At 40.1% G+C, this 104,352-nt stretch overlaps 2 protein-coding genes across 4 annotated transcripts; one reads left to right on the forward strand and one right to left on the reverse strand.

Moving 5' to 3' along the window:
• Window positions 1-6,581: 6,581 nt before the first annotated feature.
• Window positions 6,582-32,892, forward strand: GOPC (golgi associated PDZ and coiled-coil motif containing). Of its 2 annotated transcripts, XM_021540849.3 has the most exons (9): window positions 6,582-6,854; window positions 19,380-19,544; window positions 21,911-21,934; window positions 25,196-25,371; window positions 25,643-25,808; window positions 27,052-27,147; window positions 27,919-28,083; window positions 28,758-28,938; window positions 29,452-32,892. In XM_021540849.3, exons 1-9 carry the CDS (start codon window positions 6,582-6,584, stop codon window positions 29,568-29,570), a joined length of 1,365 nt encoding a protein of 454 aa, XP_021396524.1. In that variant the 3' UTR covers window positions 29,571-32,892. The 2 variants fall into 2 exon arrangements, with proteins under 2 accessions (XP_021396524.1, XP_077638388.1); XM_077782262.1 differs by lacking the exon at window positions 21,911-21,934 and having other exon boundaries at window positions 6,603-6,854.
• Window positions 32,893-41,879: 8,987 nt separating this feature from the next.
• Window positions 41,880-88,195, reverse strand: DCBLD1 (discoidin, CUB and LCCL domain containing 1). Of its 2 annotated transcripts, none has more exons than XM_077782263.1 (15): window positions 87,773-88,195; window positions 72,479-72,691; window positions 63,107-63,244; window positions 62,489-62,540; window positions 61,681-61,750; window positions 59,891-60,024; window positions 55,498-55,538; window positions 54,026-54,241; window positions 52,849-52,973; window positions 51,186-51,333; window positions 50,990-51,106; window positions 49,446-49,536; window positions 48,425-48,474; window positions 46,779-46,898; window positions 41,880-44,293 (listed from the first exon to the last, which is right to left on the reverse strand). In XM_077782263.1, the coding sequence occupies exons 1-15, from the start codon at window positions 88,029-88,031 to the stop codon at window positions 43,776-43,778; spliced, it is 2,292 nt and encodes a 763-aa protein (XP_077638389.1). In that variant the 5' UTR covers window positions 88,032-88,195; the 3' UTR covers window positions 41,880-43,775. The 2 variants fall into 2 exon arrangements, with proteins under 2 accessions (XP_077638389.1, XP_021411165.2); XM_021555490.2 differs by having other exon boundaries at window positions 61,681-61,753; window positions 87,773-88,193.
• Between the last annotated feature and the right edge of the window lie 16,157 nt (window positions 88,196-104,352).

Below are 104,352 nucleotides of genomic sequence, written 5' to 3' on the forward strand. Positions count from 1 at the left end.
GAAAGTCAGCAAATGGATTATTGGCCAATTATTAAGACCTAATTAATATAGAGGTTATAAATTTATAAAAAAAAATTTGTGTTTTTGTCCTACAAAGCAGAGATTCACAAAAACAATCAGAGACCTGTCTGGGAAAAAAAAAATGTATTTTGATTTTCTTAAGCCAAGAATTTTGTGGAGATATTTTCATCCATTTTCATAGTATGTGGAGAAGGTGTGTTCTGACTCCAGGCAAGGTCATCTTCATACACTGGAAACAGCTGCTGGATAAGTTAAAGCAGATTTTTCTTCCACACAAAAAGGTGGATTTCCTTTTCTTCCTCCATGCTGTCAATATAGAGGAGATGCAAGTGATAACCCCTTAGGAATTTCTCACATTTCGCTTGTCCAGAGTACATTTGCATTCCAGAAGAACTAGCACAGTGTTTGAAAGGAATGAAATTCTGTTAAATGGAAATTCACATATTGAGGAGTTTTACTCGTCAGTTTTATGAGTGCTATGGGATTCTAGCCCAGATCATATGCATCTGGGGCAGGCACCCCACAAAAAACAACCCACCTGGAGGAGGTCAATTTACATAATTTCATATACATATGCCACTAATGATGCTGTAACTGGCCTTCAAAGTATTGTAGGCAATGGCATCCACTTGAAGGAGGAATGTTTTTCATTAATTGAGCCACAGAGATCTCTGCCCATGAAACAAGAGATTAAGGTATGGTATAAAGTTTCCTATTAATGACATTACAAGTAATTCCCAAAAAGGAATGAAAATGGGAGAAGTAAAGAGGGTAGATCTGATCGTCTTTGGTATGCAAACAGTTATGTAAGATCCGTAATTAATGTATGTGAGATCGTGTCTTGTGCAGTACCACCTAAAAGTAAAGTGGCAGGGAAGGATTATCCAGTCAATAAGGGAACAAAAAAAAAATCAATGGAACTTTGCTAATCCTGTAGGAAGCAAGTTAGTTCTGGCCCTTCCATTTCCTGTGAATATCTTTAGCTTTTAAAGCAGCCTGCTTATAACTGAGCATCTGACATAATCAGAATAGAGCTAAAACCGTAAAAATTGTCTGCTGCTTCAACTGTGAGGCACAGGACTCTGAAACAGCAGTTTTCTCAATTATACACACTATGTGCATAGAAAGAGGGTTTCATTCTTGCATGCCTTAAAGCTGAACATTTTTGGCATGTCTTTTATTCATTTGTTAAAACAGAACAAAAATTCAGAATGAAAATAGCTAAGCATAAGTGTATACATAGAAATAAGCATGAGACTAAGATCACAATAGCACTCTAAAAAAGAAAAGCTGGTCTGAGAAGTGAATTGTGAAACCAATACAGAGTGAATATTCAGAATAGGTGTCAGTAAACTGTTGCTCCCATGGACTCACCCATGGACTGTAAAATGCAGCCAACTATGAACTAGCTAGGCCTGCAAGGCAGGAATCACCTAAAATATAAAAGCCAAAATCTCTGGGGTTTGTCGGCAGAAATTTTCTGTAATGACAACTGAAAATGTATGGCCATTGAAGTCAATGGACGCCTCCTCTCACAGAAAGGAGTGTGCTTTAGACAGGCACATTGTAATCATCTTCTCTAACTTGCTTTACCGTCTCTGATTTTCTCCCCTACTTTGATACTGTTAGATATTACCTGTTTTCTCTCCATTTCCCCTTTGGTGCCCCCACTTGTGACTGGACAACCACCATGCAAGATGCTTCAGCACAAACCACACAGAAAGTGGCCTTGACATGTGCAGGCGCTGCAGCCTGGCACACACAGCTGGGCAGCTGCAAATACAGAAGATGAACTGACCCTTATGTGCAAACACACATGTTTATATTGTAAATTCTTTGTGCAGAGGCTGGGGACAGCCAAAGGTTTGCATTGTATCTCACACAATACTTTCCCAGTCTAGGCATGGACACTAGATACCAAATCAACAACTTGGAGATGTTGAGCCAAGTAATTTGTTTTTAAATTTTGATTCAGGTATTACTTTGGATTTTTTTTTTTTTTTATGAAAATATGTCCTCCTTATGCTTAAGGTCATTTACTCTTTAAGCTCGAAACAAGTTTTCAGATGATTAATTAGGTACTCCTGTAATCAAAGTGTGCAGATTTAAATTTATGAAGGACTGTTTGTACTTAAATGTACTTAATAGCAATGCAATAAGGAGATCTCATGTTCTCTATACCTTGTCTAAAATAACTGAAATTATGTACATAAATTACATGTGGAGGAATTAACTGGTGATTAGCTTCATCAGCTATATCACTCCATAGATAAGGTCAAAGGAGCAGATCACAAACCTTTCAGTGAAATCTCTGACATTAAAGGCAGCAAATCCAAATTCTTCTTGACATATAACTTGTTTCAACTATATGATTGTTAGGAATATTCCTTGTAGAAAGGATTCTTACTGCTGGACCAGCTGACTCAGAATACTACTGTTATTTAAATGTTCTTCAATTACTTTGTTGATGTTATCAGGATGTAGTATGCTACAGTTTACTCTAAATTGATTTAATCTAATTGAAGGCCAAAACTACTAACCTTTCTTAGGTTCAATTCCATACTGCACAGCTTCCTTACAGAACAGAGCTATGGTTGCTCTAGGGGATTTGGGAGGCATTTCAAGGGTAACTGGAATTGATCAGAATTTTCTAGGAGATCTGCAAGCATAGTTTTGAGCTAACTAAATTATTTGTGTGTTTACCCTTAGAAGCAAGTGATACTTCCTTCTACTTTTAACCCCTCTTTTACACAGTATTTCTGGTGAGGAATATAATTAGTAGCTAATGATAGTTAAATTTACCAATTTCTTTTTTTAATATAAAGCATTTATTCTCATTTATCCATAAACCAGCATGCATTAGACAGATACTATGCTGCAGGTAAGCTTTTAAAAGGATTGTATTTGAGAAACTAATCTTTGAGTGGAGTAAGTAGAGACAAAACCTTGTTTGAGTGGTGAAATGGAAGGACATGCAAAGCAAAGGTAGCACTGATAAGGGATGAAAGAATTAAAAGTAATGACTGCAGAACTCTGATACCACTGTAGATAAAGACAATTAAAGATAGAGTGGGACTAACCCCTAAGCTAAAGGAAAAGGACACTAATAACCTAAGAATAAGTGATTCTTTAAAAAGAAGGAGTCATACATAAATTACATGTCTAACTTTTTGAAGTCAGTATTTGCTATAGATATGTTACATAGTAACTATGGGAAACTTCTCTGTCAAGATAATGAGATATTGTTCAAATGAATGATAGAGATATATGAGTTGAAACTGCAAGTTTTTGGCTAAGTGATACATTACTGTTCCATTAAAAAAAGGCAAAGAATGTAACAGAATCCTATTGGTACTTCTCCAGTGCAGTACCAGACTCAAAGTCAAAGCTAACATAAAAATGGATAGTCCTGAAATAATTAATTCTCTTGTGTGGCTGAACTAATTTAAACAACAAAAGTAGTTTGGCTTTTGATCCAGCAAATACTTTGATTTTCTGTGCATGCTGTTGTGCAAAAAAGGACAGTTGATACAGCTGTGAAGAACGAAAATCAGGATGAAGGTCAGGCAAATGCTCTGTGCAGCTGGGCTCCCTCCAAAGCACTTACAGCCTTTTCTGAACTCTTATTCTGAAGACACTGATTTACAAAGCCAGAATGTTTTCTCTACCCATATGTAAAGGTGTTTGTAGCTTTTGTTTCCACCATGGATGGATTTATCAGTAAGAGAGTCCCCCATTAGTGGCCCATTTTGTTACTACCTGCCTTCAATTGCTTCAATTGCAGTGCAGACAATTTGAATAGTGTGCTGGTTTCATCTAAGGTAATTTTCTTCACAGTGGTTAGTGTGGGGCTGTATTTTGGATTTGTGCTGGACACAGAGTTGATAATGTAGAGATGGTTTTGTTATTGCTGAGCAGGGCTTACACATAGCCAAGGCCTTCTCTGTTTTTTTGTACTGCTATGCTGGCAAAGAAGTTTGGGAGTACATGGGAAGTTGGGAGGAGACACAACCAGGACAGCTGACCCCAACTGATCAAAGGGATATTTCCAATCATATGACATCATGCTCAGTATATAAAGTGGGGGGAAGAAGGAGAAAGTGGGGGAGGTTTGGACTGATGGTGTTTGGCTTCCCAAGTAACTATCATATGTGATGGGGCCCGGCTCCTCTGGAGATGGTTGAAAACCTGCCTGCCCATGGGAAACAGTTAATTAACTTCTTGTTTGCTTACTCAGCTTTTGCTGTCCCTGTTAAATTGTCATTGTCTCAACCCATGAGCTCTCTACCTTTTACCCTCCTGGTTCTGTCCCCAGTCCTTCTGGTGGGGCAGTGAGCGAGCAGCTGTGTGGGGCTATGGTGAAACCATAAAAAATGGTCAAGGGCAAGTGAGCGGGTTTGTAACAACATTCTGTCAGCTCCTTGTCAAGCCTACAATAGCAGGTTCCAGAGGAAATGTGATACCTACTGGTAGTGGTGAAGTTTGCTTTTATCAAGCTCTTCTGAAAGCACAGATTGATGGTAGTACAATTCCTTCCTGCTCTGACATATCTCTTTGCATTCCAGGTGACTGGTCTAAGCACTGAGCTGTAAAGTGGTATCTTTCTGTCCATCTGTGTTCCAATCAATTATTTATGCAAAGTGGAGAAAGGAAAGAAGCTCACCCCAGGATGCCCTCCAGTCCCAGGGCTGTATGTGAGGGGTGCTGGTGCCCTCACCATTATTTAGGGACCCTCGCTGACTGGACCATCCCTGTGCTCCCCCTCTCTGGTGCTGGCAGAGTAGTTTGTGTAGGCAGGATTAGGCTTCTCGTCTGGGTTGAAGTGATCTGCTTTCTCTTTTGAGGTGGAATTACAACTTCAGTGCAATAAAAACAACCTGCATGTTTTCTCCACAAAAATAAATGCAATAAAGCTCCTACTGAAATCAACATCAGAGTTGCAGCATTTCAAAGGAGAGGAACTGTAACCAAGGAGAGTGCCTTGGAGAAAAGCATCCATGTGCTTATTCCCTAAAATTTGTTTTCATTTTCAGAACCAGGATGAGCTTAAAAAAAGCAAATACATTTTATATGGTTCATTCTGCAATTTATTGGTGCTTCTAGAGATGCAATGGTGCTGGCAGCATTCCATTTGGGATTAGGTTAGATATTAAGAAGGAATTCTTTACTCTGTGGTTGGTGAGACACTTGGACAGGTTGCCCAGAGAAGATTTGGATGTCCCATCCCTGGCAGTGTTCAAGGCCAGGCTGGATGAGACCTCGAGCAACCTGTTTTAGTGGGAGCTATTCCTGCTAGGGCTAGATGATATTTAAGATCCCTTCCAAACCTTAATGTTCTGTGGTTCCATGAATTCATACAATACTTGCAAACTTGCATCTTTTCTGAGCACAAGCAATGGATGTGTCACTGCAAATTCTGCTGTGTGGTTTGCACATGCGCTGCACCTTGGTGAATACAGTGGCACAGACTCCTCTTTCCCTCTCTCTTTTACATAAAAATGACCATATATACTCCAAAATGACCCAGCTTGCCCATTCAGCTTGGCTCCACTTTAAGTCCTCATGTGTGGGCAAATGTGTAAGATAGTCACAGATATCTTTTGTATTTGTTTGCTTAAATGCAACTCTTGTCCATATTGCTGAAGTTACTGCAATGATAGCTCAGAAAATGAAAAAGCTTTCCCCAAAGCTAAACCCGTGGTTGTTACTTTACCTAATGATGCCATCTCTCAGTTTGCCCCTCTCCCCCCTGCAGCTGCTTTCCCTATCAGTAGTGGAGGTTTCCTGTCACCATGGTATGTAAGTCACTATCATCCCACTTGGTGAAGTTTTCTGTTTCTGTGTGTTCCTCCTCATGCTTTAGATCTTCAGAGGTTGCAGTATTGCCATCTTCTAGAGCCTCATTCAAGCAGTGATGCTTCTCAGTGAAGTTGTGGCTGAGTGAAGCATGGCATCTGTCTGCTTCCTGTTGTGCACTTCTGTGAACAGACACCTCTGTAATTGTACTTCTCTGTTACATTTATTCATCCTTTCCTTGATGTATTTACGCTGTAAATGTACGTTGTTCAGGGCAAGGTCCGCATTCTCTTTCTTTACTATGTACCAACGTAGCATAGCTCTGTATGGACTGTGTCAACATATAAGTGGCCAGAATTACAATAATGTGCCCGCGGGTGCCCAGGACGGGGACTCAGGAAGGACACGGGGGTGCAGGAAGGAGATGGGGACAGGGGAGGACAGGGGAGGACAGGGGGAGGACACGGGGACATTGCCGACGGCCGCGGCCAGGGCGAGCCCCGCTCCCCTCACGCCCGGCTCGTGCCAGCCCGCAGCGCCCCCTGCCGGCGCGGGCGGGGCGCTCGGTGGCTCGGCGCTCGGCCGGCGCTGCCTGCCACACCAGCAGGCGGCCCCGCGGCCGCGGCGCACGCGCGTGCCCGCGCTCCCTGCGTGGCCGCCGCGGGAGCGGGGCCGGGAGCGGCGGCGGGGCCGCGTCCTGCGGGCGGAGCGGCCGGCAGCGGCAGCGGCGCGGGCAGCGCGCTGGGCGGGGAGCGGCCGGCAGCATGTCGGCGGCGGGCGGTGGGCCCTGCGCTCCGGGCGCGGCCGGCCCGGCCTCGGCGGCGGGCGGCGGCGTGTCCATGTTCCGCTGGCTGGAGGTGCTGGAGAAGGAGTTCGACAAGGCGTTCGTGGACGTGGACCTGCTGCTGGGCGAGATCGACCCCGACCAGGCCGACATCACGTACGAGGGGCGGCAGAAGATGACGAGCCTGAGCTCGTGCTTCGCCCAGCTCTGCCACAAGGCTCAGACCGTGTCCCAGATCAACCACAAGCTGGAGGTGAGGGGCTGCCGCGGCAGCGGGCGGGGCCGGGCCGGGCCCGCATCCCGGACGTGCCGGCGCGGCCGGGCCCTGCTCCGGGGCAGCGGGGCTCCCCCGGGGCTCTTCTGCTCCTTCCCTGCCCGAGGCAGCGGAGGAAGGTTCACCAGACTCCGCGTTTTGGCCTGGCCGCGGCCATCCTTCCTCTGGGTTTGGTAATTCCAGCTCTGGCATGGAGCGGTGCGTGCCAAAGGAGTTCTCCGTGATGTTGAAAGCAAGAATTTTGGGCGACAGATGCTGCTGACTGGGCTTCTTGGCAGTGAGTCAGGACGAGAGGACAGAGGCTTAAGCTGCGCCAGGGGAGGATTAGGTTGGACATTAGGAAGAAGTTCTTCGCAGAAGGGCTGGTTAGACATTGAAATGTGCTCTCGAGGGTGGTGATGGAGCCACCGTCCCTGGAGGTGTTTAAGGAAAGACTTAGTCTGGTTACCATGGGAGTGTTTCGTCTCAGGTTGGGCTTGATAATCCCAGAGTTCTTTTCCAGCCTAATTTATTCCTAGATTCTGTGAATTTGGAAAAACTTGTAGAAGAAGGGACAAAGGCAAGACCGAGGTGCTTAAAGCTTAGAGTCAGTAGTCAAAATGAGGACATTGTTCCTCCTTACAAGTAAAGGAAACTGAAAAGTGGATTGGGGATGGTCTTTGACAGGTCCTCTTGTTCCTTCACACTTCAAAGCAGATCAAATAGCTCTCTGCCAAGCTTAGTAACTGAAAATAATAGCAGGGGTCGCACATTCTGTGAGGAGAAGAATAACTGGTCTTCCTGTTGGAAGGTTTTCTTCATGCCTGATACAGAGTTTCAGTCAGGCTGGGAGAAAAGAAGCCAGAGTCAAGTTATCTGGTCCTGATGCTGCTGAGGCAGGGCTGCAGGTCCTTTGGCCTGTGAAAGAACTGGAGGGCTCTGGAAGGAGATTCTGGGGAACTTCATGGTCATTTTATATCTATCCAACCCAAGTGTCTTTGGTTTAGTAAGTATTATTTGTGGTATCCTCAGCAGGTGTGAATGTGAGCCTGCCGTCTTGTCTTTTAATTACAATTAGAAGGCTTTTGACGTTTCTTCCTCACTTAGCTTTTCTCTCTACTAAAGCTTTCCATTTTCTTCATTGTCTCTTGTAGGCCATACTTTTTAGACTTCTGTTGCTTATTCTTTTAACTTGTAAGGGTATAGCAGTAAGAGGGGAAATTCAGAGACACCGTGAAAATATGGGTTTTGTAAGAGATTCAGTAGACAGAATTCCCTTCTTTCAGCCCTTTGTGTTACACTTATTATAATAAAAGAATCTTAGAGTCTTCAAGCAGTAACCTGCTCTTTTGAAGGTGTGTCTTTCAGTAGGAAGTAAGTAGATTGGCTTTGTATTTAATCAGGTTTCTTCCTGGTATGAAGACATTGTTATGCAAAAGAACCTGTGGAATTTTACAGAGGAGCAGGATTTTTTAGAGTAGAACAAAGATCTTGTTAAACTGGGTTTTTTTTTTTCATCTAATTTTTATTTTTCACCAGAATGCTTACTGTAGTGATGTTTATGTTCCTCTATGTGGTTATGTTGATATGCTGTTTTATATGTTTCAGGATTGGGGAGAGATATATATATATGTATGTGCACACACATATAGAGAGCCTATAAAGTAGGCTTCATGAAGTATAGGTATAGTAAAATGAGATCTATGAGTTTGTGGTACATAATCAGAATTTCTTGCATATGGCACAGGCATGGTGGGTTGTCGTGTACAGGCCTGTAAACCAAGTGAGTTTTGAGGTTATTTTAAGAGAGTGGATTTCTTTGAAAGCTTAAATATTTTGAAAGGAAGTTATATAACTCAGATCCTGAAAGGATTTTTCTATCTAATTAAAATCATCAGGAGCACCTAAAAAACTGAAGATCTGTGCCTGAATCTCTTACGAATTGAAGAGCAAAGTTAGCAGTTGTTAATAATTAGCATTATTTTTGTGTATGCTTGAGGTAATTGTTTGATAAAAATGATACTCATAATCTAGAGGGACTGCTTTGGAAGTGAATAAAAAGTGTTACTTCATATTTTTATTGCTGTGAGTATTATTAGGCCTCATACATATAGAGGAGTTTTTATCTTTCAAATAGACCTTTAGCAGACTAGTCATATTGACTTGAAAGGTATTAATTTTAGGACCTCATGTTTATTGGAGTTATAAACTTGAAATGAAAGCTGCCATTTAAAATCTCCAAAAGATGGAGCTGCTCTGTTGAAAATGAGTGTCTTGTCTTCTTACATGCACAGATTCCTAATCAGAAGCCCCGGTGACCAATATGAGGAGTACAATTACATATTTTGAAAGAAAACACTAACATCAATACTGGCATTTAGGATGTGATTGGTGGTTTTACTTCTTTTTTATCATGTGAGTTACTGTACTTCATGTAACTTTTAAGATTGCAAGCATTTCTTAATAACTCACCATTATAACTTAAACATCCTCTGTAATAGTTTACTTAAGTACACTTATTCGAGCCAATAAATTAGATCCATCTTGAGAAATACTAAAATATTACAAATAAATCCATTATTTGGATTAAAATAATACTTGGACTGAATCTAAGTTTGTCTAAGCTTACTCCTGTAGCTGCATTTGACTGGACTTGTCTTACTGTGATATTATTTCATGAAGGAAAATGACAAAAGGTTATTAATATTCTGTTGCTTGTGAATACCATTTCCTTGACCAAAATTTTTGAGTCTTATTATAACATTGCAGGCAAGAATAAAGAAATGCAGTTCAGACTTTGATTTATCCACTTTATCAGCTTAATACACATTCTCTGATTGGTGCAGTCGCTTTTAAGAGTCACAGCTTGAGGTCTGATGGATGGAAGCTTCTGCTGTAGGACTTCCCAAAAAAATTGTTGTCATCTTGATGTATATCTATTGCTAGAGAGTCTAGGTAAAATATTATGTGGAGGATGTTTCTGGATAGTGAAAGAAGTGTTCCAGAAAGACAGTAGTTTCTCAAGAGGCAGCTGTATGTTGGCAGTTCTGGGCCAGGTTATTTTTAGAAGGAGCCTGAAGGTATTTCAGATGCACAGAGGATGTATGCAAATAAATTTACTTGTGCTTAGGTGAAAGTTTATAAATCTACTGTGCTTAACAATATTTTTAATCTTAAATTAAACTAATGATATGTTAGGGGGAGGATTTGTTTTGTTTTCATAATTTTCCTGCTGGTCACAGTATGACAGAGTTGAATTAAATAGCTTTTCAAGGAGGAGAAAAAAAAAGGTGTTTGGCAATACAAGCCACTGTCTTTTCTGAGATCAGGCACATTTAATTGTGAACAAATGGAGAAGAGTATCTTGTTAGTAGGATAGCAAGGACCTCGGTCTTTTAGAACTGGTGATAGACATTTTGAAGGAGATTTTTTGTGATTATCTGTTGGAAAACCATATCAGTCAGCAGATGCATGCTGGTGATCATTGTGTGAGATTTTAGAAAATGTTTAACTGAGAAGCAGTTTATAGGTTTTTTTTTTCCTGTTTGTCTGTCACTAGATGATGACATTGTCTAAATAGCCATTTCAAAAAATGAAAGTTCTGTGTATCTGCAGTTTTGTAGAAATAAAAGAAGTAGGTCAATGTGCCAGTGAAAACTGAGCTTGACTAACTCTGGCACTTTGACTGCCAATCTGATTCTGCAATTTTAAATGAACAAGCTAGAAAGGAATGTTTGGTGGAGCACACCCTGTATCTTGGCAGATGTATTAAGCCTGTGTATATGCTAAAGCTGAGGAAACCATGTATGTCCAACAAGTTAAATGTAGTTTTATGTCCGTGATTAAGTTGAATCAGCATGTTTAGAGGAACATGTTTCTATAAGATGAATTCTTCTGTAAGTAACTTGTAACCTATTCAGTTAAAGCACATACAGAATGATGTGGGTAATATGAAGATGTATATATAAAAAACCCCAACTGCAAACTGGAAAAGCTAAATGTAGGTGGCTTTATGTGTATGGTGACTTTCCATAAGCATGCAAGTCCATCTTATGGAACACACTGCAGAGGTACAGTCCTGCTCTGTTGTTTGGCACTACTTGATCGAAGTAGGACCATACACCTTCTTAGGAAAGTTTGTCTGGATTTTTTTTGTTGTTGTTGTTGTTGGTTTTGGTTTTTTTTTTGCCTCTCTCCTTTATTTTGTAGTGAGAAATGCACTTGTTGAAGACTAAGATATTCTTTTGTTCATGTGAGGTATGTATATACATACATATAGAATAGTTGAAATAGCTTATTTACTTTTTTCAAATGCCATTAATATTTCCAGTATCTACTGAGGTATTATTACTTTTAATACTTTTTCTCTTTTGGTTTAGAAATCTGTTGGTACTAGATAGAGTATGTTTTTTTTTGAAATATTGGTGGAGTGAGATTTGGTGCAGCTAATTTGATATCCTAAAATGTGAGCATTTTTCACATATTCAGGAAATACAGATTTGCATCCATTTTTCCTGTCAGTTTATATACTAAGTTGTCATTAGTGTGATACACATAATTACTATCAGAATCGTTGTGCCTTTTATAATTACAATTATACCTATATTTAATTAATATTTTCCTGTATCAGAAGCCTATATACTTCTATACAAATTTAACTAGCCTAATTGGTTTTTATTTTGTACGTGATAAAGTGTTTTCCTTTTCTGTCTCATTTGTTGGGAGCTATCAAAGTGAGAGGAAATCAGTATATTTGTTTATATTGCTTATGATTTTTTATTGATTTAAGTTGCATAGCTAGTATGGATTTCAAAATACTGACAATAATAAAACTATCAATATAACTTCTAAGAACAGATTTCTGTCTTCCTGATAAGCAACTAGAATTATGAGCAACCTGACAAAAATAGTCATTGTGAGGCAGTCAGAAATTTGTCCCTGTCAGCAAAGTGATTTAAAAAACAAAGTGATTTGTTCTTCTGTAAGTCACTGTAAACAGAATAAAACAGTCAAGCACAAAGTAAAATAGGCAGGAAACAGTAGCCTGTATTTTAATGATAGAGGTGAAAAAGATTAGTCACAGGTGTAAAAATGTTGGTGGATGTATCCATTTAAGTAAATGGAAACAAGATTTTTAAGATGCTTAATTTAATATGTGGTATTACTATTTATCCTTTGATTTTTGGGAGGAAAAGTGTGCAGATAATTACATGTCCCGAATGGTCTTCAGCAGAGAAGATTAAAAAGTACGAGTGTTGCTTTGCATAATTTTAATTTCCTGACCCTGAATGTGTTGTCAGGACTAGAATAGAACCTGAGAAATGGAGCAGCTCAGTTGTCTTATGTCCTCTGTCTTCTGTATGGGACATAATAAAAGTGGATGAAATTAATTTATTATTCATTTGTGCCTTCAGTATCATACACTGCATTTTCACCAAGACTACTTACATAGCTACACTACAATACTGTTTATTTAGGAAGTCATTAGTCATAAATTTTGTTGTTCATATTCTTATTAGCCACATGATAAAGACTGTTTTGTTAAATTTAGCATTAGCTAAAAATTGAAGTCACAAAGGTCCTTTTTGGGGTCACAATAATAATGAAATAAGGCTTTTAGTATAATCTAATAATCTGTCAGTACAGTCTTTTCCAATAATATTTTGAAACATTTTCCTCTTACCACTCCACAGTGGTAAGCACTATGATGAAATTCGGGGGCATTGTCATAAAAAATATGGTTTCCATATCATCTATTCAGAAACTCATTTTTTGCAGTGCTGTCATATTGTTTAGCTTTGCAGGGAGCACCATGAGATTAAGCAGGGCTCTGGTCTGTTCCATGGTTTCTCATTCAAACTTAATAGGGTTGTGTGACAAATTGCAGCAAATGCTGCTCAGTAGGCAGGAAGAAGAAAATAGTCAAGACTGAGGAAGAGTAGAGTGTTCTTGTCTTTTGGAGAGCTGTAGGCGAAGTGGTGAAGTGATGCTGGTGAGATAATGGAGACAATCTTTTCCTCAAGGAATTAGAGAAATGTAATAATTAAGAGCTCTGGCTACTTCACATCAAGGGGCTGATGCAAGGGGACCCCATGGAAACATGGCAGTGTGTGGGCTGTGCAGGCCAGGCTCTGTTGTTGTTGTTGCATATCTGGTGCCCAAGTGTGTATCTGCAGGCTGTAGGAGCTGCAGCTATCATGTCCTGAAAAACTGTTTTCTGTCCTGCACTTGTGCAATGTTATCGGAACACTGAGGAATGATTTCATTGTTTGTAAAGCATAATTAAAGATTTTTATTTTCTTACCTTCATTTGCCTCTAAATAATGTTTCTGACTTAAAAAAAAAAAAAGCCACCAGAATGAAATGATAAGCAAATATGCTAGCATCATATCTTGATATTTATCGTGCTTTTTTGTGCATATGCTGGGACAGGAGCCACAGAGTAATTGCAGCATTGTAGTGTGCTCTGTTGTGTTTCATTATCCTGGGTCCTGCAGCCTTTAAATTGGAAGGTTAATAGTCCTGATCAGGTGTGAATGTTGAAATACATAGATGCATATGTTGGTAAACTTTGTGGAGTCTAGTATAAATTACGTAAGGACATGGTGCTGAGGAAATAAAAGCACATAATAAACTTGATTTGTCTGTGAATTTTGGTTTGATCCCATAGCAAGATACATAGAGACCTGTCCTTTAAGATTACCTGTTAAGTATATATATGTATACCAGAGGTGTTTTATTAGTAACAGAATCAATGGAGCTTGGAGATCTCATGATTTGTGGAGAATGGAAGTGTTGAGCACTTTTTCAAGTCATGAAGACTCCTTCTGATTCAGGCAGTTCCATCTCTCTTGCATGATCTAGGAGTTTCCACATCACAGCATCCTTTCCTTTGTGTTTTCATCCCTACATTTTTTACTTAGTTGGCTGGACATGAGACAGCAGCTCAGTCTTTAGGTCAGAACTGCACATGTGCTGCCTGTACACCAGGCTGTTGGCTTCTGTCTTTGTGTGGATTAAACAAATTAGCTAAAGATCTGACTCTTCCCACTCTTCCCTCTGAAAGGGCACTAATCTGTTACTCTTTCCTAGTAGCAGCTGTTTAGTGTAAAAGTTGTATGGTGTAGGAACCTAAATCATACACACCTTTACTGCTTTAATAGATTAATTTGTATTCTGAAAATTAATTTGGTTCAAATCAGCAAGGAAGGAGGGTGACATAGGGAGAAATGTAGACATACAGAAATGATGACCTTATTTAGGTAACTAAAAAAATCTGAAATGAACTCCTAGCTTCTAGCAATCCAAGATTATATGTTGGAAAAAAATCTTTAGAAAGACAGTTTTCAGACCTTTATGAATTTAGAAGGTTTGGCATAAGAATGAATAAGGTGTACACTAAAGGCCTGAAATTAAACAAAATCTAAAGTCATTTGATGAATGCTTGGCCTATGACTTTTAGTAACTTAAGGCTGCTAATAGACCATTTGTATTTATCTACCTTCCCTTGGCTGAAAAATCTGAGTTTTCTACTATGTTTGAATTATGCCTAGACTTTTTTTTGGGCTAGAAATTCATATACCAAGATGTGCAGTCATTACAGTTTGAGTTGATTTAGGTCTTCCTCTTTTTTTTATTTGCTGTGGTGAATAATGCCACTGTCTTGCCCTAGTAGTATGCAGACCTGTGACCCAGCTTGCCAATTCAGCTTGGCTCCACTTTGAGCAATGTGTAAGTCACAGATATCTTTTGTATTTGTTTGCTTAAATGCAACTCTAGTCCATATTGCCGAAGTTACTGCAATGATAGCTCAGAAAATGAAAAAGCTTTCCCCAAAGCTAAACCCGTGGTTGTTACTTTACCTAATGATGCCATCTCTCAGTTTGCCCCTCACCCCCCTGCAGCTGCTTTCCCTATCAGTAGTGGAGGTTTCCTGTCAGCATGGTATGTAAGCCACTATCATCCCACTTGGTGAAGTTTTCTGTTTCTGTGTGTTCCTCCTCATGCTTTAGATCTTCAGAGGTTGCAGTATTGCCATCTTCTAGAGCCTCATTCAAGCAGTGATGCTTCTGAGGAGTCATACAGAACTTGTGGTTTAGTATCTGTCTGCATCCTGTTGTGCACTTCTATGCACAGACGCCTCTGTAATTGTACATTTTGTTACATTTTTTCATCTCTTCCTTGATGTATTTACATTGTAAGCTGTTCAGGGCAACATCTGGGTTATTGTTTTTTACAATAAGAATAAGAACTTGGAGTATGTTTCTGAGATCTAATAGAAATAAGTTATTTCTGGTTAGTTTTTCTAACTATTCTGTTAGAATAATTAATGGTCACTTTTCTGTGAAAAAATGTACAGATGAGAGTTCAGACCATCATATGAAAAATATATAAATTGATTGAAAAAGGTTTAAATGCTAGTATTTTGTTATAGGACTCCTGATGAAAAACACTAGTTAAGACTTTAAGAACTCTATGACTATAAATGCAATTAACTCCAGTATTTAAGATGACTTTTTTTTATTTCCAGCTTAAAATACATATTCAGTGTAAGATAATGTAACAAACTCAGTTTTTTTATAATTTGTAAAGGCTTGAACAGGAAAGAAGGACTATTGATTAAAAATAGGACATGGTATGGGCTCTTTTGCCTAGAGATTTTTTTTTTTTAATTTTGACATGTTCTGTGGATGAAATATTAATTGCATAATGCCATTATTTTATCTCCTGTGGGAATAAAAAGAGTAGTTTATAAATTCTTGAATTATTTTCATTGAAATTGGCATTTAATTTTCATAGCTGTAAGACCTTTTAGAAATACAGAACCACCTAGTAAATGGCAAAATATGTGCCAAAATTGACTAAATGTTTAGTTAGACTTTTTAAACTATTTTTCTGGTATCACCTGGATGTTCGATTGTGTGGAAGGTAAATGCTAAGTTTTGCTATTTGATGAATTTGACCAAGATCTCCAGTTTACGTGAATGTAGACTTTTATTTAGAATTTAGAAATAGCCTGTGGTGGTAATCTGAAGCTGTAATTTCATGTTCTGCCTGCTTGATTTGAGTAGATGTAGGTTTTCATTATTAAATCCTACTTCCATGACCACAGCCTGGTGGTGCTGTTTGCTGTGCATTGTCTGGAGCAGAGACACAAACTAAGGTGTAACCTTGCAGTGTGGTGCTTGCTGATGAGTGGTAACTGCTGATCTGCACACTTGTGTTCTGCCTAGAAGGGTTCCTTTTTTGACTGAATCAGCAAGTTACAGTTAAGAGGAGGTTATGAAAGTGAGCACACTATCTTCTCTTCAACCTCTGCCCCTCATTGTTCCCTGTTCAAAGTTTCTGTTCTGGTTTTGTTGTTTGGTGGCTCTTCCTGAACTCACCTAACCATGAAGCTCAATGGTCTCCTGTGGCTGGATGTTTGTAACTTCTGCCCCCAGCTGACTTCTCTGCAAATTCTAGGGTAGTTGTAGGTGACCACCAAAATGCATGGCATTGCTCTTTGACAGTCTTGCTGGAGAGTGCATCCAAATTAAAGGATTAGTACAGTTGCTTGTGCAGCATTAGTTTATCCTTGTGTTTATCCTATTATGTTTATAGAAGTTGAAATACAATATTATCTGGCATCATCTTTTTCTGCAGAGCCCTTGCCTGATGCAGTAACTGGTGCTTTGGGAAGGAATGGCTTTACTGATAGTCCTTGTTTGTGCTCATGATTTCATCTGCTGTCTCTACCCCATCCCTGTTTTTTTACTGAGTAGCTTCCAAAATTGAAGATAGAGAGATTGTATTTCCAACAGTCTTTTCATATGATTTCTTTATAACTAATTGAGAGAATTTGGATAAAAAATTAGTGCTAGTAAGAGTAATATAAAAGAAAATTAAGTGAGCTGGCCAGGCTGAGAATGGCAGGACTTCTGTGAAGTAATGTAAAGATTGTTACCCTTCATGGAAGTAGATCACAGGATGTGAAAGTAGCTTGTTGTGTTTGCATTTTGATGTGACTCTTGTGCCTGCATCAGTTCCTGGGGATAGATTTATGACTTTTCATAATGTGTAAACAGATTAATTCCATTACATATGCTCTTACCATTTCTCATTTTGCTTTTTTTTTATTTTGTACTCTTTATTTATTCAGGCCTTACGGTAACTGGAGGGGGCGACAAGAAAGATAGGAGAGGGACGTTTTACAAGAGCATGTAGTGACAGAGTGAGGAAGAGTGGTTTCAAACTGAGAGTACATTTAGATTAGATAATATGAAAATATTCTTTATTGGGGAGGTGGTGATGCACTGGAACAGGTTGTCTGGAGTGCCTCATTCCTGGAAGTGTTCAAGTCCAGGTTGGATGGAGCTCTGAGCAACCTGGTCTAGTACACGATGTCCCTGTCCTTAGCAGAGGGATTGGAACCAGGTCTTCAAGGTCCCTCTCAACCCAGGCCATTCTGTGATTCAATGATTCTATGATTAAAACAGCAGGGTATGAATTCAAATGTCAGGTTATATGCAGAGTACTATTTTTAATTTTTTTTACGTGTTTGACAGTCTTTTTTTGATATGTTTGGGGCATCATTCACCCTGCAAAGTTCCCCACCAGAACTCCAATTGCCATTCTCTATTAGGTGAGGACAATATTAAATTGGTCTAATTTAGTTGTTCTGCCACTTTGCCATTCTACAGGTCTTTTGAATTAGAGTAGATGAGAGACTATGTGTGTGCGTATAAAAAAGCAATAAAAGTCAGCATGTTAGCTGTTAGAAAGGAATAAAACAGTAGTGGTCTTATTTTTTTAAAGTAGGCTTAATATATACAGTATGTAAAAATAACAAAGTATTGTTATTATGTGAAATTGTGACAAATTATGTCAAACTGTGCCTTCATTATTAAGGTCTTTGTTATCTGTTCTGTACTGTATCAGCTTTTATGCTGGTGATATTTTCATTTGCTGTGTTAGTTCAGGTGTGTGTCTGCTTTTGTTAGAAGATGGGTAAACCACAGCAGAGAGACTTTAACTGTGGCTGGTTGCTGGGGACAACAATGCAGCTTTGTAACTAACTAATTTCTTTGAAATTGTTTGGCTTTGTAGTATTTTAAATATCCTCTTACTGTAAAAGGTAATTTCTGCTTTAGAGTTCTTGCAGGGGTTTGCAAATTTTTCAAGTTATTTTTGCTATTGTGTCAGTTGGAACGTGCAAATGCATTCAGCTCCGTTTTTTTGGCAAAAAGTAAGTGCTAGCTTGATCTACCAAGGCTCTGCCTCAAGGGACAGGGTGGGGGTAGTTCTGCTCTGTTCAGTCCTAGAGATGTGGGACTAAAGGGCATAGCCAAGAGGCAGAAAGGGAGACTGTTCTTGGCAGCTGCACACTGGAGGTTGGCAGCTGCACTCTGGGTGCTCTGAATCACCTCTGGAAGTGTCTCCTTATCTGTGAATTACTCTGGAAGCATGAGGAGACTGGCCATCTAAATTATTTGCCTGAAAATAGACCGAGTAAATCCTCCCCACTGATAGTTAAATCTTCCTGCTTTTTTTTCATTAACAGATACAAATGTTTTATACCAAGTTGCTTTGCAACTTGAGTTTCACTGTTAGTTTGAATGTTAGTATAATGTTTTTAAAATACCCAAAATACCCTGCTTTAATATGAGAGGGAATTTTTTAAGAATGAGTCACTTTTTTGTTTTCATCTTTAGTTCCAAATTTTTTGGATGAAAATATACTTTGGGAATTTACCTAAAAATCCCCTGAAGTCATAGTTTGTGGGGTTTTTGGCAAATAGTAGCTCTAAAGCTTATCTACATGTAGCTTATCTTATAAAATCCTACTTGAACTTAGATAATAAGTAACTTTGTAAACATGTTGGTATTCTTTTCATTACTGATTTCTGCTTTGTAACAAACCCTACATGAAAACTGTTTTTAAAATGTTTCAAAACCACTTTTATCCAAGAGTTAATAACTATTTCTTATTTTCTACACATGCATTTTAGGTGCATTTCATGACTTCTGGTTTACTCAAGTAATTTGCTATTTCTGTTAAACTGTTGAAAATAGAAGAGCTGTAAATAGGATTATTTGACTTCAGCATTAGATAAATAACTGTCATTTTACTTTGAGCAATTTTTTTTCAGTAAGATTTAATAATTTTACAATTTAAAATTGTGTTTACATTGCTATGAGTGTAAATTCTACATAGGTTTAATGCCATTGCCTTGTTTTGGAGTGAACATCAGCATCACATGCCATTGTCTGCATGAAGGAAAGCTCAGCTGTTGTTACTCATGGCAATACGGTCATTTGATGCTGACTCTGTGTCTGCATGAATTTTGTGGCAAGCTGGGGAGAAAATCTTGCAAATGATCCATTGTTAAAGCTGGGCTACAGGGAATGTGTGATAGCAGGTATACTTAACCTGTATTCCACCAGGTACAGCATCCAAGTACCAGCAAATGCCATTACATGTCACTGTTGTGGTGACCCTATTTAATCCTTGCTCTCATTACTATGATGGATTGTGTCTTCACAGGCACAGTTGGTTGATCTGAAGTCTGAACTGACAGAAACACAGGCAGAGAAAGCAGTACTGGAAAAGGAAGTGCATGATCAGCTTTTGCAGCTCCACGCTGTTCAACTTCAGCTACATGCCAAGACTGGTCAGAATGTTGACTCTGGGGCTATTAAGGCAAAACTGGTGAGTATGGCAACTTGAATGTGAGATTATATATTACTCTTCTTCCTCTCTTGGCTGAAGTTCTTCCTTGGAAGGTGTGAGTAAGCTGATTACAAATTCTCATGTTAAAAGTATTAGCTTTCTTGCTTTTAATAACATTTATAGTTGGTTGTTAGCAACTATTAAAAATAAGTTGAATAATGTCAGATCAAAAAGTAAGGATTTAAGAAGTTTTTGTAAATAAACCATTTTTGTGGTTTCTGAAAAGAAAAAAAAGAAAATGTTTTTATCATTTATAAAGCTTTTCTGAAGACAGAAGTTGCAAAAGATAATAGAAGAAGGCCATAATAGAAGCAGTCAGTAGACTGCATGTTTTTTTGAAACTCAAACCTTTACAAAGCCCACCAAAAGTTAACAACAATTAATCCGTACAGTTAGTTGGTATTGACTGATAGCCTGGGCATAGACTGCCTTGTTACTAGCCACTCCACAAATTTAGGCTCTAATACTATGACTTTGTAAATTAGAAAACACAGTAGTGTTGTATACGTGTGGTTTCTAACAGTTGGTATGAATCAAAGTCTGTCTCTGACTTTCTAAAATTGCTTCACATTTTGGTTGCAAATACTTACTCCCAAAATATGCAGAACATTAGATTGGGACAAAATAGCAAAAGAGACTATTCATTAATCTACAATAAAACATAGCAGTAGACTATAAGTTTTAAAGGATGTCTAGGGTAATCACTGAACAACAGGAGTAACCCAAATTCTTTGTGTTTCAGATTCAAAAGCTGTAATTGATTAGAGCTGTCATCCTAGGACTACATAGTTGTATATGCAGTATAAAATAATTTTCTGGATTGTCCACACATAATTTATTCTGTACTAAATTATGGCTACAGTATTATATATGTATCTATATTATATATATGTATATACATATTATATATGTGTATATATATTATATATATGTATATACAGTATATACAGTGAAGTTTATTTAGAGCTCTAAATAATTCTCATGGCTTTTGAATAGACATTATTTAAATATCACCAGCATTTTTAAGTGTTAGACAGCAGGTTTACATGTAGAATATTTTTTTTTAAGTTAACACATTACTGTGAGTGGTTTTGGTCCCCAAATTTTCTTAGTTTGACTCAGCTTCTGACTAAGTCACAGGCTAGTACTTCAAAGCTTTTTGTTTCTTGTTACCTTGTTATAAATAATTACTAAAGATATATTAAATTTCCATGCTATTGACAGCAGTCTTCTTCCCACAGTTGACAATAAATACATTTACATACATTGGTTCAGTTTCATCTGTGTTGAAATTGAACTTTATTAATTGAACTTCAGCTTAGACTGATATTCTCTGCCTAATTTCCTTTAGTTTTTCCTTTTTATAAATGTGAGGACTAATGTTTTGAGTTTGTTTTTGTTTGCCTTTAGGGAATTCATAGGTTTAATGGACAGAAGCTCTACTTTAAACTCTTCTAGATAAAGAAAGCTATGAAAGTTTGCAAAGCTAGAACAAGCAAAACTGAGGCTGCTTAAATGACAATAAAATGGGACCTCTGATGTTTGGGTAAATGAAACTGTTGTGCTGACCTTCTGGCAGTCAGAATGTCTCTGAGGGCAAAGAAGAACTGCGTCAACAGAATGTGCAATGGGGAAATAAAGCTCTATTAATTGACTTCCTCCTTTCTTGAGGGACAGACACTCCTATTTTTTATGTAGACTCTTTAGACTCTTAGCATAAATGTATACTCTATAATCTGTAGAATTGTGAACTAGGACATTTTAAAATGTTTAGATTGCTAAGCAATTGATAATTGTGTAGTTTAGACCAAGTCCATTCTTTAGGAATGGGAATCTTCTTAGTGCAATTATAATAACTCTTTGTGAGAGTATGAAGTTGGCTGGTTGAATATTTTTTTGTGGTTTTGCACTTGATGCCTTTTCTGATAGTTCTACCTGTCCTTTATGTTCCTCTTGTAACTCATATTATGTTGTTCTTTCTGAAAGGAAAAACATCTATTACCTGTATAATGTTATATTACAGATTGGATTTTCTGTAATTTTTTTTCATGTATATTGTATTATTTTGCTATTTATAGAGATTCTTGGTGATTCAGGAGAAGGTATTGTTTTTAATAATACACTAAAGTTATGTTTTTAGTAAGGTTTTTAATAAATCTCACTGCAAAATAGCAAAATTATTGCTTAATAGAATTGTAGCAGTGTGCTTGTTTTTTATGCCATCTAATGAAATATGCAGTCTGCTGGAGAAGTCCTTTTGGACTAAATAAGTTACATTGTTGCATTTTCTTGAAGTTCCTATTGCCTGTTTCTCTAATTATGGAACTCTTTTCTTCTGTCTTAAGTCTGTCCTTTCTGTGGATGAAATGGTAAGTATGCTGATTGCCATTTTTTTATGTTTAAGCAGTGCTTTTGTTTTGTGCAACAACTTGTATATATGTTGGCCTCAGAAACTGGCAAAACAGATCTGCCTTGTTCCTTCTTCCCAACAGTTGGCAAGGTGTAAAGAATTTTCTTTTCATTTTAATTTTTCTTTTCTAGATGTGGTGCCCTCTTTCCTAATTCTGTATGCATTCTGTTTATTATTGCCGCAGCTAGTTTGTGGTGATACCTGGCAACTTGACATGCTGAAAGATTATTCTGGCAGTATCTCAAAAAATGTTATGGTGTTATACCATTGCTAAAGCATAAACACTGTACACATCTATGAGTGTAATATGAAGTATTCTGCATGTTATATTTTAAAAAATCCTGTAAACTTCTACTTTTTCCCCTTATTTTTGTCATGGGTATGATTTAATATGGTTTACTGGCTGATGTAACAGCCAAAAGTATATGAACTCAATAATACATAGATAGAAATAAAAAGTGAAGCAAACTTGAATATTTTGTTTTTACATACACTTGAAAGGTTTTTAAACAGCTTTTCTACTTTTATTATGCTACATGCTTCATTATCATTACTCAGTATTTAGCTTTTAGAAAAGCTTCACAATGGCTGGTAACTGTAAGCTTTAGAGTTCAACCTTGCTGTAACTTTTTTTTTAATATTGCCAGCAGAAAATACATTTTCTGTTATCAGAACCTATGCCATACTATGTACACTAGAAAGTATGAAACAAATGTATTCTATTTGTTATATTATGTAACTTCCCTGATTTCTTTAAACATTTTTGTGAGTTTTGTCAAATATTTTTACAGTCACAACAGGACATGCTCTTTCAGGACATCTTCAACGATTCTGTATTTCATGTAGTTATCAGCTGGAGGCAGTCCATAGAAGATTAGCTTCTGGGTGTAATTTTGCACCCCTGTCACAAAAGAGTAGTCATAATAATGAAGAAAATAGGAAGAGAACACTTCTATGGGATTGCATTTGCCCTGTATTTTAGGTGTAACATTTGCAATGCATGACTAAAAGTGATTCTACACAGAAATGTAACATTTGGCTTCCTGTTTAATTTAAATGTCAGACCAAATTCAGAGAAAATCAATGGAAAATCTGAGTCTGGATGAGAGTGTTTAGGCTGGCTACTTTGTATAAATACTGTAAAATGTGATGCATGAAATTCACTGGTGTAATTGAGAATCTTTGATTGCTTCAGCAATTCACTTTGCTGAGGGAGGTTGGAATATGCCTATCTTAAATTCTAGTCATTGTTTTTCTATATTTGTCAAATAATAGATGTTCTAAAAGTGGACAAACAGGGAGCCTATACTACTGTTTAGATCATCTTAATATAATATTGACAATAGGAACAGAGCTAACAGGAACACTGTATTTGTATATGGATTTTGTAGCTATGGTAAAACAGGTGTTAAGTCTGAACTGTGATCCTTCTTATTCCTTGGATGTTTGGCAGAGACAACACAGCATGATGGCACTCTTGAATTCTTGTAATGAAAATAGCCCAAGACCAAAATAATAATAAAAATAGACTGGTATAATCTTAGAAACTCCTGTTTTGAAATGTAGATTAGTCAAAATTCTTGGCTTAGGTGTGATCCTGCAGTTCAGAAAGAGATTTGCTGCAGAGTCATTCGCACAAAACAGCCCCAACCTAAAGGCCAGACATCAGAAGTGGCTTCATGTGGCAGGTTTTCTAATATGCCTGTGGAGCCAAACTTGATCTAAAGGTAGGTCATCATGGGAATTGCAGGAAGTGAAATGCCAGTGATTTCAAGCACTCTTTGAGCTGCTCCGCCTGAGCAGTTCTCGACCAACGTGTACATAGGTGTGTACTCTCTTCTTCTAAACTGATAAAAGTATTTATCAGATGAGGGAGGCAGTAGAGTCTATCAAATTCAGAGATAACTTTCTGGCAAAGTCAGTAAATGCATCCATATATCTGTTGTGAAAATAATTCCATTTGAAAAGACCAACTTTGTGTAGTTTCTCAAATGTGGTGATATCAACCATATTAATGGTTTTATATCCAGGCTTGGAATAGTAAATAGCATATGCACAATTTGATAACAGATTTGTCTTGCCAGTTCTGTAAAATTTTGTATCTGTCCTGTTGCTTCTTTAGTAGCACTTCCTGGTCTTATTTGTTTAACAATGTAATGGGTACAAGTACAGAGGATGGGGTTTTTTTGGGTACTCCAGGTGTCTTCAAAAATTCATTATGGTGAGCTTAGTTTTTATTGCTGTTTCAGTTGACAGCCATTTTTGAAAGTAAACAGTATTAGACCCTGTGTCTTTACTATTTTCTTGGTTTGTGGTGGTTCTCTCCACTTTGTAAAAGGGATTCAGAGCAAAATATAAAAGATACAAGTTATCAAGCATGCTCTCCTTAAAGTATATTTTGTAGATTAGCAATCTAATTCCTTTTGCACCAGTACGCTGGGTATTAGAAAAGGTAATGACTATGCAATTTGTGTACATTTGGGATGGAGCAGTGTGGGACTAATTTATATTTCCATAATTCCATAATTATATTTCCATAATTCGTTTTTCAGGGGGTGAAGCACAGGGCAATAGCTTGCTCAAAGTGTGGTTTTAATGTGGGTTTTCTTCTTGTTTTGTTTGGTTGTTGTTTGGGGTTTTTTTTAACAGAGCTATTTTGCACTTATTTTCTTCTAGTTTTGTCAGGATGGGCATCTTCATGTGTAGAATCCTTGGCTTTATTTATGTGGTCTCCAAATTCTAATCTGGAAATGTCTCTGGCTGGACATTTCTTGGTTGTTTGCATGAAAATAATTGTTCCTTTAAGGACTTATGGACTTATGCTTCCATGTCATCATCATCATCATAGTTAAAGAATTTAGTTAAATTGAAATATTTAGTAGCTTCAAGGTTACTCTTTAATTTTGAAAAAAGTGTTGCTTAACTTTCAATCTCATATTTGCAAGACAAGAAAACGAAAGGATGATATTCAGGCTATTTAAATTTTGCCACCTTTGTGTAGGATAGTATGCAAACCACAAGCTGTAGTGTCAGAGTCCCTGCTTTCTTTTTTTTTTTTTTTAATTTCTTTTCCTGCATGCATGTCTTGTACACAGGAAAATAATTTCAGATTGTGTATGCAGAAACAGTAAGTGTTCTTTCATTATTAACTTGGATAAATGCTTTTTAACATTCTTTTCGTGTTTGTTTTTTTGTGGTTTTTTTTTCTGTCATTATAAAGGAGAGAGAACTTGAAGCTAACAAGAAGGAAAAAGTCAAAGAAGCTCAACTGGAAGCTGAGGTGAAGTTGCTGAGGAAGGAGAATGAAGCCCTTCGTAGACACATAGCTGTGCTTCAGGCTGAGGTTTATGGAGCAAGATTGGCAGCCAAGTATTTAGATAAGGAACTAGCTGGAAGGTATGTGAAGTCAATCCATGTCCCCTGGCATAAGATGTTTGTTGTTGTTTCCTTCCTTTGCATCCTCAGAGGCAGGTTCAAGGTTAAGACTAAGGAGGAAAAGCCTCATGTTTCCAGTTAATTAACAAAAGGAAGAGGAAAAATCCCCAGGGTTCTTACGCCAGTTGCTGTGTGATTATGTGCTGCAGCCAGATGAGGTGTATGAGTCCTACTGTGCATTGCTTTTCCAGTTGTAATGCAGCATTGTTTTGCTCTCTTTGTCACTGTGTAGGGTCCAGCAGATTCAGTTACTGGGCCGGGATATGAAAGGACCTGCTCATGACAAGCTGTGGAACCAGCTGGAAGCAGAAATACACCTTCACCGCCACAAAACTGTCATTAGAGCTTGTCGAGGTCGGAATGATCTCAAACGACCAATGCAAGCACCACCAGGACATGTAAGTTGAAAAGATAAGCCATTCCTCCATGATTTCCAGACATGAGTTACCTCCTCATCCTTGTGATTGTTTTCACTTCAGTGACATTTTTTTCAAATGTCACTTGTAAATATGTTTATCTTTTGTATGCTGAAGGACAGTTCCGTGCTGAATAGCATATCCTTCTAAATGACCACAGAAGATGATACAATTCCTTTAACTTACCTAGGAATATTCAGTCCTTTTGAAAACTGAGCCTCTGATACAAATATATATATTTATTTATGTGTATAAATACAATTTTTACAGCAGAATTTTGTAACCTAGGTTTCAAATTGTGGATATAACTTATTTACAAAAACCAAGAATAAAATTTTTAGCATTAGATTGAACTGAAATTAATTTTGGTTTCTTTTCTTAAAATGCCAGTTAAATTGACACTCTGTAAAAGAATTATTTGTGGGTTGGTTTTGTTCCTCCTAAAGATACTTTTTAAAACAAAGCCTTTAAACAGCATTTCACTATAGGTATCTTTGGTAAAAGATGGCACATGTCCTGTTAATCACCCCAGTGTTCAGTACAGAAAATGGGACATTTTCAACAAAGTGCTTTGCTTTGATCTGTTCTAAATACCTTAGTTGGTGAGATGGGTCTTACTGCTTATGTTGCTAATTGCATGTAAAATATTGATGGACAAGTACATGTATTAGTGATTTTAAAGGTATGCATAATGGCATCAGTGACTAACCAAAAGGAAAAAACAAACCTTGATTTATGTAGTCTCTCTTTTAGAGTTGTGTTAATTGGCTTTTGGTATGGTTTATTTTTATTACAATAAAAATAAACTTGAGCAAGCAACCTCTTCCTTGGGAATATATTACATCATCTTCTGTCATTTGGTTACTTTTAAGATGAGTTTGCATCATATAACATTTCAGGAGTGATCAACAATTCTTCATGTAGTCCCTTAGTGTTTTTAATATCTGGCTGATTTCCTTCTTTTGAAGTTCTGTGTTGTGCACTAATCAGCAGTGAAGTCATTTAAACAACTATTCTCATCATGGGTGCATAATGAGGAATCTTTTCTGATTTCACTCCCTTTCTGTAAAAGGGCACTGTAAATTTATCTTTCCTGAAGCTAGTCTAAAACTCTGTTGCTTATAACACTGCCTATATATAATTACAAAAACCCAAAATGCTGAAAGGCATCAGTTTTTGGTTCACACATTTATGTTTGTGCTATGTTTGTTTCTTATCAAACTAGGATCCTGATGCCTTAAAGAAGAGTCAAGGTGTTGGTCCAATCAGAAAAGTTCTGCTAGTTAAAGAAGACCATGAAGGACTAGGAATTTCAATCACAGTAAATATGCATTTATTGTCTATGACACAGAAGCAGCAATTCAAGTTTGTATTCCTACTTCTGTAAAATGCATGGATCAGTAAATGTGTGGTTAGAACAAATGAAAAAAAGCATACACAAATGTATAACTGTGGTCATAGAACTTCAAAATCCATTTTGATAGATTAGGAAATAGATAATTGCTACTTTTTGTTAAATTTAGGATTTTGGTTTATATGTAGGGTATAGACACTTCAGCAGATTAGCCAGTGATGATTCCAACTGTAAGTATTTAGAAGAGCAGAGACAATCTGAGACCTGACTTCCAAAGCCTAGCTGTTGTGATTATAACTTCTTTTAAAGTATCTGTATTGGCATCTCTCACCTAACAAAAGCTGTGTAAACTTTTTACAACAAATTTGGAAATTTTGACTATTAGACTTAATTCTAAATATGAATACTGTTTCTTGCAAGTCAATATGTTGCATGATATGCTTTTTTTAGTTAGGTTTTCTGCTTTTGATTAGTTTGTATATGATTTAATAGTTTTATTAGTATTCAGAATTGCATGCTTTGACTTTGAGTACATATTCAAAATTTTCCATTCTTCTGTGGGGAGAATAATTAAGAGAAGCAGCTCACACATTCTTAAACATTCTTTGTTTGAAGAATGATTTCTAATTTTCTAAAATAGAAGTTGAAATAAGCACTTTTGGAGCTATTATCTGAATGTCAATTTTACATTTAAAGACATACTAATTAATTTAAATTTGCCTTTTTTTTTTTTAATAGGGTGGGAAGGAACATGGTGTTCCAATACTGATCTCCGAAATCCATCCTGGGCAGCCTGCTGATCGATGTGGAGGTTTGCATGTTGGTGATGCTATTCTGGCAGTAAATGGAGTTAATCTAAGAGATGCCAAGCATAAAGAAGCTGTAACTATTCTTTCCCAACAGGTCAGTTTGGATCTGTTATCCATAGACACATTTAGATACTTTTTGTGTAATTCCCATTGAATTACCTTGAATTTTAATGTTTCCTGGTAAGTACAGTGTAATGCTAAGCTACAGTGATTCTTGAGGCTCTATTACCTTACACTTAATCCTCTTATGTTTTACAATTTAAGGAGAAAAACGCTGGGTCAGTAGTGTTTCAGTTAAGCATGTATTTGCTAATCATTATACAGTAAGGCTGATGAAAATCAACTTCTTACATTGCCCCACACAAATAACTATTTGGTGACAGATGCTTTACTCTTATGACTTAACAGCTCCAGCCAAACAATGTTTCTCATATGCTTTGTGGTATTGAATCTTCTTCCTGGTTTGCTTCCCATTTTCTGACAATTAACAGGTGTGCTTAATTTATCAGAAAACTTCCTCATTAGAAATCGCTGTTTGAAATGTACTGGCATATAAGAAATATGGGTAGTTTTGGTAAAGCTTAGCTATAGACCTGTTCTACTTTGGTCAGTAAAAACTTAACTCATACCTATCCAAAATATTTAACACTAGTGTAAATGTGTTTACAACAGTAAAACATATTTGTTTTAGTAACCTAGCTCATCTTGGTAATCCTGCTGGGTAGCTGTGCAGTAGGAAGTAAATCTGTATTTTTGGCTACATTTTAGAGAGGTGAAATCGAATTTGAAGTAGTGTATGTTGCTCCAGAAGTTGATTCGGATGATGAAAACGTGGAATATGAGGATGAGAGTGGACACCGTTATCGTTTATATCTTGATGAATTGGAAGAAGGTGCAAATTCAAGTTCTAATAGGAAAGATGCAAATGTTGATGTCAAACCCTCACAAGGTAAACCTAATATGTGTTAGGTGCAGTTTCATTCTGAAGTCTCAATATGCAAACCAATTTCTGGAAAATGCTTTTTTTATATTCATTGTAAAATTAATCTGCTGTCAATTCAATTAACCTACTAATAGACTGTCAGTTCATCTGGTTGGTCCCTCACTGTTTGGCCTGGTTTACTTAGCTACAACTGAATTAACTGAATTAACTTATGAACTTTTTTTTGGTCATCTTTTCCCAAAGGTTGAAATTCAAATTTATTCTTATCTTTTCGTACCTCTGACTAGGAGTCGTTAATTCCCCTTAGCACTTCATGTTGGTGGCTTCTTCAGATACATTTTTTAAATCAGAAAAGCAAAGAAACAGTTCCTATTTTCCTGCCATGCTCTGCTAAAAACCTGTTATCTTTAATTTTAGTAGTCATTTCAGCAAACATTCCAGCTTTTGAAACAAGGATCAGTGATCTGTCCTTCCCAAGATTGCTTCTTTCCTTAAATCAATTTTATTTTTAACTTGCAGTGTTTGATAAGAAGCCAAGTATTGATGGACATGAAAATGGAGACCTGGGGAATTCAGTTGAAGCTTCTTTAGAAGACACTGCACCCAAATTAGCCCGTTCTGCTGAGTCTTTCTCCTAAAACTATCAAAAAAAATACCAAAACCTGGACTGATCCCATCTTTGGGAACAATTGATAATCATATTGACTGCTTAAAGTTGCATATACTAGTATAGGTTGTAACAGGAAGATTAAATGTCAAAAGGAACTGTCTTACTGTTGCCTGGAAAAAAGGCGGTTACCTCAGGGCTTCATTGTGAGCAATTCTAAATGTGGAAAACTGTCTTTTGCGTGACACACAGTAGTTATTGAACACACAGCATGTAAAATTAATTTCTTTTAATAAAAAAGAGTAGTCCCGCCAAAGTGTGGGATTTTTAAAGTGGATAACCTCAATACATTCCACTTTTAATCTCATTGGTGTCCCTAAGGAAGCAGAATAACGTTGACTAGCCTAATTTTCACCCTCGGTTTTAAAGGGACAACTGATGTTCAGTTTGGTGTGAAACATGCTTTAACCCTGGACAGATGCAGGGGACACTTGTTCCATTGCATCTGTGTGTTTTGTATTTAGGATTTTTGAACTGTAACTTTAAAAAACACTTTTTTTTCCTCAGAGTGGTAAAGATGAGAGCTTTTATTTGAGCAAAGACTATCAAAACCCATATAAGCAGTGGAGTGCTTCTAATCATGATCGTTCAGCCCATGGTAATTTCATGAGTGAGGGTTTTGGATTTGTTTTTTTTATTTAAATCCACCGCCATTTGTTCCATTTGAAACTTGCTCCAAAAGTAGTTAAACAGAGTAGTATGGGGTTTTAAAAGTGAAATTAGTTGAAAAATTACTCACAATTAATGTGAGCCCTTTGGTATTTTTTTCTGAGCATCATCAATTTAGTGTTTGTTTTTGAATGGATATAGTTACTGCTGATGCAGAGTTGTTTGAATTGGTCATCATTAGCTTTACCTTATGAAATGATGAGTGCTTTTAATGGGTACTGAACATACTCATTTCACATTAAAATAATCCTTAAAGAAGTAGAAGTTGAGTGCACAGTACTTTACAGGATGTTCTCAGAGTCATATGGTGCCTGGCCCTATCTTGTGTTATGTTATGGCAGTCGTATTAACCTATAATTGTCTTACTGTTGAAGCAAAATGTTACTCCCTTTGTGAGAGCAGTGTATCTTAAAATAGTTTTTTATTGGTGTGCATCTAAAGGCCCCTGGTGTACCTGCAGGTGGGAGGTTGAGGATGGTGTCTTGAGCAGTTTTCTCATGCTCCATTTGTAGCTCTCTTGCTGAAGTGCAGCACACTCCACAGACAAGCTCTACATTGTCTTCACACTTACTATTTCAGCATGCAGTGCCATCTTTCCTTTTCACTGCTCTGCAGGCTGTTGAACTGTAATGTAAAATGGTTTTGTACATTGAAAGAGAAACTAATGTGAAAAAAATATCTTTGCAAGTGTTAACTGTGTAGAGTATAAATACATAAGAAAAAACCTCAAAGGCCTTTAGAGTAACATCAATTAATCTTATGTTCTAAGTTGTGATGTAGAACACAGTTACCTTGTCTCTCCTAGGAGCACTATATATATTTATATGTTTATAGAAAAAGCCTAAAAATGTATATACTTTATTCAAAGATTTTGCTATTTATAAATCCCTTAACTTCACTATTTACACGATCATTTTGTGTGTGTGTGTGCGTGTGCATGAGCTTCACTTACTCAGTGGAGTAACATTATTTGGTTCATTTTTTATACTAGTGTTCGTCGTACAGCATACTGTTGAAGGTTTTTAAAATAGTCAAGGCTGTACAGTTTTCACTGAACAGAAACTAGTATTTAAAAATAAAACTATGTGAAGAAGAAACAGGTCCCCAGGCATGTTTCTTTTTCTGAAGCTTCAGAAACTTGAGGACACATTGGCTCTGTGTTAGCAGATGAATCCACTGCCAGAACTTTTGCATCCAGATTTGTGTTTTTCCCACAGCTACTCAAGCAGAGTGCACTCTGTCTGTGGCCTGGAACACACAATGTCCTCTCTGTCAGGAAGAGACAGTTGAAAACTAAGTTGTGGTCATCTTTGAAAATCATTGCTGGGTGGAATCTTCCTGCAATTCTTAGACTTGTCCAACTAGTCTTGTAATTTTTTTAAAAGACATTCAATTTTTCTGTACAGCTTCCCTTCATTTGAGGGAAAGGTGAAATTTTTTTATTTATTTTTTTCTTCCTTACTTCATAGCACATTGTATTTTCTGTTCAATGCATTTGATCAGTTTTAGCCTGAAGTGGAAGAATGTTTCTAGAGTTATTTTCCTATCATTCCTTGTCTGCCAGTTTCATGTGATGCTGTGGTCTCTTCTTCATCTGTGCTAGACCTTTTCTCTGCTCTTCTTTATTTTTATCTCCATACAAGATCAACAGAAGGAACAATTGCTGAGGAAAGTGACTGGGAGTGGACATATCAGGTAGCAGTAAATTATCATCAGATTTCCTTCCCAGCAGTTTTTATAATCTTTGTTTAGGAAGCTGTGGATGGGAGGATTTCACTCAGACACTACAGTCTGTCTCCACGTACGCTGTACTTCTTAGCACCTGATTTAATGTACTGGTTTATTTGAAATTGTACTGCAATGCTTAGAGATTAATATTTAAACTGAGAAAAGTTCTGCAAGTTGAGATTTCCAGATTCAATGGACAAATGTGTATTCTCCCCTTTGTCATAACTGGAAGACTCAGTCCTGCTGATTCCCAGAGGTTGAATGAGTTAGACTTGGAAGAATTTCTGAGGAAAGTCAGTGTTCAGACTTCATTTTTATTTTTTAAAGTGTAAAACAGTTTACTTGCGTGTGTATATATATTTTTACTTAAAAAAATAAAATAATATTCTAAAGATAATTTTTCAATTTTTTTGGTATATAATTCCTTTCCTATTAAAATCTTCAGTAAGACAATTGTATTTTAAGCTAAAGGTGGACAGTGTTTGTTGGCATCTGGGACCAATGTTAATTAAAAGCATGTAAGATAAAGAAAGTGCTTTACGGCAATAAATTTAACTCTGATCAAAGGTTGTATGTAGTATTTCCTTTGTAGAAGTGTGTTCTTGGCAGTGAAGAGGGTTTGTATCCATCTCAATATATGTTAATCCACAGTTGTATCAAACAAAATACAGGTGTTTATTGTATTTGTTCAAGCATAAATTACATTATGGGTTACTCTCATTTCTGTAGCAGATAGAACATTTTGCAAAACATGTATACACCTAGCTAAGCTGAGTATAATATATTTTTATTAGACTGTAAATAAATATACTCTTCTGCATTGCAGTGATTTCTGCATGTAATTCAGAGTTGTATTTAATTTTCTTCTCTTTTTACATATAAAGAAGACCCAAGCATGTGTGTGTGCTTTTTGTCTGTTAAGCATGTAGTCAACACTTGGCTGAAAAGCTAATATGGGGGAAACCAAAATAGCACTATGTGAAGTTCAACTTTCATCTAGTCTTGGCTGGCAGTAGTTAAGAGCAAAATACAATTTTTTGAAAGACACAGTTACAGGACATGTCTCAAATTTCATTGAGGTGCATTTTCTGCTGAATGTTTTTCAGTTAAAAAAACAAAAAATATTTGCAGTGTCTGACTGTATACCATAAATATTCTGAAGTCCTTGACTAGGAAGAGCTGTAAAGACCTACACCTGTCAAAGGGTTAAGTCATTTGGCTAAAATTGTGGAAAGTGCACTTTATCTCTCCTTTGTTTTTTTGGTGTTTTTTTTTTTTTTTTTTTTTTTTTGTTGTTTTTTTTTTGTTGTTGTTTTTTTTGTGTTTTTTTTTTTGTGTTTTTTTTGGTTTTTGGTTGGTTTGGTTTTTTTTTTTTTTTGGTGGTTGTTTTCCATACATTTTGAAATATTAAAAGTTTTCCACTGGAGTTAGAAAACACTTCCCTTTAAGTTACAACTTCTAGTCCTGATGTTTAACTCCTTTTGTTCAGATTGTCTGTTTTATGTTTTAAATTATATTGTAAAAGAAATAATCTCTCATCTATCCTGGAGTAGTCATCTCACCCTAAAGCATGAAGTTCATCTGAAAGAGCAGAGAGCTCAAGTGAACGGCAGTGCTGTGGTAACTGGTAGTAGTATAATTATGGTAGTGCTTATTGGGAGTGTGTAAGCAGAGGGCAGAAAACTGTGAGCGTAGGAACTGTCTCAATAGACAAGGCTGAGTCATGTTGGATTAAAAGATGTAGAATGTACAATTGGTGAGGGTTGAAACTGTTAACTTTATTTTTTAGCTTTAAAATTTTTAGGAGGGTTTAGATATGGGTGACTTCAGCAGATGGAAGGAAGAGGGAAAGGGGAGAAATCTAGCTAGAGCTGTTGTAAAAAAATGAGGAATAGAGGCAGCTATGAATGAAGATGATAGAGAAACAAAATTACTTCTTTATGTTACCTGAGGTCAAAGAAGATCATTCAAAATGTCTCTGTGTTCCAGTGTCCTACTGAAGAAGCTCAGAGGCTGCTCCCAGTGACTGGTCACTGAAGAGTCCTCTGCATTTTTTTCCCCAGAGACCCACACATTACCAGAAGGGAAAGTGTCCTGACTTAGGATATTTACTGTAAGAAGTCTGGTTTTCCTGATTAAAACTTCAGCTCAGTGGTCTGAAAAAAAAAATGGGCTAACGTATTTCAAGCTTGGTTTTATAAGCATGAACTTACACTACAATAATTGGAAATATTATCTCCTTGTCCAGTGTGTCTTTTCCAATAGGATGCATTCCCAATTCTTTAGAAGTTTTGCAATTGTAAGGGAACTGAGGAATTGAGAAGTGGAAAACATGCTGACTTTGAAAGAGAAATAATCAATTTCTTTGGATTTTCTTTTCTCATGGATTTTCTTTTCTCATATTGCTTTTAATGCTTCAGAGTAGCCTTGTCCTAGCTACTCTGTTCACCTGATCTTCCCTTCCCACAGATGTATCTTGGAATCTGCTCATGATGCCTGTTCCTGTGTAGGATGTGATGCTTCTGAGTCAAATGGTTGAAAAAGGCCAAGTAGTATTTTTCAAGGATTTTCAATTCCTAGGTGAAAACTTTAAGTTACTTGGGTAAATTTTCCACACTCTATACAAGTGTTTGATTCAATCAGCTGTCCAAATTAGTTGGTGTGTCTGTCAGCTTTCTGCCTCATGTGCTGTCTTGTGTTTTCCAGCTCTACCTAGGTTAAACATTGGAGCTACCCATGTTTTGAAGGCTCTGTAGGAGTATGCTCTTCCAGTCCCTTATGAGGGTTATTTTGAAAGTCCATGTATTGATCCCAGGAGAACTGGTTACAGTTTTTCTTTGTAACTTTCTACTGGAAATAGTGATCACAATTCCCATCAGAATTTTTGGCATCTGCATTTCTTCAAATTTCCTTTTAGAAATGCAAAAGCACTGCAGTCTTAGCTGGTTCCCCAGCTTCTCCTGTATCAGTTGTGGGGCCATCAGCTCTCTGCTGCCTGGTTTTCAATGGCTGGGTCTCAATCAGGAGATAAGGAAAACATAAAGACAAGTGAAAGTCCAGGCATTCACAGACATGTTTTGATTACCTGTAGTGCTAGAAGTCAGGGGTGCTTGGGAGACAGCTGGTAACTTCTGTTAAAACTGCAAGTCTTCAAATATATATGTAAATCTTTGTAAATCCTTTTGATTAAATCTTAATTTGCCTATGAACTGTCTAAATATTTGCATCAGTATTATTTCTGTCAAATAAGTCAGATTCCCATGAAAATATTTTTTTCTACTGTTACTTTACTTGCGGTTGCCCAAGTGTTTCTGGCATCAATTTCTTTAGGGGAATGGAAGCATTAAAGGCCCTGCTCCTGAACTGGAATAGTTATATATTTCATCCACTGGGCTTACACTGCTGGAAATGTCCTTGAATTGAATGCTTTCCCTCCCAGTAAGAAATGGAGTGTCCCTATTCAATCCCTGCTGGAACAACCTGTAGAGAGTTTGCCACTATTGACATTTCTGCTGAAGGTCAGGGAAGAAGGTTGCTATAGGTTGCCCCTGCTGATCCTCTTGCAGAAGTGAAGCCTTTTAGTTATGCCCATAAATGCACTGGTTCCTCCTGCTTTTATTTATAATTTGCATGGTAGTCTGTCAGAAGGGATTCCCCATGGGTGCTACAGTTTAAACCCTGCAGTGGGTACCCTCAGCTTCTGAGGGTGGCTTGGAACAGATAAACTGACTTCTATAAATGATAAAGGGGGATTTCTGTATAGCTGTAATTGAGTGCTACTGCAGGCTTTCATTTATTTGATCTTCCTTTTTTATCCAGTGTGGCAGTTTAGGTGTTCTCCTAATTTGTGAGAGATGTGGGGTGTTACAAGGCAATTCAGGAAGCCAGCAGAATTAGGGTGCTCCTTTAAGTATTATTTTAAATCCAGGTCACATACTACGAATTTTTTTTTTTTTTTTTTTAAATAAGATGGCAATTCTATGTATTATGACCCCCACATCTTACTAAGTTAATGGGGTTATCTTGAATGGTCCGGGTAAGTAGGCAAGTATACCTGGGGCTGTGTCAATTTTTATGCTGTCTTCCACTTCCAAACCGGTCTATTACTTGGTAATTGCAGTTTGTGAGCAGAATCTTCTATTTCCGTGCAAAGTACTTGCATTTGTGTGTGGTGCCAAGAGGGGGCAGCAGCTTCCTTCCAATATTCAGTATTAACGCATCTTTGAGAAACAGAACCTATTGTTTCATGAGTTGGTTTTTTTGTGGTTTGGTTGGTTGGTTGTGGTTTTTTAATTAAAAAAATAGAAAAATGTTATTCATTAGAACTATTTCATGTAATCTTAAAATAATTAACATCCAGTCTAATTGACATCTTGTAGCAAGTAGTTTGCAGATGGCACATACTACAGTTAAAAATTGTCCTCTATATGTCAGTGAAGTTTATGTCCAAACACTCATAAACACAGACAAATATAATTACATACAGCTCTGCATTCATGACTTGCTAAAAAACACTTGATTATCCCTATCAATTACTTTAAAAAATGAGTGCTCTGTTCTCTTACAAGCTCAGAGAAAAGCAGTGAAATGTTTTATCTCTTGTTTGTGGATGGGTTAAGGCTTTCCAAAAGAAGGGACCAAATGCACTGATAAAACATGAAGTGAGATGCCAGGTAGGTTCATAAATACTCCTGCCTGCACTTTGCCAGTGCCCTTCAACCATGGTATAGAACCAGCCTTGTCATGTTCCTGGAATCTTTGCTGGAACAGAAGCTGCCCATGGTCAGGACAGATGAGGAAAAGTAGGAAAAAAAGGAGATGACAATTATGTTTTGCTCTAGTCCAGGTTCAGACAGAAGCCTCTTGGTTGGAGAAAGGGGAAGGTCAGTTCACATTGACCCACCATTGTCTATTCTCTACTGGTGCTCCTTTCCAGAGACCATCAAATGATAATCCAGTCTGCAGGCCTTGTTTGTTGCCATTAACCAGGTGATCAATAGACCTGTCAGCAGAGACATACTTACGTCCTTGCTGCTGGTCCTTGTACAGTGATGAGATTGTATTATAAAGGGGGGAGGATGGACCATGACTTCATATGGTAAAAAGTTACCTCTACACTTTAATACTTTAAGGAGTATGAATGCCATCTGCAAGGTCTTTGTAAGATAGTAGAAGGCTTATTGCAGCATTGTTATCAAAAGCATGGTTTGCTTTGTGTTGTGGCCTGTCAGAAAAGGCTTGTGTGGCCTTTTATGATGAGATGCTGAAAGTGCTTGATGCGTGAACCATCCACAACCTTTTCATATCCACATATGACACTGGCATTTCCATATAACAGGCATGCTTTATCCAGGTCACCTTATTCAAATTTTATAAAACTGTCTGTCAGAACAGATGGTGTCACTTAAGGATAAAAAGCTTAGCCATAGATGTGAAGAAAAGCTGCCTCTTCAAGTGAGGTCTGCTAGCTCATCTTAGTCTTTATCACCCCTGTCTTTCCATGCTCAATAGAGGACTTTTCACAGGTTTGTGGTTGGTGTTTTCAGAGGCCTTTGCATTTTTGGATATGTTTGATTTGTTGCTACAGCTCTGGACAGGTGGCAGCATAGTTGTCTATCTCAGATTGCCCATCTGTGAAATAGTGTTTGCCTGGGCCAGAGAAATTAAGATGCACAAAACACATTTATAAAGCCTGGTTTCTAGTATATGCTCAGTGGGTTAAATTGTTCAGACCATGGGCAGGCTAGTGAGTAATATTACTGTCTTTCTGGGTAATATTACTGTCTTTCTGGGTCTTTCTCCTCTTGTTTTATGGCAAGCATCAACATCTGTTATCTGCCACTCCTCATGGAGGAAGACTTCTGGTGACTTCACTGTCATGGCTCAGGCATCACCCATTGTTACGTGATTTTTTACTGTTTGATTTAAATTTGTCTTGATGTTTCTTTTAAGCCTAGAATTTTGGCTCCCTCCCTACCTTTTTGCCTACCTTCTAGTAGGCAACATACATGTGTTTTCAAAGTCTATTATTGTCTGTCATCTCATTTAGATGAATGTTACAAGCTTTGAATAACTTGTTATGCTTGTAAGTTTTCTCTTTTTTTTTGGTAGCTCAGATTTAGTAGGAGGAAATGCTGGGTATTCAGGCTACTGTTCCTCGTTGGGTTAGCCAATAATGAAGATTATTAGTACATTAATAATACAAGGGAGCTTTTCCAATAAAGTCTGTTAAAAATTCTGTGTCTAGTCAAAATTATGGATTCTTGAGGTCTGTTCAGGGTGATTATTCAGGGCACAAATGCCTTAGTAACACTACTGTGTCATATTTGTTGACTTTCATTTTTTTACTATGGTGAAAAAATATGTTGTCCTTTAACTTGATTAAATGAAAAAAGATTTCTCTTTTTTGTACTTGTGACTATACAAAAATAAACAGGATGATAATCTCTTGGATGTCACATAGCAGAGCAGTAGCTGTGCTGTGAGTGTCTAAGTAATGAATTAACTCAGTCCAGGATAAGAGGTTACTAAATAACCTTTGCCTACTGTAGATGGCAAAGGTTTTTCAGGACTTACAGCCATTTAATGTGAGGCAAAGCCCAAACAAATTGGTGACATTTGAATGAAAGTCTCCAAATTCTCATGTCTAGACTATACAATGAGATAGCACAGAAAGTTAGATGTGAGGCATCATCCTTATCATGCATAGCAGGAATTTTCTCCAACTAAGGATGTCTTCCCTCTTGTCTTTATCTAGTTTAGAAATACTTTATCTGACTTCTTGTTTCGTGTCCTTAATGGATTGTAGGACTGTACTGGGGGGAGGAAGGGGGCTTCAAAAAAAGGAAGCCCTCAGGAGAGGTTTCTATTTTAAGTTTGAAACTGATTGTGCAGAAATGGCACCTTCCTTTTAAAAAGTATGTTCTGTGAAACTCACTCTTATCTTCAATAATTCATAGGCATTGCACTGGCAGTCTTGTTAACCCCACACATCTATGGCAGGGTAATTTTCAGTTAGGTATCAACAACACTGATGAGTCTCAAATGAAATGGTGAATTCGGCTTTCACACTGTACTAATCACAGTGTAGGCTGAAGGTCAGGACAAACCTACATCATAGCTGACACTGGAAAGAAAAGGGCAGTACACAATTTTTATTATGGAAAATAATAAGGAAAAAGGAATGCAGCAACATAACCTTGTCATTCCTTTGGTCTGGCCTAATTACAGGCTGGGGAGCCTTTAAGAGGCCCGCTTGCTGAGCAAAGCTTACCTGATTTTGGAGAGAGAGTGGACAAAAGAATACAGATGGCTTTGTACAAGGTTACTTTTCAGTGGGCCTCTGATCCTGCAGGACTGCTTTGAGACAACAGACTCCCTTCTTAGAACTCTCTTCATTTTTTACTTTTTGTTTTAAAGATAGTGATCTACCAAACAGGTAAACACAATTAGGTATCTGCTCCTATAGCATATGGGATGCATAGCCTGATATTCCCATTCTGTGTAGGGAATGTTTTTTGCTTCAGACAGGGTTCCATGAAAATCTGCCCATGAAGTGAAGAACTGCCAATTCTCTGGCAGTCAGTGAGAAAAATCTGAAGGAAGTCTGTATTAAAAACTTAATCTTCCCAGGTTTTAGCCATGCCAACAATGCAGACCAGCCATGGGGTTCACCAAGCTGCTTCTAGTGATTAGAATCCAACCTCCTGCGTTTTTTCAAAATAAGGGGGCAGGGATCTGCCATTTACACACAGGTGCTAGAGTCACTGCTGTGACTACTGCCACTTTAGCTCAGTGCTCACAAGACTGCTCAGATGCCAGGGGTGCAGAGTACCCTGAAGGCTTTCCCTGCATGCCCCCATCTCTGCAGACTGCTGTATGTAATGAGTGGGCTACCAAGCTTGTTGAACCCATCCTGTGGATGGTGCCTGGAGAGGGAGGTGAGGCCAGGCTGTTGATCCAAAGATCATAAAATGAGAGCAGATGATCTAAACAGGACATACCCTGAGCCAGGAAATCCTAATTTGAGTCTAGAGCTAATTTTAATCTATTGCCTGTTGGATGTAAAGATCATGGTAGGTACTAAGCTAAGGTTTAATAGCTGATGTTTAGCAACTAAAAGAAATAAAAACATACTCTTTGGAATTACTCTTGATAGGAAAAAATGCTTTTGTATTGAGCATTAGAAAGGTACTTGATAGAAGAAATAAGAATTTGCAATCTATTTTCCAGTCTAAGGTGGTCAGGGCAAAGAAAATTTGTGGTTTTGCTGTGATATTTTGGGAACATTTGTTTGAGTTTTTGTTTGTTTGTTTGTTTTTTAATTATTTGTGTTTTAAATGTAAGGCACCAGCTGGAAATGCATGCTGTCATTTTTTGGTTTGAGTTGTAGATAGCTGACACCATTTTTTACACTTTCTTACCTCAAGAGTCACCTCCTTCGGTTCCCTCGGTCAGACGTGCAGTTACAGGGCTGCCCGTGTTCCCAGCAAAGTCAGCCACTTGCTGTCAATAGCAATGGCACAGGCAGATCCTAAGTGCCAGGAACAGTTAATATTTAATCTTCTTGTGGACTCTGGCTTGGCTTTTCTGTTCCAACCCACTGGGAGTGCCTGCTTGGGGAAGAAGTTTGCTATCAAAACACCACTGAAAGTCTCCATTGACCAGAGGATCAGACTCTGCTCTCACACAATCTCTAGAGATGCTAGAGAGAGATCCAGAACTAACAGGCCTTCTGAGTGTGGAAATATCCCAAAACAGTGGATACTTCACTGTGGAACAAAGGTTTTTAAACCTGGGATGTTTTATAAGGCTGCCTGTGTTATACCTGCATCTGGCAGGTAGGACAGGCTGATGTAGACAAGCTGGAGTTTGATGTATCAGTATTTAAAAAGCCATTCAGAGGATGCACATGAGGATGGGCACGGGCACTGGTAAGAGGCAATCCTCTTTCATTCCTACACCAGGATTTTGTACCTCTACCTCTACTAGGATACAGAGATGTGGGGTAGGAAGCTCCCTTGTGTATCTGCTGCTAGGATTGCTAAAACCTTCCTAGGCCAAGGTGGAGAGGCCTGAGGCTTTTAGTGTTAACCACGCTCAGCCGCCACTCAGATGTGAACCATGAAGCACCATGGCAGTGACCAGGAGATGTGTCCTGCCTCTGTCCCTGTCAGCACTAAGCCACTGTGAAGGGAGGCTGAAGATGTTTGGGGATCTATTTTAACCCGGCTTTGCAGGTTTGTTGGGTTACTTTTGAGGGGGGTGGGGATGAAGGCAAGGTACAAATTGAGACCAAACTTTCCATTAGGCTAAATCAGCTGTGTTAAGATGGATTTGAATGACAGCAGAAATGGGCAGATGCTTCTGCCAAGAAGCTTTTGACACTTGTACCATGTTGCAGATGTGCCAAGCATGTGGCAGAAATATGCAAAAATTTCATTATAACACAAGTAGTGTCATCTGCTGCCTGGTCCCCTTGCATTGCTGTGTTCCTTAGCTGCCTCATTAGGTGGGGAGTAGACCTGATTACGGACTTGTTTGTCAAGTGAGAAGTCAGGCTAATTAGTTGTGTGGGCAGAAGATCAGTTTCAAGCTCATCAGGAGGGCATCCTCATCCTTTCCTCAATCATATACATCCTGCAGCGGGGTTTGGCGCAGGAATTTGTTTGTGGGTTCTTCTTTAGAGCTTATGGACAGAAAATTTGGGCTAAATGGGGCACTGAGAGAATCTTTTTTTAGCCTGTCACACTGGAGCCATGAAGTGCAGCAGCGCAACTGGCACTTTTGCAGGGCGTAAGGAACATTTCCTTGTCACCCTGCAGGGTATGTGGTGGGAGTGGGCGTGCAGCGATAATCGAGTCACCGAGTGAAGTGGCAGGCCTGTGTGGCTGATTTACAAATACCAGTGTTCTTTATTTACACAGACATGTAAACAACAGAAGGTAAACAACACCGCCCAGCTCGGTCTAACAAACAGGCTGCTGCTGTTTCACTTCAGGACCTGAGGTGTTTTAGACATTTCACAGAAACTGTATTGACAGCAAACACAGGAAGGCTACGAGGTCACCTTGACTCTTTCTTCTCTGCACGGGGATTGCATGCACGGTGTGGCAGAGCAGGGGAATGGCACCACCTGAGCCGCAAAACAAGGGTATGCAAAGAACCCACTCAGAGCTTGCCTTAAGTTCAGGTCTGGCCCGAGTCAGCAGTATTTGTGAGCAGTACCACTGCAACCAGTCTGTCCTCTGACAGCGCTTTCCACCCAGAGATCTGAAAGCACTCTGCCAACAGACTGATCAATCTTCGTTGCATCCTTTGCAAATTATCCCATTTATATACAAGGAAATAAAGGGAGGGCCTTCAAAGAATGGCTTTCCCAGAGCTCAGGTTTTACTGGTCTCGTTTCCCAACCTTGTGCTTTAAGTATAGCACCATTCTTTCTTCACAGAAGTATATAGCTTCTTGACATTTTAGGACAAGCTTTTGAATTCAAAGAAATGCCCCAAGTCCTGGAGGTAGAAGGGCAGTGGATGGTCCCAGTCATGACCAGAAGCTGTTCTGCTCCAAAGCTGCCCCTGCTGAAAAAGGAGCAAGCGACTGTGCGATACATTGCACCCAATCCCAAGCTTTTTCAAGTTTGTCTGAAAACGGAACTAAGGGAAACATTAGCTGCAAAAGAAAAACTATTCCAAAACAACAGTGCTGATCTGATGTCTTGCAAATTTGACTGCAACAGTAAGCCATACACACACTGTGTTTCAGTTAGTTAAAATACTTCTAAGAGAAATGTTACACTAAATTTGTATAACAGAAAAATACTTAGTGGAGAAATTGAAGAGTTCAGGAAGTTTGCTGCTTTGTGCCAAGGAACAAATTTCCTTATAGTTTTAGCAGCAAAAGAGTCAGCTAGAGCTTGAACAGCATTGACTTCTCAGCTGTAAATTCACATTTTGGTTACACACACACTTCCTAAATAAAAAAAAATAAAAAATTAAAATAACTTCTCCAAATTAACTGGCATTGGATATGTTGTTGGGTCTTGGTTTTTTTGGTTTGGTTTTTTTTTTTTCCCTTGTTGTGGAATGATAACCATGGCTTGAACCCAAAACCAGTTTCAGCATTTTGACCTGTTTTCTAACATGAATTGCAAGTTCGATGGGCTCAGCTTGTACTCTAGAAAATATTCAAGCATGTGAGAATTGCTGCTAAAAAAGCAGCTGGGGAGTTGTGTTTGAGCACAGTATTTAAATACTCAGCTGCCTTCTCTCATGCAAGACGTTTAACTTCTATCCTCCCAGTCAGAACTACAGCTGCATCTTCAGTTATCATAGGAAAAGAAATGAATCAACACAACCATAAGATACACCATTTACAGCTGCCAGTACAGCAGCAGGTAAGATAAAGACAGAAAAAGTGGACTTTTTAGTCCTAAATAGGCATTCCTGCAATCCTTTCAAACCCCCAGGTGAAAAGGAAACCTAAGAAATTCTCCTTAAATAAAAGCTATGTACAAATTGCACACATTGCAAATGGAGCACTGAGATCAGTTACAGAAAATAAGATGTACAGTCTTCACTGATAACATCTCTCTTGCTATAAACAGTGATAAACAGCATATGCTTTCCTCAGATGTCAGAACCCAGCAAGACAGCAATATTATGTACACAGGGCTTGTTTGCCTTCTGCCTCCCACAGCAGAGTCCCTCCAAACTCTGTTTTCACTTCAGAAAGCTGTGCAGCGACGTTCCTGCGCACCGTGCCGCTCCTGCTCGGCAAATCACAAGAGAGCTGTCATTGCTGTCTGGCTTATGGGCTTTAGGCAGTCCCGGGGCGTGGAGTAACCCTCGCCCCCGAGAGCAGTTTGCTGGGGTTTCTGGTAGTCTGTGCTGTAGCTGACGGAGGTCAGAACACCATTAACTTTGGGTTTGTCGTAGTTTATGACACTCTGGGGTGTCTGATAGTCCCCGTTCCTGGAGTCGGTTTTGCATGAACTGGAGAAGGTGCCGGCGGTAAGGGAATGTATTTGGGATGAGGCGACAGGAACGTTGTAGCCGTTCTCAGGGGGGAAGTTACTTTCTCTTGCTATGTGCCGCTCTATGATGGGGGTGGCATACTCGGGCTCTTGGCTGGTCAGGGGCAGAGCATATTCGTGCCTGTTAGCTCTGTGAGGGCAGTGATAGTGATTTTCAAACTCAGAACTCCCCCTTCTTCCCTCCTCTTTGGTGTCCATGGGGCGAAAAGTAGATCCTTTACGTGTTACTGTCCCAGTTCCGATCATGAGAGGCTGCTGATAATCTAAAAGGAAGCAAGAAATGCTCAATAAGGCACAGACTGGTTATCTTATATATGTAATACTTATGCATAGATAGGTATTTTATGTTGAAAAACTACCCTGTTATTGTATCAAAAGTGTGGTTATTGGGGATGTGAGGAAACCTTTCCCCAACACCGATCCTGTAACCTCCTTCAGCAAGCAAGAGTTGCAGAACATGGCAGAAACTTTTCCACAGAGAAGCTCCAATCTGCCACCTCTTTTTCTACTCCTTCACTCCCTCCTCCCTCCCTTTCCCTACCTACCTTCCCAAATAAATTAACATTTCTGGAGTATACTTGAAAGACCTAAAAAAGAGTGAGGTCAACAAAATATTAGCAACAAACTGGACAAAGGACATTGCATGATCGGCAAGCGAGAAGTTCTCCAAAATGAGTGTTCCACTTTTGGAATAATTAAAATGCCCAGAGGATTCTTAACAAGCCGGCTTTATTTAAAAGGCATCTCACAGCAGCTGACTGACAAGAAGGATGAAGTTAGGCAAAACGGCAGCCAAGAGAGTCAATGGAAGTGTGAAATGTGCTAAGCCAGCTCAGCACGGCTGCAGGCATGCCAGGGGGGATGAGCTTGGGGGGAGAAGTGGGAATGGTGCTGCCAGAGGAACTGGGCAGTCACCCAGTCAAAGGGGATGGCAGGGTTAGAGCTGGCCTAAGGCAAACAGCCTGAGCAGGAGCAAGGAGTGAGATGGAGGAAACATGGCCTCAAGAAGTGTGTGTGTTGCACTTCTAGCTAAGGTAAGTGCCAGGAGATCTGAACGAGAAGGCTTCCTGAAAAAACAAGCAATACTATTATGAGGAAAGTGAACGTTCTAACTTTCTTTGGCGACAATCTCTTACAGATACTAAGGGTGGCCTGAACAGCTCTAGTAAATGACACTGCTAAAGTATCGTGTTTTCATGCAGGCATGAAGAAGTTAGCTCGGTTTCTGTTCTGGCATCGCAGTTCATCTGACATGAGCGTCAAATTCGATCCCATATGTCCTGTGAATCTTTTTGGCAGTTTCTGGCTGTGTCCCAAACTTCAGCATGTAGGGTGAAGGTGTTATGATATTTCTCTAAGTAAGTAGTGCAGTTCTCCCCAGCAATGCTGCCGCCATCCCCAGAAATCTCTCTTGCTCAGGATGGAGCATCTCGGCTTCATCCTGGCTGCCTTGGGGAACCAGCAGGCAGCTGGTTCCCTCTGAAGTGAGGGAATTCCATGTAGAATGATAACTTGTATGCAAATTGTGTGCTTCCTGCAATTAAATTATTAAATGGCACATTTCTATGTTACTTTCACGTTCTTATTTCATGTTTTTTTATTTTTAAGGAGACTGCAGGTGAAATGCTAAGGCTGGGAATATACCTGAGCCAGGCTGAGAGTTCAGATTTCCCACAAACACAGCAGGAGGGAATGGTGGAGAGAGCAAAGGCTTCCCAGATATGGCCAGGGAACCAAAAAAACATCTTTTGTGAGCAACCTTTATTCATTCTCTTTCCTTAAAACTGCTTTATAGGTCTCTGCAGATTTATATTGAAGGCTTCTATAAAGGATTGAAACTGTCTTTGAAAGATATTGAGAGCAGCACCATATGGAATTACAGTAACCATCCATTTGTTTTTTAAATGTATTTCTCTGCCAAACACAGTGAAGGAATTCTAAGGAATTTCTAAGGTCTGGAGGCTGGAAACAGGAAACTAATCTTTCTTCAAGAATGCAGACCACTGATCCCATGAAATGGCTGGTCTCACTAGCCTTACCAGACAGACTAGACTAGGCGGGGATAAAATGTGCTAAGAGGATGAATTAAAAAAATCATCCCTTTGGGATGCAAATAGTACTGATGCTCTTTCATTGGGATTTGCTCTATCCAAACAGTGACCTGGAGCCAGGGTAGCACAGCAGATGAGTGTTGTGGTTGCCTTACTTCTTTCTCATCTACCTGCCACCTCTTCAGGAGGCCTCATCTCCCAGATACTTCAGGAAAGCTGCACAGGGATCTCAGCACAGCTTCCAGCTAGGCATGAAATCCCACCATAAACCAAGTAATTTTTCTAGTTGATCAGCAGCAAGGGGCATCATATTTTGTTCCATTTCCAGAGACACTTGTGTTTAAATAGAAACACAAAAATTAGTCAGCAAAAGGAAGCAATCCTATCCTAGGCACATTCTTGCACTTCATCCACGCCTGAGTGCTTTCCATCATTACCTTCAGCTGTAACTATTTCAGAGTCAGGAAATTTTTCCAACAACTCCAAGAAAACAAAATTCCAATACAGTGGGTCTTTCACTCCCTAGTATATTTATAGCTGCTTCGCTATACATTTGGGATGAACATGAATAAATCTCTTCCTGGGCCTCAGCTTGCATAAGAGTTGAAACTTGTCCCATTGCTGGGCCATCCCTGTCCCTGTTACTGGCTCTGCACACAGAGCAAAAGGGATGCATCTGAGGGGGAGCAGCTGTTACCTGCCATGTCACTGGTGACCAGATCCAGCTTTTGTGGTGTCTCCTTCTCATTATTATAGCTGATGGTAAATTCAGTTGACTGATGTCTGGTAAAGGGCTGCTTGATTTGTTTCCAACAACCTATGAAAAAGAAATTAAAATAGAAGGCTTATCAGCAAGTTAAATGCCTAGAATCAGAAGACTTACCAGTAAGTTTAATTTTTGGTATACTCATTGCTGTCAATATATTGAAATAGTTTAAAAACATGACTAAAATGGGCTGTTTGTTTAAAAAAAGCCCCCTAAATATGTAGGGTGAAGGAAGAAGTGAATCATCAACTGGGATTTCCAAGTTTATATAAGATTTTTTGGCAAGGAGGGCTCAAACTCTGTAGGTGCCTACAGTGATGCCTTAACAAAGTATATTGATAAAATACCAGCTTTATGTCAGTTCTGTTTTGGCATCGAATATGTGGCAAAAATAATGCTTAAAATTTCCTACTTTTTTCAGTAAATTAGTGTGGCTTCTGTTTTACTGGTATCTGAGCACCTGCATTCATCAATAAACTTGTTCTCACAACATCCTTGTAAGACATAAAAGAAAAATATCTACAGTAGCAGGGACTTGCTGGAGCCTGCACCAGGAGGTCTGTGGAGAGGTGAGTTTGACTCACAGCTTCGTAAGCCCCAAGCCTGGTTCACAAGGGCTTAGGAGCTTGATTTATGAAGCAGACATACAACAAATGAACTGACTGGGTAAGAGGCTATCTCCAATTTCTTGGGATTTGTCCTCATTAGCAAGTGAGAAAGGATTATGATGTGACCTTGAAAAATCATATTAGCAAATATGATGTTAAGTACAAATTAATTTTCTAATGAGGGCAAGCTGCCATGGGTAGCAGCATTCCTTTCACTGACGTCAGCACCTACTGAGGGATGAAATTTTGGAGCTGAGCTATTGCAAGAGACTTGTCAAGAGACATATGAAGTGATCAGTGGTTTGGTTTTTTTATGGAAAACCGAATTTCAGAAGGATATTTCTCTACAGAACTGGTTGGTCAGGAAAAACACCCCAGCTGCCAAGCTGATGGGAACCCCACTCTAGAAAATGTTATTGAGCAAGACAAAGAAAATACTTCATTGGGATTTTACAGTCACCTCCTAACACAGTGTGCTCAAGCCAATCCCTCATTCAATACACTTCACTGCTATTAGGCTTTATAAATAGAGTTTCAGCCAGGGAGGGCAGTGAGAAGAAAATATTAAAGCCATAAAAAATTATTATCCCTTGCTCTCTTAGAGAAAGGCAATCCCCTCTGCTGTGGGGAAAAGAAAAGCAGCAATTTTCTGCAAAATAGGTATTTTGGAAGTGGGAAGGAAAAGAAGGGCACCTGGGAGCACTCTTACATGCTAATTTATGCACTCTGTATAATAGATCTTTTGTTAATTGCCTTTCTGTCATAGAAACCAAATTATATTGTTTCTCAGGGCACTGTGCTAGGATGACACAAGTGGGACTATCATTTGCTGTTTCCCTTGTATGAAAAGGTGAATTTGAATGAGGAAATGTGGATGCTATTTCACAAGCATTAAATGCTCAGTTGCATAAGCCCCTTCCTGCTGGCCCAGTGGACAGGACAGGACAAAGTGCATGATTCTCCACTAACCTGATTTCTGAGTACTGGATAATCCATAGGAAAGTCCTTTGGCTTCTCGCCTGAGAGGAGAGAAAAGGGTTTATAAACATCAGTACTTACAGCATTTCAGCTTCATGCCTTAGCTCCAGCAGAGCCTATTTACCCACTTTGATTTCCTGGAGGTTGTTGTTCACTAGAACATCAGGCATGCAAACCAGCACTTTGACATTTTCTTTTTCTCCATCTATGCGCAAGTTGTGAGTGCTGGTGTTCAAATTTTCGGAGCTGGCACTCATCAGTTTGATGTGCCTATGTCTAGATATGTCACTCTGGGCTATGTTTGGGTCTGCTCTTCTGAATTCTTTGGCTATTTTATACATTTACTGGGAATCCAGGGCAGAGCTGAGTATCACTCGTGATGAAGCACCATCACCAGAGCATTGCTTACACTTCCAAATCCCCATCTGCTGACAGAAGCATTTCCTGGTTCGACATGCAAGTGCAGGTTCACAGGAATGGGCATCTAGCAGGAAGCACAGTTAGCAGTGCTTCTTCCAGCCCTCAGTCTTGTGACATGAAATAGCTTCATTTTAGCTGCTTGCACAGAGACGAGCTCCGCTTCCAGCCTACTAGGTTAAGTGCTCTAACTTAAGGGAGTGGAAAATAAAAGAAAATAAAAGAGAGAAATAAAAGAAAATTATCTGGATAGATAGCTCAAATCTTCCTTCCCTTCACTGAATTTTTATTTGGCTTTGGTGTAGAAATTATCCTGTCTTTGACTGCTTTACACCTCAGTGCTTGTAGGTATATGTAGGGTGAAGAGAACAGCTGGTTATGCACAGTTCTGACCTGTTTTACCTTCACTTTTCTCTGACTAGAGGAGGCATACAGTAAGAAATACCGAGACAGGTGAATTCTACTTCAAAGAAAGACTGACAAATAGGATCAATTCCCAGCTCCCTGGTAAGGAAGCTCTGGACAGAGGGCATGGAGTTGGACACACTAGCTAGGTACCCACAAATACCTCCTTTGACAAAAACCAGTCTCTTACTTGCGTAGGGCTGTGCAGATACAAATTCCAGAGAACAAGAACAGAAACAGCATGATGAAGATGGGGACAATTATAGCTGTAAGCTTTAAACCTGCAAGAGAAAAAAAGAAGAAGGGATAAAAGTTTAAAAGGTAAATTAAAGCTACTAATATTTACTACAGCAGAAGGTAGACAATGTTGCAGGAATGTTTCTTGAAAAGAGCAAGAAAATGTACAACTGTAAAACTAAAAGACTACTCCTCAGCCATGGTTGGATTCCATGTACCCGTGTGGAACAATGTTAAAACAAAATAGTTGAATATACTTCCTCAAGGGTTATGCTTGACTTGGCATCTATATGCATTCTTACAAAGAGCAGTTCTTTCTTATTATACACTAGATGACTTTGAAAAAGCCACTTATGCACACTCTGTTTGCAGTTGCTTATAAATCTGCCCAAGGAGACTGCAATTTTACATGCCATGTATCTGGCTCATGCTGAACTGGCTGAAACATTTCAGTCAAAATAGTTCAAAGATTACCATGAGGGAACCTAGGGAAAAACCCGTTTAGCCACTGTTAAATTCCAACACAACTTGCTTTAGAGCAGGGATTTGAAAATTAGCAGTGGGGTGGCTCTTGTGTCAGGAGTGTGCCATTCCCTGTTTCTACAGACACTTGCCAGCTGTGAGAATAAGGCAGTAGAAGTGTCCACAGATGAAACCTCAGTAGATTTCCTTTTCAGTGTACATGGATATGGTTTACTCATACCACTGCACAGATGAACTGAGCTTGCTTGCTCTTGGCAAGCAGTTTCAGAATTTTTTTTCTTCCACTGACTGCTTCTTACAACTATTTTTTCACAGAGGTATTTCTACAGCTCTCAGCTACCTAATGGGTAGTAGCATTTAGTACAGTGGGTCTGGCAATTCCTGCCTGCTATGAGCCCACCAGTCAGTATAAGCACCAAATTTTGTTTGTTTGTTTTTCAATGTCTAAGAAGTTAGCTCCACAACATTAAAAGATGAAGACTGCAAATTCAGGGAGAATTATACAAATTAAGGTTCTCTGAGCCCCCATAAACACAGGCATTATGGAAGAGCATTTAATTACACAAGCAGGCAATACTGTATGCTGCTTTCACCTGGGAACTTGGTCTGGAAGGAGTCATGGTTGTGTGGAGAGAAGATAACACTTTTGTGAGATGACTCCTTCACATACTAAAAAATTCTGAAATACAGGATGAAAGTGAGGAAGAACTCTCCCAAAAATTGCTGCTGAGTGCTCACTGTATTCCCTTGAGCCACCCACCAAGCATGGCAAATCAACCAATATGACAGGGAAACCAAAGCCCAATGTTTAACACATCAAGGAAAATTAAGGCTTTCAATCTCTTTCTGTGCCTTAAGACAAAAAGAACCTTTTGCTCCTCCCTCTTATCTCTGTCATTAATAAAGTCTGAAGGGAAAATAAAAGTTTTGATTTGCGAGAAAGTTTAAAGTTCACTCAGACTGCACTGAAGACATGATGCATCCTAGAGAAAATGCAGCACTAGGTAGTGTTACCCAAGCTAGTTTCTTCGGAGGGGATGGGCTCTGTAACAGTCTTGTCTTCTTTTCCAAGGGAGGTTTCTGTGCTCTGGCTCGGTTTCTGCCACATGGAATGCGTGAACGAACTGTTAGCTGCAAGAGAGAAGGGGACATCAGTGGCACTGGGCAGCACAGGGGGCTTCAGAGGCTCCGTGCACTGCTTACCCCATACCTGGCATTATTCGACAGCCCATCAGCTCCAGCTTCAGCGCTATTCTTTGGTTCCAGGTCTGAGGGATAATCCGCACGTAACGAGCCACGATGGGAGGGATGAAGTTATTGCGCACTATGTCACCAGAGTTGGAGTTGCCTTGGAATACCTGCAACGAAAGGCGCACACTGTTTTAAAAGTCTCTTTCTTCAACGTGCTCCGACATCCAACTTCAAAGATTTTTTCCTAAGACTAACACACTGATAACCTGGGATTCAGCCACAAGATTTTAGGAATTGAGAGTTCTGGAAAGAAATAATCTTTTTAGTTGTGCCAGATGATCACATATTTCTGTTAGCTCAGAGAAGAAAGATTATCACCATTTCAATACTGTGTAATTCCCAGTTAATGTATGCTGGTATAATGCTATCATATTTTATTTAAGAGCACTGCAGCACCCTTTCTTGGAAACGGGGATAGAAACATAAAAAGAAAAAACTGAGGTGAATAATTTCTAGACATTTTAGTAAAATTGTCAGTTTTCTATATCAAGCTTGAAGAATGACTATCAATTACAGTTGTTTCTGCACTTATACAATATTTCCCAGAATCAGTTTAGCCCCTTGTGCAGAACAGTCATCCTTGCAATATTAGCTCTTGGAGATGCTTCAGCACGATCTAGGAAAACTTAAAAGCCTGATGAGATAGAGAAGTGAGCTCAGCATATCTTAGATAAAATGCCAGGTCTTATAGGGTTCTGATGGGACAGGTTCTGTCATGCACCTTAGCTGAAACCAAGATTGTATATAATACTTTCAAAGGATATTTGTATATAACACGTCACTGTGGGAAACTGCAAGTCTGCATATTTTAAATAGCTAAGCCTTTGCAGTTCACCCACTACTAGGTTGATTTGTCATTCTTTGGGCCAGCATCCCCTCAGTTTAACATTTAAAAAAATATTAACCCCATTAATGTTGGAAATTTCTTGCTATGCAAGCTAAGAAAAGCAGAGCTAGCAGGAAATCTCTCTTCAGCTCTGCCAAGTTTTCAAAAACTGTCATCAGCCCTGAGGACGGTAGACCCTTCTCCTGAGGCAAGCTGAGATCCCTCAGGAATGGTGAGTGGAGGTTTGACTTTGAACACAGTGGGGACAGGGAGGCAGGCTTTTGGGATTTCTTTTGTTTGAAATGAAACATGAGGTTTTCAGGGGAAAATGTTTTCAGACAAACTCCACCAGCAGCTCTGCCCTTCACCCGAGGGCAGGGATTTCATTGGGCAGGGGGAGGTGGATTGACCATCCCAATGCATTTGGAGCTGACCCTCAGCTTTACTGGTGCCATACCAACAGCATCCCTGGCACGGGCAAACACTGAGCTGAGCTAAGGACTTGCCCCAACAGCTGCTGTACAGCTCCAAGTACAGCACTTTTTTATAAAAGAGTGCAGACATACACATGCCTCCCTGTGCGTGTCCCACAGCTTCACCAATCCCTGGATAACTTCCTTGTTTCGACAAGCTCACTATCTACTCTGTAGCCATAAATTACACTGGTGAAGACAGCCCAAGTCTAGACAAGTTTGAAACTCCTAATTGTTCTTGACAGTGAAAGCCTGCCCTTCTATGTCAAGACTGCATAGGCATTATTGTTTTGTGTTTTCCTACTCTTCCCACTTTCCCTTACCTTTTCTTCATTGCTCAGAATGCCTTTGTAAGTTCTCCATTTTGAGTTATTATTTTTATAGTTCATTGTAAATGTCTTCACATAAAAGTTGAAATTCATGGATCCAGAACCAGTAGTCTTAATACCTTTTAAGAAAATGCAAGAAACATTTTCATTTGCTATGTGCCTGTTTTAAGGGAACATTTTCAAATGCAAACAGACACACCATAACAATTTGGAAAACTTGGTCTTCAAGGTGTTAGTTTATTTTTCAAACTGTGTTGAAATTGAGTTTAAAAGTTGGGTGAAGAATGAAAATATGTTTTAAATTGTGAACTTAGACCAATGGATATTTTTAACAGAGCACAAAACACTCAGGGAGCTGGGTCTGTTCAGCCTTGAGAAGAGGTGACTGAGAGGGAACCTCATCAATGTCCATCAGTATCTAAAAGGAGGGTGTCAAGGGGATGGAGCCAGGCTCTTCTTAGTAGGGCCAAGCAATAGGACAAAAGACAATAGGCAGAAACTGATGCACTGGAAGTTCCACCTGAACATGAGTCAGAACTTCTTTACTGCACAGGTGACAGAGCACTGGAACAGTGCCCAAAGTGGTTGTGAAATCTCTCTCACTGGAGATATCCAAGAACTACCTGGACACAATCCTGTGCTGTGTGCTCCAGGATCACCCTGCTTGAGGTTGGATCATATGACCCAGTGTAGTGCCTTCGAATTTTACTCATTCTGTGACTCCAAAATGAAAATTGCTTTTTGATATTATGGTCTGTATCGGCCATCTTTACATCTTTAGCAGCAACTGTAATTTACATTTTTATAACTAAACCAGGAGATGGAAACAGGAATTTTTTTCACGTAGGCCTTGTTTCAAAGGCTGTGACTATGTTTCTTATTGATTCCAGATCATCCACCCAGACTCTACCGCTCCCTGTGTAAGTATTTTGTTCTCTCAGCATATTTAGAGATCAGATATGCATGACAGTTGAGTTCAATCCTATATCCCCATAGGAAGACCAGTCTTTTAAATAGCCATGATGTTTTAAACAAGAAAACAATATTCCCGAGTGCAGAACATTTCATTACATTTAACAAAAGAAACGTTGCATTAGTGCACTATCAGCTTTTGAGCTGCATTCAGTTTCTTCTCCCGCTGAAACGCTCTAATAACCAGAGAGCGACGTACCTGTTATTCTCTTCTTCTCCCCCAGGTCTATCTCCAGCCATTCACGGTTGCTGCTGTGGTTAGAGGCCCAAGACCATCCTGGGACTTGTAGCCAAGCCTTGTCTGGGGACCACAGGAGTAGTTGCCCAAACTCGTTGGTCTCCTCCCAGTAGGAAGATGCAGTAACCTGGCTCTTGGAGAGGAATCCCTCTTCCAGACTGAGAGATTTGTTGCAGCCTAGGAGTCCCCACACAGACAGGCAGAAGGAGTTATTTTGCATTTTCACAGGATATTTTTATATTAGGCTAGCAACATTTGAAGACCACCCACAACAGCAAAGTCAGACGTTGCTGAATCTAGTGCTAGCCTGATGCTCTCCATTAGCTGTGGTGTTTACCAGTCAATTTGTAGCGTATGATCCAGTACCAGAGTGCTGCAGTCCCAATCCTTTACCAGTCTAACTCCTACATACATGACACCTTCTGAATACATCTGCTATTTTTGCCATTTAGTTTTTTAATCTCTGCACTTTTGTCTCATTCCTGTGAAGACTTTATTTTTAAATTTTTCCTTCTGAAACATAATATTTATGTTTTGAGATTGGCATTAACTAATTCTGCTGTACAAAACATTTCACAGATGAAGGTACTGTACTGAGAGGAATACTTTACTGTAAATATTTCATGATTCCCACCTGCAATTAGGTCTAGGAAAGTTACTCATTAGAGAAACTCCTTAATACTGCTGCCAAGATGTGATATCGTGAAGATAATATCTGTGGGTAAGAACTACAAACTCCACCAAAGAACCCACAAAGTCTCTGCACATCAAGGTTCTTCAGAGAAAACGGGCCAATGGAATATGGTTCAATGAAGTTAAAAATAATTCCTTGGCAGATTCAAAGGCCTATACATGCTCTACAGTTTTAAGTAGAATAGTAAATGATTTTATCTCAAATGAGTAAAATATAATTCAAATGAACGAATGCGAACTTTTCTCCCCTCTTTGCTGTATTTTATGAAAATGAATGGCTTGACAGATTAAAAGAGGGTTTTGCATCTTGGAAAGCCATAAACAAAAACGCCTCTGTATCAGTGCAATATAAATATATTTTAATTTCTCCTATATTTTCTTTCTCCATTTGTATGATGAAGACGGAAATCACAAATGTCTGAAGAAAAACTGCTTTCATTTTCTGTGGCCTAAAGTACATAAAAATGGGATTATCTGATTGTCATTTTTCATATGCTGGCACCAGAAATGTAACAGCAGAATACTATTTTTGTTTCTCATCTATGTGCGTATGACCGCACATATTCTGTGTTTTTTTCTAGCTCATTTCACATCGCTTCAATTTTTTTTATTTGCTTGCCAATTTTAAAAAACTGTTGTCCTAAAATATCCTTCCTAGACACAGCCTGACATTCTCCTGATTATTTTTTAAAACTTTAAGAGAAAATATTTAAAACTAAAAACAAAGCAATTTTTCTTACCATTTGAAGTAAACGTAAATCGCTTATCTGACAGAGAACCACTGTAAGAAAAGAAAAAGGTAATGAAGTGGTCACCTGAGTGCTGAGGTAGAGCTTCAGAATCACTGGTTATCCAGTAAAATATCTCTGGCCAGACAGCCACTTTCTCTGCTGTCTGGATACTGACTCCCTTAAGAGCACTCAAGTGCATCTCTCACTGTGACTGAATTCAGGTAATTTTTTAATGGTTTTGAGCATTTTTTAAAGCTTTAAAGTAACTTCCCATTGCATCACCCTGTTACTCCTGCTGCTTGTGAAAGAGTTTACCCTTGATGGAGACTAAACAACACCAGCTCTGGCCATTCCTACAGGTGTGTCAGAGGATGAAAATGGGATGAAAACTACTCCTTGTTTTAATCTGGGTGGGAACCATTTCTGTTATAACCATGGCCAACATCTCCCATTAGGAATGGTTCTTTATGCTCCATTAACCACATCTATGGCTCCCTTTTTCTTCCTCCTCCTGACATGGACTGTTTTGCTTCAGGGGAAAAGCCATTTCTTGGGCCACTCCATGCAGCCCTGCACAATGCAGGACGAGATAAAATCACCACTCTAAGGGAAAGCTGAGTTTTCCTTGGCCTCTCAGGGAGCTGCTTTCTCATTCCCAAGGAGATGCCCCTGAGGTTTTATTCCAGAAGCAATGACTCCAACTGGCTGCTTAATAAAAAGAAAAGCCAGGGTTTTAACATGAAATTAGTTTAGATTTCTTGAAAATCTGCCCCCTCCGCTGTCACTTTGATTAGCTGCATGCATCACTGGCCCCTTTTGAAAAGCCTTGGCTAGCGTGACTAAGCAGTAAAACAACTTCTGCACCAAGCATGGAGACAGTTCCCTTTTAGGCTGCCCTTTGTTTTTGGCCAGGAAAAGTTCCCCCAGGGTACTGTCTGCAGCCTTACCATGATGTTATGTATTTTGCAGGGCTATATGTTTTGAGAGCACTTCAAATGGGGAATAGGAAAGTGGTCCCATGTCAAGGTCAATAAAAATACTGCCTTTTTTTGTCACTGAGGGAAAATTAATGACTATAGGCAAACGAAGCCCTTCAGAACTCTGGGTGGGAGCTGATTTATTTGGGCATGTAGGCGGCTGAGTAGCTAGAAGGGGAAACATAAGCCCTCCCTCCCACATCTTCCCCACAGGCAATCCTTAGGGGCAATCAGATGCACTCTGCTCACTTCAAACCGGTTCACATCACATCTAAAACAGTTGTTGATTTCTTACTGAATGCAAAGCAATTAATTTCAAGAGAAAAGAAGAAAATAAATACCTAGATAATCAATAAAACTTAACTCATACTAGCAATCATGGTGCTCCTTAAATACTTACAATGAAAAAAAGTCAACAACACCCCTTTCAAATAAAGGACTGCAAATACAGCAAATAGAGGAGGCTAGCATTTCTAAGGTCTACAAAGCTATGAAATCAAGCTGATAAATTTCTACTGTAATTCACTAAAGAGAACAAGCCAATTCAGTAAGTGGTAATTCATCATTTTCCTAATGTGCCTGCTGGAATTTTGTCACACAGGTTCCACTTTGTCCTCTAAGGGAGGGTATAACTCCATGTTCCTCATTTGCCTGACAACCTTCAGGCTCTTTCAGGTTGTTTTGTTTTTGTTTTTTTTTTCCAGAGCTGGTCTCAAGCAAGCTTCTCCTAAGCAGTGCAGGTTAACCCCAAATCTTATCTTTCACTGTTGACAAGCATGCAATCTCTTGCATTTTCAAAGGCAAATGATCCTGCATGTGCAGATGCATAGTCACAGGCCAGGCCATGTTACAGCACCCTGTGTATTTCCACTGGGGTACCACAGCTGCCCAGTAAATCCAGCCACTCTTCATTACAACATCTGGGGGTGCAGGTCTGCACATGAATCACGGCAAATGAAAACCTCACAGATGCTGGAGTGTAACAAACACACTGAGAAATGGAGTGGGGAGGCCAAGGTCAGCTCTTGCAGGGTGGTGGGTGAACGAGACATAACTCCATGTTAACAATGCAGATACTTAACAGCTCGATGCACTCCAGCAGCAGCTTTTGATGAGGCCAATTTCAGCTAAAGTCGCTAAATAATTTAAACCTTTAATACTGAAATCCACTATAAATGAGATTTTAAAAGCTTGAGCAAGCTCTTATTTAAGGGCATCTAAAAAGCTCTTAAAGCACTGCTGCTCAAGCACCAATTTCTTCTTGCGGGTACTGGCTCATCTGCAGGATTTTCCTTCAGCATGTAGGTACTGCAGAACAGGGAAGCCATGCGGCTTTGCAGATATCTCATAAAAAATATTTTTTAAAGCACAAAATGCATTGGTTCATTTTCTTAGTAAACAGGCCTACTGTTTCTAGGAGCCCTTGTTCATGTTTTGAAACAAAAGGATTTCCCTACATACTCCAGTTTCCCTCTCCTGGGCTCACACCAACAGTTCATCTGTTCTAGAGACTGTCCCAGATGTCAGGTGTGGCAGAAACATCCTAGGAAGCGCTGTGCTGGCACTCCCATTTTTCTCAAACTCTGTGGCATCTAGTTTGCAGGCACACAGCCCAGTGTGAGCCTGTGGCTTCCTGTATAACCTGTAGAAAGCAACCTCGGGGCAATTCTGTCCCTTGGAGATGTGCATCATGCTCCAGGAGTGCCTGTCTGCCCCTACAGGCAGATCTACAGGGGCTCTGCTCCTCCTCAGGGTGCTCTTTCAGGGTGCTCTTTCAGGGGCCTAACATTAAATGGGCTAAAGCCCCCAGCAAGTGCACACTTGCAGAATTACATGCTTCATTCTTTGCCCACTGGCTCTTGTACTGTGAAAAAAAAAAATACAAATGGGAATCACAGCTCCCTTTCATTATAATATTTTATGTGCTACTGTCCAAGTTACTCCACTGGGATTATCAAGGGTCACAAGCATAGGAATGTATGGGAACAGTTCTGTAACATCTTTAGATAAGGTACAAAGTATTTAATTTAGGGTTTCACTAAGCTGGCATGTGTGATGGAAAGAATTTGTATTACTTGTTTTTTGGAGAGGCTTGGTGCCTGACCAGAGCTCTCAGCCCTGCTTTGCTTGAGACAAGTTTACATTAATTTTCTTTGGTAACTAACTTTGAAGAAAAATAGAAAATATTTAGGCTGTACAGTTCTTTGGCTAGATTTACATACTACCTAGCTTTGCATACTCCAGTGCCATTGTATATAAAGCATTTCAGTCTCTGATGAAGTTTAAGCACAGCAACAGAGCACATGAATGCCTTTTTTTATGAATGAAAGCATGACTGTAAAATTTTCAGGAGGGTACGAGAAATCATGGAGAAAACAGGAAAATAGTAGAAAAATGACATATTGCTGTAGGTCTCATAGGCTATGGGGTGGAAATTTCCCTTCTTAAAAAAGAAAAAAAAAAGGCCTCATGTAAAATCCAGATAACATTTGAAAATTAAAAACTATAAACCAACAGGAATGACAGAAGCAGTTGCTGGAAGGTCTTACTGTGCTGGATAGAGATTAGAGGATTTATTTCTACTTCAACAGCAGTACAATTAAAAGTCAGAAGATAAGCGGTAAATATAACACCCTTGCTATAAATATTCTAAAAGAGAAAAACTCTGAACATGTCAAAAGCACAATGTTTAAGAAGTTGTTGTTCTTTATCCCCTATGGCTCAATGGCACTTTTTACTTACTCATTTTTCCTAGCTTTTTTTAAACTTCAACATGAATTTATCATGATTTATTAGCACATCGATTAAAGCTGTTTGTTGCAGAACATCATACTCTCATGTATCTGCTAACAAAGTAATTTTTAAATATGCTTTGGAAGGAACAGAAGGAAAAAAAAAAGAAAACACCACCTGTTACAGTGCGCTCGGGCTATGCTTCTCCCCATTTCCTGAGACCCCTGTGACCCCTCCTTCCTGGCCTGATGGGGTTGGCTGAGAGCCAGAGAAGCCCTCCCTGTCCAGAGCCTAGATAAACCCCTGACCTTTCCTATTCGCACTCTTTCCCCCTCTCTTTCCCCCCGGACCTCATGGAATAAAGAAGCTGGACAACCACATCAGGGTGAGAACCTCTTTTGAATCTTTGCCCATCTCCTGATGTTCCTCCCCTCAAGACCTCATACCTCTAGGCTAGCCTAATAATTTAGGGGCTGAGAGGAGTAGGAGCATCAATCACCCTACATGGTACAGATCCATTGAAAACCTGGAACCTCTTCCCATCTCCCTTGCTGACACCATTTTAATAAAGCCCTAGAAACATTCCTGACATCGTTTTCTCCTCAGAACGGTGTCCCCAGCTGCCTGTGCAGGTGGTGGGCAGTGCCCTGTGCCCGGCCGTGCCCAGTGCCAGCCCCAGCCGTGGTACTCACTCGAGCGAGGGGACGCCGTTGGCGACGACGCCCTGGTAGCGGCTGATGCCCTTGTGCTGCGTGACGCTGATCTGGCCGCCCAGCTCGTCCGCCACCACGCCGGCGTGGATCGCAGATTTGCACAGCAGAGACGTCTGAAAGGCAGGAGCCAAGGCTCAGGAAATCAATCTGACAAACTGCTAATGCCTTCCCTTCCAAGCTACCAGTATACAGGTGTTACAACTCATAAAATCCAGCTAAAGCTCAAGAGGAATAAGAGGCAGGGGAGAGAGAAAGAGCAGTAATCTTTGAAAAATATACACCTCCCAAAGTAATTTTTATTTCAAATGAACAAACAAGTGATCTGCTTCTGAGAAAGTGCTGTAAGATTGTCACTCCTCAGGAAAAAAAGTCAAAGGCAAGGCAACATTTCCTTGGGAAGATAAATCAATAATTCCTTGGTGTTTTTACCTGAAGTCAGACCTATCTATTACTGCACTTTAGGATTTGAATTATGGTGTACATTAGGGGTTTGGCTACGTGTTGAGTAGCTCCTGCTGGGTTTTAAGTGCAGCCCATTTCCCATTATCTCAGGTGGGATAGTGCCAAAAAACACAGGCAAGCCAACTCCTGTGCCAACCAGGTGGCAATAGCAGGGCTAGGGCAAAGCAGGAAAAGGACAGAGAAAGGTACAAAGGAGACTTTCTTAGGGGCTGCAGGCAGAGGCTGTCAGGTTCACAGTGGCCCAGTCTGGGCTGTGCTACTGGACAAGCTGGGGTGCTGGGCTATCCCCTCCAGGGAGGGGTGGGGAGAGTGGAGGCACAAAGGCAGCACATCTCCAGGGGAGCCCTGCAGGTTCTTCCCACCAGAAAGTCCTCCTTAATGGTGGAGGGAAATTTTCTTTTGCAAATTCTTCGGTGCAGATAAAATCTGCATGAGGTCATACCATGTGCTGCTTTTCTGCCCTAATCATTGGAACCAAGGGCAGAATAACTCCAGCTAATGAGAATGTAATGTGGCATTTCTTTGTTTCTTCAGCTCTGCCACTTTCCAGGCTGGAGCCAGCGTGCCTGAATAACTGGATGAACAGGTTAAACTTGAGCACTGACTTTTTGGAAATTCAGTGACTGTGATAGGGTGGGATTTTTCTTCAGTGGTGTGATCAGGCTTACTCCTCTGTGAAAGAGGTAAAGATTTCACAGACATGACTGGAGAAGAGTCCGGGGAGAAGGGCACAGAGAGGGCAGAGCTCTGAGTCATATGAACTGTGGATAAATGCAACCACTTCAACTTTTTCAATTTGAAGAACAAGACGTTAAAACAACCCAGGAGGTTGGTAGTCACTGGTGGGATGTTGTTAGGCAGTGTGTAATATTGATTTCATCTCAGAGTATATGCTAGGATAGTGCAGGCATAATCTTAAAGACAGCCCACATTTTACTGAAATGTATCTTTTTCACATGTGGACACTAAATAAGTAAAAGTTAAAATCATAGAAATATTTTGTACATGGATGAGCACTGCCTCAAGAAGGACAAAGACTAGGCAGGCTTTTTCCAGAAAGCAAGAAACCACAAGTCAGTAGGTATATTTGACAATCCATGGACTTTGTTCTCACACAATTGATTTGTCTGTTTGAAAAGCGTCTCTGTGCTTATATGCTGATAACTTACATACTGATAATAAAAGGTATAGCAAAACAGCCCTGAAGAATTACTAACAAAAGTCAAGCAGCAAAAGTTGAAACCAGGTTGGTCTATTCTTGTCTCTTTTGTCTTTATAAATTTCTCCACGCTATCCTGTGTACTTACATCTCTGTATCCTTCTCCAATATTCCCAGAAATGTCACCTGCTATGTCTCTGCAGCCAGCAGGACAGTATCTGCTGTAGTGAGAGAAGAAAGGCTTGTTTAAGGCATGAAATGTAGTGACAATACACACAAACAAACTCCTATGAAAGAAATGCTCTCAAACCAATAAATATTTTAGCAGTAATTTCTCTAAATTACTGATGCTCTGTTAGTGAGCCTATGAGCTAAATAAATGGGCCCTTGAGTTCATGGGTGGACTGAACACAGTAGCACACAAAGAACCAGAAAAGCAATTTATCAAGGGCATTTATTTCTGTTTAATTCTCTTGTTCTAGAAATGCTACCACACAAGTTTTCAGAGTCAGATAAGAAGCCTGTATGCACATCCAGACAGCAGCCAAAAGAGCACAATTTATTACCATTTCAAACCTATCACAAAGTTCAAGGAACCGAAAAATTATAGCTTGTCCTTAGATAATCTTGTATCAGCTGGGACGTGATCTGCTCCCAGAGGAAGCACTGGAATTTGAGGCTACTTTGAATTTCAAAGTGGAAACTCTTTTTACATATACCATGTATATGTATGCACTTAATGAGAATTGCTGAGAGCTCTGTGACTCCATTCCATTATTTTTCTGGGCCACAGTCTTCCATTCTGCACTACTGCTTCTCACAACCAACCATTAGACCATTACTCAAAAAAATTCACTTTTCCAGGAAACCAAGACTCTCTAACATTTTCTAACAATTGAATCAGTAGACAGATGTTGCAAAGCAAGCCAAAATGCAGAGCTGCAAACCCTCTTTACCTGAATTCAGCCTTTGTGTAGTGGTTTGCTCGTTCCAAACAGGTGATTAGATCTGTGAAAATTTACAAATGTCAATTACCATTGTAGGACGTAAAAATACAGACAAATATTTGCCAGATCATGAAATTACATTTAAAGACCTCTCTGTATAATGCTTCAGCAATTTTATTAGACTGGAAGCAATAGCTATGGTTTTCTTTCATTCTTTTCAATTCCCTCTTCTACTCTTGTTATGTTTTACACCTTCTTCAAAGTTGAACAGACCTCCAGAACATTAAATGTGGGAATGAAAACTTTAATCCCTCCTGCCCCTCCATTCTATCACAGTGTGATGGATGCTGGAGCTCAAAACACGGTGGACCTTCAAGGAGAAGGCACTATTTTACCCTCCATTAGCCCACTATTGCAAATAGTCTAGGTAGGATTTCAGAAGCTATTATATCTGGTTAATGTTACAACTGTTTCTTGCACACATGCTATTAAAAATACCATGGCTTATGCTAATCTGGAAATATTTAGGATCAAACATTCAGGCTAAAGCTCTGTGTCAGTAAAGATGATAATTAAATAGGGGGAACTATGCCACTAATCTTCTACTACTTTTGGATATCACCTTACCTGGATGATCACTGCTGGCATAGGACAACAAAAAGCCTCGTCCTGACACGTGGGATCCACTCTCAAAGTGAATAATTGCCTCATTACTATCTAGAATGATTTCTTTTGGGACAGGCATCACATTACCACAGTATGGCCCTACAGACAGAACAAAGAAGATTTCAAAAGTTTAGATGATGTAATTAGGCTGGAAGAGTCTCATGATTAGCAGAAAATTTCATAACACACTCATTCTCATTCAGTATCAACCCAAAAAGGTTTTGGCTTCAGTCCTTTATGGGTATGAGCTCTAAAGCTACCCTGACAAGCAGTGGCCAGGATCCAGTTGTCTCTGCATGGCAGCAATTCCAGCATTCACATTTCTCATCACATAAGCCTTATGAGAAGGATTAATGCCCTTCGACCTTTGAAGTACAGCGTGCTTACAACCAGCAGTAACTCATTAGAGAAAATGACTCTACATTCAAAAGCAATCCAAGGGATCTAGGCAAGGTCCCCAAGATAAAGCCTCCAAACACACACAGCTCATGCTATTGTGGCACAGCAGCCAGTCAGAAAGGACTAAGATCAGAAACGGAGCACCTGGTTGTCAAGGACCTGCATGCCACAAGCTGAATTGTACTACAAAGCAGTAACGCTTCCCTTAGAACACTTCCTAAGCTTTTTCCATTTAAAAACACATGGAAATATACAGTTCAAATCTCTAAAGTTTTAAACAAAAAGAGAGGGAGAGGAAGAGGAAAATGGAGTGGGACAGGGAGACAAGAGCCTTGCGCTTACAGTGAATTAGATAAGGATTTTATAACTACCAACTGCAGTATCTTGGAACAGTCTTTGGGACACTCCTTTCTTGTGACAGCAGGCGTGCCCAGGACTCCTAGTAATTACACTTGCTTTCTCAGAAAGTCAGTTCCCAAGGGGAGTGTTCCTTTGAGACCGCCACAGTCTTTGCATTTGCCTTCTGTCACTGTACCTGGCTGCAAACACTTGTCCCTAGCTGCCCTCAGGCACAGATAATACAGAAAATTCAAAGCAGTTTGGATATACTTGCTCAAATTTATGAGTCTGTGTACAATATGAACTGCAAAGAAGAGGTTTCTGTAAGATGGCAAACAGACTTTTTTCCCCAGAGGAAAAAAAATCCAAATGACCCTTTACAAGCCCTCAGCCCATCTGTTCTGTTGAGGTGAATGACAGCTTTTGTGTCCTAAAGCAAGTCTTTGGGATGAAAAATGATCACTTTGATTTTTCCTAGACAACCTCATTTTGGTGATGGTGGCTACTTTAGGGCAACTTGGACTTCTGAGACATGAGAAATTACATTCACATCATGACATGAATTTGATGAGTGATACCCATCATAACAGGCTCCTAAAAACTATATTTTGCTTGATGCTCTGGGCTAGGGAAGGGACTCTTTTCCAAATACTTCATTTGCCTTATAACAACAATAAGGTCAGCCTGTAGAGTAGCCCAATCAGAGCCAACAAGAGCCAGCTGTCAGCAGAATGGGACAAACAAAAGGAGGAACTCTTGTGCTGTTGGCTTATAAAAATTATATGGTGAAGGCAGGCAGGCAGAGAAACAAGCAATGATTGTGACATTTCCCTGGAGTACTCATGTGTTGAAAAATGACTCACGACTTAGTCAGAGAAAACAATGTCTATAAAAAGGGTTAAACAAATTGCTTAGGAAATGAACTTATCAAAAAGACAGCATCTGACACTGTGTCATACCAGTCAACTGCACGAGTGATTTATTTGAGAAGGTCTTTTGTGTCAGGTTGCAGTGGGAGAAGTGCTAAATTAGATATTTTTTTGAGAAAGAGAGAAACGGGGAAAAGACAGGGAGTATTGCACATCTTCAAAATAAAACACCTGAGAAAGCTTTAGTCCTTTTCTTTTCTCAAGGACTGTCTCTACACATTTTCTTACAAGTGTTCTTTGGCTTTCTCCCTTGCAGCGATTGGCAGTGACCTATCTACTCTGGAGGTATAATTTAGATGGCTGATTCACACAACCACACATCAGCTGGATCAGGGATGAGTGTCTCCTCCAGTAGCAAGTCTACATACGTTCCAGATAATTACACAAACAAATCCTACATCGTGAGCAAAACCAATGAAATAAAATACAAAATAATCTAGACACACAGAGCTGTATAATCCGAAATTAAAGCAAGAACTTCAGAAGCAATCAGCTTAAGAAACCAACATTCAGTGTCTAAAACAAGTTTCTGCTATTAAATCCAAAAATGTTACCAGGCTATGGTTATATTCTGCCAAGAGCAGTTCTACCAAGAGGTTCCCATGGGTAGCTCAAAATAAAGGGAGCCTAGGATTAATTCCTTAAAGCATACAGAAGTAGGAAAGAGTACATACTTAAGGGAGTAATATTTTCCAAAGGTTTATAAGTTTTCAGCAAAGATCTGTAAGAAAAAAAGGCAGGGGGGAGGGGGGAACAGGTGGAATTTATTAATACTACGAAACATTCATTTGTTCTTTTGTTGCAAACTGGGGAAGCCTTGCAAAACATTTCAATATATTTCTTCTCAAGAATTCAGGTAATACATTATCAGCACTACACTGTCAGGTCCTCAGACTTGCCTGGGCTGTCTATATGAATACTGTACAACCACAGCGAAGATGAGAGATGATGGAGAAAGCCCTGGTATGAAAATGAGAAACTTGCTTATAGGGTCCTGGTAATTTTTACTGCAGCATTTGGACTTGACTCTGGATAAATATTTAATTCCTAAACCTGGGACTTAGCCAGAAGTTTTAAGATCCCTTTTGAGAACTGCCAGATCACGTTATCAGTTTTTCATCTTCTAATGTTAGTTGTGAGGTGGGTTTTTTTGCATATTTGGCTTGAAAAATGAGTCATGAATGCTGATCTCTCTCAGCTTCCTGTTAAAGTGACTTGGCTGGAGCTCTGCTGGAGTAAGTAGGCAGGATTATTTGATTTGTTTATAAGAACAAAGGAAAGAGTTTGATTTAATAAACAGATGTGTTACATGTGATGAAGCTGAGTAGGTGTTCTCCATATTTCAATATTACTATATCTAGATGCCAGGGCCTTTTCTTCTTTCTGTGTCTCATTAAGTTGACCCAACTGTGGTCTGCTCACTCCAGATTCCTTTTATATATATTTATAAAAAATTCTGCAGAAGAGATATTAGGGGTCTAAGGATTTCAAGCATACTAATTTTAATAGTCTCCATAATTAAACTAACTTTTAATGACTTTCATTTGATCTGCTGGTATGGTTTAGGTGGCTTAAATAAAACACTTTTGTCTCCAAGCAGTATTAACATCCTGCAAGATACATGGTAAATTGTCTCGTGGATATCCTTTGGCTGGCCCCTCTGGAGACTGAAGAGACTATTTTACACACTGTTTATTTTTTCAATGTTAGCAATGGCTTACTGCTTTTGTCTTTCTCATAATAGTGTTGTTTTGCAAATCTGATGATCTTTACAGCATTGTCTGGTTTTATGAGGTTTAGTTTACTTCTACTGTCAACCAGGCTCTGGCATAGCCCCTGAGCTTTCCTTGTTGAATTATGTTCCTTCATTTTTTCTACTTCCCTTAAGAAGTACTATGCCCAGAGGACTGTCTTCTTCACACCAGCTGGCAATGCCTACATGCTGCTTGTTTCTGTAGTTCTTAACACTTTCTGCCTCTTCTGTAAGGCTTTTTCTTCCTTTTAGAAGCAAAAGGATTTCCCTCTTCAGCTACTGAATGGCCAGTTCACTATGCTCATTCTGCTTTCATATTCCTCAACTTCACTTGAAATCTGCAGCTTGACATTTGCAGGAGTCTTTAAGAAACTTGGTTTGGATATTAACTATGTCTTCTGCTCAACAGAGAATCTTCTCCCTTTTTTCAGTCTTTATTTGCAGAGTAAGCAGTCATTGGCAGGCAAGATGCAGCAACAATCCATGGATGTGCCTCTAAAGGATTATTATGTCTTAATGCATTTGTTTGGGGAAAACAGTGTTTTAAATTGTAGCCTTTTCTCAAATAAATCATTTTGGAATTACCTCAGTAGCTGGGGAAGGACGGGGATGAGACGAACACGGATTACACTTGTTTAACTTCAGAGCTAAAACCTCAATGAGAGCGCAAGTCTTTCACAAATAGTTCACAAAACCAGCAAGGATCTGTTGTATCAAAACACCTTCAGTTTCAAAATTCCTCTCCATCTCACATTCACACAAATACTTTGATAAGCAGTAACTCTTCCTCTCCCCCTTACCAAGAGAGGTCCTCTTTGCTCCAACCCTGACACACACATGTGCAGCAGGAACCAGCAGGACCCTGCAAGGACACAGAAAGTGCTGCTCTATGTCCTTCCTTGGAGGATGCATGGAAGGTGGTGTTTAACACTCTGCAGATATGAGATGACAGAGCAGTCAGGATGAGACAGCCTAATTATTCAACATTTAACTCTGTTCAACACAGTCTGACTTCAGGCTGAGTGGTTAGCATTTCTTGTTTCAGGAAAAATAAATATAACTTTTGGTTAACGTTTCCAAAGGGTTGCCAAAGACTCCAATAATGGAAAGAAAAAGGTATCTTAGTTAAGTTGGGGAAGTAATCACAACTTTAAAATGGAGCATCTGGGCTACCTGCACAGGCTGGTCTGCCTGCTTGACCTCAGGTGAGATTGCCTCTTTTAATATGGTTGTGGTTTTAGCCAAATCCAAAGACAGAAACACAGCAACAACTAGGAATCATGAGTGAAGAACTGTAGTTTAACAAAAAACAGAGACTAATACACTGACTACAGCTAACAGGAAAAAAGGTCCATTTGATAAAACAAAATGCTGACATTCTTTGTTGCATCAGCCCTTCCAAAGCTGAAAATTCAGGATACTGTAACCACTCAGGTGAAACCCAACTGTTAAAAGTGTTTTGACTGTTAAGAAACTGCTCAACTTGATCTTCAGCAAGAACTTGTCTGGGCATTTCTCTGGGTTTCCTGAAATACCAGAAACAATACAGTAATAACAAGTTTCCTTTGAGGGATGAAAAAGAAATCTGGGCACACCCATTATTCAAACAAGATATTTACTTCAATACATAATAAGGAGTGACTGGTTTGATGAATCCCCCTCAAGTCATAATGACTGGTAAGAGGCATCCAAAGGCACTCTGTACCTTTAGTGTGAGGTGTGAGGAGAAGAAAGCATTTTCAGTAATTTCTCTATTTCACATTAGTTACCAGCTATAAATTATGCAAGAACAAGTCAACTGCACTAACTCTCCAAATTATTACTAGTCACTCAGCAGCTCTGACATCCACCCCAGAGGAACACATCAACCTCCTACTGACTGCAAGTGAATGAGGAAGTAAGTAGGCACTTATCTCTTCTTTTGGCTTTCTCTCCAGTCAAGACTGATGATCATCTCACAAAATTAAGGGAAAAAATATCAAGCCATTAGAGATAGAAAAAAGCAAAAAAAAAAAAAAAGGGGTCAAAAGAGGTACAGAAATTTGATAGAGATGTGAAAAGCAGCAGACTAAAAAGCAGTTCATGTCAAACTTTTAAAACATTTATGATCCACCTTCATAAGTAGTGCAGATTTTATTCTTGAGAATTACAGGGCTGACATGGTTAATCTTGTTTTCACATATCCCTTTAACTAATTAAAAAATCAGAAGCTCTACTTCAGAGCTCAGTATTTTTAATATGCTCAGATAATGCAATTAACTCAAGAAGAAAAGCATTTTGGTAAAGGCTGCACCTTGTCTGCACTGTGAGATTATGCTCATATTAATTTTCTGTGGGACAAAAAACACCATATTTTAATCTGGTCAAAAACTGTGCCTTTGAAACAGACCATGATGATCTATTTATTTCTCTTAGAGACAACATGTGCAAAGCTGTGCTAATATTTAAATGTTGTCAGACAAAGGTGACTCAGTTTCACCAAAATGGGTGTTAGACTCCCTTTGCTGACTGATGATTAATATTTTCACAGCTACGTCTGGATACAGAGCTAACAGCTTGAAAGAAAAGGCTTGCTACAGGTTCCTTTCTCCAGTGAACACTAAAGAAAATAATTTGCAGAGTAATAACTCAGAGATACGGTGTCAAGACCCTGTATGACTCCAGTTTCAGAGCTTCATTAAGAGTATTTAACTATCATCTTTCAATTGCATTATTGGAGAAATATAAATTCAATAGCTGCTTTCACAGGTCCATCAAAGCTGAGAAGTATCAAAGGTGAGAAGAACTGTAGTTCACATTAGTGTTTTAGTTAAGACTGAGAAAGGTTTCAGTAGATCAGCATATACAACAACTGCATGCTTTTCTAGGAATGAATCAAACTCTTCTATTCGTCTGCAGAGTTCAAGGAATGTCCTCAACTTTTGTAAAATCTGCGTGTAGGTGCTCTAATCTGTAGTCACCAATTTACTAAAGTACCATCAATGTTCCCGCTGACATAAATCAATTAATCCCTTCATTTGTATTTAGCAGATTCCCTTTGCTGTATGGAACATAAATACCCCAAAGACAAATTGAGTTACTCCTTGCTGTATTGCAAGAATCCCTGCAGATGGTTATAATGATGAATGAATCACAGTTAAATGTAAAGACTGGAAGAAATCTAAAAGGAAAACAATATCATCTGGAGCCTTCTTCACACTAATTTTATATTTGTACACATAATCTAGTATTTTGCCTCTGACCAATTTTCCAAGCTTCAGATATACTCCTCAACAGATGTTTTTATTCATACTGACATTCATGTCTTGTGTAGAGCTGAAGAAATCAGCATGATATTTAAAACATATTTCCCTTTGGACCTTATTGTCTTGTAATTGCAAACCTCCTAAATAAAGAGCAAAGGCTGCTCAGACTAATTTGAAACATGAGCAGTATTCACATCGTCATCTTTCATACTTTGCCTTTTAGGTTTTCCTTTTTAAACTGAGGTCAAATACAGGCTTGCAAAATATTTTCAAGTCTCCATCACGCCATGAAAGAATTTTGATGCCTAAGGTCAGTATCTTCTTGGCCAGAGGGAAGATGTTGACCTGCCTGTAGATGTTCATGAAGAGGGAAGGGTTGCAAAGAGATCTGAGTTCAGAAACAGCTATCTAAAAGGACACTTAACAGACTGAATAGATGTAGCAGTGTTTACTCACAGGGCTTCTTTCACTTGTATAAATGCATATTGAAACCCAAAGCTATAGCAAGACTGCTGAAAAAAATTACTTGGAGAAGCCCTAATCTAAGAATTCATGTGTCTTTTAAAACATAAGCAACATAATGAATTTATGCCTATAGAACTATTTCCACATGCATTCTGCATGGATTTGCCTGAATGTAGAACAGACACTCTGTAGGTATGCTGGTGGGAAAGTCTACAGACCAGTAAAACCATTACAGATGGTATATCTGCCTAAACTATAAAACTGGTTTAATCAGATATGACCAAAATCTGCTAATTGTGCAGTTCACTACTGAGAATGCAAATTATAGTCCACATGCATCAGATGTTACTAATCATACTCCACATGCATCAGACATTACTGAAAATGGGTGTGGGAATACTTTAAAAAAATTAATTATGTGGACTTGATTGCATAATACACAGTGATTCTGTGCTTATAGGCTAAATAACTGCAGTATAAATGATGTGAAGATGCCTTCAGGCTGATCTGTAAGGAGTTAGAATTTCAATCAACTTCCAAACTTCATTTTTCACTTCAGAGACAATATGTTGATTTATCCCCATTTCCAAGATTTCAATTAGAAATGTCAAGAGAGTATCAATAACGATTATTCAAAGATATGCTAATGCAATAATAGCCACCTATTTCTTACTGCCAAGTACAGACAGACTGCTTCAGGTGAACACAACTCATTACTTAGTTATAAACAGCTCACAGAACCATAGAATGGCTTGGGTTGTAAGACAACTCAAAGAACATCTAATTCCAACCCTCCCTGACATGGGCAGGGATCTTCCATTAGATTAGGTTGGTCAGGTCTCCATCTAACCTGGCCTTAAACCCTTACAGGGATGGAGCATCCACAGCTTCTCTGGGCAACCTGCTCCAGTGCCTCACCACTCTCACAGTGAATAAATAAATAAATAACACTAAAAAATCCCAGCACACATGAACAGAGACGTTCCTTATGCCTCTAATCAAGCTCTGTGCAGGCTTAGATATCAGCATGTCACTGCCCACTCTTATTGAAGGTTGTTTCAAGATGTAATACCTCCCCCACAAGAACAATAATTACCTTTACCTTCCTTTGTGAGCAAGCCTTTAATACCTCACTTGATCTTCTCTTACCAGATGAGTGATAAGCCCATCAAGCTGATAAATGAAAGACAATCAACCCTCTTTACTACTAAGATATTCTATGAGATCTCGTCTTCGGAGAACTACATACTTTTCTGAGCCAAGCAGTGAGGTGGAAAACCTGCAGAGGCTTTGTGCAGCTCATATCTTCATCACATTTTTCCCTTGAATCCATTCTGCTTGTTAAGTCCAGGACAGTACATTTAGCCTCAGCTGTCTGAAGGGCTACACAGCCCACTCTCAGCAGGCAAAATTTTATGAACTGTCAATTCATGAGTTTATTCCTACATTGCCGAACTCCTTGCAGCTTTGAATTTAAATTGGATTTCTGAAAAAGGGTGCATGACTTGAAAATCAGTTTGACTCTTCTATAAAGTGCAGATCAAAAGTTTCTGTGACAACTGGTTGGGAAAACCATTTTGAGGAAGGCCTCATGTTCTCCCTGGGGAGAATCCTGTTGCTGTTATGATTGTTTTAAGTGCACAGCTGTAGCAGATTATTTGCTTATCTTCCTGTGCAAATCTCTTACAAGAGCACAGTCTGGCTGTATGCATTTAATATCTGCAAGTATTAAAGCCTGCACATTAGTAAGGTGGCTACCAGCTAGCAATAGTAAAGGTTATCTCCTCCCTGAGCCATGGACTGCCTACAAAAAGAGACACACAGGATCACTGACTCCAAATTCTCACCTTTGTCTAGTTTGTGAGGAAGCCCTTCCTCTACACAAGAAGAGAACAGGGCTGATACAGATCTACAGACTTGCTGTACCAAACCTGTGATGGTCCAGCTCTGCAGGTGTGAAGGCAGAGCCCCAAGGAGAGCTGTGCCAGAGCCCCGGCAGCCCCTCTGCAGCACAGCCTGGCAGCACCCGCAGCCTTGGCAGAGCTACACACGGGGACATTGGCTTCCCACACAGAGAACAGAACACCTGAATACAGAAAGGAGGAGGACAGGACAAAGGCTGGCATTTCTTGCATTCTGCTAAGCTGCCTTTTACTCAGTTTCAACAGTTCATACATCAACCATGGCCTTGTCTCCTACATACCATGCAATGTTGAAGAGCTCTGGATGGTAAGGTAGCTGGACTCGCATTTCTGTGATTCAATATCCAGGTCTCCAATTTTCAAGATCAGGCGTTTTCCTGGAGGCACTTGGATTTTCTTTTCACAAAGTGTGTAGTTTGGGTATGTCCCAGGATAGTTCTTGGATGCCAGTGTCCCGCTGTCTTGATACATCACTGTGTGCCCACATCCATCCCCTGCAGTAGGAGAACAGAAAGGAAGAGAAACAGAATGTATTCCTCAATTAAAAAAAAAAAAAAAAGAAAAGTAAGAAAATACTTGCTACATAATCATGTCTTGTGCACTTTTCCCTTTTAAATAAGTATTTTGTAAAATTCCACCTCAGTTCTGCTGTTGTTGGAACATAGGTAACTGAAATAAACATAGTCACATTTCTCTTGCAAAGCAATAGAAAGAGGGGTTGGAAGCACCCATGAACTAGGATGCATTTGACAGTAATGTACAGACAGTGTCTTGTCTCTCTGCCTTTCTGCTTTATAGCCAAACCCTACTAAATCTCTGAAGATGCAATTCCACATGTAAGGAGTAGGATCCTTCCTTAAGTAATTTTCTCCCAGTTATCAGTCAGCATTTTATTTCCACAGCAATAGCCATCTCAGAGAGGGTAACTGAGTCATACATGAAAGCACAGACGTGACTTAACTGCGTACTGTCACAGACCTGACACATTTTATTTTCCTGTTTTCATTGTGCCACTTGCACAATACTAACAGCACAGGGTGAAGACACAAGAGGGACTTCCAAAGTGGGGTGTGCACTGTTAATGATACACATGCTACTTTGCAGCAGCATGCCCAGAAAAGCACGAGCTGCTGCCTCTTTTTCAGGAGGGCAGGGGTCCTCAAAGTGTGTCTTCATGCCAGTGTATAGGAGCCAGCTCAGCTTTGGAACCTTTCCTTGGTGGAGAGGCATCTGAGGAACAGCTGCAGCAGATCAGAGGACAACAGGAAAAGGTGCATGGAAATACATGGGGGGATGTGTGGACTGACATGGAAAACAGGAAGCATCCATAGAGGAGGAAGGAAGCAGGTATCAGATAAGAGACCTTGACTACTAAAAGAAGTAATTTCTACTAACTATTTAAAAGCATACTAGTAACTAAAAATTGGTATGCTAAAGCATAAGCCATTTGTTCTGCTCAATCTTCCAAATAATGGAAATATTTGTGACAGTGGACTAGTGTGGTATACACATACATATAACAGGCAGTGCTCAGTTTTAGGTCATTTAGGGCATAGGCACATTTTCCACCGGAGTCTTGCATACTGTTATCCTTTATCTTGGCAAAACTGAAGCTAATCCAAGAAGTATTAACAAAATAAAGAATCCTGCAGAGCTGGGAATTCACAATGTTCACTTTAACTACCCAAAATTTTCCTTTTGGGGATATTTTGGTTAAGCGGTTTTAGACTGTGCTATTTTAATTACTATCTGAATTTCCTTCCAAAATCATTAGAAACAACAAACTTAAGGTTTTAAAGGATTTTTTAAAAAGGAAAAACTAGGAATGAAGTGTTGAAAAAGAAACATGCCATACCAAGGGGCAAGGGGGGGGGGGGTGTGTGGAAGTGGCATGCTGTGCTAAGATAAGCTCCAAGCTATCAAACTTTGACTTGCTACCATATAATTACACTGCTATTTCATCCAACTCACTCAACTGCTTTTTCACAAGCAATCACATTTATTTTGAAGCTTTGGCATTACTACTAGCTTTGTTGCCTAGTATTTATTTTTGTCATAGGTTCATGCTGGGAATAGAGGTGAAAAGGAGATATAGATCCAAAATCATATCACCATAAAACATATTCAATATGTTTTTTTTCAGATCTCCTTTTTCACATGCTCTAAAAAACATCTGTTGTTCAGGATTTTTAACCAAGCACTATTGATTTTAGGGTGCCTAGGAAAATACTCAAATGAAAGGCAAGCTGGCTTCATGAGCAAATCACCATTTAATGGAAATTTTTGGCAACATGACTGAAGATATAAAGAACAATATGGTAGATGAGCTGTCAGCTTTCTGAAGAGAGAGGGGTTCATAGAGGTCTAGGCAGTGTAAAACCAGATCACTTCCAGCAGGACACAGGACAACCTTTGATGCCCACGTAGCCAACTGCTGTACAGTGAAAAAAAGAACTGTCCACAGCCTTTAATTTAAACTGCATGCTTCTAACTGTGAGAATTTATTTTAGCTGGAATAAAGAAACTACAATATTGAACTTTGTTTGCAACATATCCTTACTAGGGAAAAAAGGAAAAACAACAGTAAAGTTACAGAACCACATGGGGAAGAACTCGAAAAGCCATAGACTTCACCTTACTAGGCTATGTTCTGGTCTCTGTCACCTTTGTACAATGCCAAGGATATTTTGTGGTGCAAAATGCTGCTCAAAATACTGTAAAGGCCTTGCTATCATGATAAGACCCTGATGACTGTCCAAGTCACAAAGCCTTATATTTCTGCAGAAAGTGTACAGGCAAAGCCATGCATGACAGACCTCAGCCTGCCATCCTCCTCTGTTGAGGTTATACAAGGTCTTGTTCCCAGGAAACTCTTTTTTTTTGTTAAATCTGTCTTTGAGAGAGAGCATTAACACCAGAACATCTTTTGGGCTAGGAAAGCACAAATGCTATTTTCTGACTTGTCACTGGTGGAGCATGGCCATCCAAACACTCCAGCTCAGGAGAGGAAGGCTCAGCGTCAGCCTGCACCTATAGCATCCCTTGCTGCCTCAGCTCTGCCTGCCTGCCATGAAGCAAAAGCTAATGATAAAAGCTTGCTTGCCACAAGAACCAAAGTACTGTCCAAACAGTCAGACCGAGTGCTAGTAACTACTGCTTCTTACAGAGAAAGCTGATTGCAGCTCTGGATTCTGAGTTTCTCAGCAAGATTAAGATTTTTCTTTGCTCTGGTACACTGAAATTTGCCAGAAAACACAGCCAAAAGAAGGTGTCAGAAGGTATACAGGGAAGGTAGAGTAAAGTGTAGGATCTGACTAGTCAAAGAGAGAATTAATGACTAAATATTAGCAAAAAACCTCACAAATATGACATCACTATATAACATGGGCTCAGAAAAGAAGGCAAGTAGTAAGGAATTCAAGTATATCCCTAGTCACATTATCAAATGTAAAATGTGAGCAATACTGCCATTAGCTTTGTTCATATTATTTTCCACAGTAGATTTTGATTTTCAGTAGAAATGTGTTGGCCAAACTTAAAATACACTGAGTTGAAAACACAACTCCTTGTCCTTATGAAAACTATGGCTTAAACACCTGATGTCACACTCTTTTCTATAGGCACAGCTCTTCTTGATGGAAATATGTTTATGCAACCAGTCAGTTTGACACACTTTCTTGCTGACACTAAATTTTCACTTATCATTACTTCTGAGAACTGTTTTCTATCACCCCATTTGCAAGAAGCTGTCAGCCTTGCCTCTGACATCCAGGTTTCATCACTTCTCACTGGACAGGAGCAAAGCAACATATTTGAGCACAAGGTACTAAACAACCAGAGAATCTAAACCTACTCAGATTTAATAAAATCTCTCCTCAGCACCAGGAGTTATTGGAAACACATCAAACATGCTTTGTAAAACAGGTTCCCATCGGCACTTGAATCAAGACCAAGATCATGATCTCTGGATCGTGGGCGACCACCTGTTGGCCTGCATGCAGGTTGTGCCATAGATCACACAGCCCTGGAATTAAGGCTGTTTACTGAAGATGAAAATAATCTCCCACGGCAGATGATGGAAGCAACTCCCCAAGAGGAAAGAACCACAACTGGCACCTTCTGCCACAGCAGCAGGCACACCACTCACACCTTGCCCTCTCTCACACACGGTGCTCACCAAGAGCAGTGCATGTTTGCAAATGCAAACCTGGGATCCCACCAGAAGACATCAGCACATGTGGCTGTGGAGAGGGCAAGAAGGGACACCAAGGGGCTGGCAGGTATCCCCACCCTCAGACACACATGTAATGGATGCCTGTGGGACAAGGTGGAGAAGCAGCTCCAAGCATCTGTGTCTGGGCTAGGTCTGACCATGGCTGCTGGTCCACAGGCAGGAGGGCCTCCTCCAGGATCTAAGCTGCCCAGGAAGGACAGAGGTGATGAAATCACTGCCCACAAACAAGCTCTGACCCCATCCTGTGAGCTGCCTGGGACACAGCCCCTGATAGATACTGGGACTTTAGCAAGATGCTGGTGGTGCCAGAAGCAGCACAGAGATCCCTGAAGATGATGCTGGTTCCTTCAGGTACCCTCCTGTTACCCAGAACCACCTGACTGGAATGACTCTCTCCTTCCATCCCTTCCTAGGCCCAGCACACAATCCGAGCCATGGTGTCTCACTCCTCCACCCCTGGGCTTTTCCACCCCTTGCTGCACACACGTGTGGATGCACACAGTGCCTTCATGAAACCACTCAGCACATTCCCTTCTGAGATAGGCAAAAGGCTACAGTTTTTCAAATAAGTGCTCTGAAGAGTTTTCACAGGCTGCACCTTTCAGAAACATGTTGATTCGGCCAACTACAAAACAGGTACAGAGTATGATATCAAAACAGTTTCAAAAGCATCACTACAATATCCTGGCAGCAAACAACTGCTTTTTCATCCTTCTGATTCACCCTCATGAAGCAATTCATACCAGCCTTGGCCTCACTCCAGTGCTAAATACGTGTTATACCTAGGTGTGATCACACACTCGGCCTGCGGCTCCCTGCCCTCTTCTATTCCATTGGACGAGCCCTGTGGGGCCCCAGTTTTTCCCACTTGGTCTCCCTGATTACAGACTTCTTCTAGCTGATGTCCCTTGGCTGCCCACTCTTTCCCTGCCTCCTCTCATCCAATTTGACATCCTTTTGAAAGTCACCTTCATGGTGGTGCTTGGGAGAAGGCAAGCTCCCCCTACTCCACATGGAGGGCAGGGAACAGAGTTGTTAAGAACTCATGGCCTGTCCTTCCCCCTTTCTACTCCTTCATTTGAGAGGAGAGCAGAAAACTGGGTTCGAATACTAAAATCTGAATCCAGCTAAAAAAATCAGCATTTTCTGAAGAGCCACTGCAGCAAATGAGCATAGCCAAAAGGAGCAGAACGCCACGGAGTCAAGGCTATAGCTCTGAGAGCTCTGATGAGAAACCCCACAAGGAGAAAAGAGATTTGTCTCATCTTCCACTTTGCTTTCACTGAAGTAATAACTTCAGCTTACTAAAAGCTACAATAATAACTGAGTCAAGGAGTTTTGCATCTGTGCTTGAAATAAGATTTGATTTATGCGTAAGAACAGACAAGCATCTAAGAAAGAAATCAATTCCTTCTAATCAAACCTGTGCCCTCTCTGTTCAAATGGGACAGAAGAAAAGAGAAAATCCAAGTTTTCTTGGCAGATGACATCCAAATCCACTGCAGTGGTCTGAAAATCCTTTAGGTTTTCATACAGCAACTCTAACCTTAATCACTAACAGAACCAGGTATGCGGCAAACACAAATGGGTTCACACCTTCATTGCTTTCTCAGGTGATGGAGTAAAATGCAGGGTTAAGTGCTTCATCTCTAACCTCTCCACTGCCAAACGTGTGTCAAGAGCATCAGCTCTTTACTGTGCCATTACAACAGAAGAGACACCTCCATGCAACCAGGACCTAAATAAACCCTTCCCTTCCACAGAGAATGGTGAGATGTCAGATCTTTGTGCTTTTCCTGGCAGTGAGCTCAAACAAAGGGCAACACCACAGCCCTGATGCATTGCTGGACAGGTGAGAACCCCCAGACCTCCTTCCCAGCCATGCTGGGGTCCAGAGCCACAGGCACCATGGGGAGGTAGAGGGAGAAACACATTTGGGAATTTCACAAGCCCCTGGATTCAGGGCAGATGCCATTTACACCAGCCAAGCAACTGGCCAAGCCCTTCTTTAAAAGCCTGTAAGACCACAGGAGGATTTTTTTGGAAGTCCAGCTTTACATTCTTCACAATATTTTGTGAATACAGGAAAAAAAAAACTATTTTCAAATAATGAAAGAAACCATTAAAAATTAAGGCAAGTCTATAATGGAAAAAAAAAAGTGACTGTCATGCTCCATGGCCTTCAAATTAGTATTAGTATCTTTTTAAGGGAAAAATTCTCCCACATCACAGTATGCCCTATTGCAAAAGGAAAAACAAATAGCACGTAAATATTTTCTTTGAGTTGCATTTTAATTTAACTCCATTAGGAAGTCAGGAAACATTTTATACTCTGTGCTGCAACAGTTCCTGAGGACACTTATTTCACTGCCCAAACTAACCAAGTGGTAGCTGGCAGGAGGGCTGAGAGCAGGAAGGGAAGGTAGAGCAGCAGAAGAAACAAAGGAACACTGTGGAGTGCTGGTTTTATTGCCCAAATTATTTACTTACCAACTTCAAAGGGATGCAAAAGGAGAAGGAGGCCAAACAAACCACAGCATGTTTTCCCCTCCTCTTCACAGACGTTATTTATTGTAATGTCCCTCTTAAAGTAGAAATGAGAATGAAGCAAATGACCTCCAAGTGGTTCTGTGGCAGTTCCATAAATCACAAATTCCCACCACGTGCCCAACTGCAATCACCCCCACAGCCATTCAGACTGTGGCTGGGAACTGGCTTTCCTCAGGATGTCCCCTGCAGCCAGCCTCATAAGACGCTCTGCCTCAAAAATATGAAAAGTTATTTTGGTAACTACTTGGATTGCCATCATCAGGAAAAAACCTCCTGACAACCCTTCTGAATCTCTTATCTAGCAACGTAGCTTACATCCATATCATCATTTTTCAAAGTCTGAGTTTTTTAGCCATTGCAGCACAGCCATCTGGGAGGAGCCAGGGAAATCCTTCCAGCTACATGGCAGTGTCTTTGCAGGACTGTTACAACTGACCTGGACAGCCTTTACTACCCCAGAAACCTCTCACCTTTGCAGAAGTTCACAAAGACAAATACATACCAAGATCTGAGATTTTATTTATTTAGCTGCTAAAAGGTCAAAAGAAAGCAGATATCTCCTTATAAGAAACTTCTTCTATCAACATGAAGCCATGTCCACTAAGCCAGAACTTTACACTCAGCATGCAGGTTTAAAACCTGAACAAGTAGTAAAGTCTTTCTTACACTAACACAAATGTGAATCACAATCTGGTTCCACTGCAATCTGTGAAAGACAGACAGTACCAGAATACATGTCAAAAATAAGTATGTTTTAGTCACTGCTTCCAGGACTTAGGCACTATACCCAAATGTAGCCCACCAGAGAAGCGAGTGTCTGCACTGGAATTTGCTTTTCAGCACTCTAAATACAGCACTCTTGAGCTTGTGGGTGTGAGAAAACTTCTATGCCTTTTTAACTGCTGAAACAAAGGAGATTTGTAATTTATTTATGTACTGTATGGTTTCATTTAAATATTTTTCAATGGTTTCCTTTTATGTAGGTGGCATATTGCTGTGACTGACCACCTCAACATCTTATTGTTGTGCAGGTCTGGACAGATATGAGAAGGGAGCTACACATGTATGGAAATTTCAGAGGAATCTTAGACTCCCATTTTTGCAAAAGGGAAACTGTGTTTTCTAAATAACTAAATGATCACTATGAGATACATGTCCTTATTACACACCTCAAGTGCAGAGAAGGCACCATTGCCAAGCACTTCTGGTACCTGCATGCTCAGAAAGAACTGGGAAGGACTATAAATAAATGGGAAGATGGCTACATTTCTCCACCAGCCATGTGTGCAGAGTAACTCAGGACCCTGGTGATGGTTCAGAGCTACGAAGGCTATGAGAAGCAAATATCCCACAGACAGCAATTTCTTCCCTGCTCCTCTGCCTACAGCATCCCAGAAATGTGTCAACAAGACAGGGCTGGAGCAGGAGATGGAGCTCCCTCCCACCCTGTGCTGGGCTGTTCCTGGGCTGGGCAGACATTTTGCCATTAGGGCATCTCCTCCAGTTCTGCTGACTTGCGGCAAACATGAAGTTGGATTTTTATTAAGGGCTTTTCAGGCAAAGTAGGAAATGCTAATCTTAACTAAGAGTCATATCATATGTATGCAAATTGTTTGCTCTACTTTCTCCATCTGTTTTCTTCCCAGGTTTTTCTCTGCGCTGTGCTTTACTGGAGATTAACTTACAGTATATTGCACCAAATTTGGACTGTGTGGGAAACATATGCTGCAAGCTCAAGGCCAGACTCGAATATTGGGTTGCACAGGAATAGGAATATTCACAGCAGTGCTAAGGACTGACAAACCCACAGGGACAGGAAATTCAGAGACACCAGGGTAAGGAGAGGCTGAAGCAGAGCTGTTCCAGTTACAGTAGCAGGTGGGAAGGCAAGATTTTAAAACAGTTTTAATTTGGGCAAGAGGAAGGGGCTGAACATGAAAGAACGAAAGCACACACTCCCCTCATTTTAATATGCAATTACCTTGTTAGTATGATACATATCGAGCAAGACAGTTATCAATGATGAAGAATGATCTTTTTTCTAGAAATCAAACTTGTCCTGACTTACTTGAAAAATCATGCATCCACCTTTTGTGCCTGTATGCCTAGGTGAAATATGTCATTTGTTAATAAGAAAGGACAAAAGAAAGGATGATACTTTTCTCAAAGTGTATTATACAAACACCCCATTATCCCTAAAGTGTAAATCAACAAATATCTCAAGAGAAAACAAATTGGTTTGTAATGGAAACAATAATTGTCATGGATCAGCACAAAAAAAAAAAAAAAAAAAAAAAAATTCATGTCTTTTGACTCAGTGAACCCAGTGTCTAAGAAACTATTTCCTCCATGGTTACTGCAAACTAACAACAAATGTCTTTTTGCAACTCCAGTAGAAACTGAAGCAAAATTTTACTGAACTGTGATAAAGAAACAATCAAAGAACTACTCTGACCTGATGCACTGAAAGCAATAAATGCATTTTATCAGTATCATCCACCAACCTGCTTGATACTCATCCTCAAGGTACTAAACAAAATGGTACATGCAGAAGCTCCATAAGCTTTTGTGATCTTCTCAATTCATTGTTACATATAGTCACTGTGAAAGATATTTTAATTTTAAAAGGGAAAAAAAAAAAAAAAAAAGGAAAGCAGCTACGTCATTACTTAAGTACTATGGTGTTGGTTGTGGCACTGCATGTGACCCACAGCATCATTTCTCTGTCTTCCATGACACATTTAATGCATAAAAGGTATTTACTTATGGATGTGGAAAACAGCAGAGTATATTTTATGTCACCCTGTGTACTCCACTTGTACTGAAACTCCGTAATTCCATTTTGACCAGATTTTGTTGATTAGCAGTAGTATTAAACAATAACTTTCTCAAATTTTGAAACATGATGCAGTAGAAAGGTCTGAACACTTTTTCACTCAACCCAAGAGTGAATGTCTCAGTGTAACTGCTTCATTTGATACAGTTTTAGTTTGCTTTCCACCTACAAAACACAGCAACTAAGTTTCATCTAAAAGAATAGTGATTTAATTTTCAAAACACAAGCGTTAGCAAGGACCATGAGTTTAAACACGTCTCTTCTGTCTGTGCTAAAATACTAGATCAGTAAGTGCTGATTCCTTGGGTTTGAAAATGCTAACACGACTGCTCAAAAAGCCTTCAGTAGCTCAGAGGCATTTGAACTTCAATTCCCCTGTAGCATGCTGACATAAGAAACATGGGCTAATACAAACCCCTGCCTTTGGGAGAAAGCTGACACAACAGGGAAGGAACAGCTCAAATGTGAGCCATGAACCTCACTGCTAAAGCATCCCAGCAGAGGGAGACCCACAGGACAATTGAATTAATTTTATAAGTTAAAATATATTTTTGCAGACCTGGAGGACCAAGTGTGGACTTTTTTGTTGTTGTTGTTATGAGTTCATTTTACAAGTGAGGCATTGCTGACTATTAAGATAAAAACAACATACCAACACAGAACTGGTGTGGCACCAGAGCAAAACACGAGTGAATTTCAGCCAGAAGACACACATCTCCTTTCTGCACAGTTAGTGCAGCTGCAACAACAAGGCTCAGGCACATAACAAAGCCATTCTGTTTGGGTGGGTGAAGAAATCCACCTATGTTTCCAGCTTTTTGAAGTCTCTGCTGCTACTCCATGAAGAAAAGTTTTGTTTGATTTCTGACAGGACACACACAAGCCTTTGTATAGCATGAAGGATCACATCCAGAATTCCCCATGTGTTTTTGTAATTTGAAATAAAACAAACAAACAAAATTTTTATTCAGTAGACATGAACATCTGGAAGATGACATCAACATGACTTCAACTTTAATGTCAAAGCCTTAGACTGAAATCCAATATTGTTGAACAATTTGTGGTGGAAATGCCAGAAACTTGAACATCATGGAATAAAACTGTGGTGGATATGAGGTTTCTGCAGCAACTGAAGGAAGAAACAAAGTTTTAGAGTTTAACTAAATGCCTGATGAACACTTATGTAATTACAGATGTAGCTTGCACTGAAATGCATTATACTAAATACAAAAGTGAACACCCTGGTCCTGTGGAAGGCCTGGGGACTGGGTTTCTAACCTTGTCCTGCTCTGCTTTCCCTGTTTATTTTCCTGTCCCTCATTACAGTTGGCTTGAAAATATCTTCACTGAAGCTCTTTGGAGATGGGCAAATACTGCACATCATGGGTGCCCTCATTCTTCTTTGTGCCTATGTGGGAGAGCAGAATGGAGCTGCCACCAGACAGCAGTCCCACCCCATCAGGGAAACAGAAATAATGAAAATGGTCACAGTGGGACTGGAAATCTTGCTCAAAGAGGATGAGAAAGTACCACCACAACCAAACTAAGCCTTCAAGTTTTGGAAGGAAACTCCTGAGAGGCAAGTCCTGGCTCTGTCAAAAGAAAAGACAGGGAGAGAGGCAATGAAAGCCCAAAATGCTTCCTCTCCTCAAAACACTCAGCTCCCAGGCCTAATTATACAGGATCAACAATCCTAACCAAAACTACTGGCAGCCTCTCCCTATGTACAAGCATACAGCCAACCTCAAAACTGTGGCTTTAGCACTCACACAATTTTCACAGGCAAAAATCAGTTTAATTAGATAGTTTGTATTTTCTTTTGAAAGCAAAAATGAAGATATCTTTATACTCTTAAAACTAGTCAAACCACTATCCTTTTTTTATTTAAGCATCACTGTTAGCTTGTCCCAGTTTGAAGTTTCCCTCTCCCAGTTGTAACACTAATTAAACCTTTTGGGGAAGTTGTGCGCTCATCCTTATGCATTGCTATTAATACTTTTTATTGCAGTTAGTTGGGATCCAACACCATTCCACTGAACCCAGTCAGAAGGATTTTATTTTGATTTTGTCTGGCTTGTTTTATTCTTAGCAGATGGTGCAAACCCATATGTTGATGAGTACATGCCACAGGAGAGCATCTGATCTGATACAGCCAGCCCCAAACTACAGTGATGTCTGTGCTGAGGACTTCAGTGCCTGCCACCACACAGGACCACACTTTTCAGCACGGTGTGAGAGCTCAGATGGGCTTTCAAAACTAGACTAGTCCTGCTATCTAAGATACTTTTGAAAAGGTACCTTAGGCATCTCTATACAGTAGCATGACTGTCCTCAAAATTGGTGTTTTTTTCAAGCTATTTTTTACCATGCTACCCACATAACTCAGGTGGACTAAAGGTGACACTTGTATTTGATAAATATAAATAAATTTTTTTGCATATGCAAATCAACAACTAATTTTCATGAAATATGATTTAACAGCCATACAAGTAACAACTTTCCCAAAGCATCTTTTTCTCCCCGCATTGTCAGAGAGACTCCTGCTGCCCTCCCTGTCTTTGATTTGTATGAAATACATCCCCTGATAACCTAAAGAGAAGTACTTATGAAGAGCTTAGAGCTATTTATAGCAAAGTCTGTGTGACTGAAAACATTGCAGTTTTTCTTGTGTTGGGTACTTGCATTGCTGATGAACTGCAACTGGAAAACTGTTGCCTCCCTCTTTAGCAATTCTAGTCAGCATTCCCAAGGCAAGAGAGAGGGAGCCAAGGAAGGAAACAGACATAAGGACAAAACGCAAACAAACTGAAAATTTACCAATCACTTATATTCAGAAACTGAAGGGGAGGGAGGGGGTTTGGGTACAAGAAAGACTCATCTCAATCTGCATTTCAAACTGCTGGAAATGGGCATACAAAGTGGATTAGCATGATCACACCAGTATTCTTCAGCAAGGGTTTTGTGCAAGCCCCTGAGAACAGGCATAATCTCTCGTAATTACTGGATACACTGTTGTCACATTAAATAACAACCTTTCCTCAAAACATAGAAATCTACTCCCCATCAATTCTTCCAACTGGGCATTGGGTGTAACTGTCAACAGACCCAGGGATACAGCAAGCAAAGCTCACTCCTGGATGCTGATCTGCAAATCCCATGTGAACTAGTTTCATAGCTGGGTTTTATTTGAAGTTAAAATAAACAAGGTACAGCAAAAGCAGTGGCTTAAATCTTGTACTTAATAGATTAAAATCGCCATTCCTCTTATGCCTTCCTACAATCAAACCTTTGGATCAGTTTTAAGTCTTACTGGTCAGAAATGCAATAGAAAATGAGTCAAAACTCTGGAAAACTCAGATTCAGCTCTGATTTCTGCTGGTCACAATTACATGGATCAAGGTCTTCCTCAACAACACCAGAAGAAAAAACAAGGAATGGTGAAAGGCAAAAGATAATGTGCTCAGCTTTGGCTCCCTTCTGCCTTGGATTCTAACCACTGGAGGAGATTTTTAGAAGAGATACCAGGATATGGGATGGCTGTGTGAGGCTGGCAGACAAGGAACAAGGTATATTTTGTAGTTGTCAGTAAAAGAACTGGCAACTGAAACCCCAGGAGAAGATTGGCGCAGAGCAGAATAAAAAGAGACAAGAATTGTCTTTTATTATGAATCCCAAAGCTATATATTACTCATGGACAGTCACAGATGTAGTATTTGTAGGTAAGACCTACTAAGCCTATAAATATTTTTTCTAATTAAAATAGTTTCCCTTGATGCTCAGCCTTTCTTTTTATGATTTTATGGACAACAAAATTCCACATTCATAGATTCCTCAGACAACACATACATTTAATATATTTTCAATAACAGAAAGAGTGCTGATACCTGGACTCTACAAACCACACTCAGACACAAGCCATTCTCTGAAATAACCAAGCCACAGTGAAAAAAGGGTCTTTCCTTAATTTGAAACCAAAGTAAAAGAACAGAAGCTATAACTGCCATTTCATCCTTGTTCTGTAGCACCCCTCAATAAAAAGTTAAGAGAAAGTAAGGTCAGCTCACGAGGAGTCAGAAAAATATAATGCTTCATTTTTAAAAATGTATCTTTTAAAATCAATATATTTAAACCAGTGCATCTTTCTTTGAACCAGCTGGTGGGAAATACCAGTGGTGATGAGATACAGAATTATCTGAAACTCGAGTCTGATTCACTCTGGCACTTCTCCTGCTCCATTACAACTTTTAAATCAAGTCAAGAAGCTTGTGTAACAGGAAGTTTGTATCCACTTATCGTTATCGCCTTTCTACACTGGTGTGACTTTAGAACACTTAGCCCCTAATTTATAGGGTAATAGTAATAAATAAACACAGAAGAACTTCCCCCGTGGAGAAATGAAGTGTGTGTCGTAGGAAATCAACATATTTTCTGCTTTCTAGACACTGGACAGATTATCTTGTAAATCTGAGTTTGGTGCAAAGAGAACCAGGCAAAATAACAATTGTGTTTCCATTCTGTTGATTTGATAGTAGAAACATTTTTAACATAAATAAAACAAAAATGCTTTTACGAATTAATTTGGGAATATGGACAAGAAGGGACATTCATACTTACTACTGTGTTACTGTATGCACAAAACCCCCCTGAAATCCCAGCAGACTTACTATTACTCGCTTGCACCCAAATTACTTTCTTCTCCCTGGCGTCATTGAGTGAAGGACAAGCATTGGTGAAAGACAAGACACAAAAAAAAAAAAACACAAAAAAAAAAAAAAACCAACAAAAAAAAAACTATGTAAAGAGGGGACTACGGGAATGCTTTTTTCTTTGCTACATATGTTTCCTGGGACGTATCAAATTGGAATCCCAGCACAAGGAGGACAGAACAGCAAAACTACCAAGAAGCTGGCAAGTGGCAACACGGCTCATAACAACTTCTCCCTTTTGTGAGATGCGTATCAGAGGAGGTTATGGGAAGAACAGGTATAAATCAGCCGAAGTACTTCCTGCCAATATACATACAATGCCAATGCCTGCATCCAGCTAACGCACAGCGCTGGGCTCTGGAATTTGCAGCCAAGTCGGAACATTAATACCGGACTGCTAAGTTATCTGGATGCATTGTCAAGATCATTATGATGCTTAGTTTTCAGTACTAGTTATTTTATCGGTAGCTGCCAGTGAAGTCTTCTAAGACGGAAGCATCAGGCTAGGCAATGCAACAGCCAAGAGGCTGCAACTCCGCGGTCAGAGATGTCAGCTGTACTGGTAATTTACACAGGAAGCTTAAAAACACAGGGCAAAGAGAATGGTACCCGCACTCTTACTTGCAACAAACTGCACTACCACAAAAAGGCTCGTAACATCCCCTTGAGATTCCTACGAAACTTTGTGCCGGCACCAGTATGGGCATTACACTTTCTCCTCGAGGCACAGGAGAGCAGAGCAGCCGGTACACGCCTGTGGCACAGGGCTGCCGGCCCCAGCCCCAGCCGGAGCAGACGCGGTGCTGCCGCTGACCCAGCGCCGCCCGCCGCGCCCGGGGCTCCCGCCGGGGCTGGGGAGGCGCGGCCACGCCGGGCGCCCAGGTGGCCTCACCCTGCCTGCTGCACGCAACTCGCCGGAGACTTTTTCGCCGCTTATCTGACTTACTATAAAAAATAAAAAAATAAAAAATAAAAAGTCCTAATTAACAAAGATCAAGAAAGTCGTAGTATACATGCACCGTAACGCTGGTTACCACTTTAATCTCGCAGCTACTCAGACACAGGGATAAACCCGGCGAGGATTAACCAGGTCAGCTATATACAGCCCTGAGAGCAGCTCAGGCTACGCTCCCGCAGAGCAGCGAGGCGAGGACGGCGGGGGCAGCCCGCCGCACCCCTCCGCTCGCCCCCAGCGCGGGGAGCCCCGGGGCCGCGCCTGCCGACCCTCCTCGCCCGGCCCCGGACTCACCCAGCGTCTCCGCCCGCAGCCAGAGCGGGGCCGAGGCTCCGAGCAGCAGCGAGAGCAGCAGCGAGGGGGCGGCCCGCGCCCCCCCGGCGGGGCCCATGGCTCCGTCTCTCGGCGGGGCGGGCGAGGCACAACTTCCCCACTTCCCTCCTGCTCCTTTCTCTTCCTCTCCTCTTCCTCCTCCTTCTTCTTCTCCTTCTCGTTGGGGCGGCTCCGGAGCCAGCCCGCGCTCCCGCGGAGGGGGGCGGCCACCTCCCGGCATCCTTCCCCCCCGCAGGTGTTTCTGCGGAGGCGGAGAAGGGGCCGTGCGGGGCTGCCTCTGGCCCCGTGCCCCGCCGGTGGCCGGGCTGCAGCGCTGCCGCCTCCCGCCTCCCCGGCCTGGGGCTGGGGGTGGAGAGAGGAAACGGGAGAAGGGGAAGCGCCACTATTCCCATTGGGCTGCCGCTCGGGGTATCTCCTCCTCCTGCCGTGGACCGAGGGGCTGGCGCGGCCCCGCCGCCCCCTCCCCTCGCCGAGTGCTGCTTCTCCCACCCACCGCCGCTCCGGGGTGCTGCACCGGGGTCGCGGCGTTTCCCCAAACCCATGCGCCCCCCAGCATCGCCTGCGAGCCCCCGAAGTTGGCGAGCCATGTACATGCCCACATGCATGTATACATGCACTCGTATATACGAGCATGTTCCTGAGGAAACAGGATTATTTTGCCGTTCGCAGGCTAATTCCCAGGCGTCGCTCCCGCTGCCGCGGCGGGAAGGGGCGCGGGGATGCCGCAGGGTCTGTGCGCGGGGCCGGACACGAGTGGGACCGGCGAGCAGCGGGAGCGTCCGGCCCCTTCAGCACAGCTGGGGTCGTGATCGGGCTTCTCGGTCCTGAGGAAGTGAATCCATGCAGGTTTGCAAACCGTATGGTTAACCTGTGCCAGCACTGTCTGTTACAATTATGGGCGGAATTGAATAGGAGTTTTCTAAAGTATGCTGTGGGCATCTCTCTCTCTGCGTGGGACCTTGACTGTCTGGCTCTAAAGAAACTTGTGGCACAGGGAGGGTTGCAGATGCACGACAGGGAACACAGTGCCAGCAGCTGCAGTAGACCCGAATGTTAAACAGGCCCCAGTGGTTTGCCTTTTAAAAGTACGCTGGAGAATGGAAGGTGGACTGCCTGACTCTGCAGTGTTTTCGGGGATGGGTTGCTGTGAGGCAGGTGGATTCACGCTTCTGGCAGGTCAGGAACACTGTGCTACTATGCTAAAATGAAGTACAGAATTAACTTGTGTGTCAGAGACGACATTGCTCGATTTTATATTATGTTAGAAAAAGTCGAGTTTGATAAACCTTTATTCTAATTGAACTCTTGTTTTGTAAGTGTTAATGTCTGTTTTTTTAACTTTTCAGACACCATATGTGATCATGCATATTTTTTGCCATGTACCCAGTACAATATATTCTTGGTATATGTATTTAACACACGTTGTTAGTATTGGAGACTTATCCTTCTTTTCAAAGGAGAGTTTGAAATCTAGACTAAAATGTTAGAGATTATATAAGGCAGAGAGAGTGTTAGTGCAGCAGTTTGGTGGTCAGACTAATCCTCACTACATTTTACCAAAAAATGCCAGCATCCTTCTGGCTGAAGGAGGTTGGGTGGGTCACTCTTCAAGACTCTGAAGGCTGAGAGACTTTTAAAGAGGAGTGTGCCCATGTGAATAGAAGTGGCCTGTTCTTGTACTTGTCTCACAGATTGTCAGGAGCAAATCCATACAAATGAGGGTGATTATGAAGACAAAGCGGCCAGAAAGTCAAACTCTGCAACAGCCTCAAGACTGAATTTAAAGACCCCACAGGAATGGTGAAAATATTGTGGTCACAGAAAATAGCTTCCCAATACCAAATTGTGGTCCAAAACCTATAAAGGAGACTCAGCATAAATGGAAACATGAGAGAGAGAGATGGATAGGATAATACATATGTTGCAAAACATTTATCATCTTTGAAAGTGTGGTAGCTGTTGAAAAGCAATATAACAACATATGAGCATGCATTGTTATGTATTAGTCTCAACAGGCAATCAAAACCAATCAGTCATTGGGTTGGTACTGGGAATTATACTGATTTGTCATCAACTGAGATCTAGAATATATTCTCTAGTAATAATGCCAGGTTCTAGTTATGTTTGTCAAGAGTTATCATAAATATGGATAGAACAGTCCTGCAGGTCTTTCCCAGCTAACCTTAGAGAAGCAGTACTGTGATAAACTGGCTTTAGTGATCTTGGGCAATTTACTGTGCAAAACACTTTGCCATGGAGCTTGCAGGTAATGTCACTAGTGCTGATCTCTCCACAGAACTTGGATGGTTGGTAATTGGTAGAGGCAAGTTAGGAGCCTTGGAAGGCCAAAGCAGTTTTTGCCTGTCACACAGCTCCAGGGGCTCAGAACAAGGGGGAAGGTATGTTGATAGATACTATGAAAGGAGGCTTTCTTCATCTCCTGGACGCTGGAGGCCCGGCAGTGCCCTCTGAGACAGAGAGACAATGATTCAATTCGCAGTTATTTTTATTTCAATGATTCGTAGTGAAATGATAAGTCATGCCCTTGAGACTGGGGCTGTAAAATGTCTGGGAGTGGTATTTATTTTCCATTCATGGCCAGTAAGGAGAGCACTGGTGGAGGGAAAGCATGCAGGCTGCCTTTTCAATCTCACCACTCTGGGCTCAGCTGGAGCTGGTCGCTTGTCCAAGGCCACATGTTTCCTGTTGCAAACATGTAGTGCTCAGGGGGAAGCCCTGCTCCTCTCCCCGGTTTTGGGAGCACAGCTTTCCTATTGACTTCAGCAGGATAATAATGCAATCAGTGAAGTAGCTTCTGTATTATTTATTTTGCTGTTAAATTCTCATTACTATGCCCTCTCTCTGTCAGTTTTCAATATGCTGTAGGCAAAGAACTTACTGTCAGCTTCCAAGATTAAATAATCATTGAGATGAATGAAATAGTTTATAGCTCTCAAAGTTGCTATTCACAAGGAGGACTTGTGTAACCCTTGTCACCTTGCTACACTGGTTCATGTGTACTTTTCCGAATTCGCCTTTGTAAGGAGGCGAGTTAAAACCAGCTTTTAAATAAATATAGTTTTAAAGGCAAGTCCTTTGAGTTAAGGCAAAAGACTAGCTCAGAAAGAAGGCATACACTGAACCTGACTAATACGTTGTCACACGATGGGAGCGACGCAACAGGAAAACTCCCTGCCAAACCACTTCTGACAGCTTGATGCAACTGATGTTGGTCACTAGCACTGATTTAATTTGGAAGAGACCTGATTAACCCAAACTATAGCTACTTTTTAGCATGAGCATATGCCTTTACAGGTAGTTTTCCAAGGGTATGAGTTAGGAATATTTTGTGTGTTTGTTGCAAATGGTATTAACTGAGTCACCTACAGCTAGATAATGTGTCTGTTTCATAGTTCATTGTATGGATACCTTTACGTGCAGCCACCTGCAAATGAACCGTTGAGTTTTTACTCTGCAGACCTTTGACCCCAGGATGAGCAAACAGCAAGTGAGGACTTCAGGATAAAATCAGCTCAAAACACTTCAGAAGATGGATGGTCAGTATGGGGACATACCCAGGTTTCATTTGTAGACTTGTACAGTCTCTAGCTTCGTGGATTTAGTTTCTTGGCCTATAATTTTTATATACTGTTGCATAATTGTATATAACACACAGAGAAAGAGCTGCTTCTAAGAAGACCTAAATAATCTGATAAGTTCTTGTGTTCCTTGTGTGATGTTAAACTGGTAGTTTGTATGGGGCAAGGGGCAGGGGAGCAAGGAAAAACACACTGCAGAGTTCACCTCAGCTTATCTTGCAAGCTTGACACTGTATATATTCTTCCTTTCCAAAAGCATCTTGTTCTGTACAAGTTCTAGGGGGAAAAAATAGAAACTAAAACCTTAATTTATACACAGAGGTTTAAGTTTGATCTTAATAGAGCAGTCTTGCTTCTGTGCAGCTAAGAAGAAAGTTCCTGCTCTTAGTAAGTGGAAAGCTTTTTCTTTGCATAGAAGAAGGGGGAGGAATTGAAAACACAATGAGGTAGAGACGACCTGAGGTTGCAAATTACAAAACAGCAAGAACAATTCTAGACATTGAGAGGTATGTTAATCTCTTCATTAGCAGAAGGATAGCTTGCAGATTGAGAGGCCTTTTAGCAGTCTTTATATATGGGCCGGTTTTGCATTTTCACTGGGGCAAAAGCAAATAGTATAGTGGATTTACAGGACAAAGCTGAGAAGAAAATGCTGTGGTTGCTGATCTCCCTGTATTCAAGGAATGTGTTCTGCCAGAAGTGTATGTGGTGGTTATATAAAAAATTCAGAAAATAAAACACTTAAAGGAAAATCAGTAAATGTGTCTAGATGCAACATTTATATAAACTGCATGACGAGTCCTCTCTGTTAAAAATGGTCAGACTACAGTAAAGTCATTGCTGCCATAAGGCTGTGGCATGGCTTAGTAAGTTTAGCAAATTTCTTGAGATATACACAAATTATTCTGTGTTTGTAGAGTATTTTATGGACACAATGCACTATACTTTGTTTTTATCATTAGAATGTAAGGCCTTGCCCATGGAGCAGCACGGACATTTCAGCCTGTAAAACACCACCCTCCACTAAGGTCTGCATTCCATTAAACCATGAGGAGATGGACTGATCTGCAGGACTCCTCTAGATATTCACGTAGCTAATGCTGCAAAAAATTTTCCAATTTACCCATTGGAACTAGAAAAAATCCACCCTTTGTAGTAGGCTGTGGCACTGTGCCCTCCTCCGAGCCAGCCTGGGTTCTGGTGAAGTTCATGTCACCAGCTTCCCTCCTTGCTTAATGTGAGCATCCCTGTCCAAGTGTGAAAATGCCCAGGAGGGAAGGAGTCAGTAAAATAACATTTTCACTTTTCAGGTAGTTTTGAACAAGTAGCTAAGAAGATAGCATGACCAAATGCTTCATTAGTACTTTAAGGCAAACATGAGGCAAGAATCAGACAGAAAAAATAATTTCTGATAGAAGAAACAGTTTAACTTGCACTAGCACAGGTCACTGCAGGCACCCATATGGATGAGTTGGAACCTTATAGTGTCATTATGTAATTACACTGGTAGCAAGAATCCCCAGGGGGGAGAGACCATAAATATTCTTAGACCCGAAGAACACAGAAAAAGAAATAGCAGGCAATAAATTCCCCGAGAGAAAACTAAACCGCAGCAGGCTTCAAGACTTTTCTCTTAACCATAGGTCTTGTCTGAGTGGGGGTGATAGGAGGGCTCTTCCCAGCACTGGTAGGGAATATCTATGGGATAATTGGATGCTAAGAGATAAGCAGCCTCATTCACTGCAACAGTAGCAGTTGGGTGTAACTCTAATGAGAGTCATAGAGACGATGAATGTGCACTTTTCATCACTTTAATTGCTGTAACCTATCCAATCATGTCACCTATTATGATGTAATTATGAGATCAAGTTGAAGACTAATCATTTGTCCCACTGCCACACATTTTGCAGTTTCTCACAGCTGCTTGGTTGTCTTAGGTCATAATTTTTCATACTTTCAAGGAAAAAGAAATAAAGTTGCTAATCATCTGGATTTTGAAGACAATAAACCAAACATGCTATGCTGCTGTCAAGAAATATGGGGCAGAACTTCCCTTTTCATTTACACATATTGTTTTAGGTTTGCCTTGCAAATTGTTATGATCTAGAGATTCATGACACTGTCAAAACAGTGCCATAACTTACCAGTTTGGCAGAATACTTGGTCATTGTCAGTGACAAAGCTCTGATTGTTTTTTATAGGTCTTTTAAAGAGTTTTTTTGATGCTGCAAGATATTAGTCCTGATACTTTTAAAAATGTCAAATATTGCTCATTAATACATAGGTAGTATGTCATTTTTCATGGTAGCATGTTTGGGATTTTCAAGAGGGAGTTCACAGCTGAGTTTGCACAGTCTGCATTTTTTTTTTCCATGGAAAACAAGTAGTCTTAATCATTTATTCATGTTTATGAGGTTGCATCCAAGTAGGAGCTAAGAAATTACTTGTGCAAAATATGAAGCAATCCAGTGGTAACTTCCAGGAATAACCACTTATATTTGAATCACGTCTTTTAAGTACAGTTAGCAATTTATCTAGTTATAATATTTCCTAAAAGGTGTGGAGTAATGGGAGATGAATGCAAATAAGCAGGACTTGATAATTTCTAACATAGAGAGTGTGCCACTTATGTACACTGGAGAGGGCAGTTTATGTGCTGGTTTATTGATCATGATACCTCTGGCTTTATAATTATGAGAGCTGAAAGCAAATGTAAGTATGAGCTGAGTGACTGCTTGATTTAAAATAAGTCATCCAGTTTACTTCAGATCTAACTTGTCTCCCTAATTTCAAGGATTACCATGCCATGCTGCAGTTTTCCTGCAGGGTATGATATAAACTCAGGCTGAGAGTCTCAGGAGTTGAAAAGTAAGACCTTCTTTCTCTTCAGCTTGTTTGTTTCAAGAGAGAGGAATGAGGATCATGCTTATTAATTTAGCAATTATAATGTGTGGGACTGTGGTCCCTCCCCCCTCTCTGTGCTCTGTACAGGCCCTGTGGAAGTCTGCACAGCAGTAAGCCAGTTATACATAGTGAAAGTACAGCTCATAAATCTGCAATAATCATTATGTGTGGAGAAAAAGCTTCTTGTGCAACTTTTCTACATAGCATTGGGCCACTATGCCAATGAATCACAAGGTCAAATTCTTGTAATTCATACTGTGGATCACAACTGTACATATAGTTTAAGGATTTTCTATGAATTGCTTTTGAAGCCAGACTACTTATTGAATGTAAAAGACTGATCAAATGTTATCTGTCTCTGTAAAAAAACTTTGCCTTTTTGCAAATAATTAGAAAAATGTGAATTTGAGTGAATATTTTCTCATAGTTGAATTACTTTAATTACATTAATGTACTATTGTGCCTGTTATGAAATACAGAAAATTAGAGCCTGTCTTAGCTTCCTTGTCAAAGATAACTGCACAACAGAAAGTAAATATATCATGTTGGTGAACACTCAAATCAATTTTGAACATTCTTTTTTCATAAGATAATAGAAGATCAATAATTGATATTTGTTGCTGCCTAAAGTTAGGTTTGTGTGAACAGTATAATTTCTCAGATATTCCTTCCCAAAGCAAGAACTTTTAGCTTTCTTCTGTCTTCTTCTTTTCATTAAAGATACTGTATTCTTAGTTATGTCAGACATGTATACTGGTAGTTGTTCTTGGCCCCAGGGTTCATAAATGGTCCTAGAGGCCTTTTTCCAAATGTGATATACATAGTTGAGCTCGAGTTAATCTGCCTTCAAGACTTAAATTCAGCCTGTATTTAATTTTTTTGCTTTATATCCAGTATGGCATTTGTCTACCAAAATCAGATGTTCTTATCCTTCTTCCTTTGAGCATGATGAAGGTTTTGGTGCAGGATGGTGAGGTTGGGCTGACTGTCCATGCAGATTCAGCCCAGGCTTCAATCCCTGTGGGCTGCTTGCATGCACAAGTGAGAGATATAAGGGCCAGGGCCAGGCATTCACTGTGTGAGCAGCTCTGCTGCCTAACCTTAACTTCTATCTCCTGCTGCCTGGGCTTGTCGAGTTCCCACACTGTGTTATCCATTTCATACACATTTGTCCTCAATAGCTTTAAAAGTTTGACTGAACCCTTCATGTCTTCATTCTCCAGTGGATGAACAGGTCATCTGGGAACAAGAAAACCTTCATCTGGCATGAAAAGCCATGGCAGAGAACAACTGTTTGTGGCTAAAATTCCTGTAACAACCCCCACCATCCAGCCACAGTTCCTCATGTGCACAAGGAATCAGGCAGCTTCACAGAGGAGACGCCTTGGGACAGTTGGGATTAGTCTGGCACAAAAGGATTCAGGATGCACACTCAGAATGCCAAATGGTGAGCAGGGTGTTGGTGAAGTCAGCCACAGCTAAGACTGTTATCAACTGCTCCAACCAGGCCAAAACTGACCCTGGTAATAATTACCTGCTCAGGTCCTGCAGTTACCTGTCAAGAGAAGATCTGAGTCCTTGCTATTTCTGGATTTCTCATGCAGCACCCTGCTCGTGAATGATTTACAAGTAGTCAGCACCTTTTCAGGAGTTACCATAGTCTTTTAGGCTCAGACTTCTGCAGTGTACATTTGAATACTGTACCATCTAGGCATTTATAGGTATTTGACTTACTGTTTCAATAATGATAAGCATGGTATATTGACCATTCATTTGGATTCATGTTAGCATGTGTAACTGTTTTCTAGCTGACTTTGTAACTTTTACTTGGAAAAGAGAGCAATCAAATGGATTTTGATTTATTCTCATGGCATTATCTGATCCTCTCTCACACTCCCACCAATATGCTCCTGTTACCAGGGATCTAGAAAGGCAAATCTTATCCTCTAAATGAGCAGGAGCAGGAAGCCCAGCTGCTCTTCAGCCTCCTCTCAGTTACAAATCACTTTGGAGCACATGTAGGTAATTTCACATTGTCTTCTGCTGGTTGCAGCCTGGATTTGGTGGACCATGAACTTTCACTTACTTCCTTGCATCTTATGCTCAGTATTTTTTCTTGATGTTCCTTGTTCTATGTTACTGTCAAAGGAATATTTTTTTGTTGTTGCTTTGATCTGTAGAATTACATTAATGCAATAAAATAGCAAACACCGGAGCAAAGGAAACAAAAACAGCATGACAGAGATACCATAGTCAGAAAATAATTGTAACATTTGCAAACAGCCATTCTACCAAGTAAAGGCTAACTTGTTGCTACATAAAGGAAATATTATAGCTGTTTTGTTTTACTAGTCTTATAAAGACACAGTTATAGACAATTTCTCATATGTAAAAACTTGTGTGAAAATGCAGTGAACTATTTTTGCTGGCATACAGACATTGGAGTACATCTACCTGGGCACTCTGTGCACCTGGAAGCTCCACTAAATGAAACATTACTGTTTAGTAGTCTGTTTGGGCAGAGTCTCTTTCTCGAGATTAGTTCTTGGGCCTAATCTAAAGTACCTTGAAATTACTGGGGGTGCCTCTCTTGACAGCAGTGCCAAGTGCTCCTTTGGCTCCATGCTTTCTAGATTCTAGTGCTGTAACATTTCAAGATGTTGCTGTATCCAGAGCTCTTCACTCTGCACAGCATCTGCAGCTTGCAGAACAATGAAAGACAGCATGTGTATGCACCTAAATTAAATTGCTGTTAGGATGGGTATTCCCCAGTACACCAGACTGAGAACACAAGTGCCCAGGGAGGTTGAAGGAGTTGGTCTTTACTTAACCTATGCATTACCACAAAAGGACACATTAACCTTTTTTCAGAGAATAGTCTTTCTCTGGTTTGTGGTTTAGTAAAAATCCAAAACATGACTGGAAAATAAATTTTAAAAAGACTAAAACAAAATAATCCCAAAAAACCCAAAATACCCAACAAAAAAAGTCCAAAAAACCAACCAAACAAAAAAATCCAACTGAACCAGAAGAATCTTCTCAGAGTAATTTTTTTAGTTATTGTTTTAAAATAATTCATTCTCTTATATCTATTTTGCTCTAGAGATTTTCTCTGTTTAGTGTCCCTTTCTTCTTTGACCTCCTCTGAGTCCCTTCAGTCTTAGAAAAGGCATATAATTGTGTTTGTGCGTGTAAGTAATACTGGAAAAATAATGTACTTTCATAAACCAATTTAGATCTTTAATATTGGGAGTATAAACAGATGAACCTGTATGGCATCCCTTGTTTAATGTTTCTCCTGTCTTAGCCTGCTTCACATTGAAGTACTGTTTGTCATTACAGCCTAAGCATGTAATTGTTCTGCAAATCTTTTAGGAGTCCAGATGCACTCACAATTAAAGGCCACCTCTTACTATTTGTGTTATCATAATGCAGAGAGAGGTCACTGCTCTGTTGTGCAAGATCACATTCAAACATGTCATGAGCAGCAGACCCTGCTCCCCAGGCTTCCCTCTATTAAGGGACAACGATGTATCAGACCTAAATTTAGTTAACAATAGCAGCTGTTAGAGTGAAGGCTCAAACCAACTGGGTCAAAGGGTTCCTTTCTTTGCCTTACTTCCCCTCTTCCTGGAGCTCACCTGATGTTGTGTTGAGCTAATTCAATTTGCTGAGGTAGCAGAATGTTTTCTTGACAGCAAGGTGACTGGCTTTCCGCTGTGCTGGGGACCTGAATTAGCTCAGTAGAGGATCAAAACAGCGCCAGAACTGGTGCAAGGGGGAGGGAGGGACCCCACTGCTAGGGTAGGGTAGGGCAGGAAAGGAAAGCAAAGCAAAGCAAAGCAGAGCAGAGCAGAGCAGAGCAGAGCAGAGCAGGTCTGGGACCATGACAGGCAATGCCAGGGCTGATGTCCTTCACAGATGGTAACTCCTCATTGGCAGTGTGCGGGTGTTGCTCTGTGTGCCTGTCCCCTCCTTGCTCTGGCATCTGCCTGGCTTCTCAGTAAAGAAAACTTCCTGAGGAAGGAAACTTCCCTCAGCCTGAAGGAAATTTCCTCAGCAAAAGAAAATAAAAAAGCTGGTTTAACACCCAAACCACCATCTTGCTGTGATTCTGACAGCACGTCTGTGTCAGCTCGAGTGTCAGGGTCAGCACATATGGCTGTGGGCAGATAATACTCAGGCTATTTAAAAGCATTGCAATTAATTTAAAATCAATCCATCTAAATTTGAGCGACTGGTGCTGCAGTCAATGGAGTTGGCAGACTCAAATTAGTGATCATTCTTGGATGATCCCTCAGCTACTGGTCCAGAAGGGTGGGAGGCGGGGGATGTGAGACCTGCCAGCCAGGCCCTGAGGGACACCTGGGATGGGCTGGCTCTGTCCAGCTGCACTGGGCTCCCCCCTGCACCCAGGGACTGGAACCCCATGCCAGCCCCTGAAGCCACCAGCCCCTGCCCCAGGGGTGCAACATCAGGGCCACTCTCCAGCCCCAGGCCCACATCCCAGCCTTGGCCTCCCTGTCCCCAGGAAGGTGCCTGATGACGGTGCTGGCTGCCCTGCTCTCGGCTGGGGTGGGATGGGCTCTGCCCTGGGAACCCCCTACCATGGTACCTAAACACTGCTACTCCTGGGTGGACGTCTGGGGCTCCCTGCAACAGGGAGGGTGTCACTAGGGACCTGTGTTTAGGGAATGGAACAAGCCCCTTGTTCCCCATAACAGGGGATTGGGCTCGCAATGGAGGAGCTCAGCAGGGGCTGGCCCTCATCAGGATGATCTCTGGGTGCTATGGAGCTCTGCCCAGGCCTTCCCCTGCACCTAGAAGGGCAAGGAGCAGACTTGTCTAAAGTCATGGCATCTGTTGGTGTTCCAGAGGGGTTTGAAACTCTTGGGGGATAAAGCCTGAAGTTGACTGGGCTGCCTGTGGTGTTGGTGCATGTTAGCAAGTTAAGACAAAGTGTTGTCTTGCCCACAGCATTTACCTTTTTACCTACCTGTTTTTGCAGCTGGGAATTATGTGCTGGATTACCATCCTCAGGATTTCTCCTGATGGTACATCCCAAAAAATATGGTCTTCCCAGGGAATGTTTCCCACTCCCTCAGAAAAGAAGGGGTTAGGTATATCTTCAACTGTTTGCAACAAAACTGTGTTTTAGAGAACATCCTTAATTTTTTTCCCCTATTATGAGGAGGTTTGCTCTTGCTTGTTGGAGAAAGGGATCTGCTTGTTCCTATGCACAATGTCAGTGCATACCCAGGGGTAATGGTCAGTCAAGAAGAGGAGGGTGGGAATTTATCGGGGGAAAAGGACTGGGACTCTAAATACCTACTAAAAGGTTGGTGAGCATTACATCCAAGTAACAGTCCAGCAACACACTTTCTCAGGCTGGTGATTGAAATGGTCAAATCCAGTCCCAGTTAATTCCTGTCTCCATAGTGGGCACTGTTGCTTCTCAATCTGTAAGGAACTCAAGGCAGATGGGCTCTCTCCTGGATTGCTGGATAAGCAATTTCTTTTTATGGAACTACTAGGAGATAAGATGTTCAGGTATTTGGAAATGCCATGGAAACCAGGAGATGTTAGAGGTAGATACTTTTATGGGAGATGTTTATGCAAACTGAACACCTGACTATTCTGAAGATCTTTACAAAGATTGAAGATGGTGTAATCTGCACTACTTCTTCTGCACCTTTTGTCTTTTTATCCTAATCTTGATTTTACATCTTCTTACACACTGATCTACATGCTCAGAGTGATAAGTCACTCCCTCTGTGGTATGCAATCTTCTTTCCTTCTGTTTCCCTCTAAAATTCTTTGCACATCTTTTCCATGCAATCCTCTTCAGACATCCTGCATCAGGCCATTTTACACTCACACTGTTGCAGTGCCTGCTACTTGTGTATGTTGAAATTTAGTATTCTTCAAATTTCAGACAGCACATTTGATTAGTAATAATCAGGAGATATCTAATAGATAACACAATTGAACAAATCACTAAATATCTTTGCAAATATTTTGCCAACTTACCCTCTTTAAAGCAATACAAAACGAAGTGCAAGCTTTACCTACTTAACAACAAAGTTTTTATTGTTGCTTTGTGTTCACCATCTCTCCTAATGTTGTGTATGATGATCACACAAACATGGTTTAATAAGCCCTAATATATTATTTTTCTTTTAGATTTGATTTTTTTCAAATTACAAATATTTTCAAATTTCAAAGCAAAGTATTTATAGATCCATGTTACCCTTTAGCATTCCTTGTCTTTTCTATCCTGACCTAGCTTTTACATCTCTTCCTGTTAATCTCTACAGCTCAAATTTGCCTAGTCTGAAATCCATCATTGTGCATCATTTAATGAGACATTTCTCCAGTCATCATTACTGCAGATCAATAGAAGCAAATCCCTGTCTCCTGACTGGTTTAGCTAAGGATCTCATGCATGACTGTCTTTCCAATTTGATCCAGTTTAACAGTCTGTTTCTCCCCCCCCTCCCCAACCCCACTTTTCTAATCTGCAGAGATAGATATAAATCTTGAGCCAGACTCCAGGGGGTTTCTCTTGTATGGCCTTCCCTCTGTTTGTGCACGGCACTCCCTGACCGACTGGCTGCTATTGCCAGACAAACAGCTGTCTTAGCAGTTGCACTAACAAATAAAAGGGGAAGGAGGGAGGCCAGGGCAGTGGAGGGAGGCTTTTTGCCCTAAGGGTCCTTGTTCACTTACTTTACTAAGAAATTCAAAATCTAATGGGGGCCCATTGCTGGAGGGAAAATGAGAATAATCTATGATCTTTGGGAAAGAGTGAAAATCCATCATCACTTAGTGAGTACTTCACATCAGAGTATCTTTTCAAGATGACCTCCCCAAAACAAAGAAGGTAGAAACTGATAATTAAAAGCTGAGATTTTCATTTCTCTGCCCTGTAGGCTGGTTGAGGGATTGACAGTCTCTCTCACCGCTCCCCACTTTCTTTCCCATCAAGATAGAACTCATGAATGGTGGTCTATCTTCAAGGAATTTTTAGTGCTGTGTGACCGGACACAAACAGCCCAGATTAGGCACAAACATCTGCAGGCTTTGGGTGTCCCCCTGCCTGCGTCCTCAGCCATCCCGTGTTCAGGTTTTTTTATCCTGCAGATTCCTGCTGTGTGCTGCTGTTTTGTGGAACTGTGCACAGACGTGTTTAAGTAACAGCACATAGACAATTTTTCATTTTATGAGATTTTAGGTCCCTGACTCAAACGTGGGAGGAGATTAAAATTAGATTGCTGGAGTGTGTATTAACGTTGATTTTTTTGGCCAAACTTTGTGATGGAGGTTGCTGTCACAAGGGCAGGAATGATGGCACAACTCCAGGTCTGGATCAGCTGGGAGCTGATTTGAGAGCTTTTGTCCTGTACTATTAAAATAAGCTGAAGTTGCTATCAGTTTATGTTAATGTGTTGGGCTGTAACCTTTTGGCCACCCAGAATGTGTTTCCCAGCTGATCTTTCTGGCTGTATGTGCAACAGCCTGTGGCTGTGCACTGGGGTGAATGGTAGAGGAGGCTGCCAACCCACCTTGAGCCAATAATTTTAATCTTCTACTGTAAGTGCAGCAAAGCACTAAAGCTCTGTGTCTTTGATCCTTGGTCTGCTTATATTATACCATTCATGTGTACATATGCACAGTCTTGTGCATGTTCTTGTAAGGAAAGATTTGTTTTTATGGGTCATGATAATTTCAGGTATAAAGGTGTTAGTTACTCACTTTACTGGCAGTAATACTGTACATGGTTCTCCTCAAGGTATGATAGCCCTTTCTCATTGCTATTAGGGCTGACCATGTCTGTACATATTTTTCTTACAAGAGACTCAAAAGAACTTGAAAGATGAATCCATAGTTTGTAAAGAGTTCTGATATGTACTTTTGTCCAGGTAGGACAAAATTCTCTATTTTTCTCTTAATAGAAATTTTCTCAGTCTTCTCCCTTGCAGATTTGCTGGTCTGCAAGCACATCTTCCTTGTGCTGCTCTTTGAGATAAAGGAAATTATATTCTGTAAGTAGATCTATAATGTAAAGGACTAGGTTTATAAATTATATCTCACAAAATTTGGATCCCTAGTTCCATGTCAGGGTGCAGTGTAATGGAAGTGATGTACTTAAAAATTACACTTAATGCTTTGTTGTTTACAGATATTGCAAACAGTCCTTTTAAAGTTTGGCTTCCAAAGCCCATAAGTGCTCTGTTCTTGTAGAATTCCTGAAATTCAGGTTAAAAACCTAAAGACGCAGGTGACTGTTACTATTTGTTCTCCCAATGTGTTCAATGGAAGGTAAACAAGAAAGGAGGTATTTCAGTGCTTTTTTTTTTTTTTTTTTTTCTTTGAAAGTCGCAGTTTATGGAATGTTACAGTGACACCTCGTGGAAAATAGTGTTGGAAGTTTAAGAAAAAATTCTGCACCATTTGAGTAGTTCGTTTGAATAGTGTCTTTAATATTACTATTTTATTAACTAACTGCAATGGTTAGAGCCCATTTGTGCGAGGCATGTGTGCACTACCCCTATACGAGTGTGCAAAGACTCACTGACAAGACTTATCCTCATCAGTAACAGCCAAGCTTTCCAGTTACAAAGGGTTCATCATGTGCATTTGATAGTAACAAAATTTCCTTGTCTGAAAAGCCAAATATTGTTTTGTTATTGTTACAGTGCTGTGGACTTTTTCTTCAGACTGAGATGCACCTTGATTATATTCCTTATGAGGAGTTAACCTGGTTCTTAACCTGGTGTAGTCACTGTCCCTGGAAGCATTCAAGAAACCTGTGGACATGGCATTTAGTGTTATGGTTTAGTTGGCATGGTGGTGTGCAAAGATTGGACTCAGTGATCTTGGAAGTCTTTTCCAACTATATTGATTCTATGATTCTGTCTTTCTCTTCTCCCAGTGCTTCTCCCTATACATCCTGAAAAAACATTCTAGACATCCTAACAACCAAACAGTTCTTTAAAAAACCCAAAACAAATAATAATAAAAAAAGACTACTTAAATGCCATTAAAATATTTTTTTAAAGTTTGAATTTAGGCATATTTCTTTACCTTCACTGCATCTAAGTTAGTAATTTAAATCCATACCAACCAGCATTCTTAATCCTGAGTGGCCACATAGAACAATTGTTGAACTCTGTCTGATTTTAATCCACATCGGCACTAGCACAAATAGTATCTGGAAAAAGTTTGGGATATAGTAAATCTAAGAGCCATTGCACATAGGTATTTCAGCTATGTCTATCTTCTCTTGGATTATAAGAGATTTTTAAACTGTGGATGTGGGTTATCCCATGCCACTTGCCAGGGTATTGATGTGGGTACACTGAATTTACTAGTATAGACCTAAAAGTCCCGGAGACCAAATCCTGAAAGTCCTAAATCTCCTAACTAACCAAAGCCAAAGTTCTTTGCTTCAGGAAGAAATTGCAGCTTTCATCTGCCTGTCATCAGCTTCCTCTTTAGTGTTGCTGGTCACGTGAGCTCTGATGAAACTTCTTCAGCCAAGATGAGCTGGATTAGCAGAGACCTTTATTTAAGCAGTCAGACTAAACGGGCTTATTTTGGCTGGATCTAAGGAGCTCCTTTTTGAGCAGCTTTTCTCATGGGCCGGAATGGGGGCAGCATCCTCCTGGAGTGAAGTGACAAGCAAATTGGGTGGCAATTCCCTGTCATTATTTGACACTGGCACAATGAAAATGTAACCTATCAATTGAATGCTGTGAAACTTAATAACAAGGGGAAAACTTTATTACACTACTACTACTACTACTACTACTATAAAGGGGAAAAAAACCACACAAAATTCAAAATGAAAACCTTTCAAAACATTCCTCCTTCCCCTACCCAACTCCAATAAATCACAGCGAGACACATTTAGACCCTTAATCAAGTCTTCACCCTTCCACATAATACTGAGTCCATCAGGGGACAGAGGAGTCTCCCTTGCACCACAGACCCCCAGGAAACACAGCTGCCACCTCTTGTGTTTCCACTTCACAC

This window comes from Lonchura striata, chromosome 3 (assembly GCF_046129695.1).
Source record: "Lonchura striata isolate bLonStr1 chromosome 3, bLonStr1.mat, whole genome shotgun sequence".
Lineage (NCBI taxonomy): Eukaryota > Metazoa > Chordata > Aves > Passeriformes > Estrildidae > Lonchura > Lonchura striata.

Bases quoted from the DNA above. Each gene is read 5' to 3' on its own strand.
- DCBLD1 (XM_021555490.2), bottom strand. From the start codon at position 88,031: ATGCCGGGAGGTGGCCGCCCCCCTCCGCGGGAGCGCGGGCTGGCTCCG. The intron at 52,974-54,025 runs GTACGTCGCTCT...TTTTCTTAAAAG, and splicing joins GGAGAAGAAGAGAATAACAG to GTATTAAGACTACTGGTTCT. The intron at 51,334-52,848 runs GTAAGGGAAAGT...CTTTCGTTGCAG, and splicing joins TTCTGAGCAATGAAGAAAAG to GTATTCCAAGGCAACTCCAA.
- GOPC (XM_021540849.3), top strand. From the start codon at position 6,582: ATGTCGGCGGCGGGCGGTGGGCCCTGCGCTCCGGGCGCGGCCGGCCCG. The intron at 25,809-27,051 runs GTAAGTTGAAAA...TTATCAAACTAG, and splicing joins TGCAAGCACCACCAGGACAT to GATCCTGATGCCTTAAAGAA. The intron at 28,084-28,757 runs GTCAGTTTGGAT...GCTACATTTTAG, and splicing joins TAACTATTCTTTCCCAACAG to AGAGGTGAAATCGAATTTGA.